Source organism: Mastigoproctus giganteus, chromosome 6, assembly GCF_048544385.1.
Source record: "Mastigoproctus giganteus isolate SK-2022 chromosome 6, ASM4854438v1, whole genome shotgun sequence".
NCBI lineage: Eukaryota > Metazoa > Arthropoda > Arachnida > Uropygi > Thelyphonidae > Mastigoproctus > Mastigoproctus giganteus.
The window spans coordinates 222,968,376-223,089,338 of record NC_143580.1 but is presented as its reverse complement, the minus strand read 5'-3'; the positions used below and the strand labels follow the sequence as shown (position 1 = coordinate 223,089,338).

The 120,963-nt window shown below is 36.6% G+C and overlaps 1 protein-coding gene and 2 non-coding genes across 5 annotated transcripts; 2 read left to right on the top strand and 1 right to left on the bottom strand.

Moving 5' to 3' along the window:
* The first annotated feature begins 10,189 nt into the window (after window positions 1-10,189).
* Window positions 10,190-10,262, top strand: TRNAA-AGC (transfer RNA alanine (anticodon AGC)). The gene has a single exon. It is a non-coding gene; the product is annotated as a tRNA-Ala (tRNA).
* Window positions 10,263-48,047: 37,785 nt separating this feature from the next.
* On the bottom strand, window positions 48,048-48,118 carry TRNAG-GCC (transfer RNA glycine (anticodon GCC)). Its single transcript has one exon. It is a non-coding gene; the product is annotated as a tRNA-Gly (tRNA).
* Window positions 48,119-56,720: 8,602 nt separating this feature from the next.
* On the top strand, window positions 56,721-120,070 carry Arp2 (Actin-related protein 2). 3 transcript variants are annotated; one of them, XM_090375718.1, is made up of 9 exons: window positions 56,721-56,885; window positions 78,855-78,965; window positions 81,132-81,152; window positions 83,412-83,627; window positions 94,417-94,489; window positions 96,492-96,628; window positions 113,353-113,502; window positions 116,939-117,217; window positions 119,578-120,070. In XM_090375718.1, exons 1-9 carry the CDS (start codon window positions 56,838-56,840, stop codon window positions 119,746-119,748), a joined length of 1,206 nt encoding a protein of 401 aa, XP_090231844.1. In that variant the 5' UTR covers window positions 56,721-56,837; the 3' UTR covers window positions 119,749-120,070. The 3 variants fall into 3 exon arrangements, with proteins under 3 accessions (XP_090231844.1, XP_090231845.1, XP_090231846.1); XM_090375719.1 differs by lacking the exon at window positions 81,132-81,152; XM_090375720.1 differs by lacking the exon at window positions 113,353-113,502.
* The last annotated feature ends 893 nt before the right edge of the window (window positions 120,071-120,963 follow it).

Here is a 120,963-nt window from a genome sequence, read left to right as displayed (position 1 = left end):
TATATGAGTGACACCAATGCCAATTTATGAATTCCTCAAGTATTGTGTTTCTGATCAACCTGCATTATTAATTGGTTTTGTTATTGAAGAAGTTTGGCTTTAAAAAAAAAAAAAAGCATTTTCTTTAAGTTTATTCATTTATATTAATCATCTTGTGCCAAAAATCAAGAATTTAAAGCTCCATCTTTTCCATCCAATTATGTCTAAAGCATGGAAAAGAGGGTTTATTTTTAAAAATAATTAAAAATATATGCCTCTAATATAAAAATGTTTTAATATAAAAATCTTTTATAAAAAGTATAATTTTAATATAAAAAAATTATTCACAATTGTGTTCAGAGCAGATTGAAAATAAAGCGTCATATCAAAAAAGTGAACAGTTTTAAAATTTTTCATGATGATTTTAATGTTATAAAAATGTTTAAAAATATATGCAACTAATATAAAATGTTTTTATATAAAATATAATTTTATTATAAAAATTCTTTAATATAAAAATTTATTCACAATTGTGTTTATAACAGATTGAAAATAAAGGTTCAAAAAGTGAACAATTTTAAATTTTTTCATGCTGATTTTAATGTTATAAAATGGCATACTTTGATCACAAGGTGCATCTGTCAGTGAGAAACAAATTTGCATGTCTGTCAAAGGGTTAAATAAAACAAAACAACCAAGCAGTACAATCCCATATTTAGAAAGAAAATTAAGAGAGAGAGGGTTCCTATCACTGCTTGAAGTTCATTTACTCTTATGCACACCAAGTCAGGAGGCTGTAAATTTAGTTCACCTATGGTATATGGTATTCTTCAATTTAATTTTTTTTTGTCTTTATTATTTTCTATTGATTTTTTATTCATTTCCTTTGTTTATAATATTTTTAAATTTTATACTGCCAGCACAATATAGATATCCCTCTCAATATTAATAGTGACAGGGATATCTATATTTCAATGAGAATAAGTTTATCATCTTTCTCCAATAACGTTTATGGCTATAAGATCTAAGTTAAAAATCATAAAGAGAAAACATTATTCTATTACCTCAGTTACAGAACAAATATAATCTGTGCCCTCCAGAGAAGATGTATCAGAATCTACTTTAATAATCTCAGTTGGTGTCTGTAGTATGGAAGGCTGTTGCAGTTGGTAGTTGTCATTGATAAATCTCTTTTGCTCAGCTGGACATCCCATATTAAGACTTATGTTGTCTTTTCCTTGATGGATAACATTTAAATCATTCTGTTTTCCTTGTAATTTTGTAGGTGTAAAAGCATGTGATTCATTTTTGGTACAAGATCCTGAAAATATAGAATTAGTCACAGAAAGTTAATAATTAAAACTTAACAAAACTTGAAAGTACCAACTACAAAATAAAATAAGAATTACCTGAAAAATAAAAATTACCTTGGGTAATTCTTATTGCAGCTTATTTTTCCAAGTAGTTTCCCCCTCTTTCTTTTGGGGTTTTTTTTTTTTTTTTTTAGAAGCATTAGCTTAGTTGCTATATCCCCGGAGCAATATGGCCTTAGTTGGCCATATTGCTCAGGGGATATGCAATGGTCATTCCCTGACCTTTCTGCATCCTCCGTATTTGGTGGTCACGGGCTTGAACCCCCATCTAATCAAGAAGCGTGTGCAACACACTGCTGTTCCTGCCCACCTGGCTACAGAGGTGCCCCCCCTTCTCCATACACAATTATTAATGTAGCTAGTCATTAAAACAGACTGCTCATATTTTCTGAAAGACTTGTAACAATACTGCAATCTCTTAATCCAGTGATTAAGAGATTGGTTATGGCCAAATGTTCTTAAAATGAAAGAGGGAAATGAATGTATTATGAAGCAGAAGCAATTGATTTACTGCTAACCAATGTGCTAAGGAGCTGGATCCTGCAAAAAAAAAAGTTTCCTCTCTGTCTCTCCTGAAGAGCAGGAATTGTGTGATTCCCACTTCTTCAGACGATGTTGGAGAAGACTACAGTAATCATAAGCTTGAACCTCCTCAAAAAAAAAAAAAAAAAAAAATCCAATTATGAAATTTGCTTAATAAATCTGACCTGCTTTTGTTTTGTAAAAGATTTTGCATTCAATGACTTCTATTCATTATAGAGAATTTTTTTTTTGCCTTTATAGAAGCTTTATATGTCTTTATATTATGTATACAATTTTATCTCTTTGCAATTGACAGTGGCATCCTCTCCTGATTTAATTTAACATTTCATGAAAAGTAGGGAGTTTCTCATCTTTTCTTGTGTTTTTGTAGCTAGCAGAATTTAAACTGCCTAAACTTACAATGGTGTTAATACTTAAAGCAAAATAAAATTCGTGTTACCACAAGTTGCTTTAGAATTTCACACTAATTTTGGGAGCCCCAACACATCAGTCACTCAAGAACTGTAAAATTACTATTGTTAATGCAAGTTATGAGAATTTTAATCAGAAAAATACCTATTGCTCGTTTCAGGATTAATAAGGGTACATTAAGTTTTATTATTATTAAGCATATAGTAGTTTACCTATTGTTAAAAAAGAACAAAGTATGCATTTCATACCAATCCAAAGTCTACCCTTATTAATTTAAGGGGAGAATTAATCATGAGTACAAGTTCAATTTCAGTTATTAGCTAGCTTAGTGATACATACATTTTATTTTTCAAAGAATTTAAAACTCAAAATTTTAATAGTCGATATATAATCTGAAATTAAATAAATGGTATATTTAACTAAGTTTTAAAAAATATTTAATATTAAACAAACTTACCTAAACTGAAGCAATGGTTGCTCAAATTTTCTCTTATTTTAATATCCAGTTTGAACTGCCACTTACAAAGTTTATAAATCTTTCTACTCTTTTCAAAATAAACAATTTCTGATAACTTCCATGGAAGAATTTATGAAATATGTTAAGTTTTTGAAACAAAAAATGTTAGACATTATATGAAACAAATGAAGTCATTACGCTTTCAGTTAATATTAATATAATAAATTAATAGTAATTCCCTTACTGAAATGGTTTGAAGAGTTTACAAAATTAAAAATTCTATACACTAAAAGTGCTCTTAAAGCATTTTACTAAAAGAATGGCTCTTTGTGAGTCTTAGCTACAAATTAACTACTGAAAACTATATAATAACAGCACCATGTCATTACGATATCAAAAGGTTTTTGTGTGGATTTTTTCATATACTGTGGAAATAAAAAGGGCTTTCCCATATATTTCATCAGTTAGCACCCACCTTCAAATAGACACTTCACAGCAGCTACTTTTTGAATGAGTATCAATGTGTGCAAAGAATGGCAACCAGACTGGTGAAGGGAACAAAAGGATGCTCTTACCTAGAAAGGCTTCGGTTCTGCAAATTGCAGCATCTCGAGACTAGGCACCTGCAGGGAGATCTGATTAAGGTGTTTACAGCCTTGAATGGATTGAGTAAGCTGAATATTAATAGCATTCTTTCACTTGCTGAGACTACACACACATGGGGGGGCATAAATTCAAGTTGAAGAAGAACAGTTGCAGGACAGACATGCGGAAGTTTGCCTTCAGCCAGCAGATGGTTGAATGTTGGAACAGGCTTCCATCTGTTGGTGTGGAAGTGAATGGGTTGAATAAATTCAAGGAAGAACTAGACAAATTCTTGACAGGAACAGATGGGTGTTGGTTTTTGGTTGTGTTTTTTTTTTTTTTTTTTGGATGGAAACCTGTAGGATCCCAGCTGACCAATCTGGTAAATTATTATGATTTCTAATTTTCATCAATAATATTGACAATGGAATTGAAGGGTGGCTGTCAGAGTTTGATGATGATTTGAAGGTGGGAAGGGGTGGTTAAAACTTAAACCAGGTCACAATACTTCAAAAATACTTGGATTGGTTCGTATACAGACTGAAAATTGGCAATTAAGGTTTAATGCTTCTAAATGTTATCTTGGAGTTGCATATAAGATAGGAGAAGATAGCAGTGTGTAAACATGTAGCAAGGAAAGCATATGGCATCCCACCTGTGATTTACAGGACCTTTACTAGTAAGGATAAGGATGTCACTATTCCCCGATACAATGTGATAGCCAAACTAAATTTGGGATATTGTATTTAGGTCTTGAGACTTCTAGAGAGGGATCAAAGAAGGTTGATGAGCACAAATTCATGTGCATAAAGAACAGCTTAGAAGGTGTGTATTGCAAAGTTTGACAACTAGATATCTAAGGGAAGCTCTGATTGAGGTGTATAAGACAGTGACAGGGTTCAGTGAAATGAATGAGGAATGTCTGTTCACCCTTATAAATGAGCAAAAATCAGGGCCATAAACAAAATTTGAAAATAACATAAGACTGAATCTCAAAACATTTATCTATAGACAGAGGGTTGTTGAACGCTGGTAAAAGTTGTTCTTCAAATATAGCAGTAAGTCTGGCTAAGCTCAATGTGCATCTGTATAGTTATGCTGTGAAAATGGGAATAGTATCGATATTTAAGGGTTTTTTTTAATTTTTAATTTTATGGCGAAGGTAAAGAAAGCTGACATGAGAACCACAGCAAACTATGGGAACCTTACTGGACAAACTGATTTGCTGCTACCACAGTTTCTCCCTGCATTCTCGGTAAACAGACTGTGCATGTTATTGGTAGTGGCAGCAGAAGTTGAGAATGATATGTTGACTGACACATAGACGTGACAGATGATGTACTGATTGGTGCTTGAACACAACAGATGATAACATCATAGCGTTAAGTGATTGATTGATGCTATGATATGTTTTTAGGTTATGAAACCTAACCTTAAAAACGTATATCAGTAATATGGTTTTTTTAATAATGAAAACACTCATGAACTCCAATAATCTTCTTTTAATAATGAGAAAAAACTAATCATTACATTGTCTGTCGTGCCTACATGTCAATCAATATATCATTCTTGACTGCTACTGCCACTATTGATAACACGCACTGTCTGTTTACCAAGAATGCAGGGAGAAACTGTGGTAGCAGCAAACCAGTTTGTCCAGTAAGTTTCCCGTAGTTCTTGTGTTGGCTTTCTTTACCTTAGCCAATTTTATTTTTTGAATGATGCAGAAAGGTTTGTGCATAATTTGGCCTCACTAATACTCACTCATAAATGAATAAAATATTATTTTATAATAATGAAATTTTTAATGGACGAAAAGAAACCATACATGCATTACTTCAAGAGCAATGTGTGGTTTCTTATTGACTACTGATCTATTCTGAAGTTATCAAGTAAAAAAGCTACATGGGAGAAGCTATTAAAAACTAATAATAGGATAAAAATGGATAATTTAGAAACTTGAAAGGATACGAATAGGTACATTAAGATTATCAGTCTGAATTGTCAGTTTATCTGGAAATTCCACTATTGGTAATCGTGTCACTATCCATATTAGGTTTCTGATAACGTGCTAAAAATAAAAATAAATCACAAAGCAAAGTGAAAATGAAGAAAGCTATAATAAGAAATGCCATATTAACTAACATAATACTTACTTTTAATTCAGACTGGAAATTGTTTCTAGGGAGTGGAGGTAACCTACATTAAAAAAAAAAAAATATATATATATATATATATATATATATATATATATATAATTAACCGAAAACATGTTAAAACAGCATTAAAAATTTTAACAAAATGATTTAGAGTTGATTATTATTGTATTATTATTATCATTATTATTTATATAATATCAGTGTACATATATCATAGACAAACCCTTAAAATAAAACTATGGTAGTAGTGTGAAAGGCATCATTTCATCTTTATGTCATATTGTGCTCATCCTTCACAACAAGTTGCCCATGTATTGCACTACCTCAAATAAGTAATGCTTCACTATAGAGAAGACTATTGTTACTTATTCTTGATGGACACCACCAACATAGTCTTCTCTATGACCAGAAAACAGAGAAGGGCAACAAGATTGATGAGGGGAATGAAGGGATCCTCTTACCAAGAGAGGCTTAAGTTCTACAAATTGCAGTGGCTGGAGACTAGGCACCTGCGCGGTGATCTGATTGAGGTATATAAGGCCTTGAATGGGTTGAGCACGCTGAATTCTGATGGGATCCTTCCACTTGTTCAGATTACGAACCTAAGGGGACATAAATTCAAATTAAGAAAAGACAGATGTAGAATAGATGTGCGGAAATTTGCCTTTAGCCAGTGGGTGGTTAATTGCTGGAACAAACTTCCATCTGTCATTGTGGAAGTTGACAGGTTAAATAAATTTAAGGAGGAATTGGACAGGCATTTGGAGGGAATGGTGTGATTTTTTTTTTTTTTATTTTATTTTATTTATTTATTTATTTTTTTTGGCTGATGCTGCATAAGCTCATACAGTTGCTTTCTTGCATCACATGCCACTACTACTACTACATCTATGCACAATACGATGCCATGCCTGGTGTGATGCACAAGCATATACTAAAGAATATCCTTTATATACTAAAGAATATGCCTATGCTCATTTATGTTATGTTATTTATACATTATATAAATATTAACCCCAGGGGCTCACATGTGGTGAGTATGGGCTTTGCACACCCAGGGTACTGAGCTGGATATCATCATTCTTCTCTTTCTTGGTGATTCCTTTCTACTTCTCTCTCTCTCTCTCTCTCAGGGTAACTTGGAAATTTTTTTTGGCTGATGCAGCATAAGCCTTGGGGTACCTTGCACCGTATGGCTAACAATAATAATAATATGTTATTATAATTACACTAAACAATTACATTAAATTATATTTAATAATTCAAAGTTTTATAATGATTTAATAATTTGTTTAGTAATTAATACCTATACTCATTTATATTATTATCTTCCTTGTTGTATATATCGATTCAGAGTTGGGTTTTATGCTCTCAGCATGTCCAAGTATTTATCTTTATTAGAAGGTGACTGCAGTTGACCTAAAACTAATGAAAAAGGTCAAATGGTGGTTTTAGTAAAACTAAATAACCTTGAATTTCCTAAATAACAAATTCTTCTTCAACTATTTTGCACCTTTCACCTTAACACAATAACCCCTGGTCCCTCTACTAATGCTATATACTAAAAAATCACTAAATAAATAAATAATAACTCAAATTTTTATCACTAAATCTTTCAACAAATGATCAATATGATGGTGCTTTTGCATCCTCCATACAACCCAGACCTCAATGATTTTTGCCTGTTTGGTACACTTAAAAACAACTTTGCTGACTAGCATTATTAGAGGCATACGACGGAAGAAAGCAAGCTTATATGGCATAACCCAAAAAAAAAAAAAAAAAAACTCTTTCCATTTCACCCATCCATTCGCTCCAAAAGTTTGTCCAGTTCTTCCTTTAATTTATTTAAGCTATCAGCTTCCACAATGACCGATGGAAGTTTGTTCCAACAATCAACCACCCACTGGCTAAAGAATTTCTGCACATATATCAGACTGATAATAGTGGTTTCAAAACTGCTGCACATCCCTGGTTGCACACACACACACACAGGCATCTTGGATGACAGAATTCAGAAACTTGTGTCACATTTGGCACAAATGTTTAACTGCACTGGTGGCACTGAAAAGTAATAAAACACTCTTTCATTTGCATATAAAATGTAATGTTACTGGGCATTATATTTACATAGACTTTTTGATCGACCCTCATACTTGTATAACAACGAAGAGATTTCTGCTTAACACTACGTTAGTATTACACTTATTTTTTTTTGATTTGGTAGTTGTTGGCGCATCGGCTTCTGTGGCCATATTGCACCTCCCAAGGTTTTTGCAGTACTTTGATCCAAGCCCGAGGCAGGAATCAAACCCGCGACCTTTGGGTTGCCGGGCAGGTACTTTACCCACTCGGCTAGCCCGGTCGGCGCTTATTTTGTATTCATATATATGTATAGAGGACAAAAGATTACTTACTTCTGCAAAAAACTTTCATAATCAGGTACGTGAACTTTAAATTTATAAACTGTTTCCTCGTGTCTAATCAACTTATAGGCATGGGGTTCAAAAAGATTGAAACTGAATGCTTCTGATTGTGAAGGCGAATACCTTCTTTTTCTTGACATCTTACAGATGGCTGAAAAAATATAAAAATAAATCACATTTATGTCACGATAAAGGGGATAAAATTTCAAATCAATGTTAAAAAATATTTTTTATTCTAATTCAATTGAATTAATTTGCAAAATATTAAAAGTGTATGAAATAAATACTATTATGAGATATAATTAAAAAAATTTTTTAACCTGCTGACAAGTGCATAAGGATCACTGATTTCCTTGGTCCACCAAGCTTGCTTGTCCTCTAAAAATCATTCTTTCATTCATTTTTAATTTGAATATATTCTTTCATTCATTCATTCTTTCAACTGAAGGGTTTTTTTTTTTTTTTGCTTTTTCTCATAAAAATTTGAAATGCAACATCGAAAATTATACGTATGACTTGGCATACACGCAAAAACTGATTGTGTTAGTTTTTGCATGACTGCCATGGTACCTATCAAAAAACATGGTAACTGCCATAACAACCATGCTAATAAAAGATAATACCAATTGCAATAACAGAACTATTCCTTGGCTGTTCTAGACATCGATAAACATACCAAAGTTTGCAAAAAAACACCTTTTAACAATCATCATTAGTCTCCACTGACAAACGAGATTTATCAAGATGCAGTGGCAGTGTTGTTCCAGAGCCTAAGGTCACTGGTCCTTCCATACCAATGCAATTGAGGGATAACGTTTTGAAGCTTTTAATTGCCTTTCATTTACTGTAATTATTGCTCTTTTCATTATTGCATCTAAACCTATTTGAAAATGAAAATATATCACAGCAAAATATTGCACTGCACTTTTATTTAATTATGCTATTTTGTTTTAGAATAATATAATACTTTTTATTGTATTATTTTATACTTTTTAATAATATATTAATAATATAAAGCCTCGAAATGGTGCTGTCTGGGTTGTGGTATCCACTGAGAATAAGTAACATTAGTCTTCTCCACTGGTGAAGCGTTATTTATTCAAAGCAGTGGAATACCTCGGCAACTTCTGAGCTGGATTTCTTTCTTGATGATTCCCTTTTACTCTCCTCTCTGTCTCTCTTAGGGTAACTGGGAAATTTTTTTTTTTGGCTGGTGCAGCATAAGCCTCAGGCTTCCCTTTAGCTAATAATAACTCTTTGTGAAAGTTGATTCACAATATGAGATACAATTAAAACGATGCCAATTATCGACTTTAACAGTTCACTACAAGCAAAACATGGTGCAAAAGCACTGACTGTTCAATACTTTGTGTATTTATGTGTACCAGTAGCGTAGCCCTTTTCACCGTTTTTTTTTTTTTTTTCCCACTCTGCATGGCTTATCATCACAAAACCTTCACAAAATGTTTGGTGATATCTCGTGAGCTGTGGTTGCCAGCTATGGGAGTAAGGGCGGGTGTTATCCAAAATCAGAAAAGGATTTCAAAATTGCCTGAACAATGTTAATCTTTATTTTCTAAGTCTTCCTCCCGTTCATTGCTCAAATGTCAATTGCAACCACTCGTTCAATGTCCCTAACGTACAAATCTACCTAAGAACATTTTTGTTTTATATAATTATACGTCACGCATTGATGCTTTTAAAACTACCAGTGTAGAACATATGAAATTCTTACCCCCTCCCAACCACCAAACAAAATTCTGGGTGCAATCTGAAAGGATCCTAGATGCAGATATATTTACTAACAGAATAAAACGATTATTTTCGTGTACCGTGTCTAAAATGTCATGTTACCTAATTAATGAGTGACAGGGGTAACACACAACAAAAGTTAACCTGACATATAGAAAATATATTCTATGTGGGCCCAAAGCTGAATAACGGCACTTAACAAAAAATATCAGACGAAAAAGAACGTTACAACACAAGAAATGACGTCATGTTTATAACTGTTACTATAGCAACAAACATTTCAGTTACGATATTTTTCATAGTATATTGGTTTTGTTATTTAAATTACAAAATTTAAATTGGCATTCTTGTTTTTTTATTTCTTCCAAAAGTTACAACTGTCTTTATTCTGAAGAAATTTATGCAATAGAACTGAAACTGGACGAAATAATCATATATACCCGATACTATTATCAAACGTAAAGTTTCGCATAAAGTAAAATTATGACGGACTCTTCGTCATCAGGGGGCGTAGCTCAGATGGTAGAGCGCTCGCTTAGCATGCGAGAGGTACCGGGATCGATGCCCGGCGCCTCCAAGTTAATTACTTTTTCTCCCACAATATATATATATAACACATTTTTTCCCCCTCTTTTTTATTACAAAGACGTCTTTGTTCATATTTACCTTTTATACTCTGAAAAAAGCTCCTATTAAAGTATATTTATAGCATAAATGTACTTTAATAGGAGCTTATTATCACATCATGGCAGATCTTATAAAAATAATTCGACTTAAGTTTTTTTATGCTCAAATACTCCCCTCCACAAGGGATTCTGTTTAACCAGTTTTCTTTTCTTTTTTTTTTTTTTTTTACAACTGTTTAATCTTTTTTTCTTATACTTCAATATATCTTGCTATTTACTGCATTTGTTTTACTGTATAATAGTACTATCCAGGGCGGCCAGAACGATGGGGCCTTGCACTTAAACGATTGTATATTATTAAATAATACCGAATAAATATTAAATTATAATGAAAAGTTGAGGCGTTTTCTGGTTGTTATCTTTAAGAAAAGAAACAAAGAAGAAATGTGAACTATAAAAATAAATATTGGTGTTAACGATCCCCAGTGTAATCAATTACTTGTATATTATGGCCGTACAACGAATCTTTGCGGGCCAATTTTCATGTTGTACGGGCTGGAAACCTCAAAATGACTCATATTCTAAGTTTTTCAGCAGGCAATGACTCCTATTCGCTCTTCCTGAGATCGACTAACTAAAGCTTTGAGTAAACTAAAACCTGGACTTTAGAAATTCCTGCAGTTGTCGACGGGAATCGAACTCAGACCTCTCACTATATTACAATCAGTGACACTACGTGAAAGAAAGGACTACCTCGGCCTGCGACTGCTCGGCTTCAAGTCGTCCAACGGTCGCCAGCTCAAAAAATCATCTAAACGACGATGACCTGCCATCCTGAATACTGGAGATGTGGCTGTCCCACTGAACAAGCCAAAAAAAAAAAAAAACGGAAATGAAGTGATGTGGTCGCAACCCATGGGATGAATAATTTACATAATGAGCTGCTCTGTAAAGTGATAGATAGATTTCTATTGGATACTCGGAATTCGCATGCCAGGATGCCTCTTATATTAAATATTTGCCTTCGGAGACACTGTTTATAATAAAATATTCACGAAAAACATTTTATTCTCTTAATTTTGTCGAGCAGTTAAATGCACATATTCAGTGATAAACCAAAATTTTAAATAATGCTTATCCACAGTAGCAGCTTAAATACAGACATCCACAAAAGAATGCTTTCCCAAATAACTGAAGATAATCACATACATATCTTCATCATTGTATGTAGCATGTTATCAAGTTTCACAATAATTATTAATAATTTTTGTTTTTCCTCCCAGGTGTCGCTAATATATGAGACTAAACATAAAATGTTATTGAAAAAGCGGAGTTTTGTGATTTCGGATATCCCGGAAATCATGATATCAATCTAAACCGCTATCGAAGATAAATTCAAGTGAAATACTGATTCCGAAATAAACTATGCATAGAGATTTTCCAAACGTTTAAAAATGTTTGGAACTAGCAGATATCCTACGTCCATAAAGTTTAACATGTTGAATGCTACAGTGCACAGAAAAAGTTAAAGAGAAGCTATCGAATATACAAAGCCATCGATATATAATCCCGAATAATATATAATGAACTTCACATAAAGCCGAAATATAATATCGAATGTATAATTTTGGTCTTTATTGCTTATATAGTTTTGGTTTGTAATATTCGCAAGGTATACAGAGTCACAGTGCGCTTAATACGGAATATTAATTTTATTTTTTATTCCATTATATTCATGTGTTTTTTTTTTTTTTTTTCTACGAGTTTTATACCAAATTTGTTAATTGCAAATTTGTTTTCACAGGCATATTTTCGTGTTTTGACAGCTGCAATAAACGAGTCTGGTAATTGTATTAGCATTAACCCCAGTGGCTCACATCTGGTGAGTTTGGGCGTGGCACACCCAGGGTCCTGAGCTGGATATTATCATTCTTCTTTTTCTTGATGATTCCCCCCTCTCTCACTCACTCTCTCTCTCTCAATGTAATTCAGAATTTTTTTTTTTTTTTTTTTGCTGGTGCAGCATAAGCCTCAGGCTTCCTTGCATCATATGGCTAATAATAATAATAACAATAATGATTATTAGTAGAGACATACGATGCAAGAAAGCAAGCTTATGCAGCATCAGCCAAAAAAACGAACAAACTATTTTATCTTTTTAAGTGAATTTTTTTGAAATATTGGAGAAAACTATAGAATCTTACCCCCCCCACCACCACTCGTCGAGTTATTTAGAAGTAGTAGTAGTAGTAGTAGTAGTAGTAGTAGTAGGGTTTTAAGAGCACCAGCGACCTTCCTAGGTATCGCAGTTCGTCTTCTTCCTGTCCACACAGGATAGAAAAGACCTGAGATGGAATTCCGTCAATGACGCGAGGAATTTTTATGGGCCTGTTTTAAAACGTGGCTGAGTTACTCGGTCTCAGAAGAGGGTAGCATGGTTTTTTCTCCCTGAAACTCGGCTTTTTCTCCAGCAAATTGACCCCAGAACACACGCAATTTACAGACATATTATTATTATTATTATTATTAGCCATATGGTGCAAGGAAGCCTGAGGCATATGCTGCACCACCCAAAAAAAATTTCTCAATTACTCTAAGACTCAAGACCCTGGGCGTGTCAAGCCCATACTCACCAGATGTGAGCCCCTGGAGTTCCAACGCAACTTGGCTTAAGTTGCTAATGCGCCAAAAAACCCTACAGCAACCAGCATCAGCGACTATATAAGGCCATATTACTCTGCATATGTGTTCTGTGGTCGATTTTCTGTTTGCTAGATGAAAACCCCGAGTTTCCGGGGGGGGAAACCATGCTACCCTCGCCTGAGACCGACTAACTTAGCCACGTTGTGAAACAGGCCTATAAAAATTCCTCAAGTCATCGACAGAACGCGAACTGGTCTTTTCCATCCGGTGTCGGGAGAACGACGATTCTACCAACTGTGCTACCCACGAAGGCTTGTAGCATCGTTAGAGCAAAATCTTCAGTCAATTTTTTTTCTCCCTTTTGTCTATTTAGAGGCTAATTTCCTGTCAACGAATTTTCCTCAAGTTTTGCATCAACAAAGACGTATGATATATCATATGAAAGGTCCCCAAGAAATCGAATATATGTTATTAATTATTGAATCGTTACTTATGTCACTAAGTTGTCAGATTTGGCAGTATTTTTATTAAATCTTCAAGTATTGCTTCTTTAAACATTTATAATACACTGCCCACTATTAATATCCGGACACCCTCCATGGATGGAGAAACAGGTCCTATGCATGCAACATGTCACAGAACCTGCTATAAATATGCACACTGGGCTTCAAACAGACAGTTGCAAAAAATGGGCATGAAAGATGACACGTTCAGCAGAATTAACAGATTTCCAATGTGGAATGATAGTAGGATGCCACATAAGTAAGCGTTCTGTACGAGACATCGCAGTCACTCTGAGGATCCCAGAGGTCAACGGTTAGTGATGACATATGCAAATGGTAGAGGAATGGGACTGAATTTGCCAAAAAACGGCCTGGTAAACCCCAAAAACTAACAGAACGGAACAATAGGATTCTGCGAAGAACTGTGCGCCAAATCGTAATTTGCCATTGTCTCAAGTCACACAAACCCTCTGTGAAATTATTGGGACTAATCTCAGCACTAGTAAAATAAGGACACTCCATGATATGAGTTACAATGGTCGTGCAGCTGTTCACAAGCCATTGATCACCTTAACAAATGCTGGCGCCGATTAACATGGTGTAAGGAGCGCGAAAACTATACAGGGTGTTTCAGTTAAACGTTTCAGAACTTCTAAGAGGGGTAGGGTACATCCTGACAACTCGAAATCATATAGCAATGTGGGGTCGGAAATGCTTTCCTGAAGCGGTGTTGTACACAGAAGCACCATAAAGAAAAGAGACCGTAAGTGAGAAATCGTTTTAATAATACATGAAAAGAAGCAAAAGGTACATGGATTAAAGTAAGTGTTCGATGTTTCTTCCACGGGCTACAATGCACGCCTCACATCTCCGACGCATGGACATCCGAACATTCTGAAATACTCCAGGCGAATTTCGAATTTCTTCGGCAGCTACTGCGATTTTTGCAACCAGCTCCTCAGCATTGTCAACAGGGATGTCATAAACTAGCGATTTCATATGACCCCAGAAATAAAAATCAAGACATGATAGGTCGGGTGACCGAGCAGGCCAACGCACTGGACCACCACGTCCCATCCACTGTTGACCAAATGTGACATCCAGGTAGTTACGAACATCTCCGCTATAATGGGCAGGGGCTCCATCGTGTTGGAACCACATTGTCTGTTGCGTCGATGCAGAAATCTGTTCATCTCTCAAAAGTTGTGGCAATACTTGCTGCAGAAAGATCAAGTAGATAGGTCCGGTTAGACGACACGGTAACAGGTAAGGTCCGATGAGGTGATCTCCCATAATACCGGCCCATACATTGACCGAAAATCGAATCTGTGCTGCACGACGTCGTATTGCATGCGGGTTCTCGACCGCCCAGATATGGTCGTTATGCGTGTTGAAAATTCCTTCCCTTGTGAAAGATGCCTCATCGGAAAACAACACTTCAGCAGGAAAAAGGGGATTTGTAGCACATTTTCCAAGGTACCACTGTGCGAAAGCAATACGAGATGCATAATCCTCCGTTTGCTGTGTCTGGACACACTGCACGTGAAACGGATGCATGTCTTATTCTCGTAGAACCCTCCAGACGCTGCAATGGGAAACCCCGACTGCGTTTGCTAGACTTCGTGTACTCGTTCTTGGATTCCCCTGTACATGCTGCAGCACATTCTGTTCGACGGCTGGAGTCCGTGCTGTTCTTACCCTGTTCCTGTCAGCTCTTTCAAATGAACCTCTCTCAGCTAACCTCTGGTGCAGTCTTGCAAAGAAATTATGACTGGGAATACGCCTCGTCGGATATCGTTCCGCGTACAAACGCTGTGCGGCTGGCCCACTACAATTTGCAGCCCCGTACGCCAAATGCATATCGGCTAACTCTGCGTTCGTGTAATCATCCATCCTACTAACTTGGCGTTCTTGTTCAAGAAATTCGAAATTCGCCTGGAGTATTTCAGAATGTTCGGATGTCCATGCGTCGGAGATGTGAGGCGTGCATTGTAGCCCGTGGAAGAAACTTCGAACACTTACTTTAATCCATGTACCTTTTGCCTCTTTTCATGTATTATTAAAACGATTTCTCACTTACGGTCTCTTTTCTTTATGGTGCTTCTGTGTACAACACCGCTTCAAGAAAGCATTTCCGACCCCACATTGCTATATGATTTCGAGTTGTCAGGATGTACCCTACCCCTCTTAGAAGTTCTGAAACGTTTAACTGAAACACCCTGTAGAGCAATGGAAATCAGTCCTATGGACAGACGAGTCGAGGTTTGTACTCTACCAGTCTGATAGCTGTTCCTGGGTGTGGCATACGCCACACCCAGGATGGGGCTCCTTTCATGGTTTGAACGACCGTGGGGCTCCTTATGGCCACGGTTTGGCTTGAGCTCATTAGTCGTTATTAACACAAAACCATGAATGCTGTGCAATACCAGGACAGCCTGGACAATTATGCGCTTCTAACATTATGGAAATACTTCAGGGAAGGCCCGTACCTGTATCATCAAGACAACGCATTAAGTGGCAATGCAACAGCGTATCTAGCAAGAATCATGCAAGAATAGTTCGGGGACCATGACACGGTTTCCACTATCTTTCTTTGCCCTACCTTCAACTGATCTCAATTCTATTGAGAACATATGAAGTATACTGGAGAGCTATTCGGCAACGAAGTCCTCTTCCTTCAACTTTGGCGCAACTATGCAATATTTTGCTGAAAGAATGGTTAAAATTAGACCACAACGCACTAAAACACCTTATAGCAGCTCTGGACCATTCTGAGCTCAAAACGGAACACCATGCTTTAGCCATGTGTTATCATTATACTCACAAAATCGTTTTTTAAATATATAAAATATATTTTGGTCATGTTATGATTTTAATGCTGGGTGTTAAGAATATCGTTCATAAGTATGACTGGTGAACGACTATTGCAAACAAAATATCTAATACTGATGTGTGGGGCCTCGAGGAGAAAATAGCAAGCATATATTGGGTGCTCACATCTAGTGAGTATGGGCTTGGCACACCCAGGGTCCTGAGCTGGATATCATCATTCTTCTCTTTCTTGGTGATTCCTTTTTGACTCTCTCTCTCTCTCTCTCTCTCTCTCTCTCTCTCTCTCTCTCTCTCTCTCTCTATTAGGGTAACTCGGGAATTTTTTTTTTTTTTTTTTTTTGGCTGGTGCAGCATAAGCCTCTGGCTTCCTTGCACTATATGGCTAATAATAATAGTAATAATAATAATAATAATAATAATATTCTTGAGGTCACATCTGATATAACTATGCTTATACGTTACAAGACAAGAAGGACCCACGAACACAGCATAGAATAATTATAAATATGGCCGCAATCCCCTAGAGTTGTTTCATTGTCGACATCTAAAAGAATGTGAGTATCATACCCTAGTCATTAGCAATGAGAACTTCCTAACTGAGATACATGCCGTCATCACAAATGTTAAGCCCTGACAACGTAGCATGCAAATATACTGTATCTCAATGCACTGAGGCCTTCTGTGAAATGTAGAGCGGCCATTTTTAACATGTTCCTGTGAGTTATAGGCAGATGGCATTCTCTATGCTATATCCTGGTGATATCAGATTTTTGTGACGTCATAGTTTCTAGGTGTGATTTTATAAATACATCATGCAGGTTATCATAAAGTATTACCCTCCATTTAGTAGATTGTTATTTATACTTTAAACGAAAATAATAAAGATATAAAGAACCATTGCATTGTATATTATTTTCCAATTGTATGTATTGCATGGGTGGTTTCCCAATTGTTGTACGAAAAAAATAGTTTCTGTGAGAAAATCCATGCACTCATTGTGGAGACCAACTAACCCGGACAACGTGCATAATTTTTTTTTCTTTCGCAAGATATTACGCGAATTGTCCTCGTGGGTAGCACAGTTGGTAGAATCGCCGTCCTCCCCACACCGAGAGGAAAAGACTTGAGTTCGAATGACGCCGATGACGTGAGGAATTTTTATGGGTCTTTTCACAACGTGGCTGAGTTAGTTGGTCTCAGGCGAGGTTAGCATGGTTTTTCGTCCAGCAAACATAAAAGCGATCACATAATACACGCATTTTACAGATAGTATATGCGCAGCAATTAAGCTTTAGTTGCTGATTTTCCTAAAACCCTACTACAAAAACAACAACTGTGATGCGAACCTAGGGAAGAACGGTGATCTAACCATCGTGCTAACTGCAAAGGCAGGTAGCTTATTATGACGAATTATTAAATTAACTGCTAGTTAAGCTTATTGTTATTATATACCTTGTTCATGAATCCTGTTCCTTTTGTTAATGTCAAGAATACTCATCTCAGATTGCATGCATCTACAAGGGAAATAGTAGTGCGCAGAAGATTTCGGGAGGAGGTCGACATGACCCACTTCGTCTCCATACAGCATTCCAGACATGTTCAATCGAATTCAGATATAGAGATATGGCTAGACGTTTCATCTTATGATTCCCATTTTAAAATCGTTGATCTGCTGTGTCCTAGATGGAAGAACATTAATGTCCATAAAAATGAATTCATGGCCTAAGTACCTCAGGAAATAAGACTGAAAGATATCATACCTATACCTTTGGGCAGTCACGGTGCTTACTTCAAAGGTATGGAGATTGTCGCAGCAATTTATCTTATCTCCCCAGACTATCAGACTACTCCAATAATGGTGATCCGATTCTTTGAATGAATTGTGTATGGTTGCTGTTCATAATGTCTATGTTAAGATAAGAACACATCCAGTATTAGTTTCAGTACTAAATCTTGACTCGTCTTTAAAGAGACCATTAGCCCAAATGCTCTTGGCTCCGCAGATCGCATTGTCTGTACAGTCATATGGAGCAATATGATCTAAGTTGTTGATGTCACAATAACAGATGAGATATTTTGTGAGAGGGAAGAGACACAAACGGTGGAGTTTCACATGGAGTTCTCTTTCCTGAAGCCTTATATATAAAATTTGCTTTAAACTTCTGTTTCCTAGGGTGCTGCAGGGTGTGTATGTGTCGCCACAACCGAATGATCAAGCGTGAAAGTTCAGGGTGACTACTGCGTACATTACTGAATACAGTGATTTCTAAATAAAAAGGTTGTTGGACATTTAATAAATAAATATTTAAAAAATTCAAATAAATATTCTAATTTACTAAATTCTTATCTACTCTATATCTTATGATCTCTATCTGACCTTATGTGTGCTCCTGAAGTAAGAATAGAAAATTTATTATTTATTTTTTATCTAAGGCCATGAGCCGACATTACATAGAATCTCTCGTTGCATATAGCAATCAGGTATGTTACTGTGACAAAATCTAGACAAATTAAGCAGATGGGCTGAGAAGTGGCAATGAAAGTTTAATATTAACAAATGCAATGTATTTCATATGGGGAGAGGCAATTCCAGATTAACATACTAATTGTTTGGTTCTACATTAAAGGCAGTGTTGAATGAAAACGATCTGGAGGTAATTGCTCAGTTAAATATGAAGTTCTCTGAGCAGTGCAGACAGGCTGCCAGGACAGCTCATAGGGTTTTGTCAATGATATAAAGGAATTTTGCAAACAGGGATAAGGAAGTGATTATTCCACTGTATAAGGCAATGGTTAGGTCACATCTTGAGTACTGCATACAGATCTGGAATCCTAATTTTAAGGACATGGATCTGTTGGAACGTGTGCAGAGAAGAGCAACAAATTGCTGAGTGGAGTAAAAGGGTGTTCTTACCAGGAAAGGTTTCAGTTTTGCAAATTGCAGCGTCCGGAGTTTAGGCACCTATGAGGAGATTCAATTGAAATGTTTAACTCCTTCAATGGACTGAGTAACCTCAATGCTGATGGAATCCTTTCTCTTGCTTGGACCACACACACACATACACACACACGCACACACACACACGGGGTTATAAATTCAAACTGAAGAAGGATGATTGTAGACCGAGCCCGTCAGGAGAGGAATCTTTCAGGGTAATACCCTGAGCCTGCTGTGATTCTGTCTAGCACTCAACCGTTATCCCCCATACAAGTAAGGAAGTACCGTCAAAGAAGGAAGGAGAAACCTGTACGCCCTCTCTCACCTGATGTACGTGGGTGACATTAAGCTCTAAGGGGAAACCGAGAAACAACTCGAAGAGCTACTTCGGATCACGGAAGAATTCAGCAATGACATCAGAATGGAATTTGGACTAGACGAATGCAAGACCCACAGATTGTAGGGAAATTAGTCAGTCGAAACTATCAGCTGCAGACTGGTAAAGAAATAGAAGCCATGACGGGGCAGAGACATACAAATATCTGGTGATGATGTAGGCTGAGCAGTAAGAGCACAAGAAAATTCAGACCTGCATGACCGAAAAATACCATTAGAGACTCAGAAGCCTGATCAAAGCAAAGCTGAACGGAGGATACACACTTAAAGCCATACGGTCACCTATAATATACACCTATACAGTCATAGTGTTGCTATACTCCTTCGGGATCATAGAATGGACAAACACTCAGCTGGAGGAGGTCATGAGAAAGACAATGGTAATGATGACGAAGAGCCGTCAACACGACCCAAAGTCGGCCATGGAGAGACTGACCATAGCTCCGACAAAGGAGGAAGTGGCTTAATGATTGACTTCATTGAGCTACATAAGAAAGCGATTGAAAACCTGAAGGATTACTTCCAGAAAAACACAGCACCACTCTACCAGGCCATAAGGGAGATACACAAGCGGCATACCCCACTCAATTTGGAGATCCCTCCTCCCAGATGGAAGAAAGGCAGACTCCATGGAAGATACTATAATAACCTCCATCAATACCACATAGATAAAATGGTTTCCATTGCATGGCTCACGAATGGGACTCTTGCCAACTAGCCATTACCACCAGGTAACCAACATCAGCAACTATAGAAGATATGCCCTCGCGGTAGCACAGTTGTTAGAATCGCCATTTTCCTCACAACGCATTCCGCATTACCGTATCCAGGTATCATCGTAAGGGGAGCATGACAATCAGGGTTTTCGAGGGTTTTTTTAGATAGACCTAGGAACACTTATATGCATGGTTAAGGGGGTGTCATATTCCCCCTCTATCCCCCCCTGAATACGTCCCTGCCACACCAGGTGGAAAGGACTTTGGTTCGAGTCCCGTCGATGACGTGAGGATTTCTTATGGGCCTATTTCACAAGGTGGCTGAGTTAGTCGGTCTTAGGCGAGGGTAGCATGGTTTTTTTCTCACAAAAACTCGGGTTTTTCGTTCAGGAAACAGAAAATCGACCATAGAACACACACAATTGATAGACACTGAACAATAAAGCCTTAGTTGCTGATACTCCTATAAAAACTTACAATCCTCCCCACAGAATATACATCGCCAAGGAACCCAGAATGACAGATGACACATGCCGACGACGCCATCTGGCCATGAAAATGATCCAACACATCACCACAGGATGCAGGGTAATCACCCAGACGGAGTACTCATGACACGACCAGATCGCCAGGATAATACATCAGAAGCTCGTGAGGAAATACTAGTTGATCAAAGAAGTGGACAGTATTATTTTTTTATTAGAGTCACCCAGAATTTCTTCTATATATCCATTTTTGTAATGTGTCTGTAAATTGCATATGTTCTCTGGTCGATTTGCCTGTTTTGCTGGACGAAACAACTCCAGTTTCTGGTGGGGGGGGGACCCCCAGACCTTGCTATCTACGCCTGAGCCACAGAGTGAAAAAAGCCCATAAAAGGTCCTCGCTTCATTGACGGGATTCAAATCCGGGCCTTTTCCATTCGGTGTGGGGAAGACTGTGACGATACCACTGTGCTTCCCGCGCAGACAGTATACAGTATTAAAGGTGCGAACCCCAGATGGCACTAGAGACCTCCAACCCACAAACTGTACTGGGACTGCACCATAATAACGGACAAGACAATCCCGCACAACAGATCGGACATTACTCCCGTCGACAAGAAGGAAAAGGCTACTTACAGAGAAGTAGAGGTGCCCAGTACTGGCAGCCTCTAGGGAAACTACGAAGAAAAGATCAGAAAGTACACAGACCTAAGACAGGAAGTCAAAGAGATGTGGCATATGGAACATGTCATTACTTTTGAAGTAATGACTATCCCGATCACCGTGTCAACCACCGGCATTGTGCCAAAGAGCATACACAAGAGCCTAGCAGTATTAGTCCTTCCAGAGAACACTTAGAAGGAACTCCAGAAAGTCGCAATTCTGAACACTGTAGGATAATCAGAATTCTTCGACGAACAGTAATAACAGACATAACAACCATCCAGTACACTTGGTACCAGTACCCGTCACGGGGTGGATCCACCATCAGGGAGATATAATAATAATAAAGTGGTGTGTAGTGGATGGACTATACCCCAATAAAGATTTATTTAAATTCAAGGAAGAGCTCGATAAACTATTCGAGGGAATGGAGGTGCCTTTCTTATGTTTAACTTCAACAATTTCTCCTCCACTTTGCTCTGTTATTACAAAATCATTAATCCCCCTGTTACAATTTGACAAACTTCTGGCATTTTCCTTCCTTAATAACTCCTCATGTGTGAATGTAGATGCAAAATACTCATTCAGTTTGTTTGCTATCAGAGCAGGATTACCAACAGTCGAACCATCGATATCAAGTGGACCAATCTGATTAATTCCTCAAATATGAGTGGTGTTCTTGAAGTACAGATGTTTAGAGCCCTCTCCAGTTGTATGGTCCTGAGCTTAAAATGGTATTTTGAGCTGAGGACCATACAAACTAAATTACATCAAAGATGAAGGCGTCAAATTTCGTGTAAACATTTACTAAATTATAAAAAAAAAGTTCTTTAAATCTGCTGATGTACTAAAAACCCATCAGTTGTACTGTATTTACTACATAATGCTACAGTCCATACAGTAATTCACCTTCTTTCTTTTTGTATGTCCTCCTCCCCCTCTTGATGTGGCAATATTTCAGAACAATTTTCTGATTTGTTAGCCATAGCTATTTTACCGCGAATAATTCTCTATAATCTGTTCATTATTATTTACATATGTAAATAATTTCTACACATTTAGTTTTTTGACAAAATGTTTAGTGTTGTAGACTGATGTAAATTAATCGAAGATAATACTTTGTATATCATGTTGGGCCTTTCTTTTTTTTCAGTGTCAACAAACAATTAATTTTATACAAACACACTGGTCCAAAAAAAAAAAAAAAAAAAATACGAGCCTTTGTATTAAGACACTCACAGACAGAAGAAATGCAAAGGAAACTGTAATGTGGGGTGCTGGCGTGTTGTCTCGTTCAGTACACAAACTGCACAGGCACAAGCCGTTCGACTGCAGTAGTCTGAAGCCAGAATGTGAAAAACACGTGATCTTTGAAAATGGTCTTATGGTGGGTGCATGTTTTGCAGGAACCACGACTCAAGAAAAGAAAGCCATAACTGGTTTCTCAAAAGCATCTGTCTCAAAGGTTTTTAATGACTAAAAAGCAAACGGTTTTCCGCATTCTTTTCTGTGGCAAAAAAACAGTACTTCAAGAGCGAAGCCGTCGTACTCTAAGGACTATACGGAAAAATAGGCTATCCAGTATGCAGCAAATAACATCTGAATTCAACCAAGCCCAGAACTGCCCTATTTTAACCCGAACTATGTGCAAGGAATTGAAGAAATTCCTTGGCAGTCACCTATCTATTCGGAAGGAAGCCTCTTGTTTCAGAGAAAAGAAGAAACAGAAAAGCATGCTTGCAGTAGTACTGAGAACATCGTAATAGGAGAGCGGAACAATGGAAGAAAGTCATGTCAGACGAATCGCGATATACTTTGTGTTGCACTGATGGTAGGCAGAGTGTGCCGAGAACCTCAGGAAGCGATGGACTCTGTTTGCCTCTTCAGACAGTCCAAGCATCTGAAGGTGGTATCATGGTACGAGGAATGGTTTGTTGGCAAGGACTGGGTCCGTTGTACCGGTGGAGGATCGCATATCATTCAAGGAGTACCTGGATTTTGTATCAGATTTACTGCCTGCAAGTTACATTTTTATCCCGAAGGTGATGGTCAATTTATGGATGAGAATGCAAAAGCGCATCGTGCCAGAATGTTTTGGAAAACATCACACTGATTCCCACCGTCTTCCGCGCCCTCACATTCACTTAATCTCAGTCCTATTGAGAACGTGTAAGATATGCTGAAGAGAATTATTCGGCAACGAATTCCTCTTCCTTCAAATTTGTCGCAGCTTCGCGGTATTTTGCTGGAAGAATGGTTACAGTTAGACCAAAACGCAAAAAAAAAAAAAAACATTACAGAATCCATGCTAATATAATTTAAATAAACTTTTTATGCACCCACAGTTCATGTAACCTCAAGGCATTGAAGTTCGTGTCTTGGGTTTGGTTTCTGCCGGGAAGCAATATAAAAATAATGTTTAAAAGTTAGGATTGCATCGCTCGTGAACTTACCTTATAAATTCAAGGTCGATGATGCTGAATAGCAAGTTTTAAAGATTGAAGTATTAAAAAATTCAAAATTTTAAAAATATAAACACATTTTGACCAAAGTACTGTAAATGAGACTATAATAAAGGGAACAAGACCATGAATATGTCAGGAGAACAGAAAGTGATCATAAATCGTGTCTTATTTATAAAAAGAAAAATATATAAATAAGTAAATCCTACAGAGACAAAGTTTCATCATTTTAATTTTGTTTTTTTAATGGTGTTTTGTGAATTGAATACTACACAAAGTCGGTTTCATCGTTTTAATCATAAATATTGTACAAGTTCTTTAGTACTGATCTCAAAACATTTATTTATAGTATTTAGTAATAATCTATAGTTTTTTTTTGTTTTTTTTTTATCCTTTATCCCTTGTGAGGGCATCTCTAATCGTACACAGAACGCTATAACTCACATCGTATTTGCTAATTAGTAAATAAAGAAAAAATTATTTTATTAATATATTAAATATATTTCTTTTTTTAAACAACTTGACATTTGTTTTATATATTATATTTGTTTTTTGTTTATTTATCTATTTTTGTTTATTTGTTCTAAATTTTATATTATAATTAATTAAGTTTGAGCACAAATGCTAAGTTATTTGTTGGGATGTTGTCTGAATAATTGCTTAACAGCAGAACAGCCTCTTCAATATATACATCGATTACCATTGTCTACTATTTACAATATTTACGAAGTCTGTCTCTTTGAAATTCCTGAGTAATATTGAGCTAATTTCAAATGGTGTCATTCTTCTAGAAAGTCAAAATTGCACAAACTATACCATCTCAAGTGGTAGAAAGAAAGGAAATTATATCTAGTTTATATTCAGGATGCAAAACAACTTTTTTGGTTGGTACATCGCATTTTGCCTTTCCTATAGTTCTGTAGCACTGCTGTGGTACTAGTTTAGCCTTTTCAGGATCCAGTTTTTGAACAGCAAAGTACAATAGTTGCCAACATCGGGTACAGTATTTATCTAAATAGAGGGCCCTCTGTAACCTTTCTTTTGCTTTCTCCGGTAGGCCTAACGTTAATAACCAACTTGCTTCATACTGAAGTAAGGTTGAATTCTTTCCAACAGAAATTTTTCTTGAGATAGCTTTTAGAAAATCTGTAGCATGTGCAGTTTTCAGTCGCCTATATACAGTCACATTTCCTAGCCTATAAACTTCTACGAATCCTTTTCTTGGCAGTTTTCTTCCGCCAGTTATTACAGCGTAATTGTAGGTAGGATTCTTTGCTACAGTTTTCAAAACAAGTGCGCTGTTTTCGACAGTTATGAAATCAGATACTTTGTCAATTAGATACACATCCACTTTATTGTCTGTGTTGAAATAAGACCTAGAAGGTAAATTTTGTTTCACATTTTCAGTCCATTCTCGGAATTCATAATGCGTTTTGGCCAAAACGAGTACATCCTTGGCCAGTATGGTATAACCTCCTGTCATGTAAATGGAATAATCAATTAATACACCAGTTACACCTGATTGTCTGTTAACAAAGTCTAGGCAGACGTTTACTCTTCCGGAAACCAGGTCATAACGTGTTTGATAATATTCTTGTTTGGATACAGAAGGATCTGACGATGGATAACCTGTATAACTGTTAATAATATACAAGAATAGTTCAGAATAAAAAAGTACTTTCAAACACATTAGCAAACTTCGATTTTCATTGCTAATAAGCAGCATCTTAATTAGATTATAAAGTCCCAATACAGAACTTGCTGTACAGCATAGAAATATCACTATTGTATCGTGGGCGAATCTGGCCTCCTTGTGACCTTGTATAGAATAAAATGTTAAAAGAGATGTGGATATTATCAAAAACTTAAATGTAAATCTTCGCAGTTGAGCATTTTCAGTGTGCCACTTATGAAGAATGGAATTTGACGGAAAAACTCCAGCACATCCCATGATCCATAAAATTGTCATTTTAAATAATATTGCTGTCAATATGCACATTGTATAGTTCCCGAAACAGATTTCTTTAAGATAGAAATATGCATTCTGCTTTCCAAATATCAGGCCTGAATACTTCAGTTGAAATTTCAGCCACTGAAAAGGTGATATCAGCCATATTCCATAACTTATATAATCATCAAGTGCCCCACAAAATATGCCGATAACAAAGCTGAACAAGTAACAAGCCAGTCGTGGTATTGACATGTTTATTATTATTGGTAGGAATGTCAGCTTGAGTAACAATACCGTTAGGCAAACATCCGGCCTTAAATACAAAAGCAAGCCAATAATAAAACCACTGAATGCAGCTAAGATATTACCTATTACTTTTGGTGTATAATTACTACACTCGTCCGATAACCATTCATTGGAAAACTGCAGTGATTTCTGTGAAGACATATATTCCTCAATATTTTCTTCGGTCTTGTGCAATCCATTTGCATTTTTATCAATTATGGGACCTTCATTTTGTATATTGCTTCTGCTTTTTTCATAAATCCCAAAGAAAAGAGACATTGAGTAAAATAGTAATGGAGATAATAGACTATTGATTAAAGTGTGTGTTCCCATAATAACAAGATGGTCAGAGAATCCAACAAGGAAAGCAGCTAGGATGCAGGCATCGTAAGGAATACAGTTTAGTGACTGAATGAATCTGTATACTGTTAATGGGAGAAATCCAGCAAGAACAGTGTGTATAATCTTTGCAAACTGAAAAAGAAAAACAATAGTTTTTATTTTACTTAAGTGATGTGTAATTAATAAATAATTCCCAAATTGTTATTATATAAGTAATTCATAATAAATCTAATCTGAAACAAAATCATAAAAGTTCTGAAATCCATATAGATAATAAAAAAAAATGGAAACATCAAGGAATACGTGGTGTTCAACTTAGTTTATTTAATTAATTTTGAGCACAAATGATAAGTTGTTATTTGTTGGGATGTTGTCTGAATAATCGGTTAACAGCAGAACAGCTTCTTCAATATATACATCGATTACCATTAACTACTAATTTACAATATTTACAAGGTCTGTCTCTTTGAAATTTCTGAGTAATATTGAACTAATTTCAAATGGTGTCGTTCTTCTAAAACAACGTAAAAATTGCACAAACTATACCGTGGTATTGTTCGAGAGGGCTCTTGTCTTAGAGGGGCTGTAGATTTATTTGTTTATTTATATACTTATTTGTATTCGCTCTTCACTGCTGGTTGTTATGTAACTATGCCTGATAATGCACTTTTGAAAGTCCAGTTATTATAAGACGAAATCTAGCAATGAAAGGTTTCGATGGTTCGATAAAGAAGGGTGCATTTTCCCAGGATGACCTTGGTCTAATCATTCCATGATAATGGAAAAGCGGACATAGCACGCTATGTTAGCATCTCGAACACCTTATGATGTGGCCTTTCTTTTCTACTGGCAAAGAAGTCTTTCTACTGGTAATTTTCCAAGTATAGTCCTCTAAGACGGTTCAGTTCACAGAGCATGTGTTTTCACAGGAAGGTTGATGAACATGAAAAATGTAATTAATTTTCCATGGTCATTCTATTAACTAGACTTCCATCCCATATTATTTTCAGGTTTCCCTAAAAAGAAATGGCACTTCACTTCGTCAACCCAATCCTCCACACTGAGTGCAAATTATTGTTTGTTGCGCCAAAGAAACTAAGGCTATGAGCCGTCTGTAAATTGAGTAAATTCTATGGTGGGTTTATCCGTTTTTCTGGATTAAAACCAGAGTTTACAGAAGGTACCGTTTAACCTCCGCCGGAGACCGACTAGCTCAGCGAACATGTGAAAAAAAAAAAAAAAAAAAAATCCTCCGGGCTTGAGATTCGAAACCAGGCACCTTTTTTACATGGTGGGAAAACACGGATCATAACCACTGAACTACTACGACACGCCTTTGGGGAAGACACTCCTCAGTTTGGGAATCATAGCCATAGGCTGTATAAAGAGGCGAATTGGTTTTTACGGCGTGAAGAGGATTTTTTTTTTTTTTTTTTTTTTGTGGAACAACTGTACATATTTGTATAGAAGGGTTTCAAGCCTCGATGACTCCATGAGGAAGGCTTCCAGGTATTGCCCTGGCCTCCAAATTCCCAGACATTAATCCCATCGAGCATCTGTGGTTTGTGTTGGAACAGCAACTCCGATCTGCGGCGTCTCAACCACGGACCTTACAGGAGTTAAAGGACCTGCTGGTTACGTGTTGGTACCAGATACCAAAAGACACATTTAGAAATCTTGTAGCGTCCATGCCTCGCCGGGTACGAGCTGTTTTGGCTGCATGTGGACGACCAACATCATATTAGGTGGTCATAATGTTTTGACTCATCGGTGTATATATTTAAAAAAAAAAAAATTTATTATTATTTTTTAATCAAATCTGTACAACTCTTCCATGAAAAATTCATGTCATGCAGCTAATGCAGGATTTAAGCAGTCTAAGGACCGTGGTGCATACATTTTAGAAGCCTTAAAGAGGTTGAGTGAAACCTGGAGCAACTGCCTCCGGTAAATCTGGTCTTGCATTCAGTTCTGTCGTGCCTTGGAAACGCTTATAGGGTTTGTATACTGATTGTTGACAACTCCAAATAACATTAACTTCTTGCAAAATGAAGAAATGCTGAACAGGTGCTAGATGGAATTGCAAATATTATATTGCAAGGAACTGACCATTAAGTGTAAATGCAACGACAGCTAGTGCAGAAAGAGATGCCACAACAAATTCCGATATCCAGTGTTTATATAAATGGTAACTGCGCTTCTGCTTAAGAAATACAAAATTATTGTCATTAGTCTGAAGCACAAACACTCACTTAATACAATGCTTTAATAAAGTGGAAGATAGCTGGAATAACTGTTTCCTCCAGATTTAACTTCCTTTATACTGGACAGCACTTATCAATTGATATATTGATGAATTTGGGACACAGGGAGAGTTAGAAAAAAATGATAACTCTTTCACAAACGAAGAAATTCATATAGTTATTTATTTATTATTATAATATTTTTTTTTTTTTTTTTTTCGTTTTAATTTCGACAATCCCTCGGAGGACCCTGATCCCTAGAGAGCGCGTCTCCCGGCTGATGGATGGAGGATCCCACCAGATATAGTGGCTAGGCCTGTTCTCTTCTTACATTCACTTTGAAACAGACTCCTTTCTTTCATCTTTCCTATCTGGTCTCTCTTGTTTACTTCAAACCCCGACGTTATCATAGTATTCGAGAGCTAGAAGCCTTTCTTATTCGGGGTGAAAACAGTCCTAGTAGAGGTCCCAGATTTTAACCTCACTGTGCGGTCTGGTTGGGCCTGAAGGCGCACTTCGAGAATAAAACCCTCCAGGTAGGGGATTGAGCAAAGGGCCGGCGCCCCTTTCTTGTGAAAAACTTACTGCTACGTGTCCCCAAAAGAAGGATGGAGATTACAAGGCAACTGCTAAGTAGTGGAGATGCCTTCAAACAAATACAAAAAAAATTCCGACAATGTTGAACTGATTCCCATGATCAAACATCTTTCGAATATCCTTGAAAACGTTATATATCCTTCGGATGTAGAAGATTACACTACAGGATGTACTTGTATAAAATTTTTATCACTACTAACACTGTTAAACAAAAATAAGCTCAAGGTAATACAAATTAGCTAAAAAAAGAAAAACAATATACAGTACCGTACCATAAAGGGGCTTATCAGTAGTCCTAACTTGTTCTTCACATAAAAAGCAGCTATATACAGACGTGGGTGCAGCCAGGAACGCATACTGTACATGCCGAGAGTTTCATGTTGCTTCTCGCTAGTAGTAGAGACTGATGAAAGATTAGGAGGTGAAAGAAACTCGTAGGGACGAAAACCGTACCCATACATTTCGGAATAAGCCACTGCAATTAAAAGAAAACAGGTTAGCTTTAGTAATGCTAGACCGTTTTGTTAACGATATTTAGAATACAGCATATGACCTGAACTTTGTTCCCGTTTTGCTTTAGTGTTTTCTTTTACAAGAGAGCTTTATACTTTCCAAAATCCAAGTCTTATGTTACCATCAAGGTATAGTAATGTCATAAATAATTTGCAAACTATAAAATGTACTTCAGCTATTCGATTGAAAATAATAATGCATTGAAAATAATTCAATGCCTTATTGAAAATAATAAATCCACTAATTGCAAAAACAAGGGAGTGAGACTCCTGATGAGTTTGGCCCGGTGGTATCGCAGCTTAATATTAATAACATACCTAAGGCACCAACAGCGCAATGAGCGAAAAAGCAGGAAATTAGGACTATCATAGCAGACACTTGGGCGTTACAAATGTCAGTGGGAGATTCTGCTGAGATGAATACTCAATAGTAGAGCACCATTTTTGAGAATAATGATCCGAAATAAATGATTCAAAGCTAAATGCATACGAAAGAAATGTATAAATTTTTTCATATCCTTCAATTTCCTTTCTCCATTTTCCATTTGAAACTTTAATTGGTTAGCTATGAACTATTAATAATAACTTCCAGCCAGGTTCTCAGACACTAGATACGAGGCACACAGTGTCCTGTCTATGATATACAATTACTGTATAGGAGGACTTTCACGAGTCGGGATGGCATTTAGAACACTCTGTTCAGGTCTGAAGGCCACACTAGGAAAAACGCTTCTAGAAAGGGACTGTACATCTTGGTAATGGACATCTTAGAGGAAGCCTGATAGAGGTACATAAAGATCCTGAAAAAAATCAGTAAAATGAAGGGAAGAGGTATATTTTCACTAGAGAAGAGAGGCACAAGTACCAGAAGGATGGGTCCCGTGGTGTTTACTTTCGGGCAGCGTGTGATAGATAATTATAATAAATTCCTACCACGTGATCCAGGTGGAGAGCTCGGCAAAGTTCAAAGCGAAATTGGATCTTGCTTTTTTTCATTTAGTCATAATAATATTAATACTATGATAAGTTGGGTAACATAAACACTGCAGTCATATTTCAGGTGGGTTTGATTATAACCGTATTCTCTCGAAATTTGATAATTATCAAATAACGTACGTCATGTAAAAACTTCTATACGGCACTGCACTCAAGAATTGTTTACCAAAACTTCACCACGTGATGTTCAGTTCACATAATAAAATATAACGAAAAGGGAGCACAGGGAGAACAGTTAACTTATTGCAAGGGAAGTGACAGAAAATACATTGAAAATTTGGCGTCGATTCGATTTTTCTTTTTCTAGTAATTATTTGTTTACTTGTATTTAAAAATGTAATTGTGCATTACAACTATAAAAACCTTCACGCTTGTACCCTGTCCAAGTAGCTCTCGTGAAAATTAGAGAGCAATATAATATGTGGAAAGTATTATACCACCAAAGAAAATCTTCCCACACGCCACCTGGTGGCAGTGTAGACAGGGTTGCTGACGTCTGTTCTAAACTTAACTTTATTGGTATCTTCAGTAAATAAATCTAACTTGGTAACTTTCAGCTTTTCAACGAAAATTTTATATTACTTTTCTTTAAAAATGATAATTTTTTTCATAAAAAAAAGCACATGCCAATTTTCTATTAATAACAGTAGATAAATCTAATTTTTACAAGAATATACGTAACACAATATATATCACTGTCATAATCTTAATGCACTCTCATAACCACATAGCTCGTATATCCTTAGAGTCTAGATATAGAAAAATATAATAATAAAATAACCCTAAATTGTAGCCGAGTGGTCAGGAGCGGGAGTGTAGTAGCACACGCTCTTGAAGGAGACCGGCGTTCCAAGCCCCTGACTACTAAATACGGTCGATCTACCAACCCGGACTGGACCAGCGTGGCAAATTATGGTCCACTTCCCTCAACATGACTTGTTCAGGAGGCCTCCATCCTGCAGTGGACTGACAATGGCAGCAGATTTTTTTTTTTTTTTTTTTGAACTCTAAATTTGAAATAGTGTGTTTTCTGTTTATTTATATGTTGAAATTTATTTGTTTTTTGTTTTCATTATATAAACTTACATAACCCAAATTTAAGTTTTGTCCGACAAAAGGAAAACGCGGAAGAAAACTTTGCAAAGTTACTCGAATAAAACTGCCCTTGTATCAATTCTGCTTGTAAAATTATCTCCGAGCCACTTTTATGTGACCCACTTAGTATATTTTCTTTTAAAATTGTATGATTTTTAATGAGCTATTCTACATGCATCACTGCTGACCAATATGGGTTACAGTACACACAAAGCACGAAATAAAAAAACAAAACCAAACTTATTTGTTTCAATTCGTTGTCATATTTCAAGAACCAATCTCGGATACAGTAACTCATTATCTATCTGATTTTCTAAGGAATTCATCCATGACTGACTAGTCTATTCCGTTGTTGTCATTTATGTATAAAAAATCATAGATTATTTTCTCGATAAATCAAAAAGAAGAGATCCTTATAATAAGGTGTTTCATTGTTTTGAAAGCTAGCCCTGAATTTCAAACCCATTTCTCAATCTATTTTGACAATTTAATTACTTCCTTTCTTGTACGTTCTCTATTTGGATGCACAAAGCCCTGTTACAAATACTATACTATGAGCTAGTTTTCAAGACAACAACCTACGGTAAGTTTAACACCGCCATGGATCAGCTCCCAAAAACCGAGAACAAAACGATTAAGGATGGACTGTTAGTTTGTTTCTTAAATATGAAAACTTCAGTAGAATTGAAACTACTAATACTTATGTATATATGCGAAATTTAAAACTGAATGGTCTGTTACAAGATATTAATAGTTTTTTTTTTAAATTTCACTGTACTTGATTGAATATACACTGTTGCTTTTCTCTCAGTGTCCCACAGTATTGGGACACTGAGAGAAAAAAGATAGCTAAGCCAATCAAATAACTCTGATCAGGAGACATGCTAGAGGAGACAGCACCCATGAAATATTCCTTAAAGTTGCTGGAAACAAACTTCAGTGCGATCCCGGTCACAGTTATCCGTCACTCACACGACATGACGCCCAACACATCCTGAGGAATAATAGCTGAATGGAACTTATTAAATGTAACAGAGGAAGAAATACATCAAGAATTTAGCAGAACAAGAAGTAATAAAAGTTAAACACAACAAGACGGATTGAAATATTACACCAACCGGAAACCTGACATAGACCTTGAATCGGGGCGGGTCCTTAGGGAGAGGGGTGCGACCGGTGCAGTGTACTTGGCTCCCGGTTGAAAAGAACCCCATATCCTAACAAAGGAGTCTCCTCTGAATCCTATCAAGTAGGACTAGATGAAAGATAGTTTAATTCTTACATTTGCCGACCTCCAGTGTCCAAAAGGAAGATATCTAATATGCCAAATCACAATATATAGCGTGTCTAGCCGAATACGCTGCTCCAATTCAATAACTTGTGAAATATAGAAAAAGAGGAAAAAATGCCATTCATCAGGAGTATAAACAGATATCTGAATCCCGTCAAACGAAAACTTCCTACTCAAGCACAAGACATGCTTAGTCCAGCACAAGAACGAAAGTTGATACACCTTATTACCTTTTCAAAATCTCTAACCTCTAAACAAAAATCTCTATAGATGGTTTGGGGGGGGGGGATAGGCAAACAATCCTGAAATCTTTTTCACGTAAAATACCCATTTTTTTAGATTACTTTGCAATTAAAAATTATTTTGTTAAACGCTATTTATTTAGAAAAAATCACTACAAGGACTACAATAACTATTTAATTGTATAGATTTTTAGTTTTGGACTTTATTAACGTCTTAGTTAAAAACAGGGACCGGCAAATGTTCGAATGCACTTGTTAAAAACAATAACACGTAGGTCTCGAGGCCTCTTTTAAAATAGTTAATACAGTTGGAAAGGTTTCTGTCTCTGCTTTAAAACATGATTATTAAATAAGTTCGAAAGTTATATACATTCTAAAAAAAAACCAGGTATATAACAACAATGATATTACATTCACCTAAAAATGTTAAAATGTAATTTAAATTTTTTCCCTATGATTTTACTATCCGGAGAAATTACAACAAAATTATTATTATTATTAAAATCAGTTCATTTCCCAAGAAACCTTGGGTCACCCCGGGGCGGCTCTGTGCCAGAAGGGTGTGAATATTTATAGACTAAGGTGTGAGGAACACATGTACCATATACAAGAGTACATGCGTGCTCGACTCGGGACATTTCCAGAATTAAATAATATACGTTTGCATGAAGACAAAAAGTCTTTGTGAAATACAAATAGGCAAGTTAAAAAAAAAAAAAAAAGTCTGTCATGTCCAGGAGCAGGTGAATATCATAGATTCATTATCTGGTAGCAGTTCTTAAGGATTTCCTTCCTGTAGAGCTTGTCATCACAGCGACTTAAAGGGTGGATCCTAATCCTAAATTTATTGAAGATCCGAAGACAATTGGCTGGAAGACAAAAAACATGTTCCTCGGGGAATCAATGCTTGACAGGGTAAGACGCAGAGGGAGACAGGAGTCGGGGTGATCCCCTCTTGCCATCCTCGGGCCCGAGATTAATGTGGATACCGATGGAGCATCAATTCGTCCCGATAGAAGCCGTGCAAGCGCGAGGACATTTTTTGTCATGATGAGATGTCATTTTTTGTCATGATGATGAAAATACGGAGCCCAAACATGCCATGCTTAAACCGAGAGGTGGTGACTCTACATCTATCCCAAAAACGCCCTCTAATTACCAACCATAAGCCATTAAAAAAGAAGGTATCGTAGATACTGGAGTATAAATCTAGAAATATTGCACTTTTTCAAAATCAAAAAAGTACCAAGATGGCGTTATATACGGGTCGTGTTAACTTTCTACATACGGAGAAAAATTTATGTTAATAACTTTAAATAATGTTTAATGTTATTAAGAAGAATGAATTTGTTCTGATTTAATGGTAAATGAGTGGAATATAAATATTCCAATATTTTACTATACATATTCCCTTTCCTTTTTATTTCCTTTATTCTGTAATATGTCAGTGTCCGGGTCCGCTTACACGATGTTGAAACAGGGGAAGTTAATCTGACTGTGCCCTCCTCTCTATACCAGAGTTTCCCAAGCTTTTTCGAGCGCGGACAGGTGTTTGCAGATTTTTTTCGCGGCCCACGTATAAACTAATGTATTTTCAATAATTATACTCGTAGGTTCAGGAAATGATGACACTACCATTAGGACATTTAATATACCAGTAATAATGCAATTAGGTATTCATTGACATCAGTAATGAGTAAATATAAATAAAAGATAAGTAATTAATTTCTTCGTTTATTATCAAAAGTTTACATAAAATTGACATATTTTAGGAAAGGAAATTTTCTTATAGTTTTATGTAGGTATGTTTCAAATAAGTTGTTCGCGGACCGGTATTTTCTTTTCGCAGCCCGGTACCGGGCCGCGGACCACACTTTGGGAAACCCTGCTCTATACCCTTGCATATTCATCACCATCAGCCAATTTCAATCCACTGCAGGATGAAGGCCTCTCCAGCAGCTTTCCAGTTCCTTCTGTTTTGAGCACTGGCCATCCATTTACTACTCAAAAACTCATGAATTTCATCTATCCATCTCCGCCTTTGTCTTCCAGGTTTTCTTCTAGCTCCTCTTGGGTACCATTCTGTTATTTTCTTAGTCCATCTGTCATCATGTCTTCGAGCTATGTGTCCTGCCCAAGACCATTTTAGTTCTTTAGTTTTGATAAGAATGTCCTTTACTTGAGTTTGCTGCCTAATCCATGTGTTTCTCTTCTTATCTAACAGTCTGATTCCCAATATAATTCGTTCCATTCTTCGCTGTGTAGTTCTTAGCTTCTCTTCCATTCTTTTGGTGAGTGCCCAAGTTTCACTTCCATAAGTCATGGTGGGGAGTATACATTGATTCATTATTTTACGTTTCAGACAAACTGGGATATTGCTCTTCAGTATGTGACTATATTTCCTGAATGCTATCCATCCAAAATTTATTCTTCTCTTGACTTCCAGCCATTTATCATTATTACAGCTAATAACTTGTCCCAGATAAGTATATGACTCCACCTTTTCAATTAGTGCTCCTTCAATCATTATTTCCCTTTCCGTGGCATACTTGTTCATCATTACTTTTGTTTTAGCCATATTCATCTTTAGTCCAAAATCCTTACTAACTGTGCATAACTGATTAAGATTTTCCTCTAATTCTTTGGGATCATGGCTTATGACCACAATGTCATCTGCAAATCGTAAATGGTTTAGGTACTCTCCGTTCACATTGACTCCTTTCTGCGACCAGTCTAATCTTCTGAAAGCTTCCTCAAGGGCAGCAGTAAACAGCTTCGGAGATATTGTGTCTCCTTGTCGAACTCCTTTCTCGATTTTAAATTTGCTACTGTCTTTGTCTAGTCTAATAAAGGATGTAGCACTCTCATATATTTTCTTCAAAATCATAATATATGAAGTATCTATGCCTTGTCTTTCCAGTGCCCGAAACATTGCCTTATGCTGTATGGAGTCAAATGCCTTTTCATAATCCACAAATGCCAGGCATAATGGTGTTTTATATTCATTTGCTTTCTCCATTAGCTGTGATATTACGTGAAGGTGATCCATAGTTGAGAATCCTGTCCTAAAGCCAGCTTGCTCTTTCGGTTGATTCTCATCAAGTATTCTTTCTAATCTGTTAGTAATGACCCTTGTGAACAACTTGTAGATATGGGATAACAAGCTAATTGGTCTATAATTTCCAATTTCTGATTTATCTCCTTTCTTATGCAGCAAAACTATGATTGCATTATTCCACTGCTTGGGCATCACACCTTTTCTAATGCACTTTGTGAAGAGCCTTGCCAGTTTTTGTGTTATGTCTCTTCCTCCCAATTTTAACAACTCTACAGTAACTTCATCTTCCCCCGGGGCTTTCCGATTCTTCATTTTCTTCAATGCATGTTCTACCTCATCAGGAAGAATATCGGGTATGTCGTATGTGTTGCTACTTTGCAATCTATCTTCCCCACTGCTGGTATCATTCCCTCGCTCCTTGTATAATTCTCTGTAGTAGTCTTCTGCTATTTGAATTATGCCTTCTCTGCTGTTTATAAGTACACCATCGCTATTCTTCAGTTTCAGTATCATTTGTCTTTCTGTATTACTGCTCATGGCTGCTGATTTAAATCCTTTGTTTTCCCTTAATGCTTGTTCTACCTTTCTTGTGTTAAATCTTCTTATGTCCTCTCTGAGTCTCTTTCTAATGGCTTTGCATAACTCAGTATACTCAATTTTCTCCCTGTCAGTGTTTTTCTTGCTCTTCATTTGTCGTCTTTGTTTCATCATCACAAGTGTTTCTTGACTAATTTTTTCTTCTTTGGATTTCTGTTTCCCTATAGGTTTCTTGGGCTTTATCACTTTCAGAAAGTTGTAATATTCCTCGTCGATATCTTGGTCCTGAGCAGTCTGCAGAAGCTCAAACTTGTTCTTAAGTTCCAGTACATACTGCTTTTTCTCCTCCTCTGTTATTTCAAAGACCTTTGTATTATTTACTCGAGTCAGTTTTTTCCTTTCCTTTCCTACATCTATATCAAGTGTACATCTTACCATTCTGTGATCACTTCCAACATTTACCTTATTCAGGACGGTAACATCATTCACAATATATCTTCTGTTAGTGAGGATGAAGTCGATTTCATTAGTTGTTAATCCATTTGGACTCTTCCATGTCCACTTTCTGTTCACCCTTTTCTTGAAAAAAGTGTTCATTACTGACATTCCTTGAGATTCTGCAAATTCCACAAGTCTTTCACCTCTTTTGTTTCTTTCACCAATTCCAAAATTTCCTATAGTTCCTCTTTCTGCACTGTTTTGCCTTTTTCCAACCTTAGCATTGAAGTCCCCCATAATAATAGTGTAGTGGGTTTTCTGCTCATCTAGAAGACTCTCAATTTCGGTGTACATTTCTTCAACCTCTTCATCATCATGGCTCGATGTTGGTGCATAAATCATTATAATCTTTAGCTTGTACCTCTTAGAAATCTTGAGTATTAGTCTTGACACCCTTGGTGATGTACTTTTGAATTCCAAAATGTTGTTTTTAAAATCTTTATGGACCAGAAACCGAACTCCACCTTCACTCCTTTCACTGTTTCCATTGGTGTACAGCAGATTTCCACTTGATAAACTTATAAGTGATTCATTTCTTCTTCTTGTTTCAGCCAAACCGATGATATTCCAATTCACATTTTCTAATTCCTTTTCCAGCTCTAACCTTTTCCCTTGCATATTAGTCTGTATCATCTAATTGTCACCAAATCAAGAAGACAAAGATGCTCATAGCACAGCTAGCGTCTCTGCCTACCTTTATTGTTTCTGAGTCAGTTTCTGAATGACATGACGTAGGTACTGATTTACAATTAAAAGACATACAGTTCACCCTCCGTTAAGTTTACATACCGTTTCTTGAGAGTTATTATATTTATATTATAAGAATAGCTAAGTGATACAAGGAAGCGGACTTCTTTCTCCATCTCCACCTTCCCCAAAAAGAAGAAGGGGGGAAAAAAACCCTTCTAGTTCTTGTCTGGCTCATGGTTAGCACAGTTGGTAGAATCGCCGTCCTTCCCACACCGTGTGGAAGAAAAGACCTGAGCGAGTCCCGTCGATTACGTGAGGAAAATTATGGGCCCTTTTAATAATGTGGCTGAGTTAGTCGGTATCAGGCGAGGGTAGCATGCTTCTTTCTCCTGGAAACTTGAGTTTTTCGTCCACCAAACAGAAAATCAACCGCAGAACACAGACGATATACATGGAGTAATATGGCTTTAGTTGCTGATGCGCTTAAAACCCTACAACAACAGTTCTTGTCTTTTCTACCCGTGAAAATATACCTCTCTCGTTTATTTTACTTATCCTCTTCAGAGCCTTACATACACCTCAAATTTTTCAGTCCGAGCATTCTAAGTCATTTTTCATAGGAACTAGGAACATCGATTATTATCGATTAGCATCCCTCACCAAATGTGGTTGCCCTCTTTTAAACTCTCTCTCTCTCGAAGCACTAGGTCTGTTTTCAGGTGTGGACACAGTATTCTAAATCGTTCACTCTGAAGAAAATTTCCATATGAGAACATCGCACCTGAAATCCTCCCCGTTCCACCACAAAAAATTGCCAAGTATCTAAGAAAGAATAAAAAAAATATATATTATTATTATTATTATTTTTGTTTAATTGAAATTGTACAGGTTCATCCTCCTCACCAGACAAAACAAAAAAAAAAAAAAAAATAGGGGTGAAACCTGAATGTTTAACTTCATGTTAGATGAAGGTTTTGTAGACGCTATTAAATCACTTATCATCACACAATTTCCGGATCTCACCAATGAAAAATAACATCGCAGGTGATTTCAGAAAATGGACTATCCAGAGAACTCCCCCTTTGGGTGACAGGGGAATTACACGTAACTAGGAATTTCCAAGCGGTCAGTTTTGTCGGAATGAAGTCATTCATACTAATCATATGCATTAGTCAAGACATTAGAGAAAGGTTGTGGAACTTGTACAGCCACTGACGAAATACAAAACAGCTTAGAGTCCCTTCCTCTCATTTTTGGAATTGAATTACTGGAGTAGCAGGTATTTTCAGAAATAAAGCTTTTCTGTAACCTCTTCCGAATTTATAACAAACTGGAATACTCGTACTTTGTGTAATCAAGTACATGTATTTAGAAAGGAGAAGAGGTTTCGAATCTCTGAACGATGTCGTGTTTCAGTCAGGAAATATGTATTCAGAGAAACACTAAAGTTGAATTAAACTAATTATTGAGCAGAATGAGTTCTGAGTAACAATGTACTCGTATTAATGAGTTTTTCAAAAAATTCTTTATAGCACACACACACAACAGTTTGATCAGATAAACACACAACAGTTGTCCAACACACAACAGTTTGATCAGATAAACTACTTCCAGCACCCACTAGATCAGTTCCCTCACCGTCCATTTGAGAGAAATGAATTCAAAGAAAAAATATTAATATAAATAGTAATTAAAATTGATATAAAATTAATAATAATAGTAATTAATATTTATATAAAATTTATATAAATAGTAATATAGAAAACTAGAAGTGGATTAATGATGAATGTCGAACAGTCAAATACAAAACGTGACATTATTAATTCCAAGAATCATTTATAAACCCAGAAGATGTATTTTTTGTGTATGTATACTAATTTGTCTAGAGTCAAGGTACTAGAGTTGTTTAAGGCTTTAAAATTTTTACGTTTCCTAGTCATGCGATATTTAAACTTTAATCAATGAATTTCCAATCTAATGGAACACAAAACCGTTGAATTTCTCCTAATGTTTCACAACAAAATGAGCAAGTATGTAAAAAATCTTTTGCCACAAAAAAACTCAGTTTCTCAAAATCTGTTACGTTTAGGTGATTTATTATTGAGTCTCTGAAAATATGGCAGTGTTGCTTACTAGTCCTGGAAAACCAAAGTTACTTTCCCGGCCTTCAAATCAAAATCCTATAGGAATTTGTTTTATTTAAAAAATCCTCTTTGTACTCGATTACATATGTTTTCTTGTTCTCTCGCAGATTTTCTAATAACACTCCAAATAATCAAACATAAAAAGTATTCATTGAACTTCCCCCTCCCCCAAAGAAAGAACTTAAAACTAATTGTAAGATATATATTGCGGACATTGCGAAGTCCGCGTATATATTTATTCTTCAAAGCTTTAAGCGTGTCAACGGTTCGTTGGATACATTTTTGTTAAGTTTTTTATGAAATCATTTGTGTAAGAGGTTTTTTTTTTACAGCTATTTATCTAGCTAACAGTACTTTCTAGGTTGTGAAATCATTAAAAAAAAAAAAAAAACCGTTCGTTTCCATTTCAACAGGTAAGCTGGAGCTTCTGTATCGCTTTTGGCTTCCTTATTTGTAAACAATATTTTTTGCAGATATAATGAATGCAGTAATTAACGAAACAGAAAAATCCCCAATTTCAAACCAGTTCTCGTTTGAATCCAAGATATGCATTCACTACATAGTTTTACAGCTGCACGACCTTGTAACCTAGTTGCTCCTATTTATCCTTCACTAGCTCAACGTTTGATGACTAAACATTAATGATTTGTTAGAAGGTTGTGTAAATTTAGATGATTGAGATCTGTGTAGTGAAGTGATGTCGAAATTCTTTTTAAATATAGCTTTAAGTAGCCTACAATGGCATTAGATCAACCCATGAAGATTGAAATAAGTACCTCTCAACAAAGTGATGTTTAGTAACTTCCTTTCCATCCTTTGCAGTAAAAAACCGTAATGACAATAAAAGAAAATAAGTGTGTTGAAGTCCTTGTATAACGATGCCCCTTTGTGCCCGAAATACTTGAACTACCATCAGAGCCTGTTTTCACAACTGGTTATTCTACATGATCTTCCTCTGTTTTGTTTTTAGCATTTGTACTGATGTAATAAATAAATTCACCCTATGAAGTGATTAATTATACCGAGGGTCGCAGGTCGCTTCGAAAAGAAATTAAATTTTCAACAAGAATTTAGGTTACTGTCGCTCTCCCAACATTAAACTTGATGACATTCAAACGAAGCAAATAAACACGTTTCGAGAGATTAACAGCTAACTATCTTCGCCACACATCAACTTACTTGTGAAAAACAAGCTCTAAATCGCGCAGGCATGCCTGATAAGTCAGCATTAACTTCGCTTAAAGTCATCATGCACATGCCAGGATAAAGATTTATCTATAAGTTTCAGTTTATTTGTTAATTCAACTAGCGGCGCAACCAGAAATTCGTATTGGGTCGCAGTGTGTGTATCTACTATATTAATTTATTTATTAGTACAGACAATTGACTTCTGCTTTAAATCGCAAAACTAAGTCTAGTTTCTTTTATTTTTTGATAGTATCCTAAACTGGATAGTAACAAAACTAAACAGTAGAATGTTTGTTATTTGAAGTCACAAATGTACATTGCGCACCTCCCTGGTTTCACTACTGAATTCAATGGAAGGAAGAGAAAGTTTTTCAATGACTACATGATCAGATCTTCTGGTATCCAATGCGGGACTCCAAAAACAAAACAAAAGGGGAGGGGTAAAATAAGAATTACAATATATTTCAAAATTATAAAACTAAAAATGGTCTTCTAAATACCTTCCAAGTCAAAATCGTTGGAACGTGACAATTACGCTCAAGAAATAGTTTATAACTTCCACTGATTGTAGACAATGTGCACTGCTATTTTCCTTATTAATGAAACGAAGAATGGAACCAATCAATGGTAGGTAGCTATACAACGCTTATTCTGTACTTATTATTAGACAGTAAATAACAACACTATTTTAAATTTATATTTTAATTGATTCTAGCGCAATAGAAAGAGCATACAAAAACTTACAAAGAAAAAAAAAAAAGAAATCTCTTTTCAATATCTGTTCATTATGACCACCATTTTTTGTTCACAAAATTGTAACTTTTTGAACATAGAGCGACACACAGCAAGGCATGATTCTTCAGAAGTGTTCTGAAATTCTCTAACTATTAAATACCGAAGCTTCAGCATTCAATTTTCGAATACTTTTTACTAAATACTCTGTCCTTTAAGAATATCAATAAAAAGTAATTTTAAAAAAGTATTTTTTCATTGAATGGTCGACACGCTCCAGGGAGCGTGTCGACCATTCAATGAAACCCAGCCATCTGATCTGTCGACCTGGGAACTTTATGAAGAATTCACGGACAGTTTAAGTAATAAGCTGGTGCTTCATCCTGAATAAAAAAGCAATGCTGCATATTGGTTTTTGACTGCATTAATAGAATGATTTTGTCTTTTAGCAGTCTGTCTCAGGTAGCCTTAGGTTTCTTCTGTCATGGTTCTCAAAAAAAAAAAAAAAAAATTCGAGAACACCTTCTGTTCAAATTCCAGCCCTAGACTGTCAAGCCAGGAGCTATTAAATCCTTGTTAAAGAATAAATGGGGGTTATTAAGGGAATAATAAACAAGGTTATGGTGATTAACAGCACCATTTATTTTAAATGAGGCTTCATCATACAGACATTTCTGACAATAGTCAACGATGGCTGGGTTTGTAACATTCATGGCCAAAAACTGTTCGACAAATTCCAATCTTCTACCTGGGTCGTCCTCATTCAAACTTTGTAGTAACATGGGGTGATAAACTTTGTATTTAATTTCCTTTTAAGCTTGCTTTAGGTATTTTAAGTTCCAAACTTCACTTTCTTTGAGATCTTTTTAGAACTTCTTTCGATATCTTCTCTTACAAATTCCAAACTGGCAGGCCTTTGAGATACAATGTCTCCCAGATGTTGGTAGGTTGTGCGCTGTTCTCACTTCATCGAACTTCTTTTCGATTGCTTTATGATCTTTATTGTGGTTGGTTAATGCCCAAAAAACTGCTTGAACTACTGAGCAACTTCTGCAGCATTTATATACAGTATTTTGCTACTTTACAATTTCAATCCTTTCCTTCTTATAAGGCTCATGGTGGTTTCCTACGCTCAAATTATTCTGAAACAATAAAGACGAAATTATAAACTATTTTTCAAAAAGCGTATACAGATTAACATCAGCATTTATTCAAAATTGTTTCCTTATTTATGGACCACCTTGTACATTCAAAAGACAATTGTGCAGGATCAAATCCACAATGGAAGCAATTTCATCATATGAAAAAGAATTCTCTTCTTCTCCCCAGAAAAGAATTCGCTTCTTCTCCCCAGAAAAGAATTCTCTTCTTCTCCCCATTATATTTATTATATAAATATAATATTTGGTATGAAAATTTATACATATAAATAAATACGAATTTTATTGTATATGAAATATTTTCAAATATTTATGATAGTTATATTTCTAATATTGTAGCACATCCCATTTGGATATTTTTGTTGATATACAGTGCAAAAAGTAATTGCGAATTTGAAATCCTTCAGTTTTGAAATTAAACATATTAATATATTTTCCAATTAGTTTCATATTTTTGTACTACATGAAATGAATACCAACTTTTGCATATCAAAGAAAAATCTGTTAATTCATTTTCTAATTGCCCAATAAATGAAATATTATAACAATTTTATTTGGTAAACGACGTCAAACATAGAGACATCTTAGGCAGACTACTCTGCGATTCCTAGCATGCCTTAGGGAAGTCGTGTTTTGGACTCATGGGATGATTTTTTAAACTATAAATTAAACTGAAATTTATTATAAAATTTTGGTTATTTTGCTCTCAAGATTGTCTTTCTACAACATTATATAAGAGATATAAATAAATAAATATAAAAAAAAAAGTAAAAAAATGGTAGCTTATATTACAAATCGATAATCATTAAGTAACAAACTGCGTAGAATTGAAAATAAATGCAAATTATAATCATTATTGTTTTCATATGTTTCAAGTGGCTTACGTCACAGTATTTATTTACTTCATATCATTCAGTTGACCTCGATCGAGAATATTTTATCCAAGATCAATTGCAAATCCGGTTTATAATGGTTGGCAGGGGAGAGTGGCCTATTATATCGAATATTAAATAATTAGATTTCTTAGGAACTCAATTATTTCCGTTGTTTATCATAACAAGCAAAACAAAACAGAATCACTAAAAAAGAAAAACCTACAGACCTTCTAATGATTGAAATATTTCATCTGGATGTAAGATCCACCAGGAAAATGGGTTGGTCACGATGCATGTTCGTAGAAGCAAAGTGAGAAGCAGTATAATGTATACTGTGTAAGGTGGGAACAGTTCTCCAGTAGCAGACGACCTTGGGTGCGGCGAGGCAAACGTCCTGTCTTCATCTTTACTACGCCGACTTTTGGCAACGATTGAAGCATCCTTACTTTTAAGAGGAGAAATTTTTTGGGAGTACGATTTATCTCCGTTTGGTCTCAAACGTTTACGATCACGTATAAAATTTGCTCGCGTCTTCATTTATGTAAATAGCGACATTACAGAACTCGGATAAAAATTAATTAATCGAAGTTCGTACGATGGTAGTAAGTAGCGTTAAAAAAATAAACATTAAATTTCATCTCCTCTGCATTACGCAAGCCTTTTTGTTTTTCTTTCAGTCGGCACAGTTCCCGCACAACTCTGGTATTACTTCGCAAACGAACTTCGAACTCAACGTGGTCTGGATTTGTTTTATAGTTGATACATTCCGCTGGAACAGGTGCTTTTGCTAAGCGAGCATGCGCGGAAAGATCACCCCTACGTAATTGCTATTCCAATTACAACACACCTGAGGCACTATGGTAGTCGGAAAATTGCTGGATAGCGTTGATGGTCATTTGGCAACTCTGTTGTGTGAACACTAACTTCATTTCAACTTCGGTTTAAGAGGTAGTTAGAAAATTACACACTGGAGCCCGATGATACTTCGCTTGGATAAGCAAAGGTCATAAATACTGTCTGAATGGTTGAAAATCGCGTGTTCCATTAGCGCTCGCTTTTAACTACCATATAGGAAACAGCCGATCGGATTTCTGGCGCCGGTGCCTCACTGCATTAGTAACCCCACTAGAAGGGGTTACTAATGCGGTGAGGAACCACTGCTAGGAAACCTTTCTTTCTTTATTTGCTTCTCTTTTTTTTATGTTGGGGGAGGGGACTCACCGAATCAACGGCAAGAGGAATTTACAGCTTCTCTGTTACGGCACCCTATACAACAGCGCTCAGTCATCACGCATTCGTTTGACAACATACGTACTCGCAAACCATAACCATCCCATCTCTCTTTCTCCTCCAAAATATTACAGGATGCCAAAACTTTTGTGAATGGCCCCATATATCCAGTAAAGATGACACTTCTTTATTTTTAAACCGATTACCTTCATAGGAAAATTTGACTCAGACTTAGCCGAGTGGTCAGGGTATGAGTGCACTGCCACTGGCTCTTTGAGTGGACCGGGGTTTAAGCACGTGACTACTAAATACGATAAACGAATGTATTGACATTGGGTGAAGGAAACACCGAAATAAAACCAAGAGCGTTAGGGCTGGCCAGCCGGCTTGTAAACATTCGGCTGGACATATCAACATGGAGGAACGACAAGCGTTCCATTCGTGTGTGGTAGGGTGGCCGAGCGGTCTAAGGTGCGGGTTTAAGGCACCAGTTTCTTCGGAGGCGTGGGTTCGCATCCCACCCCTGCCAAGTACCTTTTTAACCCCAGGAGCTAACATCGGGTAAGTATGGGCTTGGCACACCCAGGATTCTGAGCTGGATATCATCATTCTACTCCTCTCCCTCAGGGTGACATAATTTTTTTTTGTTTGGCTAGTGCAGCAAAATCTGGTGAGTATGGGCTTGGCAAACCCAGGGTCCTGAGCTGGATATCATCATTCTTCTCTTTCTTGGTGGTTCCTTTCTACTTCTGTCTCTCTCTCAGGGTAACTCGGGAATTTTTTTTTTTTTTTTTTTTTTTTTGGCTGGTGCAGCATAAGCCTCAGGCTTCCTTGTACCATGTGGCTAATAATAATAATAATAATAATAAAAGCCTCAGGCTTCCTTGCACCATATGGCTAATAATAATGTCGCTAACCGGAACAAACAACGCGGATAATATTTTTAGGCAAATTTAATTTTCCTATAGAGGTAAAAAAATTTCCTGTTTATTATAGGAAAATTAAATTTTCCTATAATAATCAGGAAACATCCAGGTTCGACATCGTGGGAAGATAGGGGAAGAGAGAGGGGGAGACAGGCGAGCACAGGAAATATTCAAATTGATATTAAGCGACAATGTACAAGATACATATTGTGTTATAACTGGGAGGGGGTAAAAATAAATATATTTATGTCATATTTTATATCTCAGTAAAATCACACGACATTTAAAAAAAAAACGTATTTTCCATTATATTTATGAATCTATTACGGATCCCCCCACGAGATTATCGAATGCGTCGCCTGTCTCCCCCCCCCCTCTCTTCCCCTATCTTCACACGATGTCAAACGTGTAGTGATTTTAAATAAAATATCTCACTATAATATTTTAAATAAAAATATTTCAAGTATCTATTTATTTATATAATTTATTAACAATAATACACGTAGTGAAATTAAAGAGGCCCGTGTCACAAACTGCGTTATAATTCATTCAAGAAAATTTATATTTATTTATATATTTCCTTATTATGTATTATATATACTGTATTTATATTACATAAATATATTTATTTATGTTTATTAGCATTTACTAAGCCAGTATTTTGTTGTTATGCAACAATAATATTTAAGAAATGTGCCAACGTTATGGGTGTGGGCCCCAGAGGCGGATTTAACGGCGGGCGCACCGGGCGCGCGCCCTGGGCCCCGACTTCTGAAGGGCCCACGCACCACCCCAACAAATTAGTTGAACATATTAGTTCAAAACTTTGTGATTATTATTATGCTATTATTAATTCTATTATACATATATTGTATTAAAATTTTATTGGAAATAAAACATTAATAGTACATAATATTTTTTATTTATTTGAAAAAATGGTTAACATGTATTTATTTTTATTTTCCCTGTCTCTCTCTTTTTTTTAAGGGGCCCAATATTTTCTTCAGCGCCCGGGGCCTCAACCGACCTTAATCCGCCCCTGGGTGTGGCCCTCATCTACATGACATGTTTTCGCTGTTTTTACTTTTTTAATCTCTTTTGAAGTCATATGCCCGTTCTAAACAAGCTGCAAATTGCCTAGGGGTGTATTCAAGGGAAGAGACAGATGATGAATCACCCCTGAAATATTTTCTGCAGCGAACATTGGCCACAAGCGAGAAATGGGTTTATTTATTTTTTTAAGATAGGTGGTTTTGCGTTCGTTTCTTAACTTTTGGACGCTAGTGTATTTATCTTGTTTTCATTCCTCGTTGGTGGCATAACAGTATACTAGTTTTACAATTTTATTGTCAAATAAGCGTTCTGAAAATAATACCGTTTTTAATTATTCTATATTTTTCACATTTATTTAAATTACCATTGTGAAATTAAAATGTTTATGTTCCGTTATTTAAAGTAGTTATAATAAGAATAAAAATGTAAAAGGGAAGGAAAAAAAAAAAAAATTGCATCGGCCGGGAATCGAACCCGGGCCGCCCGCGTGGCAGGCGAGCATTCTACCACTGAACCACCGATACTTGATGATATTTATTTTTATTATTATATTTAATGTTAGATGAATCGCATGATTTGTTGTAATTTTAGAAATAATTCTAAAATATCTGTTAAAAATTATCATACATATGCTAACGAGAGTTTTCAACCAAAGAGGAACACTTAGTTATAACTAGATATCCCGCTTTTGCAAATATAAAATCGGGCCGCTATATATTTTCACTATTTCCACTTTAATTTAGGATTAAAAATCTGAAATTTTTTTCTGGCTTCCAAATATAACACCAGGGGGTTCACATCAGTTTGACACACACACAGGGTACTGAGCTGCATATCATTATTCTTGTCTTTCTTGGTGATCTATTCTACTCTTTCTCTCTTGAGGTAACTGAGAAATTTTTTTTTTTTTTTAAATGATTTTCGCAGGGTAATTAAGTGTGTTGTTTCAGTAGTACAAATTAATCTACTATAATAAAAAAAAAAAAAAAAAAACTAATGTTTGTTATGAACCAGCAATAGTTTCTTGAAAGCGTGATCTACCAATCTCATATCAATCATGATTTTGTTGTTCCATTCTGAAACCACGCTATTTAAAATGTCTAATTGTCTAAAACATATGTATAAAGGTCACTGAACACTGTGCAAATTACACCACGCAACAAAGCTACACGATAGCTGAATAAATCGATTCAGCATTATTCATTGAACTACAGGAAACAAGTTTTACCATACAAGAAACAACAGCACCGAAGGGAAATGACATGAGCTTCAGTAGATACCATCAAATTTTAGTTCTACTTTCGTGTCTTTGTAATAGTACAGGTTGTGAAGCATGAAAGCGGGTTTTTTTTCGAAAAGCAGGATGAATTGTCATTATAGTCATCATATCAATTGCGGAATCTCAAGAATCCCTTCAATTTTCTAAAAGAAAAAAATATAAAAAAATAAAATGAAAATTATGGCGGCATGAATCTGCTGCGGAAGAAAATAGTCCACTTGAATATAAATTGTTACTTGAAAAGTTTTACATAAAATCAACATCCCGCTCTTATAAAAATGTTTTTATTATTAAAATCATTTATGCTAGAAATATATATAATCGGTCCACTGCTTGTTTATACTGAGCACGACTACTCCGTAAGAAAAGTTTACGTTAATTATTTTGACAATGAATACAATCATTAACTGTATTTAGCAGTTAAGGAGCTTGAACTAAGGCCACTCAAAGCGCGTGTGATTGTGTAGCCTTGCGTATAACCACTTGGCTACGTCGGTACTTAAAAAAATTGTGCTTGTTTGTACTCTGGCGAAACCATCAGCTCAGAGGAATTTATAATAAATTATGAGCACAATCGTTAATCGTATTTAGCAGTCATGCGGAGCTTGAACAACAGTCCACTCAAAGAGTCTGCGCGGGTAGCACAGTGGTATACCACACCGGGTAGAAAACGCCTGGGTTCGAATCCCGTCGATGACGCGAGGAACTTTAATGGGCTTTTTTCACTCCGTGGCTGAGTTAGTTGGTCTCAGGCATAGATAGCAAGGTTTTTTCTCCCCAGTACTGGGGGTTTTTCGTCCAGCAAAACAGGCAAATCAACCATAGAACATACGCAATTTACAGACACAGAATACGGGTTAATGTATTTAATTACGGGCAACTCTAAAATAATAATAATAATAAAATAGTCCACTCAAAGAGCGTGTGCTACTACCCTCTCGCTCCTGACTACTCGCCTATGTAAGGCATCAAAAAAAAAAAAAAAAAAAAAAAAATTACATCGGCTGGAAATCGAATCCTGGACACCTGTGTGGCAAATGAGCATTCTCTCACTGGACCACTGATGACTATATACTGATAAGGAATACCAAAATGAATATAATAATTGATTTCGATTTTAAATCCCTGGGAATGAGACATAGCCACTAACTCGGAATCTCTTTATTTCGCATTTATTATTGTTTAAGTTATCCTTTGAGGTCGAATTCAATAGAGAAGATGGAAGCAGGAAAAAGTCAAAGTTAGACCGATGTGGCTACATGACTGAGTGCAACTAAATCCGAAACTCGTACACTGTCTCTCAAATACATATCCGAGGCAGTTCTTGTAGAGCCTTCATGCAAGATAATTATTACGTGGTCCTAACTGAAGCGTCATAGTGATTTCACAGTACACAATCTGCTTCACTGCTTGCTGCATTGATATCAGAGCTTGTATCCAGGAACTGTCGCTGGAAGGTTTTATGAGAGGAGTCTTCATGTGGAGACTCCTCTCATAAATCTGAATGTATTCCCTTGATCCTTCTACTTAAGAATGAAGGATCAGGAGCACAAAATAGCCTATTTGAAGCGGTGCCAGCAACATATTGACTGAAACTTAGGCCACTGTGCCCTTCCCTATAACGTCCAAATTTCAATGCAATTCAAGACGTACTTTCGTGGAAGGAAAGGTAACAAGGTTCTACCCTACAGAAAACACGTTTGGAAGTGGTGAGCCAGATTCATTGTTGGTAGCGTTACAGTGAACTTGTTCCATGAAGAACTTTCATTGCTGTAGGATATTGAGATGAGATGAGTTCCTGGATCCTTTTGTTCGATCTTTTTAACAGCAGTTGTTCAGACGTACTTTTCATAGAAAATAATGCATGTCCTCCCAGATTTCCAGATTTATCATTATTATTGTTATTAGCCATATGGTGCAAGAAAACCCGAGGCTTATGCTGTGCCAGCCAAAAAAATTCCCGAGTTAACCTGAGAGAGAGAGAGAGAGAGAGAGAGAGAGAGAGAGAGAGAGAGAGAGAGAGAGAGAGAGAGAGAGAGAGAGAGAGAGAGAGAAGGGAATCACCAAAGAAGAGAAGAATGATTATATCCAGCTCAGGACCCTGGTTGTGCCAAGCCCATACCCACCAGATGTGAGCCCCTGGGGTTAAATGATAGTGAATCAATACTTTCAGAGGGAAGGTGTATCCCATGTGCAATTCTTAGTTGTTACAATTAAGACTAACAATTAAGTTAATTACAGACTAACTTAATTGTTAGTCTGTAATTAATTGTATACTTTTTTTGCTGGTGATTATTATTATTATTATTAGCTATATGGTGCAAGGAAACCTGAGGCTTATGCTGCACCAGCCAAAAATAAATTTCCAAGGTTACCCTCAGAGAGAGAGAGAGAATCATCAAGAAAGAGATGAATGATGATATCCAGCTCAGGACTCTGGGTGTGCCAAGCCCATACTCACCAGATGTGAGCCCCTATAACTGACTATAGAAAACATATATACAACAGCATAAGAACTAACTTCAAAAGTCAACAGAACAGGTGCCAAAGAGAAAACAAAACTAAATGTGCCTAAATCAGTAGTGTAGGCAAGTGACCTTCTAGTGGAGAGAAAAAAAAAAAAAAAAAAAACAAGGGGAAGTTAAATTCATGACAAACACAATCCAGCACAGATAAGATTAAGCAAGCAACAAAGCAGCAATAAAAAGTGTTGAAAAATTTATGAAGATGAAAAAAACCAATATAAGAAAACAGCCTTTCAATAAGCATTCATAAAACTAATGGCTCAAGAGAAATGAGACAAAGTAAAGAACTTTTTACTCTCTTGCTTTTTTGTAAAAAGCAAGGGAGGTATAGAAATTTTGGTATAGAAATAATGGCTCACAAGAAGTATTTCCATAGAAATATTTCTTGTGAGCCACTAATTCTACAAATGCGTACTGAGAAATTGTTCTCCTCCCATATTAACCCCTTTCACCCCCACAAAACTTCACTCTTCTTTTCTCCCGTGCCTGCCGCTCACCTTCTTATCCACACTGAGCTGCATTTATCACAAATCACTAGGCTATGCAGTATATTGAGAGAGAGAGAGAGAGAGAGAGAGAGTGCAAACCATACTTCTTGAAATTATTCCTCCTTGTAAACAACAGTAATGATGTATTTCAATAATAATAATTATTCATGGTATAGTTAAATACTAAGATCTCCATAGCACAGTGGGCAGGAGTGGGAGTGCAATAGCACATGCTCTTTGAGTAGACCGGGATTCAAGCCCCTGACTGCTAAATATGGTTGATCTTCCAACCTGCACTGGACCAGCATGGCAGATTATGTTCCATTTCCCTCAATATGACTTGTTTAGGGGTCCTTCATCCATGATCTGTAATGGACAATTTTTATGCAGACACAGCTTTGCGTTTTCCTTTTTTCTCATTACCAACTGGGATTTGAGTTGCTTCTATCCAGTGAGCACGGTGAGCTTGTACTATCCAAACTCCAGGGTTGATAGTATCGCCTCTTATTGTACCCGGTGGAACAAAATCTCTACCTCATGTGCCTGGGAAGTCACTCCATTCTTTAAGCTCTCGTTTTTTTCAGACCAGGTAGCCAGTGTCCATTGATGTCTGCTATGGGTTGAGTAAATCCCACTGGAGTTCTAGGCCACAATCTAAACTTTTTGGGAATCTCCCATGTCCCAATTTTTTTGTAATCATAATGCTGTTCATATTGTCCAGAATGAAAGCTCAAAGACATAATTTATATATATACTAATAATAATGGACACAGGTCTACTGGAAATTTAAAGGACACTGACTACCTTACACCACTACAACCAGCTGCTGAGATGGTATCAGCTGGTTTCTACCTCGTGATTAAGTCTTGGGCAGCCTTGATCACAAGATTGCTGGCACCCACTGATATTGCACTCTCAAAACGGACCAAAGATGTACATATGTGCGGACTCACGTCCATCTTTGGACCACTAGAACAGTAAAAGTTGGCCAACCTCCTCGCGGATTGAGGCCAATCAACACAGAAAGATTACACATCATTATTATTATTATTGGCCATATGGTGCAAGGAAGCCTGAGGCTTATGCTGCAACAGTAAAAAAAAACAAAACAATTTCTGAATTACGCTGAGAGAGAGAGAGAGAGAGAGAGAGAAAGAGAGAGAGAGAGAGAGAGAGAGAGAGAGAGAGAGAGAGAGAGAGAGAGAGAGAGAGAGAGAGAGAGAGAGAGAGAGAGAGGAAAACAAGTCAGAAGTAGAAAGGAATCACCATGAAAGAGAAGAATGATGATATCCAGCTCAGGACCCTGGGTGTGCCAAGGCCATACAAGATGTGAGTCCCCTTGAAAACATTCCACTCGTATGCTGGCCTTATATATATAATACAGAGTCCTTGTAACATCTGAGTTCACTGCAGAGTAGAACTGTAGTTCTAGATGCCTCCCCACAACGGATATGCACATACATACACTGTGCTGTCACTTTATTAGGTACACCGCTACTGTGCACACAAATGGTTTGTCCCACAACGTTGCAAGTCACATTACCACACTTGTGGATAAAATGCAGCAGAACAACCTTTCTAGTTAAGCGTACAAACCGTAGCAAGAATGGGGAAAAGGAGTGATCTAACGGAATTCGAACGTAGCATGGTAGTAGGTGCAAGACATGCTGGACAATGCATCTCCGAAACGGCAGTTCTCCTGAACATTTTCACGCACCACACTTTCAAGGGTGTATCGAGAATGGCGCAACGAACAGAAAACATCCTCTGAACTGCACTCCTGTGGAAGAAAATCGTTTGTTGATGTCAGAGGAGAATGGCTAGAATTGTGAAAGCAAACAGATGGGCCACAATGTTGCACATCAGGTCAGAATACAACCTTGGTGCGCAGAACAAAATATCGCAACCGACCACTAGTCGCACTTTGTCGCGAATGGGCCATATCGCGTACCTTTGTTATCAATGAAGAACAAGAGAGCATGCCTCCTGTGGGCACAGCAACACCAGCACTGGACTATCGAAGATTGGAAAACAGTCGTTTGGTCTGACGATTCGAAGTTTCTGGTGCATCATGTTGATGGGAGGCTCATAATTTGGCGAAAACAACATGAATCCATGGACCCGTCATGTCTGACGACTACTGTGCAAGGTGGTGGGGGCAGTGTTGTGGTGTGGGGAATGTTTTCTTGGCACACGTTGGGTCCATTGATACCCATAGATTCACATCTGATTGCCACGTCGTACCCAGAAAACGATTCGATGCTTATGTAAACAGACCTTCGTAGTTAACGAATGATAACTTCACGAGCTGATTGATTTGTGCTGAAAAGACAATTCAAAAGCGCATTTAAAATGCAAATTATTCTTGCTGGCTGGTTGTTGTTGTAGCGTTTTAGGCGTATTAGCAACTCATGCGATATTGGTTAAGAAAAACCGAAAAGCAAATTTTCTGACATTAAAAACCATGTACTTCGACTGAGACCGGCAAACTGAACCACAAAGTATTCTTGCATTTTCGTATATGATGAAAATCGGAAATAAATAGCTGCTCTTCTTATTCTTCTGCTTCTTAAAATCACAAACTAACACCTTGTCATCACAATATACAAACCGTCGGTAATCTAGAAAGTTGATGTATCACAATTTAAATTGGTTACATGATGACAAGCCCTCGTGGGTGGGTAGAATCGCAACCTCCCCACACCAGGTAAAAAAGACTTGAGTTCGAGACCCCGTCAATGACTTGAGAAATTTTTATGGGCCTCTAAAAACGTACAAACTTGAAACTATTATATTAATAATATTAAAGACACAATATGGTCGCTATAGCCCTTTTGCCAAAGCCTTCAACAACAACCGCAACCCAACTTAGAGTGTCGAAGCGTCCTTTGAAGTCAATAAAAATTGCAGTCTTAGCTGTTGCTAGAGTTTTTTTGCTATTGTAGCGACATGCAGCATGGCATCCTGTATTCCACAGCTCTGTTTAGAACAATATTATATGCAGTGGTGAAACGACGCTCAATCAAGTGTTCATAATTTTAAAATTGGCAGTTTTGTCAGGGCTCTTAGGGAATAAGCCAACTAAAGCGATCTTCTACTACGGGGGAGAAATACGTCTTCATGGAGGCAAGATTATGTAGTAATAGAAGGATGATTACCTTGATGTTCCAAAATTTCCCATAAGTCCCAGCTGAGGATTCTTTTCATGTTTTAATTTCTGGACAGCGCTTGCAATTTCCTCACCTGCGAAGTCTGGCCTCAGTATGAATGGGTGCATATTTGGCTGTCTATTCCCTGATATGGCAGTGAAGAGGGAGTTCGTTGGTACTGGGTATTACACTGTTTAGAAAGGCATTTAAGGTAGCGTTTCGCGTGACTGTGTCAGCAGATCAATCCTATTGAACACTGTAGTAGATTTTTGTGGCTTTATCTTGTTACGTGTGATCTTATAAATTATCTTAAAAGGACAGAAAAAAACAAAGTCGAAAAACTGCCAGGGTCGACCGAGATCTGACATTAATCCTGTGGAACATCTTTGGAACGAAATGGAACTCTAGCAAGGGCTCAATCACTATATTCCACTTCTGCATCTGAATTCGCGACTGCAGTTAAGGAGGAGTGGTTACAATTTACTTCTGCTACAACGAGGGGGTGGAAAGTGTTTCACGAGCATTATACATGTCCCCTGTCCCCCATGTGGAGTGGCCTTTGTTTGATTTTCGACCTCGAGTGAAGGAATTCTAGTCTTCTTCAATCGAAGCTGTAAGTCGATCTCAAGAGGGAGTATAGGTATTCTCTGTGAGCTATGTTTCTTTTTTTTTTTTCAGTCTCTAAATAGAATCTAGAGGCCCGACGTAACTAAATGGTCAACCCCGAGAGTGCAATAGCTTACTCATTTGAGTGGAGCTGGTTCAAGTCTGCATGCGGTCAACGATTATATTTATTGTCGAACTGATTAATTATAAAATCTTCTGATCTAGTGGTTATGCTGGAGTTTAGACATAACTTTTTTTTTTTTTTTGTATACAGATAAATTCACAAAACAGATATGAGCGACAAGCTCCGGTTTTGTTAAAAGAATAATATGTACAGTATGTGGGCACGGGCAAAAACGTGAGTCTATATCTCTTAATTGTCCATTAAAACTTGTTTTCTTCAAAACGTGCTGGTGTACAAATAAGTAAGCTGCTCTATATTTAACCCTAGGGGCTCACATCTGGTGAGTATGGGCTTGGCACACCCAGGGTCCTGAGCTGGATATCATCATTCTTCTCTTTCTTGGTGATTCCCTTCTAATTCTCTCTCTTAGGGTAACTCTGGAATTTTTTTTTTTTTTTTTTGGCTGGTGCAGCATAAGCTTCAGGCTTTCTTGCACCATATAGCTAATAACAATATTTGGTAATTTATGTATATTCTTTGCAAGTGTATTCTTTGAACTCCTGAAAATTTCATCGTGCTGTATTTTTATCGACACTTCATTACGTATTCTGCCGATAAGTTTAATTTTAGCTCTTTTTTACAGATTAATTTTATGGGAGGCTGGCAACCCTTTTCCAATTATTTATTTTTTCCATAATAATAATAATAATAATAAAGGAATTTTGCTTAGGATACTAAATTACTGCTTTCTTCCCGAGTTTATCTTTATAAAATTATTAGAGTGTGTAGTCTGACTATTAACAATTTAGGAATTTATTAATAGTGATAAATAATGCATTGTTTATAATAATTTATAAAATTTAAATATACAGTATATCTTATTTAGTTTAACTACTGGTTATTGATGATAACCATAGTTTTTAACTAATATTTCTTTCAGATGGCGTCACCATCTCCACTCAACATACATCTTCACACCCATTCATGATGGGGCGTTTAGAGAGGAAGTGACTCAATTTAGAAATTTATAACTATATAATCAAACTATTCTATATAACTGATTTAATCTAGAATGGATAGCCAAGGACGGAGTGTTATTGTCTGCGACAATGGTACAGGGGTGAGTAGTTTCAGTTGTTTCGTAGAATACGTTTTACAGGATATGTCCGGTCTTTCAGCGTTTGACACATCCACGTTGAAATTGTAATTATTTTGTAAGAATATTTACTCCGAATATTTGTTTAGAAATTTTGCAGCATATAACACGAAATACTCGAGATTAAGGCACGTAATATATCATAATTTAGTTGACACGGATAGGTGTTTGCTGGAGTTTTTGATCAAAGCATCTTGGGTGCCGGTTGCTGTTCCAGGATGCTCCAGAATTTTTGCATCTCATAGTTTCTAATGCTCTCTTGTTAGAATGCATTTGTTGCACTTTTGGAAAGGCCGGGATCCGAATCTAGACGTGACACCTAAATCCTTTTCTAATAAAGAAAAAAATTCTGTATTAAAAACAAACAAACAAACAAACAAAAATAGGATCATTGGTCTTACAATACATATAACTTATAAATGCGATATGCTGATCATCTCGAGTTTTCCATCCAAAAGAGGACTCGAAATGGAAAATTTTCGAAAGGGAAAACTCAATAAAATATGCAATTTTTAATAATCAAGTGTGTACATGCATAATCGATGCATATGGCGAAGTTGAACAGTGTGGACCCATCCATTCTAATCCTGAACCAAAATATCAAAAGAGTTAAATTTCTCCCAGTGAATTGCAGAAGTACTTTTCTTCATTAGAAACCTAGATGTCCACAGATTTGCAAAAGAAAGTCAGTGGAAACTGCAGACTATCAGTTGACTTGAGAAAACTGTATACATATTTTTTAAATGTAAAGAATGTGATGTTCTTTGTTTTGAGTTTAATTTAGTTGAAGTATTATTGTACTAGTTGGAATAAAGAGATGGGGTCAGGTGATTCAGTGATACAATATGGCCTTAGTTGCTGATGCACCTAAAACCCCAAAAAAAACAACAACTGTGTAGGTTAGTGGCATTATTCAGTTGCACATAACAAGTGATTAGCATTTGTTTATCTCTACTGTTACTTTATACACAAAGTGTACCCTTGGGGTCACAATTAGTGAGGCCACACTGTCCAACTGGTGGTTTACAGGCTGTGTGCAGTATTTGATATAGTACTCTAGTCCATAGGCAAGTGCCTAAGGTACATTTGGCATCTTTTGTGATCAGAAGTTGCCTAGCCCTGATGTGGATAATATTTCATTCTGACATTTGCATGTATCCTTTGAAACACAGCAGTTTTTTTCCAGTAGTTTAGATAAAAAAGTAAATGTAAGTCAGGGAAAGTTAAAATCATGGTAATGAGTTAAATTTTTTTTCTTGTTATAGATGTGTCAAAGATGTAATTAGTTTGTGCCATCTCTGTGCCACACAATTTAACACATAAAAATGGCAGTCAGTGGTATGTTCTTTTATTGGTTACAGGATATCTCCCCCCCCCCCCCATTCTAAGAAATATGTATACTCTGCAAATGCAAGGCATTAAATCATGTTTAAATTTTTCATAGCTGACATATTTTATGTTCTTTAATAAACTACAGTAACATCATTGTTAGTGAATAGTGATTAATAATTAACTTAATATTTTGCTGTAATGAATAATTAACTTAAGCAACCTGATGTAATTATTACTAATCAATCAGTATAGAATTTCACTGAAAATGATGGCATAACAAAGTCCATTTGTAATGCTAGGCTGTCCAGGGTGCTAGCTATGCTGAAAACTGCACAATCAAAATTAGCATTAGTAGAGACTTATGATGCAAGAAAGCGAGTGTATACAGCATCAACCAAAACAAAAAAAAAAAAAAAAATTTCCCATTTCTCCTAACCATTAGCTCCAAAAGTTTATCCAGTTCTTCCTTGACTCTATTTAGGCTATCAACTTCCACAACAACAGCTGGAAATTTGTTCCAGCAATCAAGCACCTGCTAACAAAAGGCAAACTTCCGCACATCCATTCTACAACTGTCTTTCCTCAATTTGAATCTGTGCCCCCTCAAGTGCATAATCTGAGCAAGAGAAGAATCCCATCAGTATTGAGCTTGTTCAAACCATTCAAAGCCTCATACACTCAATCAGATCATAGGTGCCTAGTCTAAAGATAGTGCAATTTGCAGAACTTAGCCTTTCTTGGTAAGAGCATCTTCTCACCAATCTCGTTGCCCTTCTCTGTACCCATTCCAACAGCTCTACATCCTTCCTAAAATGAGACATCCACATCCAGATCTGTATACAGTACTCAAGGCGTAGCCTGACCATTGCCTTATACAAGGGGATAATCACCTCCTTATCCTTGCTAGAAAAATTCCTCTATATCATTGACAAGACACCATGAGCTGCTCTGGCAGCCTGTCTACACTGCTCAGAAAACATCATGTCTCACTGCACGATTAACCCCAGGTCTTTTTGCATTTGTCAATGTTAAACTTCAGTTTCCACCTCACATCTGATCTGCCAAACATTTCTAGATCCTGTAGTAGCAGCTCACCACCATTACTGTCAATAATAATCCTGCCAACCTTTGTATCATTTGCAAGCTTGGACATTAAGCCTGATTTACCTTCATCAATATCATTGATAAATATAGAAAACAACAATGGGTCTCAACACCAATTATTAGTAGAGTCTCCCATCTTGGGAGACTACTAATAACATTAGTCCACGAAGAGCAGTGTCCATTGATTACCACTCTGTTTATTCTCCTATTCAGTGAGCCCTTCATTATTATTATTATTACTAGCCATATAGTGCAAGGAAGCCTGAGGCTTATGCTGCACCAGCCAAAAAAAAATTTCCGAGTTACCCAGAGAGAGAGAGAGAAGTAGAAGGCAATCACCAAGAAACAGATGAATGGTGATATCCAGCTCAGGACCCTGGGTGTGCCAAGCCCATACTCACCAGATGTGAGTCCCTCAACAACTTTCCCTTAATGCTATTCTGTTCCAATTTGTACAGTAGTCTTTTATGTGCATCAGTATTAAAAGCTTTTCTGAAATCCAGGTATATGATATCAAAATTATTTTTTGCATCCAGTTCCTTTGTGTCCACATCATAGTATCTAATCAAATTGGTCACGCAAGATTTTCCCTTAACATTGAATATTAACAAAACCTTTAACCTAAGGGGAAAAAAATAAAACAAAAGGGGTGGGTTAACCCTCCTTGCAAAAAAAATGAGAAGAAAAAAAATTAAATCACACATCATCAATTGTAATTGGGTGGAAGAAATCTAACAACTGTATTTAAAATAATAAAATAATAAAATTAAAACTTCCACCATTCTAGTCAGACAGCTTTATTCCATAGAATGTAGCAGAAAGTAGTTGAATGTAGAATTGCCCTTTAAATAAAGTGCATATATGCCCTCTGTAATAAAAATAATAATATGAAAAGTAAATTCAGACTAATATCTCCAGAATATTAAGTACATTCTGTGTAATCTTCAACTTTTCAAGAGCTAAATTAGTTACCATGTTTCTTCACCTACAGAATGTATCCTCTGCAACAATTGTTGAGTGACACAATTGCAGTGCATTTATGCTTACATGATGTGACATATTCACACACACACACACACACACACACACATATACTGTAATTTAAATAATTATAAATGTGTAATAGTGGCTTTTACTGTGAAAATGGGAGGAAGAGCACTTTGAGGCGTTTTGTAGTTCTTGAATTTGGATATAACAAATTTGAATGAAATACCTGGGAAATGAAATTGGTCAAGAGAAAGAGATAACTATAGGTGAGATAAAAAAGAACAAAATGTGACAGTAATGCAATTTAAAAAAAAAAAAACACTGTGACCTTTTTTCTTGACCACCCTCATTTCTTTTGTATTGCTATTCATCATAACCATCACGCTAGCAAGACTTTTATGGATTTAATGGAGGATTGTTTTCTACAGCAGCTTGTTCAAGGGGCAACCAGAGAGAGTAACACTCTGGACGTGATTATCAGCAGTGATTATTCATGCATTAAGAATTTGCAGATAAAGAAACCACTAGGTCAGTGTTTCTCAATCTTTTTACTCTCGTGGCACATTTTCCAAAGAAGAAAAATTTCGCGGCACACCTACGTAGTCATAGAAGAAGAAATTTCTAAATTTCGCGGCACACTTGGAAAATTTTGCGGCACACTAATGTGACGCGGCACACCCTTTGAGAAACACTGCACTAGGTGACAGTGATCACAGTGTACTGGTGTGGGATTTGCTTAAAGATGTAACTACATGAAGGGTAAAGGGAAGAATTTTTTTTTCTTTCATAAAGGTGACTACAGTGATCTCAGACAGTTTTTAAATTCTATACAGTGGAATCAACTGATGAAGTTAAAAACAGCAAATTGTAAATGGGAAGCCTTCAATGAAATAACCTCTGGGTTTTCATACCAACTAAGAAATACTATTCAAGATTTAGACATAAATGGATGTCAGATGAACAAATGAGGCTCGTGGCAGAGAAGAAAAATGTATGGGATGCATATAAATTATCAGGTGACACAGAAGCCTATGGCACATATAAGCTAGTGTGTAATCAAGTCACAAAGGAGGTTAGGCAAGCGAAGGCTGATTACAAGAAATCTTTGGCAAAGGATGCAAAGAAAAACAACAAAGACTTCTTTGCTTATGTAAACTCTAGAGGTAGGGGATGAATCAGATTGGTCCACTCGATATTGGCGGTTCAATTATTGATGATCCTGCTCAGATAGCTGACAAACTGAATGAATATTTTGCATCTACATTCACACATGAGGAGTTATTCAAGGAGGGGAATGCCAGAAATGTAAACTCTAACAGGGAGCTTAGTGATTTTGTATTAATGGAAAGCAAAGTGGACGAGAAATTGTTGAAGTTAAACATAAAAAAGGCACCTGGTGGTGGATGGAATCTATCCAGTTATATTGAAGGAGGCTGCGAGGAAAGTATGGAAACCCTTAGCCATAATTATGAGAGCATCCTTAGATTCAGGGGAGATGCCCATGGACTGAAGATGTGAAAATGTATTCTCATTTTACAAAGGGGATTTAAAGGGTGACAAATAATTATAGACCTGTTAGTTTAACTTCTGTTCCAAGGAAAATAATGGAGTCACTGGTTAAAGAAGTGTTGCAGGTTCACCTAGACAAGACTGCAGTAATAGTTCAGACACAGCATGGATTTAGCATTAGAATTAGCAGAGGCATATGATGCAAGAAAGCAAGCTTATGCAGCATCAGCCAAAAAAAAAAAAAAAAACATGCTCCCATTTCACCCCTCCGTTCGTTCCAAGTACTTGTCCAGCTCAGCCTTAAATTTATTTAGGCTATCAACTTCCACAACAAAGGATGGAAGTCTGTTCCACAAACCAACCACCCGCTGGCTAAAGGCAAACTTCTGCACATCTATCCTACATCTGTCTTTCCTCAATTTGAATTTATGCCCTCTCAAATGATTATTCTAAGCAAGAGGAAGAATTCCATCAGCATTGAGCATTCTCAAACCATTCAAGGCTTTATACATCTCAATCAGATCACCTTGCAGGTGCCTAGTCTCCAGACACTGTAATTTGCAAAATTTAACTTTCTTGTTAAGAGCAACCCTTTGTTCCATTCACTAATCTTGTTGACCTTCTCTGTACTCATTCCAACAGCTCTACATCCTTCTTAAAATGAGGCCTCCAGACCTGTATACTGTACTCAAGGTGTGGCCTGACCATTGCCTTATACAAGGGGATAACCACCTCCTTATCCCTGCTAGAAAAATTCCTGTATATCATTGACAAGACACTATGAGCTACTCTTGCAGACCGTCTGCACTACTCAGAAAACTTCATATCTGCCTGCACAATTACCCCCAGGTCCTTTTCATTCACTACCACTGTCAGTGTAGTACCACAGAGTTGATACGTCACTCTGGGGTTGCTGCTTCCCATATACAGTACTTTACATTTGTCAATGTTAAACTTTGTTTGCCACCTCTCAGCCCATCTGCTCAACGTTTCCAGATCCTGTTGCAGCAGCGTACTGTCATTAGTGTCCTTAACAACCCTGCCAACCTTCATATCATCTGCAAACTTGGACATTAAGCTTGATATACCATCATCAATATCATTTATAAATACAGAAAACAACAATGGACCCAACACTGAACCCTGAGGGACTCCACTAATAACATTAGTCCACGATGAGCAGTGTCCATTGATTACCGCTCTGTCTTCTCCCACTCAACCATCCCTTTATCCATAGCAGCAATTTGCCTCCAATGCCACACTGCTCCAATTTGTGCAGCAGTCTTCCATGTGCAACAGTATCAAAAGCCTTTCTAAGATCCAAATATATGATATCAAAGTTATTCCCTGCATCCAGTTCCTTTGTGACCACATCATAGTATCCAATCAAATTTGTCAGGCAAGACCAATTTGATTGGATAATCAAATTGGTCTTGCCTTTTGCCTTAACAAAACCATGCTGTGTCTGAGCTATAACTGAAGTCTTGTCTAGATGATCCTGCAGTGGTACTTTAACCAGTGCCTCCATTAATTTTCCTGGAACAGAAGTTAAACTAACAGGTCTATAATTACTTGTGAATTGGGGTCACATTTGCACATCTCCAGTCCATGGGTACCTCCCCTGAGTCCAAAGAAGCTCTCATAATTATGGCTAAGGGTTTGCTTACTTCCTTTGCTGCCTCCTAATCTTCTGAAAGCTTCCTCAAGAGTTCCAAGTGATTAATGGAATTGGGAGATTAATAGAGGACAACAGATGAATTTGAAGGAATGGGATAGAGAAATTTTAAGCCAAAAAAGATTGAAAAGAAGAGATTCCAAATTACTAAATCTCTGACAGGGTATATCAGAGCACACATATGTGCAAGTTACCACCTTTGAAGTGAAAAGAATCATACAGCGAATAGTTAGGACAATTGTAATGAGCAGTGGTTGAATCAGTTAACAATTGGGATTCTGTTAGAAAAAGTAAGTTGGGGTTTGCAGGCTGTAAGTGGAAATGGTCATTAAGATTGGAACTGAGACCACATGTATTAGTGAAATGAATAAAAGAATTTTTGGGAGGTTTAGATCTTTTCACAGATAAGTTTTTTCTATTAGTTTGACTATTTGATGTGTTCAATAGTAAAGAACAGGAGTGGGAAGGCATGTATGAAGTAGTGAAATTTTTGGATGTGGTGTACACACAGCAAGAATATACCCAGCTAGTTGACATAAATGTGCCCTTGACATCCCCCTGTATGCACACTTCCCAGACTCCTACCAGTCACTATCTGGCAGAGTAGTGGCAGCGAGATTATACTAGCTTTGGAGTCACCATAAAAAAAAAAAAAGGTGGTGGTTGTTATTATTATTAAAAACTTTTTCCCTTTTATGGGATATTTTTCCACCCCTTACGGGTACTGGTACCAAGTGCATGGGATGGTTGATTGTGTCTAGGTATTGCTATTATTACTGTCGGTCAAGGAACTCTCTAATCATCCTACAGGTGTTTTGGATTGTGGCTTTCTGGAGTTCCGTGTAAGGGTCCTCCGGAGGTCTATTCCCACTGGATTCATATGGAAGCTCTTTGCACCATGCTGGTGCAAAGTGATTGGGATGGTCATTACTTGTTCCATATATGCTACATTTCTTTAACTTCCTATTTGTGTACTTTCTGATCTTTTCCTTATAGGTTTTCTGGAGGTTGCTAGTATTGGACACCACTATGTCAATCAGTTAGGTAGCCCTTGCCTTGTTGATAAGAGTTATGTTTGGTCTGTTGTGCAGGATTGTCTTGTCTGTTATTATGGCATAGTCCCAATACTGCTTGTGGGTTCAGGTCTCCAGTGCAGCCCGGGGTTCATACTTGTAATACGGTGCACTCTCTTTCATCAACTGGTATTTGAGTGCTAGCTTCTGATGTTTTATCCTGACCACCCGGTCATGTCTTTGCGTATACTCTGGATGATCATCCTACAGTGATGTGCTGGATTGTTTCTGGGGCCAGGTGGCATCATTCACGTGTCACCTGTCGCTCGGGGGAAGGGCCTTGGTGATGTATTTCCAGTAGTTCCTGGTGTCGATTACATGGTCTTAGGTGGTGAGCATGAATCTTTCTGTCTTAGGGAAGAGTTTCCTGTTCATGAGCCATGTGTTGGAAGTCATCTTATCTATGTAGTCTTGGTGACATGGAGTGCCTTCTTTGGCTGTCTTTCTTCCGTTTTTTGTGTGAGTAGGATCTCTTTGTTAAGTTGCATTCCATTTGTTTATCTTTCTTATGGCTTTATAGATTGGTTCTGTGTTTTCTTGGAAGTAATCATGCACGTTCTTAATTTCTCTTGTGTTGTGAGGTCATTCAACCCCTCCCTCCTTTCCAGGCTATGGTCAGTCTCTCAGTGGCTGACTTTGGGTGGTGTTTTGGGTGGTGCTTTTCATCATCATTATCCTGGTTGATTTCATAATCTCCAGCTCGGTGTTGGTCCAATCTATGATCCTGAAGGAGTACATTAGTCTGGGATTGCATAAGTATTTATGGCTGTGACCATGTTCCCACCATTCAACTTTGATTTTAGCAGGATTCTCAGTCTCTGATGGTATTTCCCAGTCAGGAGGTTCTTGATCTATTTATGTTCTAACTGGTGAGCCTGCATCAACCATAGATATTTGTAGATCTCTCCCTCTCATTGCTTCAATCTCTTCAGCTGGTAGTTTCATCCGACTACATGTCCTTGTTGCAGTCCATAGGTCTTGTATTTGTCTAGGCCAGATTGTATCCTGATGTCAGTGCTGAACTCTTCTGTGATCCAGAGTAGCTGTTGGAGTTGATTCTCAGTTTTGATATAGAGTTTGATATCATCCATGTATTTATTATTATTATTTATGCTTTTACTCTTTTGAAGTCTGTCAGACTATTTCACTAGAATTATAAGATGTAGAATCAGAGACTGACTGATTGGCTGGAGTGCCATAGTTCAAAGGGCTCAAAGGAGAGAAAAAAAAATATATATATATATATATATACATACAGGATTGTTAAAATAAAAGTATCCCTATGTAGAGGGCTCTGGAGCGAGTTCTAAGGCTTGTACTGAAGAGAAATTTGGACAACAGGTACAATAAAGAATGCACTTGCCATTTATTGGAAAAAAAAATTAGTTACAAAATTTGCCACTGTATGGTGTGCAACTATCTTAGTTACGATTATGCAAATAATGTAAGTTATTGCCACAGCGCCACTACTCAGCTCTACTTTACTGTATAAAAGCAAAGCAGTCTCTTCAAAATCATACAGTAGATGTTTGCTTGCACTACAGCAGCAATGCCAACTGTATTGCAACAGGAAAAGGCGCTATTAGTGAAGCTGTACTATCAGAACAGCAACAATGCAGCTGTGGCTATCAGAGAATTCCAGCATCAGAAGCGCATAAGGCGTGGACCTATGACTGTTTGTGCTGTCTGCAAAATGATTGCGAAATTTGAAGCAACAGGACATCTTGGTATTCAACCAGGTAGAGGTCGAAAACGAGTGGACTCTTCTTGTGTTTAAGATGTGGCTATGGCTGTCGTGGATTTATCAAGTCAATCTCCATGTGGTAGTACAAGTGTGCCAGCTGTTTCTCGTGAAGTGGACATGCCGTATTCCACTGTAAGGCTAGTAATGTGTCAGGTGTTGCAGTACTATCCTTACAAGATGCACATGCTACAGCAGCTAAACATGGCGATGCTGATATTCGTTTCACATACGCACTTCAATTTCTGGTGTGAATTACAGTGGATATCACTTGGCCATGGAACATCCTTTGGAGTGATGAAGCCCACTTCTGCTTAAATGGACAAGTGAATGCGCACAACTGTTGCATTTGTGCAACAGAAAACCCTTGAGTTATCCAAGAGGTCCCGTTGTATTCTCTAAAAGTGATAGTGTGGTGTGGATTTATGGCCACATTAATGATTGGGCCGTATTTTTTTGAACAGGTAACACTGACTGAACCCCACACCTGTTCCATCACTGCACAGAAATATTATGAAATGTTGGAAAATTTCATAATACCAGAACTGCAACAACATGGGTGCTTTCAGGATACCATATGCATGCGAGATGGTGTGCCACCCCACATCTGCCGTTGTGTCCAAAGATTGCTAAGGTAACACTTTACAGATGAATGGGTCATCAGCCGTTGTTTCCAGACATCTTGGCCACCCCAATCACCGGACCTCACCCCCATGCAACTTCTTGTTGTGGGGTTTTTTGAAGAACCGGGTGTATTGAGAAGTATGTCAAACTCTGGCAGATCCGAAGGACAGCATTAGACGTCATGTGCTGGCTATTCCAGTTGACATGTTACGTTCTGCTGTAGAAAATGCTGTTCTTCGAACGGAAACTGTTGTTGACCAAAATGAAGGACACATTGAAAAATTGTAGCACTGTTCAAGTGATTTGTATTGCCACAGCACCATATAGTGACAAATTTTGTAACTAATTTTTTTTCCAATAAATGGCGAGCGCATTCTTTATTGTACCTGTTATTCAAATTTCTCTTCAGTACGAGCCTTAGAACTTGCTCCAGAGCCCTCTACATAGGGATACTTTAATTTTAACAACCCTGTATATATTCATTTTGGTTGGTTACTACAATGTGGTCGCAAAGGAACTGGATGCAAAAAATAATTTTGTTATCATAATACTGTACATGGATTTCAGGAAAGTTTTTGATACTCTTGCACATAAAAGACTGTTGTACAAATTGGAGCAATGTGCCATTAAGGCAAGTTGCTTCTATGGATAAAGGAATGATTGAGTGGGAAAAGACAAGAGTGTGGTAATCAATGGGCATTGCTCTCTGTGGACTAATGTTATTAGTGGAGTCTCCCAAGATTTGGTATTGGTGCCCATTGTTTGTTGTTTTCATTATTTATCAATGATATTGATGAAGGCATATCAGGCTTAATGTCCAAGTTTGTAGATGAAACAAAGGTTGGCAGGGTGGTTAATGACAGTATGCTACTGCAACAGTATCTAGAAGAGTTAGGCGGATGGCTGAGAAATGGCAGTTGAAGTTTAACATCGATAAATGCAAAGTACTGTGTATGGGTAGCAGTAACCCCAGAGAAATGTACCAACTAGGTGGTGGTACCAACTCAGAGTAGCGGAATATGAAAAAGACTTGGGGGTAATTGTGTAGTCGGATGTCAAGTTCTCTGAGCAATGCAGAACAGACTGTCAAGACAACTCATGTGGTTTTGTCAATGATATATTGTTATTTTGCTAGCAGGGATAAGGAGGTGATTATTGTATAGGGCAATGGTGTTGCCTTATATTCATTGTACGCGTTGTATAAGACAATGATCAGGCCACACCTTGAGTGCTGCATACAGATCTGGAGGCCTCATTTTAGGAAAGATGTAGAGCTGCTGGAATGAGTACAGAGAAGGGCAACAAGATTGAGCGAACAAAGCGGGTACTCTTACCAAAAAAGGCTTCACTTCTGTAAATTGCAGCATATGGAGATTAGGCACCTATGAGGTTATCTGATTGAGGTGTTTAAGGCTTTTAATAGATTGAGAAAGCTCAATGCTGATGGCATTCTACCTCTTTCTCAGACCACACATGAGGGATCACAAATTCAAATTGAGAAAGGGCAATTGCAGAATAGATATGTTTAAGTTTGCCTTTAGCTGAGTGGTTGATTGTTGAAACAAACTTCCTTCAATTGTTGTGGAAGTTGATAGTTTAAATAAATTCAAGAAAGAACTAGACAAAGGGAATGAATATATATATATTCATTATCTATCTATCTATCTATATATACAGAGTGTCTCAAAAATACACGGCATAACTTCAGGAATGAGTTCCTCATATGAAGACAATAAAAATATTTTATATCAACATAGTTCCAGAAATGCTTGGTTCCCGAGTTATTAACCAGAATGTCTCATCTCCCGCAGGTTATTTCCTTCATCACAAGGTACTGACAGAATCTGGTGGTTTTCCGTTCCGACCATGTACTCATATCAGGAGCAAGTGGATATGCACTTTATGTATGGTTTGACGGATGGCAATGCTCTGGAGGCTCGTCGTTTGTATCACGAAAGGTTCCCAGGACGAAGATGTCCAGACAGGAAAATGTTTGAAAGTATCCATCGCTGCCTTTGTGAACATGGGACCTTTACACCTCGTGCTGCCAACAGAGGGCGACCAAGATCTACAACTCCTGAAGTAGATGAGATTTTGGATGTTGTGCATGCCACTCCTGGAATCAGCACACTCAGAATAGCAATGGAACTGGCTGTTCAACCTTCGACTATTTGGAGAGTGCTGCGAGAACACCAACTGTATCCTTACCATCTGCAACAAGTATGACAATGCCAACGGGAATTTGGCATCGTCTTTGCAAGTCCATGAGACGTCGATGTGAGGCCTGTATTCAGACAGAAGGTGGACATTTTGAACAATTACTATAAGGTGATGTGAATAGTTAAGTGTCATAGACAGACCTTCAAAACTCGGAAACCAAGCATTTCCGGAACTATGTTGATATAAAATATTTTTATTGTCTACATATGAGGAACTCATTTCTTAAGTTATGCCGTGTATTTTTGAGACACCCTGTATATATAAATCTTTTAAATGCATGCACAAGCCACACCCTGCATTTTACAGGATTTGCCAGATAAAGAAATTTTAGTAAAAGCATGTTGTCAATTAGAAGAGGCACTGAAATATCAAAAAAGCTAATACAGTACTTCTTTGTGAAATTAAACATTTATTGTTTCAGTTATCTGATCTCAGGCAGAGGGAGTAGGTCCCTATGAATTTTTCTGCTAACATAACATGTGAACACACTTCTATGGACAAATACACAATACAAATATGAGCAGCAAGCTTCAGTGCCATTAAATAATCATTTGTTCCTTTGTAATTAAGTGTGAAGTGCCATTTTATCAAGGTTGTTTCATTTTTTTGAGGCAGTTTTTTTCCTCTCACTTAATTCTCGGGCAGTGATTGTAAAGTTTCTCTGTGATTTTTTAGCTTTACCTTTAACAGCAAATTTCCCGTCTTGGAACATGTTATGCAGGGACAATGAAAATTTGTTTATCTAGGAACCAATTTAAAAATAGTTCCTGGAATAAAATAAATAAGTATATTGAAATTAGTAAAAGTGGCTGGATATAGTTCACATCTATGTTTATGGCAATTTCAAAACTTGAAGTATGACTTTTACCAAAATGGCAAGTGCTAGAGTTATTGGCATATGAGGGAATGTTGTGACAAAAACATACTGCAATGAGGTGATCCCTGATGTTCAGTGTTTTTACTTATTTTTCTCCACTGTCTTACTCATTTAAATAAACTCATCTTTCTTTTTCACTAATATCTACTCCCCTCATCCATCTTTTGCTGCTGTTAATGGTGATTGCTGAAACATCGTAGTTCATTACTAGTACAATTTTAGATGCATGTGCAAATGCCTGTTAGTATCACTGTCCTCCCACCCATTCATCACGCCTGATGAACATGTTTTCATATCTTATATATTTGATCCCTTTATAAGCATTTGTGAAGGGATTTCAAATTTCTTTAAAATTGAACAAAAAGAAATCCAATAATATTTTTTAAATACATATTTTGCATTTATATTCAATAGATTTTCATTAAATTTAATAGCATATCTGTTTAGATATACTAACATAAAAAAAAAAGAATAGACTACATTATTAATTCTAGAAAAAAAAACAATCTGAATGAATGTTGCAACATGTGTAATGTGAACATTACTTACCTTATTCTTTTTCATCTCCAGAGCATAACTGATGTATCCTTTCTCGCTTACCCTTCTTCATTCCATGTTTGCTTCCCTCCACCCTTAATTGTTTTATGTTTCTCTTTGGGTCTGTTGAAGGCAATATACTAACTCAACTTATTCTGTTGTATCAAGTGATCATTCCTGTAGTTTTAGAAGCAGTTGTAGGCAATTTTTTGAATGGGTTCTTTTAAAATGGAGCCCTCAGGGATTGGGGCAAGTATCAATTCCTGAAGGCAATACTTCTAACCCCTTGCCCCCTTTCATGTAGCCATTCTGTAATTTATCAGGGCAGCTTAACCCATGACCTCAGCCAGTCTGTATAGTAATATAATATGGGACTAAGTCAAATGCTTTGCTGAAGTCCAATTGAACAATGTCAAAGTTACTAGGTTAGTAAACTATTACATAATTTTCCCTTTACACAATTTATTCCTTTGAGGAAACCATTTCACTTAATGATTAAGTATGCACCTTTTATTTCATTCTTAATTATTGTTTCCATGATGTACCATGCAACTAAATTTAAGCTGACAACTTTGTTCTTGAACCATGTTTATGGATTGAAGGGGAGGGTGTATGTTTGTGCTTTGCCAGTCTAAGGAAATTACCATTACGTCCAATGACTCCTTTTGCGGAGTTGAATTGGTTGTTACGACAGTCAAAAGGGAATAGAGTGATGGCACAGCTATATTTAGGGGTGACAAATTATTGCTCGGTGTTGAAGTTATCAGAGACTTACAGCATAGTGGCGAAGAAAGTGCTGGCAGGAAAAGATTGTTCAAGTTAAATTTTTTTTTTTTTTTTGTAGAAAAAGTGATTGAACCAATATTTTAATCCCTCATCAGTAAAGGACATATGTACCAGGGTTAATGCTACTAAATGCTAAAGTAGTGAACATGAATGTGCTAAAAGTTCTTGGTATTTATACAAATTACATGTTGTGCTGTCTGTAGTAATTGTTAAGGTTTCCACTGAAGTGGCATATTAATATCATATGGTATATTGCTATGTGAATAATGGGGTTGTTCTTTTCAAGTAGTAAATCTCTTCAACTTTAACAAGTTTGCGTATACAGATCCCCACCCCTTCCTAACTGCTTTTCAACACTTTATAAGCATTAGAAGCAAATCCCTGTAAAAAGCAGTTGGGGGATCTGTATTCATTTTTAATAAATGAAATTGATTTAGGTGGTCAGTAAGGGTAAACAGTTTTCTTAGCATTTCATCCTTAATACAAGGGTGGATAAACTTTTCAATTTATGGGAAAGATAAGGGATTATGATTGCTTTTGGGATTAAATCTGGCTGTCTTCAACTGATAAGTCAGATATTACTCTCATTAAAGAAAGTAAGATGGATGCTATAAAATTTATGAACTATCAGGAAACCTTCAAAAACAAACCAAAGTAAACTTAGAATTTTATGGTATTTGCCCTTTTCAAAATTTTGAAAAGCAACAAGGCTTCCTTGTACTCATGTTTTTTGTGGTCAGCAGGTTTTAAACAGCCTTACAAATGCAGAAGTCTTAATGTTCACAGCATAGCAAACTTCACATTACCATAATTTGTCTTGGTATTGCATTTAATACAGTTTAAACCCTGCTGGCCATGAAATACAATGAACAAGGAAAGTTTCCTATTTTATAAAATTTTGAGAAAATATATCCAAATAACATTGGATATTTCATGATCGCCAGGTATAACTTCACATAACATCCCACATCATTTGACTTAATTACTGCAATTTTTTTAGGGAGTTGTCTTTATAGACCACCTGCTATCTGATGAGGGACCACTAAGTTCTGAGGCCCCGAGTGCCAAGCGTAGCGATTTCGAGCGACCTTTCAGCGAATTTTCTAGCGTGCCAATTATTATAAAGAGCTTATTTTTTGTGTGAGTTTTTGCAATCTCCTTAAACTCCTACTGCATATATTAATAACATTTAGCACATTAAAACTTACTAATACAGAAAGGAAAGTCACCTTTCTTTATATTAATCACTTACCAACCCCCTTTTTTTTCCCCGCTTGGTCACTAGATGGCACCGCTCCTGCCTCCACATGGCAGGGCTGGAAACCTGGGAGGAAAAGCTCTCACTCTCAGGGCAAAAAGGAGCAAACAGCATGGATTCTGACATCAAAGTCACAAAATCCTCTAACATGGCCCAATCAACTCAAGAACATGAAGAAATTTGTACAAACATGGCCAAAAGGCAAAAAACCGATATATATGAGATACCCGCTCCAAAGTATTTCATCATTCATTCTATGGGCGAACAGTCCACTGGAAAATTATCCCCTTTCCTGATACAAAAATGTCTGGAAAGCATAGCTGGAACTCCAAAAGCAGTAAAAAGATTAAAATCAGGCGACCTACTAATTGAGACAGTCAATATATGACAGTCAGAGCAACTAATGAAAATGTCCACTTTTGGCGGAATCCCAGTATCAATTACACCCCATAATTCTTTAAACACCTTGAAAGGAATAATCTCTGAATGGGATCTCCTCACTATAACAGAAGAAATATTACAAGAAATGAAAACCCAAGGAGTCATTCATATTAAAAGAATAACGGTAAAAAAAAAAAGGAATAATCATCCAGACCAGAAATATCATTTTAACTTTCAACACTCCAAGTCCACCACAGCATGTGAAAGCAGGATACTTGTTTTGTCAAATCCGACCCTACATAACAAATCCTATTCGATGCTTTTTAATGTCAAAAATACGGACATTCACAAACAACATGCAGAGGAACAGCAATATGTGCCAAATGTGGTTCCTGAGAACACACCAATCAAGAATGCACAACCGAGCACACTAAATGCCCAAACTGTAGTGGAAGCCACACTGCCTACTCTCGAGAATGTGAAAGATGGAAACAGGAAAGGAAAATCCAAAAATACAAAGCAGAACACAAAGTTACATACCAGGAAGCCAGAAAGACGATACAACCAACCAACACAAGGAAACCTACCTACGCACAGATAGCTCAAGTAGTACAAATAACCCAGAACCAACAAACAACAGGATCACAAACCGAAGTCACAATTGCACCAAATGAATCGTTGTCGGATTGGGCAAGCAAATGGCTCGTTCCCCCAAAACAGCAGAAACGAGAACAGGTGGCAAACACCCCTATCTCAATTCTACCAACAGTAATTTCACCGCTGCAGGGAAAAACCAAAGAAGATATCTCCATAATAATGCACCATGCTGCTGAACAAATGGACACAGCAGGAAAAACACAACAAGAAGAGCCCCTTCTAGAAATATTTGCTGAGGAAGATATGGACACTGGAAAGCCATATTTCCCTAAAAAAGACAAACCATGCACAGAAAAATTTAAAACAGTAACGAGAAAACAACCAGAAAACTCATCTAAAACAAAACAATGAGTAGTACCTTTATTCAATGGAATTGCCGAGGTTTCCATAAGAATGTTGACGATGTTCGTGATTTAATTTCTCAATATCACCCGATATGTTTCTGCTTACAAGAAATGTATCTAAAATCTGACGATACAATCTTAATCAAGAATTACATTATACATAGACGAGACCGAATAAATAATTCTATAGTCCATGGAGGAGTAGCAATCCTTGTCAATTCTCACATACCAGTCCAAGCAGTCCACCTACAAACCACTCTTGAGGCAGTAGCAGTATGTATAGCAACAAGTAGTTTAATAACAATAGTATCAATATATTTACTCCCGAACCAAGAAATAAATTACGAAGACTTAGAACTAATAGATCAACTATCCCCTCCCTACTGTGTAAAGTGTGTTTGTTGTCAAGCAGCACCAGGGGTTTCCCCCATCTCCGCATTGCTTGCATTGTGATGGGTGTGCCAGTTTACTGGAAATGCCAGAGATTCAAAAGTGTATGGATATTGTACATGTGTAGTGTCGTGTACCATTGTTCTTCTGGTCATTTAGCCACCAGACCCCTACTGAGGCCCAACGTTGCCCCACTTTCGCCCCGTGGAGGCAGACCAGGAAAATACCAATATACTAAGATTTACTCTGGCAGGTCCTACCACCTAATTTCCTGAGATTTCAGTGGCTAGGACCTTAAAAAAAAAATATATATATATACATACATACATACATACATACCCTTTATGCACTCGTGTGGAAGGGAGGTGCTAGGAATGAGAGGCCGAAAGTAGTGGGCGAAGGTTATTTTAGCTAGTTTAATTTAGATTGTGTGGGGGCATTCACTTGCGTGCAGATAGAGTGGGGGAGTAGATTGAAAACTGGGGGGAAAGGCAGGACATGGAGCCGATAGAGAAGACAGCTCCAGTTTACAGTGGGGCATGCCCATGCTCCACCAGAGAGTAAGAATGGGGGATCTAAATGGACATCACCCTTTATGGGGAAATACTGATTTTAATAAAAGAGGACATCAAATAGAAAAATTAATAGATGCCAAAAATCTAATCCTCCTGAATAGTGGAAAACACACGTATTTCCACCTTCCAACAGGAACCAGCTCAGCGATAGACCTTACTTTATGCTCCCCAGCATTATATCCTGTTTTAGAATGGACAGTTCATGAAGAACCATTACACAGTGACCACTACCCATTATTGTCACTTTAACAAAAGACACCCTATGTCAATCCAGATGAAAACCCAAATGGAAATTTCAAAAAGCAGACTGGAAAAAATTCAAAAATTTAGCAGTAATCGAACAACAGAGTCTGACAACTAACCATTGACCAAGCAGTACAATATGTAACGAATCAAATTAGCCAAGCAGCAGAACAATCAATACCAAACTTCCTCTATTCCCAAAGCCTTGGTGGAATGAGGAATGTGCCCAAGCAGAACGAGATAGAAACAGAGCATGGAATATTTTTCGCAAAAGTCCTACCACAGACAATCTAATACATTTTAAAATAATGAGAGCAAGATATGTCAGACGGGCATGCAAGAAAGCCTCCTGGATACGTTTCGCCTCAACCATAAATAGAACTGCAAATACTAAAACAGTTTGGGATAAAATAAAAAAAACGAACAATAGATACCAAAATTTAGTACATCCAATTATCAATTGGCAAGGACAAGACACTGCTGATCCAAAAGAAATAGCAAATGCTTTAGGTGAAACATTTGCCAAAATATCTGCCACCACATCCTATTCACCAGAATTCCAGAAATATAAAAATCATCGAGAAATATACAACTTAAAATTCTCCACAAAATATGTAGAACAATATAACCATCCACTAACCATAACGGAACTCCATAAGGTACTGTCACAAACAAAACAAAGTGCAGAAGGTCCAGATGGCATCAATTATATAATGATAAAGAAACTCAGTGAAGAATCTTTACAATCTATACTTCTTTTATACAACAGAATTTATATGAAACAAGAGTTTGCTAACATGTGGCATCATGCAATTGTCCTTACTTTCTCAAAACCTGACAAAGATCCTACTAATCTAAACAGCTACCGTCCAATAGCACTCACCAGCTGCCTAGAAAGTTAATGGAAAAGATTATAAATTCAAGACTCATGTGGTACCTAGAAAACCATAACCTTTTGTGCCCAGTGCAGTGTGGCTTCAGGAAACATAGATCAACCTTGGACCTCTTGATTAAAATAGTAAACAACATACGAAATGCTTTCATTAGAAAACAACATTTAGTCATGATATGCTTCGATGTCGAAAAGGCATACAATACAGCCTGGTGCTATGGCATTCTCCGGGACATGTATAACTTAAAGCTAAGAGGACATCTCCCTGTTTTCATCCAGAACTTTTTACAGCATTGAACTTTCCAAGTACGAATACAAACTACACACTCAAAGGTCTTCCTACAAGAAGGAGTACCACAGGGATCAGACCTCAGTGCCACCTTCTTTGCAATAAAAATAAATTCTATAACCCAACATATGCCATCCTCCATAAATACAGCTCTTTACGTAGATGATTTCAGTATCTCTTTCCAATCCCAAAACATGATAACAATAGAATGCCAGTTACAAGGTGCAATAAACAAGGTCAGCAACTGGGCTCAGAAAAATGGTTTCACGATCTCCACAAAAAAAACTATAGGCATGCACTTCTGTAGGAAAAGAAACCTTCGTTTAGATCTGGAATTAAAACTTAATGGACAGTTAATCCCAATCAAGCAAACCATAAAATTTCTTGGACTTATTCTTGATAAAAAACTAACTTTCTTGGAACATATAAAACAACTAAGAACAAACTGCCTCAAGAAACTAAACATTTTGAGAGTCTTATCCGTAACGACCTGGGGTGCAGATAGAGTTACTCTGTTGCGATTATACAGAGCCCTCATAAGATCTCGACTAGACTATGGAGCCCCCGTGTATAACTCAGCCAAACCGAGTGCCTTGAGGTGGCTTGATCCAGTGCACCACAGCGCTTTACGAACAGCTTTAGGGAGCATATCGTACCTCACCAGTCCACAGCCTATATGCAGAGGCTCATGAACCATCACTACAACTCCAGAGACAAAACTTGCTGTTATACTACACTGCAAAGATAAAATCAATACCTGACCACCCGACATGGACAATCCCACACTAACCAAGTTTGGAAAACTTATATAGAGCACATCCAAATGTTAACAAACCAGCAGCATTTAAGAGACCTGATCCAGCAACGTAATTTAGATCTCAGTCAGATAGCAATTTCTCCTAAAATTCCATATCCACCTTGGGATACCATTCAAAAGATATGCGATCTCCATATGCATAAATGGAACAAGGATTCCCTACCTACACAAAATTTCCAACAATCACACGCAGCCTACAGAGACAAACATTGTAATTCTATCCTGATATACACAGATGGTTCCAAAACAGAAACCAAAGTAGGAATAGCAGCCAAATTCCCAAATACAATAATTTCCAAACTACTTCCAACTGAGTGCAGCATTTATACGGCAGAACTGGAGGTTATACAACTAGCCATGAACCATATATGGCTAACCAACATCGCCAACAGTATAATATTTACAGATTCATTCAATGCTCTGCAAGCCTTAAAGGATAACACCATAAATACCCATCCGATCGTATGTAAAATACATAACACGCTATCAAAACTAGCAAAGCGAAATCAAAACATAAGTTTCTGCTGGGTTCCCGGACAGTAGGAATAGATGGCAACGAACAGGCAGACCAAGCAGCAAAACAAGCAGAAAGCCCAATCAACACTACCATAAAAATACCATACCTGGACTATAAAATTACAATTCGAAACAGTGGCAACAAAAATGGCAGAAACAGGCTGGTGACAAATTACTACAAAAAAAAAAACCGTTGTTACAACAATGGAAAACCAGTACAAGAACCAACAGACAAGAAGAAGTTATACTTAGCAGATTAAGAATAGGACACACACCAATGTTACCCACTCCTACCTGCTCCGAGCTGAATCTCCGCCTCAGTGCTCTGACTGTCACACAGTGCAAATGGTCCAACATATTCTACTCGACTGCCCTAACTTTACACGAGAACGTCAGATTACCTTTAAATCCTTAAAAGGAACGGACACATTTTCATTACGAACAATATTGTCAGATAAATCTAATATATCCGAAGTCTTCCAGTTTCTGAAATGTATAAACTACTACAATTTGATATAAAAATCATAACAAAAGACGCCATTAAATAAGCCATAAATCATGTTTGGTGCATTATATCCATTAAAATATGCACCATTAATGGTGCATATTTTAATGTACCATTAAAATATCCAATCCAACCAACCAACTGAAATAGACTATTATGGCAGTGTTTCATCTTTTAAATAAAGGTTTGATTTATAAACGTGATGCTATTTGTTGAAAAAATAGTGCAGTACCAAAGCTATTTGGGGTAACAAGATGCATTGCTTTGGTATAAGAGATATTATTAAACCATCAGTACTTTTTCCTTTTTCATACACAGACACATTAATTTGCTAGCATAACTTGCAAATTTAGTAGAACCAAGACTGGAGGCACATAGAAATAAAGTTTTACAAGTATCAAACAGCATTTTAAGTGATACCTATGTGAACTGGCACTTGAATGAGGTGCAAAAAATTTACCACTTGTTTGAACAGCTTTTCTGTGGGCATGTGTGATAAAATCAATCATTTTTCTCTGTGGCATTATGAGTAAAATTAAGATATGAGTAATTTATTATTATATAATGTAGTTTTATTAATTTCAATTAATTTCCTTTTTAGTTTGTGAAGTGTGGTTATGCTGGTTCAAATTTCCCAGATTTTACTTTCCCATCTATGGTAGGTAGGCCCATCATTCGTGCAGCACACAAAATTGGTGATATTGAAGTTAAGGTAAGAATTAAAATGAAATAACATTTATTTTCATTGTACAGTTGTTAAAGAGGTTGGAGGATATTTTACCAAGTTAAAATGATTTGACTTGTAATGTAGTTTTAAGTTTGATCCAGTTCCTATTTATTTTGAACTGCTAATTAGTTTCTATATTAGATGCTTATTTGTGATTACTCGTGGTATATCATACATGGAATTTTGATTATCACAACCACAATACTATTGGTAACCTTAGAATATGCTGTGTGATGCACTGTATCTGTTTTGTGAGTGTAGCAGTAAAGTGTTTTAGATACTTGGTATGCTTTCACTTTTAAAAATATTTTCATAATCACAGAACTTCTTTGTTATCTGGTTGATAGAACTGTAATTATAACATAAAGAATATTGTGTTTCCTTCAGCAACACTGAAACTGAGTTTGACTGTAAACAAAAGTGGTTAACCAGCAGTAAAAAAAAGTTAATTTTTTTTTTTTTTTTTTTATGATCATTATAAATTACAATGTACAGCAGGGACAAATTAAAATCATATTTAAATAATTTTACTGAATTCAATCAGACTAATGAAAACGCCTTTTCTGTTCTGTTTTATTTCCTTGTTTATCTGTCTTTCTGCCATCATTTCTCTCATTTCCAATTATCTTTGCAAACCTAGTAGTTTCAGTTTGGAATGGCTTATAAAGTTGTGCCACAAGCTTAAAAAGGTTGTAAATGTTATGTTTCCTTTTGTAATAAATTGTCAATGCTTAGATCTTGGTTATCGGTTAACTTTGATTACATTTCCTGCATGGTTTAAATTTCAATCTTAATCAGATCTAATTTACTTTTCAACTGGTTATAATTTAGGCATTAAGACTTACCTTATGCCACAGATTTTTATTATTTTTTTTTCAAGGAGCACTTAATGCAAAAAGTTAAGTGTTAAATTAAGCAATTTAAAGTAAGCCAAGAAACTGCAGAGTCAATCAAATGTTGAATACCAAGAAAATAAAATAATAAATGTTGCTGTAAAGTAGGAACATCTCAATAAAATATTGTAATAAATAAACCTTCTACTGGAAAAGCTTTATACAACAGTTTGAAGCTGTAATTTATTTGATTGTTATTTTTTCATTATATCTTTTTTTTTCAAGTTATTCTAATGCACAGAATGGCTTTAAAGAACATTTATTTTCACTAGAATAAAGGAGTTGAGGTGACAAGGAAAAGTTGAAAAGGAGATGACTTTATAAAATGTTTAAGAATCTCTGACTTAAGTATAGACCAAATGTGCTAAGATATTATTTTAACAATTTGCATATCTGTTGCAAAAATTTTTTCCCTAAAGGAGTATGGGCATAATTATGTTGAAAGTCAAAATCTTTTCGACCTTGTACAAAATTATTTAAACTTGTTAGTCCAATTTCTAAATTTTAATTTTGAAATTGGGCTGTATTTATTACGAAACATTATTTTTAATACATTTTCAATTGTACTAAATTAGCTAAACACAATACTGCTTGATATAAATAATAAATAATTTATCACGGAATACTGTTTAATATATTTAATACAGAATACTGCTTGATGTAATTGATAAATCATTTATTTTTTAAAAACTTGAATATTTAAATTAAGCTTTGTTATGAATTTTCTGCTGCTTTTGTTCATAAGCACTTCACATATAGCCATTACAAAATTTTGAATTACCTGTCATTAGCAAAGGCCAATACGTTTTATGATAGCTGTGTGAAATGCTTTTGGTTGATAAACTTTTGGATGCCTTTAATTGTTTTTAAAAATAATAAAAACAACTGTGGAATGCTTGTTGGGCAGCAATATAAGGAAATAATTGCATGCATGGTTATTAAAAAAATAGTGGTGAAGAACTAATGGATAAATAGAATTTGAATACAAATTAATTATGTCTTTCTAGAAATTGAAAAAAGGTCTGTGCTTTGCTCTGTTATTGTACCCAAAGGATAACCTAATAATGAACACAGTAATGAGATCATCTTGATGGGGAGTTCCTAAAATTTGCTACAGATAGTGTCTTTAGTTTCAGAAACCTGTCTGTATGAAATTTGCATAGCCGTGTGATATGCAAGTTACTTAAGTATGTTGTAAAACATTTCTGTTTTTAGTTTTAATGTTATTTATTGCTATTTCCTTATGCTGCTTTCTTAGGAAACTACATCTGATAACCATGTAAGTAGTTCTTGAGTTTTTAATGGATTACTTTTCTGTGCTTGCATGTAGTTAATTCCTGCTCGAATTCATATTAATGCCAGTTACTTTCTCCAAGCAGTATTTAAGTTCTTATTTTTTTTTTTCTCTGTACTATCTGAGAAAGGAAATTTCTGCCTGTTTTGTAACAAAAAAGAAATTTCACGAAGTAATTTGTAAATCTCAACAAGAAACACCAAATGTTTTTAGGGTTGATACTGGAATATAAATCTAAAAAGCAATATACAGCCACTCCGTGACTTACATAAATTCAACTTTAGGTAAATTTTTGCTAGCCGGTGCAAACTTTAAAAAATCGTGGAAATTTATTTTGCATCCTGTAGGAAATAAATGGGGACTCAACTAGGATGGCAAAAATATGTACACAACGTAACTCCATAAGAAAGTGCCTTTAAAAAAAGTCCATACAACATTCATTATGTTTATGTTGTAATTCATATCTGTTTGACACTAATTCATCTCTTTGTTGTCACTGATAATGAATTAGTTGAATGAATGCATACTTCACTACTGTTTCGAATAGGAGACCTGCGATTCGAACAGGAATTGTGCCGTCAGTGTTCTTTTTAATCCCGTGTCAGTTGTTGCCAGTGTATTTTTTATCCCCAATTACAATATTGAAGGGAAAGAGACGAAAGGAAAGTGCACGTGGTGGCAGTACTAGGAAATGAAACAAAATTGATTTAGAAATGAAGATGAAAATGATTAAGAAGGACAAAGCAGGACAAAGTTTGTCATCTATTGCATGGTATTTAGGTCTCGCTGCTTCAAAAGAACAGTGAATACTATTTTAAAAGACAGTGTGCATACAAAAGAACATGTTAAAGGATCAGCAGTGATCAAAAAACAGCTTTCAGGTTTATATTGGAGATGGAAAAGATATTAATTATAAGGATAGGAAATCAGATTCAGAAGTGAGTGCCCCTGACACTTGTGCTGGCACTTGTCTTAATCTTTTTATTGCACACATTTGCAATTTTTCCTGTGTGAAAGATAAAAAAATTGAATAAATAATTCTATTTACATGTTTGTCGAACATTGCTTTTTTGCTTCAATCAAATTAAGCTTGCATAACTGCGAGTGCTGCATAAGTATTTAGGGAAGTTCCAACTCAGGTAAAATTCGAGTTGCGTAAAGTTCCACGAAATGCAACCCTTACATAATTCAGGGAGCGGCTGTATTCTTAAAAGCTCTCCACTTTTTTTGCTTTTAGATTTATACATATCAAATGTGAAATAAAATCTTTAAATTTGCTTTAAGAGCAAAGATGGCAATTCTTTAATGCATGTAAAAATGTACTTTAACATAAAATAAGTTTTAAACAATTTTTTTTTTTTTTGTTTGAGGAAAATTTAAGAACACAAGTTCAATGAGAAGTTGTTGAAAAGTCAAAGATAAGGGATATACACAAACAAGCATCATAAAAGTTTAGGGATGTTTACATTAAAACCATGAAGTGCAAAATAAAATGCCAAAGCCTAATGTAAATGATGTACAAAGTACTCTTATTTTGTTAAAGTCATAAGCCAGGACTATATTTATGATGAACAATGTTCTCTAAAAAATTCACTCATTTGCAATAACTGTTGTATGATTCACATACTGAATTCAAAAACTACAACAAAAACAGGAACAAAAGAAAAATTATGCAACTCATAATTTTTCTTTTTTTTTCATGGTTGGACAGGCACCTCCTTGGTATTCTTATCAGTAAGTTTGTCCAATTTATCACCCTGGAAAATGGATGGTCAAATCCTTTGATGCCAAGCAAATATTCATCTCTGTGAGTGAGTAATGATAGTTGATTCATGAGAGAAATCATTGCATGATGGTCCAAATATGTTCAGCAGAATGTGGATGGTGATAAAAAAAAAAAAAAAAAACCCACTCCGGAGTCATAATTCCATCCAGTGCACCAGAGATCAAGCATTATTGATCAGAGTTCAGTTCATGAGCAACACAAACCTCCTCCAAATCATGATGGCTGGTCCTTGAATTATTGCATTTTCTGAAGAGACTGTAGGTGGTAGTTAAATACAGCGAGATTGATCCCAAATAATATGCAGTGCTTTTGGTGCCTACTGTGCAGCTCATGATATTCTGATATCATTTACAATTTGGCATTTAGCAAAGTTTTTATGCTAAACTTTTATTGTTCTTTTTCATAAGATATTTAGTGATACTTCAGTAGACTGTCTTTAATTTGTTTGTTAATTTTAGGATTTGATGGTGGGAGATGAGGCAAGCAAATTGCGATCGATGCTTGAAGTAGCATATCCTATGGAAAATGGAATTGTTCGAAATTGGGAAGATATGTGCCATGTGTGGGATTATACGTTTGGTCCTTCAAAAATGAATATTGATCCCAGGAACTGCAAAGTGTTACTTACAGAACCACCTATGAATCCTCTGAAGAACAGAGAAAAAATGATTGAGGTAATCACTTATCTGTTATGAAACATTTAAATATGTTAATTGGCTGTATGAATGCTTTTGTCAGTTTTGATTTTAGATTATGGACTGTTGGCTGTATAAATACTCTATTCAGTTTATTTATAATTAATTAATTAATTATGAATTGTAATTCTTAATTGATTAATAATTATATTAGCATCAATTTTATCAACCTTCATATAATTTTAAAGTGATGGACTGAGATGAAATGGGAGTTGTGTTGTAGTTCTTATGGGGAGGATACACAAGGAAAGTGGGCTAACCTATCTACTTGAAATTTGGTTAAAAGGTCCCTAAGGATATTTTAAATAAGCTTTGAAATTTTGAAATGGATTGCTGTTCCAAATTTATAACAAAGTTTCTCTGGGAAAGAACTGGGTGTAGAACGAAATCGAAATTTAGCCAAAAACATTCCCAGCATATTCTGAAAATTTGATATTCTTAAGTGATATCAAATGGCTGAAACATACTTTCTCTTACATAGATGACTTTTGTATGGGGGTGGGGGGGGACAAACAAATTGCCAGATTTTTGTTGTTTCAATTTTAATGAAATGTGAGAGGTGCAATAAATCTTTCTAAAATATCCAAAATGAGTTGTAATATTCCCAATAGCAAAAGCATCTATGGAATATTTTTAGCAAAAAAGATGATTTCTAAGATTAAAACAAAAATCAAAAGTAATATTGCATTTTGATCTAAATACTTGGATCAAAGATGTATAATGAGTGGACACATCAAATGTGAATTTTTCATATTTGATGTTTCCACTTTTATATATCTCATGCATGTTTTTTGTTTTTATAAGTACAGTAAGTCCCCAACATATGTAAGAGATACATTCCAGGACTTCTTACGTAAGTCAAGTTTTACGTAATGCGGGAATGACTAATAAAATATTGTCACTATATCCCTGATATGCCAAAATTACAAAAACCACATCTTCAGAAGAATAAAGAAAAATAGTTGTATATTTTTCAATTAATTAGTTATATATATTTTACATATTAGTTATATACATAGAAAAATAGTTATATATTTTTAATTAGTTCAATTAAAACTTTACCTTGGGACAGTGGTGAAGCAGCTGGAGTGGCACATAAGGAAAGAAAACATAAAAGTAAGAAAAAACACGTTATTGTACTGTAAAAATTGATATATATTTCGTAGCCTTGGTTATTATAGTTGATTTCATTGGTGCCAATCCTTTCACCACTTCTCATAATCTGACTTTATCCTTTATTATTGTGTTCACTGTTGATACTGATAAATCTAAATTATGCGTGATATCTGTTAATGTTTGACAATTTTCATACATCTTTATTATTTTCATTTTCTGATCCAAATCGATGGCTTTCCTTTTCTTGGTAGATTTACTAGTACTGCTGTCACTTATTCTCTTAGTCGGCACCATGATAACAGTCAAAATGAAATTTCTTGTGAAGAACTTCACAGGGTTAAGATGGAAACACACTTATGATCACCTTACGCGAGCTCACATTTTACTAGAGCACCACATTTCTGGAGGTCATTACCATAAAACAATAAAAACAATTTGCAGTTTCCAGTTTATTGGGCTTTTCTGGTAGTGCAATTCATTATAAACGGGTGGTAAACTTCATCTTATTGCATTTGCGATAATACCAATAGCTGGAATTCTGTGGGTTTTTACATTATTATAGTGTAATGTGTGTCCCCTTCATCGAAATCTTCAGTCATAAAAAACCAATTTTTTATTATTATTTTATTTTTAATTATTATTATTATTACTTTTTTTTTTACTGTTTAAAATTTTACAATTCTAAAAAAAAAAAAAAAAAAAAAGAGTGAAAAACAAATGTACATAAGTCTGAAGTTACGTAACTGGAGACTTACAAATAAATTTCCATGGTGCCTGGGCGCCTCCATAGCCAGGTGGGAAGGAGCAGCAGTGCGTAGCACACGCTTCTTGATTAGACCGGGGTTCGAGCCCGTCACCACCAAATACGGAGGATGCGGAAAGGTCAGGGAATGACCACCGCATATCATGGAGCAATATGGCCTTAGTTGCTAATGCTCCTAAAAACCAAAATAACAAACAACAACAACAACCATGGTGCCTATGGAGTTTGATTTCATTACAGTATTTTATTGCACCAGATAAACCAGTGCAACAATACACAGCCCATTACAATGGGCTGTGTATTGTTTGTGGTAGCATATGTTCTCTATCTCACAGTGTGCATACATTATCTGCATACATTACTGCAGGATCACAGCAAGCCTCTCTCCCTTACTTGCACATTAACTGCAGCTTAATCATTTATTAAAATATTTGCAACCCCTTCTCCAAATTATTATGGTTATAATATTGTTTTACATGCCTGTACTATCTGGAGATGCATATTGCCTGAGATTGAATGTTTCTTATGGGTTTTATTACTGAGTATGTCTGATTATTTTTATTGTTTCAGTAAATATAATTATCATGTAGTTATGTCTCCTTGTTTTTATTTGTAAAAAAAAAATATTAATTTTATTTTTACTCACACTTGATAAGTTCAGAGATCCACATTTCTATTACTGGTTACTTAACAGGCTGTTTGCCATATTTTCATTTAATTTATCGACCAGTCTTTTTAAGGTCTTAATGTTATTTTTCACACATTTTTTGCCTTACTGGCATTAACTCATAATTATTTTCATGGTATTATATAAATAAATGTAAGTATTTACATATATTTTTATACATTCAACATACCACTGAACCAGAGCCTCTTGTAAAGGTTGCCTGTAAGAACCACTTCTTGATGGCTGCAATGCTGTATCATTATCAGCAAGGTGTTCCTCATAAAGGCTAACCTTCATGGGCCAAACGGGTGATGGTGCAAGTCAGGACTGTATGATGGATGTGGAAGAACAGTCCATCTGAATTTTGCAATGGTCTCACTTGTCAGGATGCTGGTATGGGGGGGGGAGACTAGCATTATTTTACTGAAGGAGGAATTTTCCTTTCTTCTCTGGCCTTACTGTTGCATTTTATCTCTTTAGTTCCTTCAATGTCTTTACATAATGAGCAGAATTAGTTGCATCTCCCCATTCCAAGAAATCCACAAGGATAACCCTCCCTCTTGTTCAAAGAAAAAACAGAAGATGATTTTACAAGCAGATGGCTGAGTCTTGAATTTCTTCTATATCAGTGAATCCCTGAATGTCACCACTACATAGACTGCCACTTTGACTCCAGTTCATACCGATGTATCCAAGTCTTATCTTCAGTGAAGGTGCTGTCAATAAAATCTTTACTATGGTCTTATATACTGCTCCCGAAGTCAGCACAAGCCTGTACTCTCTGCTCCTTGCAATCTAGCATTAGCATTTGTGGAACCCACCTGGCAAGCAGTATCCCGTATTTCCCCAGATTGCAGAATTGTTTTTAATACATTAAAGCCTCTTCCCACTTTCGCATGCATTTCCCAGGTCTTAATGCGTCAATCTTTGTAAATCAGTTTATCCATCCACTCTCTCCTCATTTTCTACTCTTGCTGCAGTACAAGGTTGGCCTGACCTTGGAATTTCCTTCAAACTGCTAGCACTATCACTGACATGCTTAATCCATTGTGCTAACATTGACTTCACATACCCATGAACATCTTGAAACATCAGTGGGTGGCATTCTCTACATTTGGGACTCAATACACATCACTTCATATGCATTGATCTCCTTCATTTTCATAGATTACTACAACTGTGCCATTTGGACATGCTGTGTCAAAAATTGCAGGATATTGGTAGTAATGTTAAAATTTTCACCATTAAATTTTGTGTGCAGCATCACACGAGCAGGAAAAATTTTGGAGGTATTAGTTTCAGAGTGGCTTTCATATAAACAACAGCAATCTCTGAGAAGTTGGGTTGCATAGATGGCATTAATTGGGACAATTTAATATAAAAATTTCTTTTCATAAAATAAACTAATATAGTTAGGTAAGGACGTTATGTGGTTGTTTTCCATTAAGATTATTACTATAATTATTGCCTCCGTAGCCGAGTGGTCAGGAGCGGGAGGCGGTAGGACGCGCTCTTTGAGTAGACCGGGGTTCAAGCCCCTGACTGCTGAATACGGTCGATCTGCCAATCCACACTGGACCAGCGTGGCAGACTGTGGTCCATTTCCCTCAGCATGAATTGTCGAGGCGGCTTCCATCCTGCAGTGGGTTGATAATGGCTGCACTTTACTTTTACCTTTTACTATGCAAAATTAATAATATAGTTTTTTAAGCTAATCACCTAAATTACTGCACAATTTAAGGTGACATTTCAGGCATCTTACCGATACCCATCATCAGACCATGCTGTTGTGGAACAGAAAAATATGAAGAGTTACAAATCTGAATATTCTAATATTACAATTAATATTACAATTACATGTATACAATTCCAATAAAGTTAATTAATTGTGGAAGTCTAAGGTATTGAGTTTGAATTACCATTACCATAGAAAACACATATTAAATGAAGTAAAACCAAGTACATAAAGAATACATCTTACCTGCTGTCAGACTCCTCTTGCCGATGCTCCCAGAAACCTGAAGTGCGCACAGGCAAGGGGTGCTGCCAGCTGTTAATTTATAGGTGAGGGATTGAGACCATTAGCCAATGAAATGTTGCTAAGTTTTCTACCCTGGATCTGGTGGTTCTTGTGTTAGTGGTGACCTTTGCTCTCATACTCCATATGGGCAACAACATTTCTAAACAAACTAGATGATAATTATTTGTATCAGCATGTTAGAGAAAATACCAAAGGTAAGAATAATCTGGACCTGATCATTACCCATGAATCAAATGGCAGGGCTCACAGTACAGGAACCATTAGCATGAAGTGATCACACAGTTTTTAGTTTGAAGATGAAGAAAAAGATTGCAGTTATTAAAGATGAGTGGCATATGTTTTAATTTCATGAAAGGGGACTATGACAGTATAAGACTTTACAGCCTCTGTTAACTAGATAGGTAGCAGAAGGAGGGTGAATACATTAGAATTATGGAATATCTTTAAAGCAATATTCACAGAAACCACGAATGCATATATATATATATCATTAAAAAAATATGACACAAGAAGAATGCTGGCTCGTCAAGTAGAGTAGGCTAGTCTAAAAGAGCAGAAAAATATGGCATGAGAATGTTATCGAGTGATGCAAAGTACTGAAGTCTGTAGCAGTTACAAGTTGATCTGTAATAGTATCACAAAAAAAGTGAGGTTGGCAAAGGCTGCTTAAGACAAATTACTCTGTAACATGTACAGTATTAACCATCCTGTTTAGCTATTCTGCCACAGTTACTCATGAGCTGGATGTAAATTATAGTTTTGACATAGTTTACTTGGATATTTGCCAAGCATTTGACTCAATCCCTCATGAGAAGTTACTGTATAAGCTGGAACATATTGTAATCATATGTAAGATTCTAAGGTGGATTGCAGGTGGAGAAGGCTGAAGATTTTGATTCATGTTTCTCTAATGTTAAAAGTGGGCTATAGTGTCCCTTGTTTAGGGGCATGTATACAGATGAATTTGTGTGCACATATCCCTAAATGTGTGAAATACAGTATGTTGACATAAACTAGACTTGAAATGTGATTTGTTTAGACTTGAAATGTGATTTAGTTTGTCCTTTGTAGCTTCCCCCTTCAAATGATAGTGCATCGGCAGCTGGTTTCCTTCTTCTCTCCTAGGTATTTTCATTTATTCTTCCTTAGGGCAACCTTCATTTTATTCATTTTACCCTTTCTAAATTTTCATTTCGGTATGTGACAGCTTTAGCCAACAAAGGGACATAATCATCTCACTGGTGTTTTGGAGTTGTCACTTTTGAAAAAATTTCTTCCATTCTTTATGGTTTTTTTATTTTCAGAAGCCCTAAACTTTCAAAGAGACATACTGTCTCACTTGTTTTTGTCATATTTTTTTCTTATTATTCTTTGTCTATACAGGTGGATTTTGTTTTGGTACTTTAAAACTTTTTGTCACATTTCTTGTCTGGTCAGTGTTGACAAGAATATAGTAGTTATATTAAATGAGGTGACAAAGGAAGTAAGCAAACCCTTAGCCATGATTATGAGAGCATCCTTGGACTCGGACTGGAGATGTGCAAATGTATTTCCGATTCACAAAGGGGGATCAGAGGGTGACACGAGTTATTACAGACCTGTTAGTTTGACTTCTGTTTAAGGGAAAATAATGGAGTCATTGGTTAAAGAAGCATTGCAGGATCATCTAGACAAGACAGCAGTAATAATTCAGACACAGCATGGATTTGTCAAGGGGAAGTCTTGTCTGACCAATTTGATTGGATACTATGACATGATCACAAAGGAACTGGATGCAAAAATTAATTTTGATATCATGTACTTGGATTTCAGGAAAGCTTTTGATACTGTTGCACATGGAAGACTACTGTACAAATTGGAGCAGTATGGCATTAAGGGCAAGTTGCTACAATGGATAAAAGAATGGTTGAGTGGGAGACAACAGAGAGTGGTAATCAATGGATACTGCTGTATGTGGACTAATGTTATTAGTGGTGTCCCTCATGGTTCGGTGTTGGCCCATTGTTGTTTTGTATATTTATCAGTGATATTGATGAAGGTATATCAAGCTTAATGTCAAAGTTTGCAGATGATACAAAGGTTGGCAGGGTTGTTAATGACAGTATGCTGCTGCAACAGGATCTGGAAAAGTTGTGCAGATGGGCTGAGAAGTGGCAACTGAAGTTTAGCATTGACAAATGCTAAGTACTGTATATGGGTAGCAATAAACCCACAGAAATGTACCAACTAGGTGGTGTTACACTCAGGGCAGCGGAGAATGAAAGAGACCTTGGGGTAATTGTCTAGTCAGATATAAAGTTTTCTAAGTATTGCAGACAGGCTGCCAGAGTAGGTAATGGGGTCTTGTCAATGATATACAGGAATTTTGCAAGCAGGGATAAGGAGGTGATTATCCCCTTATATAAGGCAATTGCCAGGCGACACCTTGAGTACTGCGTACAGGTCTGGAAGCCTCATTTTAGGAAGGATGTAGTTACTAGAACAAGTACAGAGAAGGGCAAAGGACTGGTGAGGGGAACAAACGGTACGAAGAAAGACTTAAGTTCAGCAAGTTGCAACATCTGGAGACTAGGCACCTGCGAGGTGATCTGATTGAGGTGTATAAGGCCTTGAATGGATTGAGCAGGCTTAGTGCTGATGGGATTCTTCCTCTTGCTCAGATTACAAACCTGAGGGGGCATAGATTCAAACTGAGGAAAAACAGTTGTAGAATAGATGTGTGGAAGTTTGCTTTTAGCCAGTGGGTTGCTGGAACAAACTTCCATGTGTTGTAGTGGAAGTTGATAGCGTAAATAAATTCAAGGCAGAACCAGACAAACATTTGGAACGAATGGATCAGTGAAATGGGAAGAAGGTTTTTTTTTTTTTTTTTTTTGTTTGACTGCTGTTATATAAGCTTGTTTTCTTGCATCATATGCCTCTACTAATGCTAATATTGTTTGTGTTAGAAGTGGGGTACTCTAAGGATTAGTTTGGGACAACTGTTGTTTCTGATTTTAATGAATGACATCTAGAAGGGATAGTGGTGCAATATCAAAATTTGCAGATGATGTGAAGACTGGAAGTGTACTGAAAATAAATATTGGCACAACCAATGAAACAATAAAATAAAACTTGATATAAAATATATACCGTGAGAATTAATAAATAAAAATATATGGAAACTATTAAAATATTTTATAAAAATCTATAATTTTAAAGTAAATATACTGAAATTGATAAACATATAAAGACTGAGGGTGCTAAAACAAATATATCAAGCAGCTTTCGGAGCGACGTGCCCCTTTATCAACTTACACAAGAAGGTACAACACACATCATTAAATCCTGCAGAGGTGTAACATACGCATATGTGCTAAACCAAACTAATGCTGGTCGTGGATGGAAAAAAGGAAGGTGGGGGGAAGAAACAACATCAGCTGACAGACTCTGGAGGTAGGACAATGCATGTTTGGCATGTTATTAGCTTGCCATTTCTCATCATATTGCAAAATGACCACCTCCGTAATAGGGTATGTGTGGGTTCCACATTTGCAATTAATGTTAGTTCCCCCACAATGTATGGAGTGCTTCTAACCATGATGATGAACATCATGTGTACAGTCCGAAATTTCAACATTATAATGTGGTTTACAATCCACATGCTGCTCACACCAATAGTGTTCCTCAATATCAAAGCAGGCAAAATTGGCCTGACAAATGCCCCCCTCCACTCATGCTTCTAAATATGATCAAAGTCTCCACTTGGACTTGTTAGTGTAACAACCCCTGCAATCTGGGCATGTAATTCAATAAACTGAATCTGCTTATTGCAACAAGGGAATGGTCGATTTAACCCTAGAAACCATTGGCTGCAACTTCCTGCCAGGGAACTGAACACATCCAATATGGTAGCGATATAACACCCTGACAAGATGTGCAGATACATCCAGATAGTCGGAATATAAGCAGGGGCAATAAACTTGATATTGTAATCAGAATAAGGAAACACACCTAGATTTTTAGAAATCTCAGCATGCCTGTCAGTAGCATTCTTACAGTGGGACCATGACTGACTAAATAATGCCCTAACTGTACTATGTAGGTATCCTGAGGCATGTGCCAACTTATAATTAGTAAATTTTCTGTACACCCGAGTCACTAGCTTGGAACCCACATGTCAAACCAAGACATAAAAATGTAAGAGCATGATCTACCTCTAGCTCCATAGTGAAGGAAATATAGAAAGACAAGGAATTGAGATATCGGAGGACAATTAGTATTTTATTTTATTTTCAGTATGCAAATTCCCGACACTCAAGGCTTTTTTGATAATAAGACTAGAATTGTTAATGATTTGCACCAAGTAGTACTTGGTGCATGCAGTTCTCTGAGCAGTTTGGACAGTTGGCAAGGAAATTGCGTGGCATTCTATTGATGGTTTATTGACCAGTTTCTCATAGAAGGGTGAAGTCATCCCACTTTAAGGCAATTGTAAGACCACACTTGGAATACTTTGTTTGCACCTAAAAAAGGACACCGAGCATCTTGAAAGCATCCAGTGTTGGGCAACCCGCTTTGTGAGATCTGCAAAAGGACACAAACACACGAGGAAAGACTTGGAATTTGTGGGCTACAGACTTGGCAACCAGGCACTTTAGAGGGAACCTGATTGAGGTCTATAAGGCTCTGAAAGGCGTAGCAAATAGATGAAGGCGAGATTTTCACTATTCTAAATTATTCTAGAATGAAAGGAAATAATTTCAAATTATGGAGAAAGAGGTTTAGACTGGATTGTAGGAAGTTTTCTTTTAGCCAGCAAATTGTTAATTAATAATGGAATAATTGCCTCCATAGGTAATTTGGCTGACAACTTGGATAGTTACCTATGTGAGGAGGAGGAGGGAAGCACATATGTAATTTTTCTTTTTTAAATTTTATATATTTTATTGTTTATTTTTATCATTTTTTTATTATTTATTTATTTCTTTTTGTAGCTGGTGTAGCAAAAGTTTATGGTTTCTGTGCATATCTGGCCATTACTAATATTTTCAAGGAAATACTATAACATAACATTTTTAAGTTTAAACTACACAGTTACACCAATATAAACACTACTTTTATTTCCTTTGGCTTAAATTTCAAATACTTTTCATTATTTAAAAACTTATCCTGTCACCAATTTGTATTATATAACTTATTAAAAAGCCAGATCATACTCCTTTGTAAGTACATTTCAATTTTTTCTTTTACATTATGATTTTCATTATTTCCTTTTTTTATGATCGACATATTCAGTCCAGAAATATCTAGTTTCTGTTTTTAGGTGAACACAGCTATGTTTTTCACCAACTTTCTGATCTGCTTTTTGGTTACCATAACAGATGGATGGATTACAGTTATGCTTATGTAATAATATGCTTGCCCAAGTAGCCGGTAATTTAATGGTGGCAACTGGGCAAAGGACAAACTTCAGTGCCTTTGGTATTAATACAGTATTTTTTTTAACTTTCTAAAAAAAAATATTCTTGCAAATTTTGTGTATAAATTGTTGTTTTGTTAGCCTTCCTACTGACTAGGTAGGAAGTGCAGCCGTTCTTTATTTTTTTTAGTACATGATTTTTAAAGTGTACTGGCTGCACGAGCATTTTTAAAGTGTGCTGATTGCAGATGGATGAATTCTGGATAGCTGTGTTTTTATTGTATAATTTTTTTTTCTATATTTGGAATTTTTTAAAAAGCAAAGTAGTTAACTGTTTTGGTTTAAAAAATGGCAAAATTTTGTTAATTAATGCAATTTATAGGCATTTTAAAAGCTCCTTTCCCTTTAATAATGTTGGCAAACATTTCTCACTTGTCATTGATTCTGAATATTATTGCCATTTTAAGATATGACTGAGTGGCTTTGGTTCATATTCTTTTTGACTAAGTATAGGTTTTATATGTATCTCTGTCCTTATGTGTTCTTTCAATAGAGTGTTTTATTTTTGTTTTCTTACTGACATCGCTGCAATGATGATCCTGAAATCTGATATGTCTGAGTGATCTAAAAATTTCCCTCTAAGAAGAACTGAGCAGTTTTTACAGCCATAAAGTCTTGTGTGTTCAGTGTAAATTTATTATTTATTTCAGATTTTTCATATGAATTTTTTTTAAATTCTTCAGATTGGAGACAAACCTAAGTTACCATTTTTCATTATAGGTAATGTTCGAGAAATATCAGTTTGCTGGAACGTATGTAGCTATACAAGCAGTTCTCACTCTTTATGCACAAGGTATGTATGTTAATAATTTAACTCCGCACTTTTAGTAAGTTGCATTTGCAGAAAGCACTATAAATTAAGAGGAATTAACAGGGAAAATAGAGTAATTTAAGCAGTTTTTAATTTATATTTAAAACCATATGACTGCTTTCAGACAAGTCATATGGTTTGAAAGTATAATAATACATGTGTTGTGGTCACGAGAGAGAAGTGGCAACTTTAGTATAAGATGTTGCGCCAGTTAAAATTTAAATATATTTTTGGATATGTCCATTAAAAGACAAGCATCAGAGATACTTTAAAAGAAAAGTTAAAGGTATACTCTGTACCTTTTACCATCATGATATTTTATATTAAAGTTGCTGCTTTCACCTAGGAACAATAGCATGTGTTGTGCTATTGTACCTTCAAACTGTAGTAGTCTTCTATTTAGTTTTGATTACTCATTAATTTTATTACACCCACTACAGTTTTGTGTGCAGTTTTTGTAATATACTTTACATATTACAAAATATTGCTTCTTATTAAGATACAGCCAGTGCTAAACCTGGATTTGTGATAACTGATAACTTAAATACACTTTAGCATTGGTGCTATCACTTGATACATACAAATAGATAGCCACTTATAAACCCCATTTTTCTCAAATGAAGTGGAGTATTTTTCTTTTTCATTTCTATTTCCAAAATATTGGCTTATCGACTTTTCATTAAAAAGCCAATATTTTGTTATAATAAATGGTTCTTAATTGGAGTAAGCACAGACTTGTCAAGCAGGTTTTTTATTATTATTATAAAAATCAAAATTTGTATGTTACCATGATTTTGATCATGGAGAGGTTTCTACTTTCTATGAAGATCGAATGCCAAATACTTGGTACTAAGGCTTAAGCTTATGTTCAACCTAGAGATAAATACTGTTATCTATGGTTCTGCCTAAGTTGCTAACATCTTTTTAAATTGTATAGTATTGCTTGTCAAATCTGCTATACATTAAGAATCTGAGACATGCATAGTAGAACAGTTGTTTAAAAACATACTGGTTGCTTGTGAGTAATCAAGTATGCCAAACTAAATAATGTATAGTGAATGTATGCCGAACTGTGAGAAATGTATTTTGACTAAGCGAATAGCTTTACAGTGTATTGAAGTAAAATTTCCATTTTAAAACATAACTGTTATGTGTACCTTTAACCCCTAAAATTGGGCAATGTTTACCCTGTGCAATACAGTGCTATAAGATTGCAGGGGTGTTTCAGTGCAGTTGTTGAAATAAAAGCAAAATTCATGTTTTTCTGCATTCAGTTTCAGCTATGGACTTTTTGCTCTCCAAAGATTGAGCACCAAGTACTTGGTAATTAAATTGTATACAATTTAAAAGGATATTAACAACTTGGTCAGAACTGTGGTTAACACAGTTCTGACCAAGTTCTGACCAAGTATTTGTTTCTATGTCAACATAAGCCCAAGATTTGAGCTCCTTATGTTTCTCCATGTTCAATATTGGATACAGGTAATGCATATGAATTTTTATTTTTATTTTATCTATTGCATTGAAATAACATATAGTATAGTTTTTATTGTTCTGTAATCAGTACTTGGGAAGTTGTACAGTTCAAAGAACGTAACTGTTTGTATTTAAAGCGCTGGGGAAAAGAACTGCATGAAATATTTGTTTTAGTTGTTGTGTTTTTTCACAGCAACTGTGGAAATAATATAAAATAAAATACAATATTTTATGCATCATATGTTTTTTTAAGAATTCTTTCACAGAGCAGTCTCTGGTCTAATGAAACATTCTGCAGCCAGATATGCTACTTATTATTATTCTGCATAGTGAGTGTTACCTTTTCTAACTTAATTTTTCATTAAAATATCTTGAATAGGTCAAGTAAGCAGGCTTTGTATTATATATATTGTAGTACTTATGACACTCATCTTAATTGTGTGTGTATGGCACACATTCATATGTGCACATGCACACAAACTAATATAACATTTTATTTACATATTAGGTTTGTTAACTGGAGTTGTTGTGGATTCAGGAGATGGAGTAACACACATATGCCCAGTTTATGAAGGTTTTGCCCTGCCACATCTTACCCGAAGGCTTGATATAGCTGGCAGAAATATCACAAGATATCTAATTAAGGTATTTATTAGGATAGTTTTCATATAGTAGCATATAACTGAAAAGAATTTAAATTAATGACATATTATGCAGAGTACATACAGGTAATTTCAAAGTCACTACCTATTTTTAAAAAGGTATTTTGGAGTACAATAAAAGCCCAGTTATATGGCATATATCGAGGGTTTGGTGTCAAACATTAACCACAAAACTGCATTTTCTTTTTGTGATAATTTTAGTTTTACTTTATACAAATAACAATGCATATCATAGAACTATATCTCTCTAGTACTTTACAAGTTAGTTTAGGCTGTAAGTACATTTCCGGTAAACCAAGAAAATGTCATATGACTTTTTTTGGTTAATTACAAAAACATCAACTACAAAATGATTTTGTAGTTAATGTTGTTTGACACTAAACCCTTGATATGGAGATTGGCAGGGGGTGGGTTGCTAGTTGCATAAATTTCAGGCTTTATCTCCAGAAAATCTCAGGAAGTGGGAACGAGATTAGCTCAGTGCAGGCGAAGATTTTACAGCTCCAGTAAATAGAGAAGTTTTTCTTAAATTCTTACAATTTTATTGACTAAATTGGCATATTAATTTATTATGGAATAGCATTAGGTATATCGCAAACTTGATAGCGTAAGGCATAACATAAAACTATATAGTGTAATACGTAGGACTGTAGCGCCGACTGGGCTAGCCAGGTGGGTAAAGTGCCTGCCTGGCAACCTAAAGGTTGTGGGTTCGAATCTCGCCTCAGGCTTGGATCATAGTAAAATGTGTGGCGCCTCCGTAGCCAGGTGGGAAGGAGCAGCAGTGCGCAGCACACGCTTCTTGATTAGACCGGGGTTCGAGCCCGTCACCACCAAATACGGAGGATGCGGAAAGGTCAGGGAATGACCACCGCATATCCCGGAGCAATATGGCCTTAGTTGCTAATGCTCCAAACAACAATCAAACGATCAAACATGGTAAAATGCAAAAACTTTGGGAGGTGCATTATGGCCATAGAAGCTGATGTGCCAACAACTAACAAGAAAAAAAAAAAAAAGGACTGTAGCAGGAATCTTTTAGCTTAGTATAGTACTGGCAATTAATCAATTAAATTTATAAATCCTTTTAATTTTTATTGTTAACTAAATTGTATTTAAACAGAAATCATGCCCAAGACTAGAGTAGCAAAGCAACTTGCGAAAAGTAGCGAAACTGCTGTGGTTTGCGGGAGAACCGTAGGGGACGATTCTCCAGCGCATCACAGTCTAATAAAAAAATGTGCAAGATGCGACATGTTTGCGGATCTCTCTCGAACAGGACATGATCTAGCCATGGAAGTCTTTGTGTGTGCTAGGTGCAGAGAATGTGAAGAAAGTAGGCACCAACTCAGCGTTCCGATGGTCATCTATGAGAACTTGAAGAGTCGGGTGGATGCCCTCGAACAAATTAAAATTGGAGGGCCCATCAAGTTCTCAGCTGTCCAGCTCAATGCCAGAGCTCACTCTTATACACCAGGCAACACAGCGGCAACCTTCAGGGCAGAATGCACTGGTCCCACAGGAGCTAGTTATTGTTGGTGACTCGATTGTCAGGGAAACAGGAAATATATTGTACAAAAAGGATAGGTGAAATAGGACCAGGGTATGTCTGCCAGGGGCAAAAGTTGATGACGTTGTAGAGCAGATACCATCTTTTAACGGCACAAAAGGTGATATCGTTGTAGCACTAATGACATTAAGTGTAGGAGGTCTGCGGAATTACTAAGCAAGTTTCATTCTCTACCACTGACAGTGGTAGAGAATGAAAAGGACCTGGGGGTAATTGTGCAGGCAGATATGAAGTTCTCTGAGCAGTGCAGACGGGCTGCAAGAGTAGCTCATGGTGTCTTGTCAATGATATACAGCAACCTGTATACAGCAGTACTGTATACAGGTCTGGAGGCCTCATTTCAAGAAGGATGTAGAGCTGCTGGAACGAGTACAGAGAAGGGCAACAAGATTAGTGAATGGAACAAAGGAGTGCTCTTACGAAGAAAGGCTTAAGTTTTGCAAATTACAGTGTCTGGAGACTAGGCACCAGCGAGGTGATCTGATAGAGGTGTATAAAGCATTGAATGGTTTGAGCATGCTCAATGCTGATGGGATTCTTCCTCTCGCTCAGAATAATCACCTGAGAGGGCATAAATTCAAATTGAGGAAAGACAGATATAGGATAGACGTGCGGAAATTTGCCTTTAGCCAGCGAGTGGTTGGTTGGTGGAACAGTTCCATCCCTTGTCGTGGAAGTTGATAGCCTAAATAAGTTTAAGGCTCAGCTGGACAGGTATTTTGAACGAACAGAGGGGTGAAGTGGAAGTGGTTTTTTTTTTTTTTTTTTTTGGCTGATGCTGCATAAGCTTGCTTTCTTGCATCAAATGCCTCTACTAATGCTAATGCTAATTTTTCTAGCAGGGATAAGGAGGTAATTATTCCCTTGTATAAGGCAATGGTCAGGCCCACACCTTGATTACTGTATACAGGTCTGGAGGCCTCATTTTAAGAGAAGGCCTCATCTTCTCTGTACTCGTTCCTTCTCTGGAACGAGTACAGAGAAGGGCAACAAGATTAATGAATTGAACAAAGGGTTGCTCTTACGAAGAAAGGCTTAAGTTTTGCAAATTACAGTGTCTGGAGACTAGGCACTGGCGAGGTGATCTGATAGAGGTGTATAAAGCCTTGAATGGTTTGAGCATGCTCAATGCCGATGGGATTCTTCCTCTTGCTCAGAATAATCACCTGAGAGGGCATAAATTCAGATTGAGGAAAGACAGATGTAGGATAGATGTGTGGAAATTTGCCTTTAGCCAGCGGGTAGTTGGTTGGTGGAACAGACTTCCATCTCTTGTTGTGGAAGTTGATAGCCTAAATAAATTTAAGGCTCAGCTGGACAGATATTTCGAACGAATGGAGTGAGGAAATGGAAGTGGTTTTTTTTCTTTTTTTTTTTTTTTTTGGCTGACGCTGCATAAGCTTGCTTTCTTGCATCATATGCCTCTACTAATGCTGAAGTACAGGTCAATGCTGAAAAAAAAAGTCACGAGTTAGGGTTAAATTTGAGTGTCTCCAATCCTGCCTAGACACAATAGGAGGGAGTATATGACGAGAGCCTTGTCAATCAATTCGGCCCTGGAGAGATTGTGCAAGGCTCATGGAGTAGAATTTTTCTGAGTGTGGTCTGTGTTTGTTAACAGAAGAGATTGCTTATACAGGGATGGGATACTAGCACTAGCATTAGTAGAGGCATATGATAGAAGAAAGCAAGCTTATTCAGCATCAGCCAAAAAAAAAAAAAAAAAACACACAACCACTACTCCCATTTCACCCCTCTGTTCGTTCGAAATACCTGTCCAGCGGAGCCTTAAATTTGTAGTAGTAGTAGTAGTAGTAGTGGCACATGATGCAAGAAAGCAAGTGTAGGAGCTTATGCAGCATCAGCCAAAAAAAAAAAAAAAAAAAAATCACACCATTCCCTCCAAATGCCTGTCCAGTTCCTTCTTAAATTTATTTAACCTATCAACTTCTACAACGACAGATGGAAGTTTGTTCCAGCAATTAACCACCCGCTGGCTAAAGGCAAATTTCCGCACATCTATTCTACATCTGTCCTTTCTTAATTTGAACTTATGTCCCCGTAGGTTGGTAATCTGAACAAGTGGAAGGATCCCATCAGAATTCAGCGTGCTCAACCCATTCAAGGCCTTATAGACCTCAATCAGATCACCGCGCAGGTGCCTAGTCTCCAGCCACTGCAATTTGCAGAACTTAAGCCTCTCTTGGTAAGAGAATCCCTTCATTCCCCTCACCAATCGTGTTGCTCTTCTCTGTACCCGCTCAAGCAAATCTACATCCTTCCTAAAATGAGGCCTCCAGACCTGTACGCAGTACTCAAGGCGTGGCCTGACCATTGCCTTATACAGAGGGACAATCACCTCCTTTTCCCTGCTAGCAAAATTCCTATATATCATTGACAAAACCCCATGACCCGCCCTAGCAGCCTGTCTGCACTGCTCAGAAAACTTCATATCTGACTGCACAATTACTCCCAGGTCTTTTTCATTTTCTACCACCTTAAGTGTAGTACCACACAGTTGGTACGTTTCTCTGGGGTTACTTCTACCCATATGCAGTACTTTGCATTTGTCAAGGTTGAACTTCAGTTGCCACTTCTTAGCCCATCTGCCCAATTTAACTAGATCCTGTTGCAGTAGCACACTGCCATTACTGTCATTAACAACCCTGCCAACCTTTGTGTCATCTGCAAACTTCGACATTAAGCCTGATATACCTTCATCAATATCATTGATAAATACACAAAACAACAGTGGACCCAACACCGAACCCTGTGGGACTCCACTAATAACATTAGTCCACGAAGAGCAGCACCCATTGATTACCACCCTCTGTCTTCTCCCACTTAACCATCCTTTTATCCATTGTAGCAACTTACCCTTAATACCATTCTGCTCCAATTTGTACAGTAGTCTTCCATGCGCAACAGTGTCAAAAGCTTTCCTGAAATCCAAGTATATGATATCAAAATTATTTTTTGCATCCAGTTCCTTTGTGACCACATCATAATAACCAATCAAATTTGTCAGACAAGACTTTCCCTTAACAAACCCATGCTGTGTTTGAATTATTGCTGCAGTCATGTCTAGATGATCCTGCAATGCATCTTTAACCAGCGACTCCATTATTTTATCCGGAACAGAAGTTAAACTAACTGGTCTGTAATTACTCGTGTCACCCTTCGATCCACCTTTGTGAATTGGGGACACATTTGCACATCTCCAGTCCGAGATGTGCAAATGTGGAACCTCCCCTGAGTCCAAGGATGCTCTCATAATTATGGATAAGGGTTTGCTTAGTTGCTTTGCCGCCTCCTTTAAAATAACTGGATAGATCCCATCCACCCCTGGTGCCTTTTTTATGTTTAACTTCAACAATTTCTCCTCCACTTTGCTCTCAGTTATTACAAAATCATTAAGCACACTGGTACAATTTGATAACCTTCTTCCATTTTCAAATTGTAATAATTCCTCACGTGTGAATGTAGATGCAAAATACTCATTCAGTTTGTTTGCTATCTGAGCAGGATCATCAACAGTCGAACCATCGATGTCAAGTGGACCAATCATATTCATCCCCTTCCTTTTAGAGTTTATATAAGTAAAGAAATCCTTGCTGTTTTTCTTAGCATCTTTTGCCAAAGATTTCTCGTAATCCGCCTTCGCCTGCCGAACCTCCTTTGTGACCTGATTACAGACTTGTTTAGGCTATCATCTTCAACAACAAGTGATGGAAGTCTATTCCACAAACCAACTGCCCGCTGGCTAAAGGCAAATTTCCGCACATCTATCCGACATCCATCCTTCCTCAATTTGTATTTATGCCCTCTCAGGTGATTATTCTGAGCAAGAGGAAGAATCCCATCGGCATTGAGCATGCTCAAGCCATTCAAAGCCTTATACACCTCTATCAGATCACCTCGCCGATGCCTAGTCTCCAGACTCTGTAATTTGCAAAACTTAAGCCTTTCTTCGTTAAGAGCAACCCTTTGTTCCATTCACTAATCTTGTTGCCCTTCTCTGTACTCGTCCCAGCAGTTCTACATCCTTCTTGAAATGAGGCCTCCAGACCTGTATACAGTACTCAAGGTGTGGCCTGACCAATGCCTTATACAAGGGAATAATCACATCCCTATCCCTGCTAGAAAAATTCCTGTATATCATTGACAAGACACCAGGAGCTACTCTTGCAGCTCGTCTGCACTGCTCAGAGAACTTCATATCTGCCTGCACAATTACCCCCAGGTTCTTTTCATTCTCTACCACTGTCAGCGTAGTACCACAGAGTTGATACGTTGATCTGGGTTTACTGTTTCCCATATGTAGAACTTTACATTTGTCAATGTTAAACTTCATTTGCCACCTCTCAGCCCATCTGCTCAACCTTTCCAGGTCCTGTTGCAGCAGCATAGCATCGGTAGTGTCCTTAACAACCCTGCAAACTTGGACATTAAACTTGATATACCATCATCAATATCATTTATAAATACAGAAAACAACAATGGACCCAACACTGAACCGTGAGGAACTCCACTAATAATATTAGTCCACGTTGAGCAGTGTCCATTGATTACCACTCTCTGTCTTCTGCCACTCAACCATCCCTTTATCCATAGCAGCAATTTGCCTCCAATACCACACTGCTCCAATTTGTGCAGCAGTCTTCCATGCGCAACAGTATCAAAAGCCTTTCTAAGATCCAAATATATAATATCAAAGTTATTCCCTGCATCCAGTTCTTTTGTGACTACATCATAGTATCCAATCAAATTGGTTAGACAAGACCTGCTCTTAACAAAACCATGCTGTATCTGAGCTATAACTGAATTCTTGTCCAGATGATCCTGCAGTGCTTCTTTAACCAGTGCCTCCATTAATTTTCCTGGAACCGAAGTTAAACTAACAGGTCTATAATTACTTGTCAGCCTTTGATCCTCCTTTGTGAATTGGGGTTACATTTGCACATCTCCAGTCTACGGGTACCTCCCCTGAGTCCAAAGAAGCTCTCATAATTATGGCTAGGGGTTTGCTTACTTCCTTTGCTGCCTCCTTTAATATAACTGGATAGATCCCATCCACCCCGGGTGCCTTTTTTATGTTTATCCTCAACAATTTCTCCTCCACTTTCCTCTCAGTTATTAGAAAATCATCTAGCTCACTGCCAATGTTTACTTCACCTACGACATTCCCCTTCCTGAATAACTCCTCATGTGTGAATGTAGATGCAAAATACTCGTTTAGATTTTTAGGCCTGAGCAGGATCCTCAACTGTTGAACCCTCAACATCCAGTGGACCGATCTGATTAATCCCTTTCCTTCTTGAGTTTACATAAGTAAAGAACTCTTTGCTGTTTTTCTTTGCATCCTTTGCCAAGGATTTCTCATAATCTGCCTTTGCCTGCCTAATCTCCTTTGTGACTTGGTTACAGACCAACTTATATCTATCATAGGCTTCCATATCACCCATTAATTTGTATGTATCCCATGCATTTTTCTTCTCTGCCATATGTCTCATTAGTTCATCTGACAACCATTTAGGCCTGAACCTTGAACAATATTTCTTGGTTGGTATGTAAAGCCTGGTAGCTTCCAAGATTAGTTCCTTGAATGCTTCCCATTTTGAATTTGCTGTTGGTAACATCATCAGTTGGTACCACTGTATAGAATTTAAATACTGTCTCAGACCATCATAGTCGCCTTTACGAAAGCAAAAACCCTTCCCTTTACCTCTGATGGTAGTTACCTCCTTGAGTAAATCCCACTTCAGCACACTGTGATCACTGCCACCTAGTGGTTCCTTTATCTGCAGATTCTTAATGCATGAAGAATCACTACTGATAATCAGATCAAGAGGATTACTCCTTCTAGTTGCCTCCCGTACATACTGGTGTAGAAAACAGTCATCCAATAAATCCACAAAAGCCTTGCTAGTGTGTGAGTGACCAACCCACAAATTCCAGTCAATATCTGGGAAATTAAAATCCCCCATTATAAGACCCTCTGATTTACTGGCCCATTCTATTTCCCTGTACAGTATCTTATTATACTCATCAGAGTCATTAGGCCTAAAGCACACTCCTACTCTCAATTTTGATTTACCTATGCTTATGTCACACCAAACTGACTCGACACTTCCCTGTCCATCGATGTCGACTGGCTTCACTTCCTTGGATTTTATGTGTTTTTTAACTAATAGCATAACCCCCTCCTCCCTTCCTATCCTGTCTATCCTTTCTGTAGATGTTGTACTCCCCAAATTCCAGTTCTGCATTCCTTATATCTGTGTGACACCACGTCTCTGATATCCCAACAATATCTGCCTTTGATGTTTTGAGCAATACCTCAAATTCATCAAATTTATTTACTAAACTTCTAGCATTGGTGTACACGAAAGTATACATGCACCTGTTTCTATTCTTAGCTACCCTAACACAACCCATGTGTTTACTTGTACCGCAATGACTTCCAGCAGTCTCTGAAATATCCTGCATCTTGTTTTTCAGGCTTCTGCTCATTCCAATAGAAGCAGTGCAAGAATCTCTTTCACCTCTGCCAGTGGCTACTGTTAATCTATTTGTCTTTGTCTCCCCCCAAGCTAGCAGTTTTCCAACCCACCTAACACTGCCTCGATAGCATCAGCAAATATTCTTGCACCCTTTCTATTTAAGTGTATCCCATCCCTGTAGAAGCAATCTCTCCTGTTAAGAAGTACAGTCCAGGCTGAAAAAAATTCTACCCCTTGAGCCTTGCACAATCTTTCCAGGGCCGAATTGATTGACAAGGCTCTCATCATATACTCCCTCCTATGGTATCTGGGCAGAATTGCAGGCACTTTCAAATTCAACCCTACTTCATGGCTTTTTTTCAACAGTGACGTGTACTTGTTAAGTAATTCCGCTGGTCTCCTACTCTTAATATCATTAGTGCCAACGTGTACAACTATATCACCTTTTGTGCCCTAAATACACTTAAATAGAAAGAGTGCAAGAATATTTGGTGATGTTATCAAGGCAATGTTAGGTGGGTCGGAAAACTGCTGGCTTGGGGGGAATTTACAGACTAATAGGTTAACAGTAGCCGCAAGCAGAGGTGGAAATGATTCTTGCACTGCTTCTATTGGAATGAGTAGCAGCCCAGAAAGCCAGTTGCTGGAGATTTTGGGAACTGCTGTGGGTCAGATGTAGGAAAGGAAAGGAAAAAACTGACTCGAGTAAATAATACAAAGGTCTTTGAAATAACAGAGGAGGAGAAAAAGCAGTATGTACTGGAAATTAAGAACAAGTTTGAGCTTCTGCAGACTGCTCAGGACCAAGATATCGACGAGGAATATTACAACTTTCTGAAAGTGATAAAGCCCAAGAAACCTATAGGGAAACAGAAATCCAAAGAAGAAAAAATTAGTCAAGAAACACTTGTCATGATGAACCAAAGACGACAAATGAAGAGCAAGAAAAACACTGACAGGGAGAAAATTGAGTATACTGAGTTATGCAAAGCCATTAGAAAGAGACTCAGAGAGGACATAAGAAGATTTAACACAAGAAAAGTAGAACAAGCATTAAGGGAAAACAAAGGATTTAAATCAGCAGCCATGAGCAGTAATACAGAAAGACAAATGATACTGAAACTGAAGAATAGTGATGGTGTACTTATAAACAGCAGAGAAGGCATAATTCAAATAGCAGAAGACTACTATAGAGAATTATACAAGGAGCAGGGGAATGATGCCAGCAGTGGAGAAGATGGATTGCAACGTAGCAACACATACGACATACCCAATATTCTTCCTGATGAGGTAGAGCATGCATTGAAGAAAATGAAGAATCAGAAAGCCCCGGGGGAAGATGAAGTTACTGTAGAGTTGTTAAAATTGGGAGGAAGAGACATAACACAAAAACTGGCAAGGCTCTTCACAAAGTGCATTAGAAAAGGTGTGACGCCTAAGCAGTGGAATAATGCAATCATAGTTTTGCTGCATAAGAAAGGAGATAAATCAGAAATTGGAAATTATAGACCAATTAGCTTGTTATCCCACATCTACAAGTTGTTCACAAGGGTCATTACTAACAGATTAGAAAGAATACTGGATGAGAATCAACCGAAAGAGCAAGCTGGCTTTAGGACAGGATTCTCAACTATGGATCACCTTCATGTAATATCACAGCTAATGGAGAAAGCAAATGAATATAAAACACCATTATGCCTGGCATTTGTGGATTATGAAAAGGCATTTGACTCCATACAGCATAAGGCAATGTTTCGGGCACTGGAAAGACAAGGCATTGATACCCCATATATTATGATTTTGAAGAAAATATACAAGAGTGCTACCTCCTTTATTAGACTAGACAAAGACAGTAGGAAATTTAAAATTGAGAAAGGAGTTCGACAAGGAGACACAATATCTCCGAAGCTGTTTACTGCTGCCCTTGAGGAATCTTTCAGAAGATTAGACTGGTCGCAGAAAGGAGTCAATGTGAATGGAGAGTACCTAAACCATTTACGATTTGCAGATGACATTGTGGTCATAAGCCATGATCCCAAAGAATTAGAGGAAAATCTTAATCAGTTATGCACAGCTAGTAAGGATTTTGGACTAAAGATGAATATGGCTAAAACAAAAGTAATGATGAACAAGTATGCCACAGAAAGGGAAATAATGATTGAAGGAGCAGTAATTGAAAAGGTGGAGTCATATACTTATCTGGGACAAGTTATTAGCTGTAATAATGATAAATGGCTGGAAGTCAAGAGAAGAATAAATTTTGGATGGATAGCATTCAGGAAATATAGTCACATACTGAAGAGCAATATCCCAGTTTGTCTGAAACGTAAAATAATGGACCAATGTATACTCCCCATCATGACTTATGGAAGTGAAACTTGGGCACTCACCAAAAGAATGGAAGAGAAGCTGAGAACTACACAGCGAAGAATGGAACGAATCATATTGGGAATAAGACTGTTAGATAAGAAGAGAAACACATGGATTAGGCAACAAACTCAAGTAAAGGACATTCTTATCAAAACTAAAGAACTAAAATGGTCTTGGGCAGGACACATAGCTCGAAGACATGATGACAGATGGACTAAGAAAATAACAGAATGGTATGCAAGAGGAGCTAGAAGAAAACCTGGAAGACAAAGGCGGAGATGGATAGATGAAATTCATGAGTTTGTGGGTAGTAAATGGATGTCCAGTGCTCAAAACAGAAGGAACTGGAAAGTTGCTGGAGAGGCCTTCATCCTGCAGTGGATTGAAAATGGCTGATGATGATGATGATGATGTGGGTCATGAAACAAGTAAATACATGGGCTGTGTTAGAGTAACTAGGAGTAAGATCAGGTGCATGCATACTTGCATGTACACCAATGCTAGGAGTATAGAAAACAAATTTTATGAATTTGAAGTGCTTGTTAAGGCATCCAAGGTGGATATTGTTGGGATATCAGAGATTTGGTGCCACTCAGATATAAGGGACGCAGAATTGGAATTTAGGGAGTACAATGTGTACAGAAAGGATAGGAAGGGAGAAGGGGTTATGCTTATTAGTTAAGAAACACATAAAATCTAAGGAAGTGTATCCAGTTGACATAGATGGACAGTGCAATGTTGAGTCAGTTTGGTATAACATAAGCACTGGGAAAGCAAAAATGAGGGAGTTTGTATAGACCTAATGTAGGAGTTTGTTATAGGCCTAATGACTCTGATGGGTACAATGAACAATTACAGAGAAATAGTGGGCCAGTAAATCAGTGTCTTATAATGGGGATTTTAACTCCCCAGATATAGACTGGAACTTGTGGGTTGGTCACTCGCACACTAGCAAGGCTTTTGTGGATTTATTGGATGATTGTTTTCTACAGCGGCATGTTAGAGAAGCAACAAGGGGGAGTAACACTCTTGATTTTGGCGCACTATGGCCATAGTTGCTGATGCGCCCAAGAAATCCTGAAACAAACAAACAAACAACAACTCTTGATTTGATTATCAGCAGTGATTATTCATGCATTAATTTAATTTTTTTAATTTACGGATAAAGGAACCACTAAGTACCAGTGATCATCGTGTACTGATGTGGGATTTACTTAAAGATGTAACTACCATCAGTGGTAAAGGGAAGGGTTTTTGCTTTCATAAAGGTGACTACAGTGGTCTCAGAGAAGCATTGAAGGAAGTAATTTTGGAAGCTACTAGGCTTTTTGTTCCAATTAAGAAATATTGCTCTAGGTTCAGGCCCAAATGGATGTCATATGAACTAATGAGACTCGTGGCAGAGAAGAAAAATGCATGGGATGCACATAAATTGTCAGGAGACACAGAAGCCTATGGTAGATACAAGGCAGTCTGTAATCAAGTCACAAAGGAGGTTAGGCAAGTGAAAAATCTTTGGCAAAGGATGCAAAGAAAAACAGCAAAGACTTTTTTACTTATATAAACTCTAAAAGGAAGGGAATGAATCAGATTGGTCCACTTGATATCAGTGGTTTTACTGTAGATGATTATTCTCAGATAGTTGCCAAACCTAATGAGTATTTTGCATCTACAGTCTCATGTGAGGAGTTATTCAAGGAGGAGAGGGTCCGATGTTTATCAAACTCTAACAGGGAGTTAAATGATTTTGTAATAACTGTTCCATTCAGTTATATTAAAGGAGGCAGCAAAGGAAGTAAGCAAACCCTTAGCCATAATTATGAGAGCATCCTTGGACTCGGGGGAAGTCCCCACAGACTGGAGATGTGCAAATTTATCTCCAATTCACAAAGGGTGACACAAGTAATTCTTCTTCCTCTTCTTCTTCTTCTTCTTTGGTCCTTAGCTGGCAGCTGGGGGAGGCGGTTGGCCACGCAACCAGTATGCTGCTGTAGGTGCCGCAGGGTTTCGGACTTGTGTGTGATATTCTTCCATACCTTACAATCAATGGCGTCAGTCCTGGCTAAGGTCGAGACGTGGGCTCTTCAAGTCATTTTCCACTTGCTTGGCCCACGTTTTCCTAGGCGCGGTCCGTTGGATGCTCCATTGGGTGGGTCGTTGTCTCCAAAGGAGTCTGGATGGTATTCTGTTCGTGCCCATTCTACATACGTGGCCAAACCATCTAAGCCTTCGCTTCTGGATTTGGTCGGCAATGGTTGGTTGCTGTTGGCATCTGGCACGGATGGTATCATTAGTGATGCGGTCGCGAAGAGAGATGCCCAAGATCTGCCGCAGGCATCGCATTTGGAATACCTCAAGTTTGTTCAAATCTAACTTGAGACAAATCCATGTTTCCGATCCGTAAAGAAGAATGGGCAGAATCAAAGTCCGGAAGAGTCGGATTTTAGTCTTTGTGGAAATGTTGGTCCTCTTCCACAGACACCATTTGAGCGAGGCGAATGCAGTGGCCGCCTGTCCAATTCTGCTGTGGATTTCCATGGTGGATGCAACTTTCTTCTCCTGGACCAGCGACCCAAGGTATTTAAAGTCCTGCACTTGCTCGATCTGGACGCCTTCGAGATAGATGGTGGCTTGCGACCCATCTATTGTCGGGACCTTTGTCTTACCAGCATTGATCTTCAAACCGTATGGCCGGGCAATGCGGCCAATGTCGTAGAGGATGTCCGTGGCTTCAGCGTCGTTACTGGCAAGGATAGCACTATCATCAGCAAACATCAGGTCAGTCACATAGTGATCCTTGTCATATTGTATGCCCTGTCTGTTTCTGAATGCTTGCCTCATAATGGCGTCGACCACGATGTTGAAAAGCATTGGGGAGGCTACATCCCCTTGGCAGACTCCAGTTTGGATGGTAAATTCCTCAGATAAATCGTTCTGGATGCGCACCTGGCTGGTTAAACCGTTGTATGCAGTTTGGAGGAGTGTGATGACTTTTCGAGGTACATGTTCAACCTCTAGTAGTTTCCATAAGGCAAGCCGGTGGACACAGTCGAAAGCAGACTTAAAGTCAATGAAAACAATGACGGTTCGCTGTCCACACCGGATCCTCTCCTCCATCAGCTGATGAATGGCAAAGATTTGATCACAGCATCCTCGCCCGGGTCTAAATCCTGCCTGTTCTTCTCGACTGGTTTGCTCGCGATGTTTTTGCAGTCTTGACTGGATGATCTTCATAAAGACCTTTCCGATGATGGAAAGGAGGCTGATGCCACGGTAGTTCTTGCAGTCCCGGTTATCACCTTTCTTGTGGATCGGTACAATAATGGCTTTCCTCCATGTTAGCGGAATTTGTTCAGTGCACCAGATGGTTTTGAGGAGCGAGTGTAGTCGGCGAAGCAGTACATCTCCCCCGGCTTTGATCGCTTCTGTGGTGACTTGGTCCACTCCTGGTGCCCTGCCATTCTGACACAAGTAATTACAGACCTGTTAGTTTGATTTCGGTTCCAGGAAAAATAATGGAGTCACTGGTTAAAGAAGCATTGCAGGATCATTTAGATAACACTGCAGCAATAATTCAGACACAGCATGGGTTTGTCAAGGGGAAGTCTTGTCTGACTAATTTGATTGGATACTATGACGTGGTCACAAAGGAACTGGATGCAAAAAATAATTTTTATATAATATATTTGGATTTCAGGAAAGCTTTTGATACTGTTGCACATAGAAGAGTGCTGTACAAATTAGAGCAGTATGGTATTAAGGGCAAGTTGCTACAATGGATAAAAGAATGTTTCAGTGGGAGACAACAGAGAGTGTAATCAATGGATACTGCTCTACGTGGACTAATGTTATTGGTGTTGGGCCCATTGATGAAGGTATATCAAGCTTAATGTCAAAGCTTGCAGATGATACAAAGGTTGGCAGGGTTTTTAATAACAGTATGCTACTGCAACAGGATCTGGAAAAGTTGGACAGATGGGCTGAGAAGTGGCAACTGAAGTTTAACATTGACAAATGCTAAGTACTGCATATGGGTAGCAGTAAACCCACAGAAATGTACCAACTAGGTGGTGTTACACTCAGGGTAGCGGAGAATGAAAGAGACCTTGGGGTAATTGTCTAGTCAGATATAAAGTTTTCTAAGCATTGCAGACAGGCTGCCAGAGTAATGGGGTCTTGTCAATGATATACAGGAATTTTGCAAGCAGGGATAAGGAGGTGATTATCCCCTCATATAAGGCTATTGCCAGACCTCTCCTTGAATATTGCGTACAGGTCTTCAAGCCTCATTTTAGGAAGGATGTAGTTGCTAGAACAAGTACAGAGAAGGGCAACAAGATTGGTGAGGGGAAACAAATGGGTGCTCTTACGAAGAAAGGATTAAGTTCTGCAAATTGCAGCTTCTGGAGACTAGGCACCTGCAAGGTGATCTGATTGAGGTGTATAAGTCCTTGAATGGATTGAGCAGGCTTAGTGCTGATGGGATTCTTCCTCTTGCTCAGATTACAAACCTGAGGGGCCATTGATTCAAACTGAGGAAAGACAGTTATAGAATAGATATGTGGAAGTTTGCCTTTAGCAAGTGGGTAGTTGATTGCTGGAACAAATTTCTATATGTTGTTGTGGAAGTTGATAGCTTAAATAAATTCAAGGCAGAACTAGACAAACATTTGGAATGAATGGATCAGTGAAATCTGAAAGGTTTTTTATTTTATTTTTTTGCCTTGTGCTGTATAACCTTTCTTTTCTTTTATTATGTGCCTCTGCTAATGCTAATTTTTGAAATGGATGTGCATTGCTTGTTAGTACTGCTTGCTAAATTGGCACTCCTTGCCATATTGTGAACTAGAAATATTTTAAAATTAATATTGGCATTAATTTTAAAATACTTCTTTTCATACTTCTCCTCAAAAAGTTATCATAAAAACTTTAACCAAGCAATGTTTGTTAGACAGTTTAATGCTATTCACTTTACACATATTCAAATCTCAAAATGGGCACCAGCATTGTCAAAAGTCTTTCTTAATTTTCTTTCTAACCACAACATTTTTCTCTAAATGTGAGAAAAAAAAAAAAAAAAAAAAATCACAGGAAAACAGTAGTCATTATTCAAATTATTTGGTGCAGTTTGTCAACAAATCTTGGTTTTCTTTGAAACTTTTTCTTTTGTTTAGTCCCAAAAGAAGAAAATCAGTTGGACTCAAATCAGGATTTCATGTTTGCCTATGTTTTTTGTTTGCCAACCTATCTGTAGTATATTTCTCTTCTGAATAAAGGTAGTTTTTCTGTATGTTTGGGCATTTGTGGCTTCAGAAGAAACAAATATTTTGAAGCATAGCAAGATTGCTTTCTGAATTCATTATATCTTATGAAATATATGGACCAAAAATTTTGCCAAACATCATCCTACTGAACGTTGTCACTTTGGGATGGCTTTGGCTCTTCTCTGCTTGGGATAATATGGTCTTCAGTAATGGCTGTTTTATCTAACAGAGTGGCCATTATGAAAAAAAAAAAAAAAAAAAAAAGACTTCATTTGGCTAAGTAATATTCTTTAAGAGGAGGTCTTGCTAGTCCTCCAGCCATCCAAGCATGATTTTGGCAAACTCCATCCTTTCATTGCAATTTTGAATGAAGATCCTGAATGTTATAGCGTTCCCACTTTAGTTCTGTTTTCAAAAATTTCTGTAACAGAATGAACAATCAGCCCAGGTTTTGTGTACACACATCCTAATGAATTTCTCTGGACTCTATGAAACCTTTAATGGTTTTAGGATTCAGTGTAGCTATCTTTCCTCATTTGATTCTTCATCATTTTGGAATAATTAGAGTTATTAAGCTATCTGATTTCAGGCCAAACTAAATCCAATCCTTTTATTTCTGCAAGTTAGTCCAGGTTTTTTAGTCCACACAACGTGTAAATTGGTCTGCGAATACTCACATTTGTAGAGATATAACGCACAACAAACTATGAATTGGTTCACTATGGCCAAAGTTTTTGCTGGCCAAGAAATCCCTAAGTGAGCAACCAACCAACCTTCATATATATTTCACAAAAAATGCCACCTTTAAAATTCATGTCTGCTGATAATAAATTTCTTCTGTGTTTGTAACTCTTCTATTAAAATATTGCGAGTGCAACATATTATATTTGGGACTGCCATAAAAAAAAAAAAAAAGCAGCAAATAGGTTTTTGATATAAATTGATGTTGAGATTGACTTTGTAGCTTATTTCTCAGGATAATTTTTTGTTTGTTTTTTAGCTTTTACTTTTACGTGGGTATGCTTTCAACCATTCAGCAGACTTTGAAACAGTCCGGATGATAAAAGAGAAGCTATGTTATATTGGTTATAATATTGAACAAGAGCAGAAGTTAGCACTGGAAACCACATTCTTGGTTGAGCCGTATACTGTAAGTATATCAGAAGATTTAAAAAAATTTGTTTCGAACTGTGCAGAATTTTTTTTTTTTTTTTTTTTTTATTAGGGACTAAGCTGAAAATTTTCATTAACTTCTAAATTTAAACATTACAGAATAAGTTACATTGAACTACATAATTTAAGTGCAGGATGATATAATTTAAGTGCAGGATGATATAATTTAAAGTGCAGCTCTTGAGTCAGTTAGATTTTAGAAGATTCTGTTTGTTGGAACTATGGTTTTTTATGGCTGAATTACATTCTGATACCACCCCAGATAAGCCATGGTAATAAATTTAGCATGTTGTATACTTGTCAGAAAATTGGAAAACTGTATGTACAGAATGGGTGATTTTTCTGTGTTTGTTGTTTCTGATGATGATAATATGAGAAACCAGCAAATTTAGAAGCAAGCAGTACATGAGAAATTTTTTTTCTTCTTATTCTTTAGGCAGGGTGGGAATGGTGAATATAGGGTAATTATAGAATAACTTTAAAAGCCACCAACACAAAAGCTGTGAATGTGTATGTACCATTAAGAAAATATAGTATGAGGAAGATGCTGAAGTGGATGAATAATGACCTAGCTAGTTTATTGGGGGCGAGAGAGAGAGAGAGAGAGAGAGAGAGAGAGAGAGAGAGAGAGAGAGAGAGAGAGAGAGAGAGAGAGATGATAGCATGGAATAGTTATAGAATGATGAAAATCTTTGAAGTATATAATAGGGTTACCTGATTGGTTAGTATTATTAAATAGTGTTTCCCTTAGTCAGTGAGAAATTGACTAAGAAAACAAAGACAGAAGTTTTAAGTGTATATAAATAAACATTCTTTTTTTTTACTTTACAGTATCTACAGGGAGAAAGGAGAGTTTACAAACTAGAGAATGCAAAAAATTACCTATTTTGAATCCACATGATGTGAGTAACTCTGTACTGCCATGCTGACCACTCATTTGAATACAAAAAAGGAAAGAGCTAATCAAATTAATACTCTTACATAATGGATATGGGAGCCTTTGATACTCCATCTGATGTAGCTGTTGAATAGAATGATGCACTCTATTCCAGTAAAATTCCATTACATCTGTTGGATAACCTATCAGAAATATCAGTTAATAATAACTTGTTAGATTTAGTTCATGTGAGAAGTGAAATCTAGTTAATTTAAAATTATCTACTCTTTTGCATTCTCATTTATCATATTACTCAAGTAAAAGAATAAACAAAACTATACAAAGAAAAATGGCATGGTAGTACAATTTATGAGGAACTCGATATAGTTTTTGAAAATAATCAGTGAAGTTAAGAAGAGCAAGGCTAAAATTACTAAAGCATTAGGAATTCCCATGTTGGCATTTTTAAAGTATATATACCTTAAATATTTTGATGTGATTAAAAACAACTAGGATCATTTAAGAAAGATCATTTGAGAAGCCAAGCATTGGAAGATGCATTGTGAATAGTTTTGCCACATTGGAACTTTTATAAGATTTGCACCAGAAAAATTCCTGTATCTAACTACCCAGAGATCCCAACTACTGTATTCTATGGAAGTACCAAGAATCTGTGAATTTGTTCGGAGGAAAAATTAAGATTTTGAGAGCTATTGAATTATTATGGCATTATTAAATTAAAAGATTTTAGCAGTTTGGTAATTAATATATTGAATGATAGCCTATTGTTAAAAAAAATTATTAACAAAAAGTATTATAATGAATAATATTAAAAAAATTTCTGGTAAGATTATTTTTTTGGAAATTAGTAAATGTAACTAAAAACTATTTCCTTCAAAATAGTTTATGCAGTGTCCTTGCATATTTTTTTCCCAGCAATTGAAAGTTGTAGACTGACCAGGAAGCCATTTTATGTGGCCTTCTTTAATGCTTTTGATGCAGCAGCTTGTGTTTCATTGCATTTTCAAAATTACAAAATTTCAGCAATTGTTTTTCCCCCTCTCTGGAAAAAAAAAAAAAGAAATTACACGGGGCAAGATTTGATGAGTAAGGTGCTCTAATACTGTTTTTGCCAGTATTCAGTTATCGTTACACACCAAATTTCAGTTCATCGTGCTCATTTATTTGGATTATTTATTTGGTCATTTTCTTTTGGTTCAATTCTCAGACATTTCAAATAACTTTTTTGGTCAAAGTTTAATATGAATTCCAAATGGTCAGTTATCACTGACATTTTCATCACCCTCATGAAGTGATTATTATTTTTGTGTACTTAGCTGTATTTCATGAATCATGTTTTAATAATTTTTTTAAAGTATGACATTTTTAATTAAAAATGTTAAACATTTTTTAATAGCACACAACTCACTATCTGGTCCACTTGGAAAAACCAAAATGTGATATGGCATTTTGTGTCCTTACATCTCCAGGAAGTTTATTAGGATATATTTCTGGGGATTGTTATCTTTTATATGTTGATCTATAAAATGCATAGGTTGTCTCCACACTGAAGAACAAGTATTTTAGGTACAATAAAATATTGTTTATAGCATTTTTTATGTAGCTTATGTATTTCAATCAGATGAATAGTTAACATCAAGTATGATCTGACGTCTTTTTAAAAATGGATGCAGGCTTGTGAGTATATACTAAATGAAAAGCCAAAACATATTAAGAAGGGAGCTTACATTCAGTAGTTGTTGAAGCATTTCTTTTATTTGCTCTGTTTGTTTCTCATTAGTTTTGATGTTTATATCTTTTAATAGTTTAATGTCAATTTTTTTCTTTCTTTAGCCCTCTATTAAACACACTCTAGAATTTTAAAAAGAATTTAAGTGGTAGCTTAACCACTTAAATTCTTTAACTGAATAAAAATTTCTGTTTCGCTCCTTAAATAACTTACTTTCCGCAACACTCCTGAAAGCTCTGCTATGTCAAGCTCAGAAAAACTAAAATACAGAAGCTTGTTTTTTTTCTTCATAAGAGAGCTTAACTATCCTTGCCATTTCTCTTGTCATTGACAGGTCTTTGAAGAACAGAGAGAGAGAGAGAGAGAGAGAGAGAGAGAGAGAGAGAGACTGCTTCCCCCCCCCTCAAGCTAGTTCAAAATAAGCATCATTCAGTGGTTGAAGTGTAAGCAGTAGCATCTGTAGAAAATATTTGTAAAATGACTATTACAGTAGTCTCTAAAATGACTATTTTTTTTTATTTTTAACATCATCAAAATGCTTAACAGAATAGTAATAAGTTAGTATAAATTTGAGTCTTCATTTAAAATATTACATATTTTTTGTCATTATTTATAAAGTAAAGAACTTATTAATATTGCAAATTAAAATCTCATCATGCAGAAAATATATCAAGCTACAAATGTTAATTTCTTAAATAGTAAAAATTTGGGAAACTTTGTATTGTAAATGAATAATATTGCTATTTATTGCAAAATTATGTATGAAAATAAGTTATTTTCTTATAGCTTCCAGATGGCAGAGTTATAAAATTGGGAGGTGAAAGATTTGAAGCACCAGAAGCTCTGTTTCAGCCTCATCTCATCAATGTAGAAGGGCAAGGTATTGCAGAATTGGTATTTAATACCATCCAAGCTGCAGATATTGATATCAGGCCAGAATTGTACAAACATATTGTTTTATCTGGTGGATCAACAATGTATCCTGGTCTTCCTAGTCGTCTAGAAAGAGAAATAAAACAACTCTATCTTGAGCGGGTTCTTAGAGGAGACACTGAGAAATTGCCAGTAAGTACTTTTTTGTGTGTACGTGTATTTTTCTATGTATCTATAATATACAGGGTGTTTCAAAAGTATTTTCAGAAAATTCAGGATGATTGCTAGAGTCCAAAATAAGAAGAGAAAAGTCTAGATTATATGTCCAATTCTCTGATTAGTTATAGAGATATGGCCATTTAAATTTAAAAAAATAAAGCTATGGAGCTATGAATGGTAAAAACTAAAAAAAAAATTTGAATAAGCAGATATGTACCTAGTAAAACGTTCATTCATTCATTCCAGTTGCGCATCTACGTATTCTTATTATTTCTTTTATTATTTTTTACCATTCAGAGCTCCATAATCAGTTTTTAAAATTCAAACAGCCATATTGAAAAATATTTGAAACTTTACTACATTTATGATTATTATTTATGTTTACAGCATGTATGAAGTATGGCTAGAAAGTTCCAGGAATGACCTTAGGCACTGCTATTGTGACCAACAACAAAGCTGCCAGTGCCTGTTGCATTGTGTTCCTTCAATTATCATTACAGCAGTTGTCAATTGTCACAATAATTAAAATGGTTGGTATTTGCTTCAGAAACATGAAAATGTTATGGAAGAGTGCAAAAAACTGAAATTTTTGAAATTGAGGAGAACTCCTAACAAATGTTAATTGGGGAGAGTCTAATATTGAAGGGACGAGGTTTCAAGTCACAAACTATTTTTTGAAGAAGAGAAAATATCCCCTGATTCTCAATTCTGCCATCTAGTAACAAGAAAAACTGATGAAAATGTTGAAACTTGATTATAGCAATAGAAGAATAACTATCAGAATGTTAGCGAACACTTGTGGATGGATAGGGGGCATGCATAAAATTTTAACCATTGTGAGAAATTAACTGAAGTCACAGCCTGTGAAAAACAGTGAAAACAATTTGGCTCATGGTGAGACCAGGTTTATATTAACTTTTGGAAAAAATTCAAATGTAATCAAACTTTCTGGATGACATCACAAGGAATGAAATGTGAATATTTCAATATTATCTTGAGATAATATTGAAAGGTTAGTGTGAACAGTGGAAGGTTAAATTAGAATTCAAGATCATATTTATTGTTTTATGGGTATTATCCACTTTAATCTTTTTTATTAAAAAGACTTATAATTTGTTCCCTAAAGACAAACTGTTGATCAAACATCAAACATTTTGTCTTCAAGTTCTGAAGCATTTGAAGGAAAAGTGGGTGTTGCAACACCCACTGGGTGTTGCAACACGAAAAATCACTGGCTCATATTGTGTTATTGGGTCTTTGGAGAAAGTCCAGCATCATATATCAGGCACTAAAATCAATATCAGTAAATGAGTCCCAGAAATGATTCCAGCCTAGGCAGAAGAGAATGGTTTTGTGTAAAGCTTCCTAAGGGAACTATTTTGAGGGAGACAAAAAAGCCTAAATTGATAAGTTCAGTTTTAACTTACTTTTAAAGTCATTCCTGAAACTTTTTTAGCTACACTTCATGTAGTGTACTGACAAGGGGGAGAGGTCATTGATACATCTGTATTTATTCCAGTTACGCGTACATTCAATATTATCTTGAGAATATTGTACATGTGTCGGTTCTATAAATTTGTAAAAGTTGTGGTACTAAAATCAGTCTGTGACCAATTAGGTTATAAAGTAAATGTTTTTTAAAAATGCTACTTCAACCAAAAAGAAGATATTTCACAATTTCAATAAATAAATAAATCTCCATTTATACTTTTAGTGGTCTAGGCCAGAAGAGTTTACAACTTCATTGTAATTGTTTTTATTGCAGCCAATTTAATAGCACAACAGCCAACAATGGGCCATGAATTTTTTGTGGCAGCAGATGGACTCAACCTTGCAGTGCAAGAATTTGCATTTGTGTGCATTACCTTAGGACTTGAGACACTGTGTGTAGTATTATTTACCAAGATTTGAAAAAAGAATAGTCACATGTGGTTGCATTATAAACTTTTAAAACTGAGCTGTGTCAGTGTGTCACAGACCTCTAGTAAGCTCTTGTGAAAAAGGCTAGTGCCCGACAAAAGTGTTAAGTTTCCATATACTTGTATTGTCTTCCCCACAACATATCATAGTTGTCTTAAATTTGTTGCTACCAAGTTAAGTAAATCTAGGATTAGTTTTACATTTACCAGTAACACTTTAATTGTTAATATTTTGATAAACTAAATTTATTCTTTAGTTTAAGGTATGCATCTTTGAAGATGCATACCTTGATTAAAAAAAAAGCATTTGCTTCAACCATCAGGTTGAATCATATGCTTTTTTTTTTGTGTAAATCTTTATTTATTATATTTGTTATTAATATTTTATTAATTTTTTTTTTTTTTTAATTCTAGAAATTTAAAATAAGAATTGAAGATCCACCAAGGCGGAAAGATATGGTATTTATTGGTGGTGCAGTGCTTGGAGAAGTAATGAAAGATAGAGACACTTTTTGGATGTCAAGAGAAGAATATCAGGAGAAAGGACTCAAAGTGTTAGAAAAATTGGGAATGAAAGCCAGTTAGCTATCGTTAAATTATCTGGGGCCAAGTGACATCTTTGTTAAATTTTACTTTACCAAATCAGTAGACTTGAGCTGTAGTGCAGATTTTTTATTATTATTTCTTTTTAATTTGTACAGCTTTGTTATTTTTCTCTCTCTCCTTTAATAAGCCATTAGAACCGTTCCGAAATTTACAGTATGACTGGTGAAAGCACTTACCACATACAGTATCTGAATAAGTCTAGTAATATTTTTTTCATATTTGCTATTTAAAGATGTGAAGAATGAAAATCTTATCATTCCATTTTTCTTTTTGTGAATCTTTATAGATTAAAACTATAAAATGTGCTTAAAATATTAATTATGTTTGTTGACAGTGTGATAAAAGCAGTTCCTTTTTTGGTATTAAATAAAAAAAAATATATATATGCCAGTATTTATTTTATTATTATTTTCTTAATTCAGTCTAGTAAGACAGCATTCTTTGAGATTTTGTGAGCAATCATTATGATTAAAGAGCAATATTAAATTTAAATATAGCAGTGAAAATATTCATTTATACATTCAACTTAACTGTTTTTAAAATAGATTGAAAAGAGAGATTAACCTGAAATTGCATAACTTTTGTAGCTAATTCAAAAGGCTGAAAGAAAAAGAAGAAATATTTATTTTCACTTACATTAACTTGGATTATTGATATTATAGTATCAGAATCATCCTGATGAAATCTTTACCAGTATGGTTTGAATGTTATTTACATGGGAATCCTTAATCCATATATTATATTACAGTGGAATGTTGATTATCCAAACTTGTGTTATTCAAATGATCGGTGGTCCAATCCAGTCAAGGAACTAGCAGGTAATGCCATCCACGTGTGCTGTGCATATATCAGTTTATTTAAAATTAAATTTAAACTGCCATTAATGAGAAGGCTGGGTTGCTTTATTTAATAATATGTGGTTCCAAAACCTAAATGTGAAGTGTGTTTACTACTGACATGTGTTAAAGGCTAGAGAAATATGCAGGTAAACTTCTATTGAAAGATGATAGACTCCACTGTAAAAGCAAATGTATATATTTGTATGACATCCGTGCGATTACCATACAACCACAGCATTGGGTAGGAAAGCAGTTCTGCTTCCTTCTGTAGTCATTTTCTACTCTTTCCCCTTTCCATCTTTGGTGATTAATCCAATTTGCCATGCCAATTTGCATTGTTGTGTGGGTGGAAAAA

What these genes read in the sequence shown, in the direction of transcription:
- Arp2 (XM_090375718.1), top strand. Translation starts at nt 56,838, where the DNA reads ATGGATAGCCAAGGACGGAGTGTTATTGTCTGCGACAATGGTACAGGG. An exon ending in TCTGCGACAATGGTACAGGG is followed by an intron (nt 56,886 to 78,854) that starts GTGAGTAGTTTC and finishes TTTCCTTTTTAG; the next exon opens with TTTGTGAAGTGTGGTTATGC. An exon ending in GAGACACTGAGAAATTGCCA is followed by an intron (nt 117,218 to 119,577) that starts GTAAGTACTTTT and finishes TTTTAATTCTAG; the next exon opens with AAATTTAAAATAAGAATTGA.